Source organism: Megalops cyprinoides, chromosome 4 (genome assembly GCF_013368585.1).
Source record: "Megalops cyprinoides isolate fMegCyp1 chromosome 4, fMegCyp1.pri, whole genome shotgun sequence".
Lineage (NCBI taxonomy): Eukaryota > Metazoa > Chordata > Actinopteri > Elopiformes > Megalopidae > Megalops > Megalops cyprinoides.
This window is the reverse complement of record NC_050586.1, coordinates 38,098,201-38,239,820: the sequence shown is the minus strand read 5'-3', so window position 1 is coordinate 38,239,820 and position 141,620 is coordinate 38,098,201. Positions and strand designations below refer to the sequence as shown.

General features: G+C 39.5%; 6 protein-coding genes and 1 non-coding gene across 8 annotated transcripts in view; 4 read left to right on the top strand and 3 right to left on the bottom strand.

The window, feature by feature from the left end:
* Positions 1-14,320, top strand: part of LOC118777211 (E3 ubiquitin-protein ligase RNF165-like) — a 20,262-nt gene extending 5,942 nt beyond the window's left edge. Inside the window, exons 2-8 of one of the 2 annotated variants that reach the window (XM_036527978.1) lie at positions 6,825-7,134; positions 7,515-7,640; positions 7,886-8,015; positions 9,273-9,377; positions 10,000-10,095; positions 12,992-13,095; positions 13,859-14,320. In XM_036527978.1, coding sequence (XP_036383871.1) covers positions 6,825-7,134; positions 7,515-7,640; positions 7,886-8,015; positions 9,273-9,377; positions 10,000-10,095; positions 12,992-13,095; positions 13,859-13,976 — 989 coding nt within the window. In that variant the 3' untranslated portion in view covers positions 13,977-14,320. The remainder of the gene's footprint in view (positions 1-6,824; positions 7,135-7,514; positions 7,641-7,885; positions 8,016-9,272; positions 9,378-9,999; positions 10,096-12,991; positions 13,096-13,858) is intronic. The other variant, XM_036527979.1, reaches the window with a different exon arrangement.
* Positions 14,321-20,612: 6,292 nt separating this feature from the next.
* LOC118776484 (lipoxygenase homology domain-containing protein 1-like) lies at positions 20,613-64,348 on the bottom strand. The gene is made up of 42 exons (XM_036526843.1): positions 64,138-64,348; positions 63,601-63,963; positions 59,840-59,954; positions 56,665-56,745; positions 56,369-56,553; positions 54,818-54,916; positions 54,459-54,607; positions 52,800-52,923; positions 51,659-51,909; positions 50,963-51,098; positions 50,270-50,430; positions 50,065-50,151; positions 49,720-49,855; positions 48,786-48,940; positions 47,651-47,811; positions 47,316-47,392; positions 46,858-47,054; positions 46,208-46,400; positions 45,750-45,910; positions 45,049-45,373; positions 44,182-44,333; positions 43,403-43,536; positions 42,690-42,835; positions 40,004-40,108; positions 39,361-39,489; positions 38,447-38,611; positions 37,716-37,897; positions 36,904-37,020; positions 35,828-35,990; positions 35,085-35,239; positions 33,628-33,837; positions 33,330-33,453; positions 32,825-33,033; positions 30,736-30,921; positions 29,939-30,066; positions 29,464-29,581; positions 28,628-28,805; positions 24,108-24,293; positions 23,527-23,697; positions 21,927-22,065; positions 21,499-21,654; positions 20,613-21,093 (listed from the first exon to the last, which is right to left on the bottom strand). The coding sequence occupies exons 1-42, from the start codon at positions 64,346-64,348 to the stop codon at positions 20,613-20,615; spliced, it is 7,101 nt and encodes a 2,366-aa protein (XP_036382736.1).
* A 6,549-nt stretch (positions 64,349-70,897) lies between these two features.
* LOC118776420 (alpha-2,8-sialyltransferase 8E-like) lies at positions 70,898-84,348 on the bottom strand. The gene is made up of 7 exons (XM_036526766.1): positions 83,466-84,348; positions 78,802-78,894; positions 77,737-77,823; positions 77,381-77,525; positions 75,823-75,935; positions 75,566-75,658; positions 70,898-71,586 (listed from the first exon to the last, which is right to left on the bottom strand). Exons 1-7 carry the CDS (start codon positions 83,591-83,593, stop codon positions 71,124-71,126), a joined length of 1,122 nt encoding a protein of 373 aa, XP_036382659.1. The 5' UTR covers positions 83,594-84,348; the 3' UTR covers positions 70,898-71,123.
* Positions 84,349-85,816: 1,468 nt separating this feature from the next.
* Positions 85,817-89,484, top strand: LOC118776898 (60S ribosomal protein L37). Its single transcript, XM_036527532.1, has 4 exons — positions 85,817-85,859; positions 86,563-86,698; positions 86,986-87,070; positions 89,380-89,484. Exons 1-4 carry the CDS (start codon positions 85,857-85,859, stop codon positions 89,447-89,449), a joined length of 294 nt encoding a protein of 97 aa, XP_036383425.1. The 5' UTR covers positions 85,817-85,856; the 3' UTR covers positions 89,450-89,484.
* Positions 86,407-86,484, top strand: LOC118777306. The gene has a single exon (XR_005004951.1). It is a non-coding gene; the product is annotated as a small nucleolar RNA SNORD72 (small nucleolar RNA).
* A 2,522-nt stretch (positions 89,485-92,006) lies between the features above and the next one.
* Positions 92,007-99,020, top strand: LOC118776369 (5'-AMP-activated protein kinase catalytic subunit alpha-1-like). The gene is made up of 9 exons (XM_036526687.1): positions 92,007-92,106; positions 93,765-93,906; positions 94,515-94,608; positions 95,042-95,186; positions 95,828-95,915; positions 96,145-96,369; positions 96,526-97,021; positions 97,709-97,835; positions 98,225-99,020. The coding sequence occupies exons 1-9, from the start codon at positions 92,010-92,012 to the stop codon at positions 98,485-98,487; spliced, it is 1,677 nt and encodes a 558-aa protein (XP_036382580.1). The 5' UTR covers positions 92,007-92,009; the 3' UTR covers positions 98,488-99,020.
* A 27,504-nt stretch (positions 99,021-126,524) lies between these two features.
* On the bottom strand, positions 126,525-130,826 carry LOC118776370 (prostaglandin E2 receptor EP4 subtype-like). The gene is made up of 2 exons (XM_036526688.1): positions 129,871-130,826; positions 126,525-127,304 (listed from the first exon to the last, which is right to left on the bottom strand). Exons 1-2 carry the CDS (start codon positions 130,648-130,650, stop codon positions 126,723-126,725), a joined length of 1,362 nt encoding a protein of 453 aa, XP_036382581.1. The 5' UTR covers positions 130,651-130,826; the 3' UTR covers positions 126,525-126,722.
* Positions 130,827-141,620: the final 10,794 nt, after the last annotated feature.

The following is a 141,620-nucleotide window of genomic DNA, read 5'->3' as shown; positions in this document are numbered from 1 at the left end:
GCTGCCACACCTCCAAATGGACTTTGCTCCAGTGACAGATGAGTTCAGGGAGAAGCAGAGGCGTGTTCAGAATGCACTCCAAAATGGGGGTGGTGGTGGTGGTGGTGGTGGTGGTGGGGGGGCGGGGGGTTTGGGGTGGGGGATTAGGCTGTTTGCCGTGGACCGTATTTCTTATTTATTTCTTGAGTTGAAACTCCTCACTGATGAAATTACACCTGAGGTCACCTTTACCTCGGCTCTGGCAACAGGACAGACCTGATTGGTTTGTCAATGCTGTCTGGGGGGAGATTGATCATTTGTGCAGAATGGTTTTGGTCTAATGAAAGAACTGTATCCAGTCTTTTCGGTTCTGTAGAGGGTACTGTAAAGATCATTACTGAGGCAGAATATAAAATAATATAGAAAATAGAAAATAAAAGTGGGAACTACTATACTTAGTAAAACGCAATATTTATTTCTATAAATATACCTTCTTATAGTTATACCCTACCTTCAGTGGTATGATGGTTGGAGCAGGTGCGTGTTTTGTGTATTTTGGCACATTGAAGACTATGCTAAAGTGCTGGGTATAATGTGCACAGCACCAATATGGCTCCTAATGAATCCACAGCCACTAAGCTGATTGTCTATCCATCACAGAGAGTGCTACTCTTCTTGATTGCAGCTTGACATTGCGTTGGTCTGGCTGGAAGAAACGATGGCTGTGAAAACAATGGAGGCTCTCTCACTAATTATTCCTGTCCATGCCTCAAACCAGTCCCTACAGTTTACAACATGGGTGTAACAATTCCAGCAGAAAGTAGTGTTAGTGGAAGTAGTAGCATTTCCAGTAGAAAGCTAAAAAATCCACAATCACTTCTTGGTTAAATGATAGATCGGGAGTTGGCGATGTGTTTATAACACTTCAGATACCATGTCTGCTTTTCTCAAATTTTCATCGTCAGTATAATGGAAGTATTCCAAAGACAAGGGACTCTATATCATGCTTTTAGCCAGAATGTTAATGACTACACCAGAGGGTATACTTACTGTAGACAATGTGGTTGTCAGGTCAGTAGGCTTAAGCTTTGACCTATGCTAATATGGGTAGCACTGGAGAAATAATATGTTAATAATGTGTAATGTAGTATGTTTAATTCATATTATTGTAGAGCAATGTCATAACCTTGCTTACAATGTCACATAGTCGTATGATTGAATGTGTTAGCTGAAAAATGCTTTCCTTCTCTTCTTGCAGCTCAGTAAAACAAAGAAACAGCAGTTCTTAGCCAGCTACCACCTTCTGGTTTCATCACATTCATTTCCACGTTTTGTCTCTGTACATATACAATTTGGATTGCAGCTCCATCTGTTATTTGAATATATATATAGAGATATAACTAAACATTCAGCTCAGCTGTTGACCATTAATCTGACAAAATGCCATGAAAAAGTGATTTGATGGAAAAAATATGTAATATCAGGGTTTGTACACTGTGCGTATCATTAATCCATTGAACAATAATCCATTGCAGTGTGTGCTTTACAACAGAGGTTACCACACACACACACACACACACACACACACACACACACACACACACACAAACCCACGAGTTGATAATGAAAACATACTGCAAAGCACCTAGAAAATACAGTACATAAAGTAATGAGATAATTCCCAATATGTGATAGCTGTATTAGGAACATCCCACATTTATAGTGACAGAAACTAAAATGGTAATCTTAATACACATTTTTGAGACACATGACTTAATGAGATCCTAGGGCCTGTGAATCCCTGCCCAGAGACAGAATGCTTGATGCAATGTTCAAAATAGCAAGTTAGAAAATACTGTATACCGTACATCCAGTTTGTGGCTCAAGTATGTTTGGATTACAAAGGCACTGGAGAAAGTTCCAGATATGTTGTTTGAAATATGTATATATTGGTAAAAATATGTATCTGTAGCACATTCTGGCCCTGGAAATGCAGAGTTCTTTACTTCCATAATGTACCTATTATATAACAAATTTTGAGTATATCTATACTCGTCTTCTCAATTGAGATGTTCAGCATTTAGTGTCCTCAATTTTTGCACAATGGGGATTCATAACCCCATGGTTCTGTCTTCTGAAAAACAGTAAACAGCCTGTTTTATGTGCTTTAATGTGACTTCAAACATACCCATGGAGAGTTTCTGGAAGCCTGCCCACAGATTGTTTTGACAGCAAGGAAAACTGAGAAACGTCTTCTTTCCCAAGCTCACTGATTTTATTAGTCGTGTTTCCGGGCAACCGCGTCACATGCTTTCCACACCGATGGGCAATTTTCATCAGCCTTTTTTTTTTTTTTTTTAAATTGCATTCCATTATACTCAGTGAATGTCTGTCACCTTGCTTCATTTTCCCTCCTGTGCAATTGGTGAAATTTCTGTACTGTCCATTGGTGCTTCTATCTTATTCCTAACCCTTACCAGTGTAGGAATTCATGGTTAGCTTTGCAGACCAACCCGTAGATCCACCTAAGCATTTCACATGCCACTTGGGTCTGACAGAAAAAATGCACGCTGACAATGGCAACTATCATAAATGACTTGTCACAGGCTGACTTCATTTTGGGAGCATGTTACTTGCATCCTTGCCCAAAAGAAATGTTGAATCAGAACCTTGGAGTTGTAAAGGCTGCTGAGGCTGTTGTAATTACTACCATAAGTGTAGTTCTGAGGTCTTCAAGAACACTTCTGACAAGTCTTGACTATAAATCATGCAATGAACTATTACACAATTGGCAGCCTTTTCTTTAATGACTATTAAATAACTATTAAATCCTTGTTTTTTTCCCATTATAAAAATTGCTTCTTGAGAGCAACATGCAACAATATTCTGAAATGAAAGACCCTGTCTTGCAAACTAAGGATCGACTTGTCATGTCAAAGAACATCTTCTATCTGTTGTAGAGAGGAATATTAGCATGTCCTTTTTCTTCTGTCTCATTGATGTAGGCTATTACACACCTGATCTGTACTGCTCTGTGTGCCACAGTTACAGTCTCATTTGTCTAAATGGCAAAAGGAAAAACCTGGGGGCTGCTCAGTCTTAGTCCCATTTGAATACATGCTGGTTTAATTGACTCTTGATTTTGGCATGGTGTTCATGCCTCAACAATTGCAAGTAAACACAAAAAAAGAGGCGTCCTGACCCTCTGTATACTTCTTCCAACTTTTGCAAAAGCATCTGTGAGCTGGCCTACGTCCGATTGCAGCTGCTTTTCTCAAGCACCTAAATCTTTGTTTAATGTTTCAGGGCACATCACTTCCTTGTGTCTTTTTAAAATGCCTGGTTTCATGCTGTTGTTTGCCAGCATTTCTCAGCAAATTAAACACATATGCTGGCTTTTGTCAGCAAGCCTCTCTATAAAGCTGAAGCAGGATAATTCTTGAGGTATGAGCATATGTTTTTAACAGTTATAAGAGCTATGTATTATATTCCATGATTAGAATGAATGTACTTATTTTTGTTGAGCTTGAAACAGTTAAGCACATTTGTGTATACTGCTTAATACCTCAAAATGATCAAAGCCTCCTGCAGTATTTTGTGCATGGGTGTTGGACCACCCAAGTAACTCCAGGCATTTGCAGGATAAAACTCTTATCAATGCTTATTCTTACCCTGGTATTGGATAAGATTTACAGTATACAGCAGTTTATTTACAGTTTCAATGGAAATGTGGTGTTTGCAAAATGAAAAGGAGAAAGATTGAGCAAAATGTTTGCAATTTGTTGACATTCCTCACTATGGCAGTGTGCAATCTATTTAAAATTAGGCCGCCACTAATTGTGCCCATAGTCATCCTTCCCACTCCTTCACCGACCAGAACAGGAAGTATCATGGTTTAGAAGTCATTTAGGAGTCCAGGAGTGTTTGTCTTTAATGTGTCTATGCATGAGTCTACCCAGACCTGTCTGCCCATGACTCATTAAAATTTAGATTGTGTTTCCTCTCGAGGAGAGTGTTGTGTTACATCCACTGGTGATGCATTCATTATGAACACATTACCACCTCTCAATAGGAAAAGGTGCAATCCATTATGATCCAACTCCACATTAAAATGACTGTTCCTTTCATTTGATGTGATCATAACTGCTGGAGTCAAAGTGAGTTGGATTCAAGTATATATCAATATTTTATGCGCAACAATTTTGTATAGGTAGAAATGGTGAAATGCAGGTGTGCAGCTGAATAATGAACAATAACTCATCTAACTTTCTGTCATTTTAAAAACAACCAAATGTTTTTGTTATGGATTCTTATGGTTAGTGATGTGCTGATATTCATATTGAGTTTTGGGTGAAGAATATAACACTGATAACAACAAATGAATGCAGATGACTTTAATTCATAGTTAATATCATAGTTGAGTTACTCATCACACCGTCAATGGTTTCACACGAAAAGAAAAGATTTTACTTTACTAATAATACCTGGGCAAATCTAAATATCATGCATATACAAAGAACATGAAGACAGTGCTGGTATTATAATGGGATATATTTGATGGAGAGGACTCTTTATTTATATGCTTTCTGAATTCCACACGTATTTAAATCTGAGATACCCAAAGACATTACTCAAAATATATCAGGTAATATCACAGTATATTTCATCAATGTATTCCAATTGCATAAAACAAACTGCCAAAAACAATACCATTATCTTAAGGTAATGAGACATAATTGTCTGTAAGGCCATCTTAAAACGATACAGAACCATTCATAAGGCATATTTCCATTCATGAATATATATTCAGGCTAAATGGTTTATATGGACTGTTTCAATGATAATAATGAAGAGACATTGTCTACTCAATTTCATGCAAATTGAAAAAAAGTCACGTAAAAAAATAATTTTATAATTACATTACAATAATTACATAAATGTATGTATGTATTATGCAATTATTATTTGTTATTACTTTTTCATGAAATACTATTAATAAAATAGATTACTAGGCCTTCCTTTGACAGTTGTCAGGAATGTAACAGAAAACAGAATATAATTGACAGAAGGAGGGATTATGAGAGAAAGCTGTAATATCATGTCTTTGACCTTCACGGTGAGGTGTGTGTGTGTGTGTGTGTTTGTGTATGTGGGGGGGGGGGGGGGGGGGGGATGACAGAGCATCTCCAGGGAGTTCATCCCCAGCATGAACATCATGATCTTCTTAGCGGATGGCCTGGGCTGGTGCTGGAAGCTGGTGCACCAGGGATGTCAAAGTCAGTGTTTCCTCTACATTTATGAAATCCCCTATGGCAGATGCAGACATTGAGTCAGATACATTAACAGCCCATGTTCATGTACCATGTCACAGTAAAAAACCATATCAGCACCCATCCAAAATCATAAATCATGTTTTTTTTTCCTTTGCAAGAATGTGCTGCTTGAATTTAGGTACAAGAATGTTTGCTTCATCAATCCTAGAAGGAAAAGAGGGAAAAAAAGATATTAAATTTCAGAAATACATGCCAAAATATTGAACTACTTTTATACTGTACAGAAACAACAGAACAGAAGAAACTGTGTGTGTTTCACAAGAGACACAAAACAGCTGTCCACTTTCAATTTATCATATACACTGTTACATATTCTCTTATTTCTTGGTTTCAGTTGGTCTGTTCCTTATTATGAATGACTGCTTATCAATTCTGCCTGCACTAATACCACTGCCTTTACTGCCACCACCACCTCCACTGCTAACGCTGCTTTTTTATCATACCTCTCTTATCTAAAAGATCTGTACTACAGCTGATACTTTTGATATATATTTTTTTTTATTTTTTATTCATGTATAAATAATGCAAGTACTGGGATTAATTTTAAATATTCATGCATAGTTGATCTCATTTAATTATTATTCAGGCTGTCCTCAAGAGATTTTAACAAGCCACATAATTAAAAGTCAATTGGTTATACTGATAATAATGATAATGATAACTAAAAGCACTTGTAAGTAAAGGACTGACAATGAAAATTTAGCATTACAGTCAGTTACAAGTGACTTATATGAGAATCTGTTCTCACAGCTCTATAGTTACGTGGCTTCTCGTGAGAAATTCTGTATCCCAGCTGTTTGAAGGAGTTTTCTTACAAACAAAGGATTAGCTCCTTACATTCTTTTCAGTTTGTACAATAAGGAAATGGACTCATATTTCTCAGTTTTCATACTTTGTTCATTTTAAAGTTATTATTTGTATGTACTGTAAATATGTACAAATAATACCCTTTAAAAATTTGAGTATGATAAGAGGTGATGTGTTACACCTTGAAGGACATTTCTATGCTCTGTCCTTCTACAGAAAAAGGTTACCAAAAAGGATTATGTAACTCTGATGATTGACTTCATTCATCAAAATCAATGCCATGGGTGTGGCAAGGTAGGTGGCAGCTGTGGACACCTGTCAAGCTTTAATTACACAGTGACAGAAATCACTTCAGGTCAAGTCTGCTTCTGAGGTGAGGAGCCAGTCCCCGGGATCTGAATGTACCATACCTCTGACACCAGTCACTATGCATTGCACCAGATATACATGTTACTGAGTGTTCACTTGTACCTACATGGAAAGCCTTGGAGTAGGAATGCAATGAGTGAAAAGTAGGTAAGTATATCGAATAATGAAAAACGGGTAAGGGCATCACCAGTAAGTCATTTCCCAACCCTCATAAGCTGATCATCATAATTCACAACTTGAGATGTTTACCATTGTGAGAGGGCCTGGGTAAAGCACTGACACTGACTCAGCAAAGATCATGCTCAATGGTTTGATGCGATGTCATTCTTCTTCCAGGGGCGCATTTCAGCAGGCAGCAGCACAGCCACCCTACCTCCTGCCGGCACTTCCACCTAGGCCCGCAAGCCCCGATGTCCACCGAGTTCTCCCTGCCCCACCTGGCCCAGTCCCAGCCAGGCATGACCCACCACCTGCCCCCCGCTCACCAGCACGCCACGCAGCTCCACCAGCCCCTCGCGTCCCTGCCAGCTCCGCAGTACCAGGACGTCCCAGGACCCCCCTTCCTACCTCAGGCTTTACACCAGCAATACCTCATCCAGCAGCAGCTCCTGGAGGCCCAGCATCGCAGGATCCTCCCGCACCCAAGGTAACTACAGTGCTTCAGCTACAGGCATTCTGTATATTCACTAGCTCTGTGTGCTTCAACTTGAAAGTTTTACCTCTCTTGTTGTTGAAGCTTTGCTGATTTGCTGGCTCGTAATGGCTGTAAGTGTGTGGTCTGAAAGAGAACATCCAACTGGATCCTCCTTGATAAGGAAAGGGGATGAAAGAAATGCAGGAGCCAAATATCTGATATAGCATATCAGACTCCTCTAAACATGCATCTCTGTCAGCAGGTCACTGAATCGATTATCACGCAGGTCTATAAGTCTTTACAGTTTAAGGCCAAACTGTTCATTATGACATTCTTACAAAAGATCGATTCACAAAAACACTGACTCTCTGATGCGCTGCACCTCTAATCAGACGCACCCAAGAGCGAATCCCCCTCCATCCGCACCGGCTGCGCTCTGGCTACGACTACATCCCCTCGCTGCACCTCCCTCAACCAATTGCGCAACAGCCCCGCTACCTGGCGGAAGGCACTGACTGGTAAATTAGACTTCTAAAGAGTTTTTTCAAAGTGAAAAAAGCTAAATCTTCTACCTTCTTACATCCATTTGTGTTTCTCCCTCTCAACTCTCTGTCTCTGTCTATATATGGGAATATGCAGTGGAGACATACAGAACCAATGATTCACCCCTGAATATTTATAAATGACACAAATCGTTATTTTCCTGCCTTTGCGTTTGCTGTGTGTGTGCGCACCGTGCAGAAACCTTCTGTTTCCTCCTCAGGGATCTAAGTGTGGATGCAGGCCTGCCTCACCATCAGTATCACCTCCGACAGCTCCCACAGCACTATCAGCATTACCTGGCATCTCCCAGGATGCACCATTTCCCGAGGACCACATCACCAGCACAAGTTGTGAGTTAATCTGTGCTTTTTTTTTTACAACTCCAAAGACTGAATTACTTGACGCACCGTTTTAATGACATTCTACAAAACAAACATGAAGCTAAACTGCATGGAGAACCATGTAATCTTCAAGTTCAAGGATGGGTCCACTTCAGTATGGCTGAGTTACAATAATCACCACCACAGTGGGAGGTCACAGTCTGATTTCAGTTGACCACAGTTTCAGCTTAACCACCACAGTTGCAATTAAACCATTTGTATATTGCTTGAGTTAAAAAGGACTTTGAGTCATTCAAGACAGCTATAAATATACAACAATGATGCAGACACAGTAGACAGATCAGAATAGAAGAAAAAGCAGCATTCATTCTTTAAAGTCACTAATTACTTTAACATTTTATTAAGTATTCTCATGAGCTGGTTTCATCTGATTTGCCATTGCAATGCAAGCATTCTCTATTTTTGTAATCTGCCCTATAGTGGGCACAGAAGATGTTCTATAATAAAACCTGAAACAACTACTACAGAAAAGGAGCTTTCAATGTTTGCTGTGGCAGAAATGTATAGCCATCTAGCTACCTCACTGGGAGATGTGACGTTTTTACTGTAACATTCTTTTCAGGCTTCTAAAAAGGAAGCAAGTAATGGCTGACCTTTTTTTTAAAGACGGAACAACAGTTGGGTGTTTACATTTGAATGTTAGTCATATCAGTCTTTTCAGTTTAATGTCAAGTTCAAAACATTCTCTCAGACCATTCTCTCAAATGATTCTCAAAAAAAAAAGCGACCCCTTGATATGCTGCATTTCTAATCAGATGCACCCAAGAACGCACCTATAGGGCAGATTACAAAAACAGAGAATGCTTGTACAGACACAACAAATTCAAATTTATAGTCATGTCCCAACTTAAAGATGAATTTGCTAAGGTGGAGCATATGCTGTTTCGGCTCCCCAAAGCATAATAACAACAAAACTGAGTATTCTCTGCATGTGTATTTAATAATGCACACACAGAGAATAATAAAATGCACAAAACATTGATACAACCACGGAAGCCAAGAGATAGATATTCAAGCTTTGAATCCACCCTCTCTGTGACTTCTAAACTCAGCTGTAAGTCAATGGGGAAAGAGGCAGAACAAACTGAAAAAAAAACACAAATGCTACAGCCAATGAAAATCCACAAGCGGCTCATCCTGCCACTTTATCTGACAATATAGAATGGTGACAGCAGATCCCAGAGTGAGTGATTGTGTCTTTTGCAGGTTGTCCATGAAATCAGAAACTACCCATACCCTCAGCTGCACCTCCTGGCCCTGCAAGGTCTCAATCCGTCACGTCACGCGTCCGCCGTACGGGAGAGCTATGAGGTACTGTCAGATTGCCTCTCATCTCCGCCTTGCCCGTCCTCTCAAATTTTCCACCCTCCCGTGACAGTGAATGCATTAGGCGTGAGTGAGTGCCACTCTCTGTGGTCCGCTTGCATGTCAGAACCTCCTCTGTAATACCTCTGCTCAGGGGATTGGTCAATCTTCGAGTTATTGCTTGTTTCTTTTTTTAGCTCCATTTGTCATGGTTCTTGTCACGTTCCAGAAATGCCAGAAATTGAATGAAAATGTCAGCTTTTGGGATACAGCTTAGGGTTGACTATTATGGGAGGATCTTGAACCTTAAAGACAAATGCCATGATAATTTTGGCGTCTGAGGTATGTTCCGTGTGTCATTTATAGAGGGGGGGGGGGGGATTATAATGGGGGTGTGGGGTTTCTGGTCTGTCACAAAACACCCTGCCTGTGTCTCACACTGCTGTGTTCTTTATTGCTGTAGGTGAATGATTAAAATAAATCATAAAGATCTGAGCCCTGCTTCCATGACCTTATTCTCTTTGCCAGAACAACTTTGCTGACTCAGGCCGATTGTGCTCCTCGGTATATTCTCAGATGGTCCCTTGGATAAGTATCTCCTTCTCTTCCCATGTGTTACAAATTGCAGGAGCTGCTGCAGCTGGAGGACAGGCTTGGAAGTGTGAATCGAGGGGCTGTACAAACTACTATAGAGAGGTTCACTTTCCCTCACAAATACAAGAAGGTGAGGAACCCCCCATCACCAATCAAGCATTTTATTACAAGTACCAATTAGGATATAGACAGAATACAATAGAAGGCAATACTTTATGTTAAATGAATTATTTACTCGTGTAATTATACTGTCTGTGGCAAATTAGGTACAGCATAACTGCAAGAAAATGCTATGCTAAATAGTCAGATATTAATACGTGGTTTGTGTAATTGCACAGAATCCAGCGAGGTACCAAACACTTAGCAAAACACAAATTTGTTATGGATACCTCTGAAGTACTAACTGAAAATGAGGCCAATTATCTATTCTCAAAAAAGAGCATTGGTAGCAATTTGCAAACAGATTGCTTCTGAAGTTAAAAGTGATATCATCCAAAATGAACATCTTTGTGCAGCACATTGGGCCGGAAGGCAGCCAGGCAGTACCTGCCTTCTGATTTGTGATTGGCTTAAAGTCCTGTCATTCATATAGCAACTTCCACTGAAACCTGTATTTAACTCTTTATTTATTTAGACTTAGATCTATCCAAACCCATATACTTGGGCTTCCAGGTGTGTCGTCGTTCCATATTCATCTAATAAGTCTCAAAGAATGACATGCAACTCAAAGATAAAATTAAAGGATATAGTTTTATAGTAAGGTCACTTTGTTGTCATGGTGCTCCAGCGCTGATAGCCGAAATCTTAAGAGATACTGTATATCTCACCTTCTAACCAAGAAAGAGTGAACGACAATGAACTTCATTTTATTAGTGTAGCTAAAGCTATTTCACAGTGTTATCATAAATCTCCCCATTTCAGCAAGTGAAATCACATTAAAATGTGCTGCATACCAAATAACGTCTGTCAGTGATCCTTGGTTGCTTGCAGAGATGAAACCTTTGATTGCAGGTGATAAAACAGAGAAGCCAGAGAAACTTGGCCTGACTTTTAAGAATCTGCAAAGGGAATCTATGTGTTATCCTTCCTTTAGGTAGGCTAATCAAAAGGTTTCTGACAGATAACGAGCTTGCCCCACTTCTAATCATAGAATACTTTCCTAACCCAGTTCACCAGGGAAACAGGAAAGACAAGTTAGGATCCTTCTTCACTTTAATTAAAAGCAGGGATCAAAGTTTGTTTGGCTCTCAATACAGCAGTTTCCAATAAACGTCTCATAAAAACAAGAGGGGGACTGGGGAGCTTTTGAGGATAATATTTCTTCTTTACTGGAATTATTTTAATGTCTTTATGAAAAACACCAAGCACTGTGAAAGGGGCACATTTTTACCATTAATACAAAGCCAAAAACAGGAAAGGGGCGTAACCATTATGGCTGTCCAAGTGTTGCTTTTGAGATGCTTCACTCTGGTCCAAGCTTGTGTGCATGTGAGTGTGTGTGCATGCGTGTGTGTGTGTGTGTGTGTGCACGTGTGTGTGTGCGTGTGTGTGTCTGTGCACGTGTGTGCCTATGTGCGTTCATGCATGTGTGTGAGTGTGTGCACGTATGCGTGTGTGCGTGAGAGCATGTGTGAAGGGGTGGCCCTTCACCCCACCCCTACAGACTGAATGTTAATTGTTTAATTGTTAAATTGGTTAAATTAGGGATCCTCATATTGTCCATTTTCCATCTTGTAAAATAAGCGATTGCTTCCCGAAGGGGAGGGCAGTGTGACAGAGTGCTGTCACTATACTTGAGTACGCGCTCTGACTGCCATACCAATGAGCTTGGCTCTTTGGTGTTGCGGTCAAGCTGCAGGTTTGATACCCTGTAGACCCAGGTTTGAGGCTGGGTGGGGTAACTACTCTTGCCCTTTGCTACAGCGTGCGTGTGTGTGTGTGTGTGTGCCCTCTGCAGAATGTGCCTGGAGTTTGGCCAAAGCACATGGCTATCCTTTCCCAATTTAATCGACAGACGAGTCATTTACATAACTAGCACTATGCCTGCATTATGCAAAATGGGAGTGCATTTGCAGGTGACCCAGAGACTGCTATCTCATTCCTGACACTAGAGCACTAGAATATTCATATATCATATACACACACACACACACACACACACACATATCAGAAAAAAACTTTTGGAGTTTTCTAATGATTAGCACATACCAGGAGTGCACAGAAGAATCATAACTCACAATTGTATCTGTACTTGATGAGATAATATTTGTATTTTGATGAGGTTTATCAAGCTTCACAAATCAAAGCATAATGTACTGCACAAGACTGTTTTAGTGTGATAATTCGCCACATAATTCTGAGTTATCTCAATCATGTTGTAATTAAAAACACATTTCTTGTTTTTGTGTAGATAATCTAATAAATACCTGTGAAAATGTTTATGTCCTTTAAATACCTATGCTTCTGTTCAAAAATAAAAATTTTGTATGATTTATGATATGTCTGAAGAGGCATATCAGAGTACCATTTACTCTGTTGTACATGCCTATGTGCTTTGGGCCATCTGTTGCTCAGTCTTGTTCAATGCAAAAATGTCACTACAATGTGGATAGCAATAATTAGCTCACTGACAATATTCTGAACTTGAGAGATTGCTTGCCTTAGGTTGTGCTAAGATCAACTTGTTTGGACATGTATGAATGCTTGTCTCCAAAATGATTTAGTGGCGCTACATGTTTAATAAAAAATTACTAGACTGTAGTTTTACAGTGTGGTGCTAACACTATACATTTATCAAAAAAACAACACTCAGATTTAAGTACAACACTTAAATTAATGTACTTAAATGTATTTATTTACATAAAATATATTTATTTAATACATTTTATGAAATATGTTTGTTTTACAATGTAAGTGCTGACTAGGGAAGCATATCTTCCCTTTTCTAGTAAAAATAACTGGCCAAGTGGAACATCAAGAAGCTGCACCGGCTGTGACCTCATTGATGGATTTGCTCTTTTCCTCAGAGAAAACCCTTGGAATTGAAAATAGCTATGGACGAAGAGGAGTCGGACGTGGATGAGAAATGCACAATTTGTCTGTCAATGCTAGAAGATGGAGAGGATGTCAGGTAATTTATGTTCTGACGCACCTCAGACAAGACCTGGGAAATCCATAATGTTTGTACTAATCTTCCACAGGCAGCAGCTTCATCCACTTTTTGATGGACTAACATCAAACGTGCTGCTGCTTATTTTGTACAAAAGGCATTTATAAATGTTCTGTAAAACCAAAAATATCATGTAGTGCACTTCATAAAAATGTGTATTAAAATTGTGCATTATGTTGTATTAATGTCATGTTTCCGGTATACACATCTCACGAGTGTACAGAATTGGGGTTATGGGTAAGTTATTGTGAAGTCAAAGTGTTTCGTGTCCCTGAAACCTGAAATATTGAGACATGAGATCTAAGGCCACTTCATCTGAGTGTGAATATACTGCTGTACTGCTGGGTATGAATACTGCTAGCACTCTGTGAATACCATACCATACATAGCTCTACCATACTCAAGGTCCCTCCCTAACATGTGTGAACATTCAGGTTCCCCTCCTGGCGTTTCCCAGCTGCCCGTGAGCTCAACCATGTGGGCATCTCCAATGACCTTCAGCAACATGGGGTAGGGGGAGATAGCCTGATTTGCAGAGAGCCACAGCTCTGCCATAGAGTAACAGGATTGGTAAAAAAAAACCCAAAAGCTTCAAGGAACAGCCTTCTTTGTTTTATGATCCCTCGTTGCTACTGACTAAACTGAGGGCGCACTTTCCGCTCAGTGTTGAGATGTGTTTGGTCTTGTGTTAACAAATTGTTACTATCCTTATATCCTTTAACAGGAGGCTGCCGTGCATGCACCTCTTCCATCAGGCCTGTGTGGACCAATGGCTGGCCACCAGCAGGAAGTGCCCCATATGCCGGGTGGACATTGAGACCCAGCTGACGCCTGACAGCTGATGCCTCCAGCAGTCTGGAAATCGGTCCCTGTCGTTCCTTCCCGTCCCTTGGGGTCCTTCGCCAAATGCCTCCTGTCCTCGCCGCTTCTGACCCCGCCTCCCAGGCCGTCCGAAGACAACTGGAGAGGAAGTGAAAGACAAAAAAAAAAAAAAGCACAAAGAGGAGACAGAAAAAAAGAAAAGTGTTTTTGACGGATGGAGAGTGGACGGATTCTGGGTCGTTGTTGAAATGGATGGGGGTGGGAGGTGGTCTCATGGGGGCTGGTTTCCCCCCGGATGGAGTGAGTAGCACGCTCTTGTATATGTTTCACAGAGTCATTTAATGGTGAGGGTCATTAATGAGTAATACACAGCATGCTGTCTGTAGTTCAGGATGTGTAGATAAACCTGTGTGTTTCAGAAATGAAAACTAAAAGCTGGTTTGCCTGTTTTGTGTCAGTGGCCGTAGCTGCAGCATCGAGAAATGTGCTTTCGCATTTGAGAGCTTCTGTTTCACCATTAAGTGGAATCTCGTGAAGCTGCCTGATCATGCCTCATGGTGTCATGGGATACACGCAGTTTCACTGAAATCAAGTCTTTCACAACAGAATGTCAGTGCAATTGCGGCATAGGATGGGGAAAGTGGGAGAACTCTGAGCGCTTCGATGTTATAGGGGTTTACAATGTTACGTTTACATGGTGCTTGCTGAATACAGAAGCCAAATACACCTCCTCTGTGAGAAAACAAAGACACAAAGGTCTTTTTTCCTGATACTGCATAATGCAATTAGAGTGGTTACCTGGAGACAGATGCACTCTGTGTATCCATGGTGACAGAGTAGCCAACCAAGACTCAGGCTGTACAAGTCTGTCTCTTATTCTGCTGGCGTTTTAGCATCAAAAACGAAGCATGGACTTGCATCATTCAAAGTTGGCTGAGATTGCTTAGTTTGAGAGGCAGGGATGTTACAAATGCATGAGTTTGTTATCAGAGCAATGTGACCTTTTTCTAACCAATGAACAAGCGATTCAGCACCATGTAAATGGCTAGCACGACATGAAGAAATGTAGCTTCATCCAGTTATGTCTGTGGCCAGTGGTGGAACCCTGTTGTGACATATTCCTCAACACTTACTGCCTATGGAACAAGCACATGTGATCTTTTGATTTTTAGTGCTGTTTTTCAATATGAAAAAAATTAACCAGTGTTCAGAGAGAATAAGCTAATGTGTAGTTGTATTATGGTGTATCAGATTGGCCCTGTGGTTGTTGCGCTGTTATTGCTAGCTCGATGAAGAGGGTTTTGTTATGGTGACAGTATTTTCTTTGTATCGTGCATGCACAGTCTGGGTGCAGTTCAACTGCAGAGATGTGAGAGGGGGAAAAAGCCATCTGTTTGAGAAAACCAAATGACATCCCTTGTCTGTGTCAAACTCACTCACTTGAAAACGTACTTGTTCTACAATCTGTTCCCTTTCTGTCTATTTCTTTTTCCGTATGTATGTATGTATGTATGTATGTATCAGATCAGGCATTGGACTGGTCCATGTCCAATTTGAACCTAATTTGAAGAAATAGCTGCAATGCTGTTCTATTTATTGATCTGTTTATTTAAATGCACTATAATCTTAAGTTGCCTCAGTTTGATCTTGAGGGAATTTCCTTGTGTCTGCTTGTGCATGCTGCACCCAGCAGTTTGGCTCTCACATTCATCCCAGTGCACCCTGGGAAAGCGCACTGTCATTGCTGCATGTTTGCCTCCTTCTCAGAACAACATAATGCAGGAAAGCTAGGTCTGATCTTCAGTTACCTTGGCTATGAGCCTCTTTTTTATATAATATCTGACATTTGGGCCATTTGTTCTGAATACTCCCATTCAGCCTAGACCAATACAATTACAACTTTAGTGTTTTAAATGGCAAAGTGAAACTGTGTAAGGATTGTCTTAAAACAGGCAATGAATAATTCATTAGAATTTTCCATAATTGAAACAGCCATTGCACTCCTACAGAACCTCTGTCTTAAATTGATAAGAAATCTGACTACTGTTAACACAAGAAAAACTGGGCCAGTAACATTTCTAACAATGCCCTTATCCTTGATGTTTAGCCTGGTATGTTAGACATTCTGTACAAGTTGCTGTAGGATTGGACCATCACCTGCCCCAGATTATTGCTTGAGTGTCATGGCCAGACCAACCTTCCATGCTTATGAGTAGCAACATTTTTGAAATTGTTTTTCTACTGTCCAGTGACATTATGAAAAAAGAGGTTGCTTCAGCCATGTTTTGTGGAGCTTCTGTGGGAATAGCTGATATTTTACACAGGGTGTTGTGAGTGGAAATGCCTTAAGTATTTAACAATCATAATTTATTACTAACTGTAGATATTTTGGGCATGTGTTTAATTTTTTAGTTTTGCAATTTCAATCAATTAAACGTAACACAAAATGTTAAGAAAAAAAATTACCTCACTTTTGCATCGCTTAATGGGAATGCTTTGCATGCAGCTGTATTTTTCAGACAAAAAAAAAAAAAAAAAAAAAAAAAGCTGAAGTGTTTTCATTAACCAGATCAGGGTATGCTTAAATGTTTATTTATGTGGTGCTGTTAATCTTGTTCACATTCCATTAAATGCAATTTATATGATTCCTTATGCTGTGATCTTGTGGACAAATTGCAATAGAGTGTAAATGGTTTTAGTATGTATTTCCTGTTTTGCACTCTTAGTTCAACGTAGCAACCCCTTCACTGGCATAATGTATTATATATATGTTGTACGTGTCTGCTTTTACTTTTCTGGTCTCTCTGCTCCCAAGTCATGTTATCTCATGAAATCATATTTCTCTTGTTTTTTGTTCTAGAATTTAGACATCACACTAACAAAGGTGATTAACCCAAGTGCCTCAACATAAGTGGCAAAAATATTTTCAAAACACTGATAATTCTGGTTATGCTTATTTTTGACAGGCCTCCTTTAGTCTGAGATATTTAGATTCCTGACACATACTGTTTTTATTTCCAAACCAAATGAACCATCACTTTAGTTAGACATAATTGATGTGTATCCTTTATACAAATCAGCTCTATTCCCGCTACATTTCCGTCCCAGGTCCATCTGTTGCAGAAACAGCCATAACGTGCTTAGTCAAACACTACACAAAGGTAATGTAGCACACATTTTTTAATCTACAGGATTCTTCTTTTTAAAACCCAATCCTTGTAGACCAAGGGGAGATTCTGAGATTCACTGGTCCTTTTCAAAATGCCCCCTCCCTTTTCTGCAAATTCTCCATTTCACCCATTTTTTAGAATTCATCCTCTGTGACATGTCAGTGTTTAAACAAAAACCATTTTTAGGAGTATTAAGAGTTATCCCTATTTCTGAGAAAAGTTATTTCTGACCACAGTTATGTCACTGTGACCTCCCCTCCCCCAGGCTGTGGAAATTAGATGTGTCCACAAGCCAAAGAGAGGTAGACTGTGGGGTTTGTGTGTCGGTATAAATATACGACTGAAATAGGCAACCCCACAACCCATCTGCTTCCTACAGCAAGTACCACATTCATTAAAGAAATGTCTTCATAAATGAAAAATACACCTATTAACATAATTATCAATCAATAATGATTTTAAAATTAATTGGTTAATAACTATACATAACAATTGAAATTCAAGTGGAAAGCCAAATTGCTACAGGAGAGCTACCACTGTGGTGTTCGGTCTCTCTAATTGCAGTGTGCTGTCTTTAACTTTCAGTCCCGTGGTTGTATCAGTTAAGATTAAGAGATTATTAGAAACTAACAAAAAATATGGTGTTTGGAGTAAAAATAAACTTTTTTATTTTTTCACCCACATTTAAGTGCACTATGGTGAAACTGAATAGAGGGTCTGAGGACTGAGCCATTTACTTCATTTAATGTTCATCGGCACTGGCTCTGCCCATTCACGTCTTTGTCTGGCCTGCTCATCGATACTTTTTTGCTTCTTTATGCCAAAATACACACACTTTAGCCATAACATTGTCTTGTTGTGGAAACCCCATAGACTATGAGCAGTAAAGCACAAGCTATTTAGGTGTATGTTTTTCTCAGGTTTAAATGTATACATAATAATAAGCAGATATGTTAACATTTTATAGCTATGTCTTTAATATTACAGATATTTATTTGCTGCTTACAGATGAACCTGAAAATGCCCAGTAGCCTGCCAGTGAAAGGGAAGCTGCCATCTTTTTTCTCCTTTGTACCAGACACTGCTGTTTGCTGTTAATGCGCAATGTTTTAGCATATGGAGTATTTCACTGATAACAGTTGTGTCATTGGTATGAAAGCAATAGCTCATCAGCGATGATGATGATAACGATGAGGAATACCTAGTTAAGTGTGTAATGTGTAAGATCTTAGAATCACATTTGGTGGGTTTTGTACTGTATTTTGAACTAATAATGATTTTTAAAAATGGCATCACTAAACCCAAACTGTTCTTTTCTTTTTTATTTCAAGGCTTGTTCATGATCCTTTTTATATGTATTTTTAAAATAAATTGTCTGAAACTAAAAATTGTTGTTTGTTATCTCTTTTGCATGGGACATGGGCTTACAGTTTCTGATCACAGAGTTTCACATCTCACAGCATTATCATATAAACTGGAAATTTTACCAACTCCTGATATTCAAATGTAGGTTGCTGTGAAAACAATGACTTCATTATGAGCTATTTATTTGCAATCTGTATTTTACCTCTTGACAATGTGGTCAGATTTTTCAAAAATTCCTAAGATTTCATGTGATGACCTTGATGTGCAAATTCCAAGGAATATTTTTAAAAAGGTCTATTCTTTATTATACAAAGTAAAGAAGTTGGGGGTACCAACATGAAAAGTACAAAATTTCAGTGGGTTAGCAAAATAGATGCAGTGGCAGAATTTCAGTGTTATCTGAGGTCGATTCCACTTGCTGTTAATCAGGCAAAGTCACTCTGCAGGGGAGGGCAGCGTTGTGCGAGCCATGCTGCTGTGAGTGCAATCTCCCCCTTCCTCCTCCATGTCACTACTGGCGTCACTCGTCACGTGTCTGTTCTTATTACAAAGTAGCGCCATCCATTAATGACTCAGAATCAGGTTCGTCACAACCCCCAGTGAGAATAATTTTAGGATGTTATTCATCAATTTATTTCTTTTTACTTTAATTAAGGTAAGACGTGCATGGCTACAAATAGTGACACGATTAAGATGGCAAATTATTTAATCTGCTTGTGGATAATTGAGAGTTGACTGCATTGAGATTCATAGGTCCTGTGTAATTATGCATCATTCAAATGCAATACAAGTCACTCATTTTGCTCAGAAGCCTCAACCTGTGGCACTGTTCTCAAAAGCAGGGTGCAGCCATACCATCCCGATTAGCCAAAATACAATATGGGACACACCTGATACAACTAATCCATAAATTGGTAAATGATTGTTAATTAATTGATAACCCATATTAATGATCTCCCATACTGACCTTTGACTGTGAATCATTAATATGTTCTCACACTGTGTACCATTAACAACATGTGTCTTAAGTGATTACAATTTCACATCACCGTTCCAGTCAGATACAGTATTATGGAGGGACAAATTGCTGTTGTTGAACAATAGGACCTTGCTGATAAAATGCACCAAAATGCATAGGGTTCTTTGTCACGGCCGAATGGTTCTAAAACTATTGCAGACCTGAAATACATATCTACATTCACATTCCATGTAAACCGGACACAAATGAAGAAACTTCTATTAAAAAAAACACAGTGTGCATAAAAGTTAAAAACTGAATCTGTTCACATTCTTCCAATTATTGTACTTCTTCACATGAGAACGTACAAGTTCTGGATAGTAATATGAATATTTTTGTAGCACTTTTAATTTTTTTTTTGTAAACCATTCATGTAAGACAGTTCTGTTGTATGCTAGAATTATCTTACCTTGTTTAATTTAGTATAGAATTTTTATTTGCTTAAAACACTTAGCAACATTTTAATGTCTAGAATTCCTTTGAATTTCTGTTATATCTGTCATTGAAATATTCAGTAGTGTTCCCTCATCAGACTTGATATTTCACAGATATTTCATGGGTATCAGACAAATTTGGTGGCACAATATGGTGTAGGATCAGGCAAACAAACATGAGCCTAGGCCATTTCAGGTTCGTTTGAGATCAACTGATGTTTAAAAACTGAAAACAAAAAAGACCTGTTCAAAAACAATAATGCATAGTCAAAATATCACTCAGTAGTCCAAACATATGGAGCTGATGATTGGCCCAGTTCAGAGGCGTGCTGGTAGGCATCTTGCATAATAACAAGCTGGCTTTCATTCCAAGGTGATCTAGCTTCAAGACAGAGACTCCATATGTCCTCACCAGACTCTCCTCTTCTTGCAAGTTTGCCAAAATAAACTTGCGTTCATTTGATAAATAGAAAAAGCATCTGTCTTTATTGGTCTGTCTCAAATAAAAATGACACATTTCAGTATAAAAAGGATTTCAGAGAACATGGCCTTAATTGGATTCAAGAATAAATAAACCAGCAATTTTCCTTTAGAGGCTCTCCTTTCATAGATATCCCCGGTCCCTGGGCTCAAATCAAAAGCGCCGGCTCACATTGTTGTCTGTTGTATTCAGTATTTGGGGTAGAGCACTCTTTGGATCTGTCCATCCGCCTTCTGGGTGTCTAGCCACTTCCCGCACAGGAAGATGGTGGTCACCCCGTTGGCAGTGTTGGTGACCTCTACACGGTCCAGGAACCACCCAGGGACGGAGCTGGAGTTGTCGTGCTCCACCCTGACCCTCAGCAGCTCTCCCAGGTCCAGCATCTCCAGCAGGAAGCGGTCGGTGCGGCCCCGCTCGAACAGGTTCCTGTACTTCTTCCTCAGGGCCCGCTTGCCGGAGTCCCCGTTGGACCCGTATATGGTGATGGAGACGTTAGCGTCAGTGCCGGCTCCTTTGACATCGCCCGTGATCACGATGATCTCGTACTTGACCGGTACCAGGCTGCGGACCTTGCTGGCGAAGCTCTCAATGGCTTTGGTGCACTCGAAAGTCATGAAGGTGTCCTTCTTGGACGCAAGAGGGACCTGTGCATCACAGCGGAAGATAAACCTGGGGAGGGGGCAAGGGCGTAAAAATGTTAAAAAGTATGATTTTGAATTTGAATGACAAATTGCAATGCTAAAAAACTGCTAACAAACAATGGTTTTGCTGTAAAGTCTTTCTTCAGAATACAACTCAAGGAAGTATATCAAAGACAAGAAAACAAAAGAAAAATAGGGAAGCATTTTTAAAGAAAATGGGCCGGTTCCAACAACCCTAGCAGAGCGCAGAGACAGCCATACTAGTTCTATAATAGTTCTTCAGTCTAACAGTCGCTGCTTGGTATTTGAACCCCTGCTGAGGTTGTTGTAAATGTCTCAACAAGCGTTCGGCCCATTTTCAGTCCTCTCCTGTTTGAAATGTTCAGACTTTGAAGATCTCCTGTTTTTGATGCCACTCTAAATGTGTACTCACTGGTTCCCCAGCTCTTTCTCTGTTACGACAACCTCCTGCACATGCCAGAATGACTCAGTCTTTACTTTTTTGCCATCTTTCGGGATGTGCCCCAGACAGATACTAGCAATTTCACCAAGGTGTTTGGAGGAAAACTCAAATCTGTCTGTAGCTCCCCTACAGAAAAAAAGAAACACACACACACGTGTGTAAGTACACATTTTAGAAACACAACTAAGAAAGTGTTTATATTCATTTTTCACAAAGTGCAATTTCATACCCACTGTTTTGTAATATTTTGGAGCTAAAATTCTAATCACAAGTCTGAACAACAGTATTGCAAAAACATCACGGCCCAAATATAATCAAAAGTTTACAGTCAACGCTCACACTTTATCTGGTTTGTCACAAATAAATAAATAAATAAATAAATGAAAATCAGAGCATACTGTAGGAATCTCTTTTTCTTGGAGGAATTCTCCATCACAAATTCCTTTGACCGTGCCTTCTTCCCTTCAAGAATGATCCAGGTATTTTCCTTTGTTTCAGCATCATCTGTGTCGGCTGTTGTGGTGGCAATTTCATATTCTTTCAGACAAACACAAAACATGTTAATTCAAGCAGTGCAAACCCTAATGCAGTTGCAGCATACACATACTTTTCTTTTTAGAGATGTACAGTGCATCATTTCATTACCCTTAAGTGCTTTTTCACTACCAACCTCCCAAATGCATTTACAATAAACTGTCAGCATCCCCCCTTTCCCCCAGATAAAACCAGCAATAACACAGATAAGCCAAATGCCTCAATTCAGTTCATCAAAACACACCAACAGTGAGTGCCTGACAGGAATCACAAGGTGTCCCTGGAATCCTCTGAAAACCATCACTAGTGTTTTGAACCCAGCTGTTTTCTCCTTTGCTTTTGCTAAAGGTTACTAAACATTACTTAAGTATTAGTTTCAATGCACAATACACTATATCATTCTTTATTACAGGCCTTTGTGAAACCGTTTTTTCTTTTATTTCAACTAACAAGTATGAACATTATCATAAAGTGACTAGACTCATGGCTTTCACTAAATGATAACAGGGTCAATATTTATGGAGAAATAATAACTGTCAGTCCAGCTGAAGCAGCAGTTTCTCTTTAACTCCATATCTATTATCTCTGCTGACTTCTGTTACATAATAGTGCCATAGTTACATAATAGACACAAGCCACGCTTTTTGGACAGATTTACAGCTTGGCATTGACATCTTTCTGAGAGCTGCGGCAAGTCTATATTTAATAATGATCAACTGAAAGAGCACCAGAAAAGTCTATAGGTTCCATTATAACATATTTTTTAGTCAGAATATGGAGCCTTACTAGACATTAAACTTGATGAATACATCCATTTATCATATGCATCTACAGTAAAACTTTTGAGGGTTATTACTTGCTCACTTGCTTATTATTTACTTGTGAAGATGTGATTACTGTTTTTGATACTGATTTGATATTATTGATGCTCATTTAGTTAAGGTGTAGGTAACCCTTTATATTGAGGTCCCATTAATTAATCAAAGTTAACACACCAATAAGATATCATTAAATTTATTGCTCTGCCATTCCCAAAGTAAACATCAGTCACCTCATACAGATGACTTAATGATGGGCACTGCAACACTAATGCTTACAACATTGATTGATTTTCTGGTAGCCTTTGTAGCTCATTAACACATAAGTCACTAAAGCATTGACAAATTGTTAATTTGAAGGATCTTCAAATAAAATGCCTGTAAGGCTGAAGGCCCTTAATTCTAGTCTTTCTCACAATATGTGAACACTGGACATTGGCTAAATGCTAATCACCCTTTCCCCCAGACATATGAAAGGGGATACAGTACTCTGCCAAAGTCCTAGTAGTAAAATCAGAATATTATTTATTATTCATTGATTTGGTAGATAAAAGTGTCCACAGCAACTTAGGAATCACTACAGGATTCCTTAGCTGTAATAATAAATCAGAAAACAATAAAACATGCCAGATAGTGGCAAACATACTTGTCTTTTCATTCAAGTCCACGATGTCATTGTTGGCGCATGCCAGTTCTCGCATGATCTGACCGTCGTCCTCATTTTTGGCCAGCCAGCGATCACAGGGGAAGCGGAACGTTTGGTCCATGACTTCATCCTTCACATCAATAAACTCCAAGTGCCAGCCTGGTGCAGGACCTAGTTGCCGCAGACATTAACACTGCCACTTTAGCACTCTGGCACGTCAGGTTTCTGCACCGCTCATCTACATAGTTTAGAAACTGTATCTGTTTGTTTTACAGTTTTACAGTATCCTTAAAAATATCCAATTTAATTACGATTTTAAAAAACACATAAATCATGGAAAAAATGTGCATGATGTTAAAGTAAAATAGGCCATGATCTTACCCATAAAATCACGACAATAATTCAGTAATTCATTAAAATTCATTTAATAAATATAGATCCATGTTTATTCTTCCATTTTTCCTACTTGCAAATACACTGGCAATACCTGACTAACTGGCTGAAAAATAGTAATGTTCTAGGCATGTCTGCTCATGCAGCTGATGGTTCATCTCAGTGTTTGGAAAGTCTGATTGGCTCACCTTTGTTGTCGTGCCACACTCTGATCTTGGACAGCTCCCCCAGACTGAGGACGTCAGGAAAGCGGAACACGTCCAGCTGCTTGCGCTCAAACTTGTTGGTTCGGCTGCTGGCCTTAAGCGCCATGATTCCCGTGTCCCCGTTTTCCCCGAACAGGATGAGGAACACGTTGGCATCTGTGCCGGCCCCTACAGGAAGGACACAGCAAACTCAGGAGTCAATCCGTATTGCAAGCGAGCTTGCTGTAGATATTCCCGCACTATCTCGACAGTGTCCGCACGTGGTCTACATGCATCAACACTAGATGCACCAACACAACACACAGAGACATAAGCAGTCGGCATGGAGACCAAGCACTGCAAGAGAGGTGGACCAACTAGACCAGCTAGACACCCATTAAAAATGTAACTTTACGTCCGTTCACAAAACATGCTTTAGAGTAGGCACCTAGACAGTGTGAAGGACTAAACAACATTATCACATTTTTCTAACTGTGATCATTGTTGTGATTGTTATTAAGTGATCAGTGTATTAATCACTGTGTACTGTAATTTTTCTCATCTGCTGTAGCAAATATTCCATTTAAAGGATCCCACGCACGCAGGCATGCACACTACACAGAACATAATGATTCAAGTATAATACCGATCAATTTCTGAAAGGATTCATGGAGGGCAGTTTTCAGCATGATAAATAAAGCATTAAACCTAGTGTACTATTGTGAACTTTGGTGAAATGCTGAGTCAGATTTAATATCCCTTTCATGTACAACTGTTACATATGTAATTGTGCTCCAGTTGTTTGTGTTCTAAATTAATACTTTTTATACATTACAACATTTTACATAGTCTATTCCTTCAGCATTACATTAATTAATATTCATCCCAGGAAATCACCATGCAATGGATAGGATAGCTGCAATACCATTTGACAAAATATGTACAAATGTGTAACATTTCAAATAATGCACTTTTCAATACTTTTACTGAACATATGGCACTGATATTTAACGATAGAACACATTAAAGATGAGGGACGAAGGCCATAATCCTGTCTTAAAGTGAATTGAGAGCAAAATCAAGGCAAATGTTGGAAAAAATGACCTTTTGGATATGCTCTGAAACACTGTCTCAGAGCATATCTCAAAGATCTTAGGAAATATGAAATCCTAGAACTCCATGGAAACTCAGCCTGAGCAATCTGAGTGGCCCCACAAGGCAAACATACCTTGCTGTTTTTGTCTAGTTCCTTACTACTATTACAGTTTTTAAAGCCTGTATTCTTACCTGAGTATATACAACACATGGTTGTCAATTTAAGCAACATAAACATGAGAGTGAAGTGAGAGCACATAAAATGTCTGCATATATTTACACCACATGTGAAACCTTAAAATTGGGAGCATCTGTGCGCAGATTACATGTATGACTTCACCTGCTGTTTGTATGAAATTCGGATTTCCTTTCAAACATAAATGTAGAAAAAATAAATGACGCATAGAGACCACAGAGAGATGGTGAGCATTCTTGCCTGCAAAATTTTTATGGAACAACACCAAGAAATTCACTATGGTTTCTTATGGCATGAAATGCACCTCAAGCAAACAAATCTGGAAATCCCAGATACAGGTGTTATTTTAGCCATTTTGATACCAAAAACATGTCAAAACGTGATACATCAAAAATGTGCTCAGCACATTTGACAGTTTAGTTTACATGTTCCCCCCTTGGAAGCCAATGCTGTCATTTTCCAAGGCCTAGGTTTCCTCACATAAAGTGTGAATAAACCATTTGGAATGAATTACAGGGTTCTTTCATCAACATAATCGCAGTCTGCACTTTCCAGTCTGCATTATCCACTCAGACCAAAGTTAACGTGAGATTAGTTTTCTCTTAAGAGAAATGGACGTGTTTAAACTGGTACAAATCTCACCTGAAAGGTAATATCACTCGTGTAAAAAATAAAATTCCATGGGAAAACAAGGTCGAAGGGGGATTACTGTATGCTGATAAGTAAAAGAAATGGAAAATGATCCAATGAGAAAACTTTTCTGTTATATAATGTTTTTGCTAAACTTAAATCAGGGATTAATAATGTGTTCATTCTATGGGTATATTTCTATTTTCGTCAATGCATTTTAGCTGAGCATTATTTTCTGGGCAACCCTTAAATATTCAATTATTACCTATACATACACATACTATATTTGAGAATGAGAGGGTGTTAGAAGAGAGATAATGCTCATTCTCTTGAATGCCACTTAGCACCATGGCAAGATAATCACAGGTTTTTGCCAGTCAAAGTTCATTGCCACTCTGCCTTGCATACACCACCCTGTGTTATAAAATATCCAGCATCTACTTTTCTGTTAGGATTCAGGGCATATACAATGTGCAGTTTCCCTAGATTCCATTACAACATGTGAAATACAAAGTGTTTTTAAAGCTGTTGTGGACAATTAATTACCAAGGGTCCAATGCTGGGGGCATATTTGTATCACAAACCCAGTTGATGCTGATGCTTCCAACTTATTCTTTGACTAACTGCCTTGTACTGTAGTTTTGTATTTCACCTGATGTCTGAAGATTAGCATTGTCTATGCCGTTCATGAATTTTGGCTTTGGGCAATGATATAAAGGTTGGGTACACCAACCTACACTGCGCAGAGCGCAATTTCTTTTGAGGAATACATTTACATTTATTCATTTAGCAGACGCTTTTATCCAAAGCGACTTACATAGGTTACAGTTCTTTACAATGTCATCCATTTATACAGCTGGATATTTACTGAGGCAGTTGTGGGTTAAGTACCTTGCCCAAGGGTACAGCAGCGGTGTCCCAGCGGGGATCGAACCGGCAACCTTTCGGTTACGAGTCCTGTTCCTTAACCACTATGCTACACTGCCGCCCTACAACTTGCAATTTGCAATTTTTCCCCAGTCTGGAAAGAGCTGCTGAGATTACTGAAATGTGAAAGACATTTCTTCCATGGCTTCCATGTGTTGTCACATAACATGCCTCCTGCTTATAGCTCCTTCTTGCATTAAATCCTAGGATCATGTTACAACACCATCAAGGACCAATGGCCCTAAACAGGAGTGGACTGGCAACAAAAAGCAGCCTGGGAATTTGCTGTCAAACGGCCCCAATTTGATACACAAATCTGAACTGACACAACATGTTTGTCGATCAACGAATCATTAATTAAAAAAAAAAAAAAAACAATCTGTTAATTTGTATTGTTTGTGTTAGGCAAAACTTTCCCTGTCTGACCCTGTCTAGTTAAAAATGCATAAAACAGACATCATTTGGACTGTCTGACATGAGCATCAAATATTGTTGTATTCATTAAATTCATGATGAATAGTCCCAACCTTGACAGAGGCAAATACATATATGGTGTATTATGCAACACACTTGCCATTCATTCTATTTCTTGTAATGCAACAATAAATAACTTGAATGAAGTAGTCCAACCTGATTATATGAATGTTGTATTGTGCTCTAATTTACTTCACAGTCACACAATAGCATTCAATAGTACACCTCTAATTGGATCTGTGCTGGTTCCTGCTCCCTCCTCCTCCTTTCTTTTTCTTGTTCAGAGCCATGCTCACCTGTTTGTTTAGATTGTAGATTAAGTATTTAACGAATCATTTTTATTGCTGGGATGGCTATCAAACATTATATGCCTTATAGGCTATAATGCGAAAAAGAATTGATGAGTAGTCTAGAAGAAAATTAACAAATTTATATGTTTATTTTACCCATTTTCAGTCAAAGTCGATGACCATTTTTTTAAACACTTTAGAGAAATCTAGCATAAACTTCTCTAAATGTTTGTGCACTGAGTCTGAGTTTGACTAGTTAAACCTTGGAAATGGCCAAACCTGCAGCGGGACTCTAGCATTGAAACCCCAAGGTCAACGAAAACATTTTGTTCTTTAGTTAGTTCATTTAGCTAGTTCACAGTACATAGCATGTAAGCATGACAAAGCACCTGCTCCCTGCTCACTCCTCTTTGATGTTTCTGCCTCTTCGCCACTGTCCTCATCATCACCTGCAGACTGCTTAAATAAATCCGTTATCTTAGCACACTATGCGGCGTCAGCCAGCAAAGCCTTTTTCTTTTTTTGGCGCACCTTCTCTGCACCGCCGGCTGCGGGTTTTCTCTTCCTATCAATGTTACGGCAACGAGAGCTAGATACTTTTAAGGAGTGCTACATACTAACTGCCCGAGCGCTAGATACTTCCAGTTGTGATGGCAACTGCCACCTGCTATTATGGATTGCACCAGCCGTGTCGCTGCAGCTAAGATATCTGTAAATAGGCTATATAATGCCGGGGTTGGGAAAAAAAGACCAGCCCTCACAAGACCGGCCCACCAGGAAAATTCCTGAACTTCCCGATGCCTGGTTCGCACCTGGCCCTAAACAAAGCGTGAGACCCTGGAGTCAAAATAGAATGTCACTTGCTGAATGTCTCAACGTTGAGTGTCTTTGCATGTGCGCACGTGACCCACCTGCAACATCGCTGGTCTTGACCTGGATGATGTACGTGGTCCTGTCAACCATATCCTCCTCGTCCACCACGGCAGCCAGCTCGCAGATCTTGGTCCTTTTGGGTCCCTTTGTTTTTGACAGCCAGTCGGCGTATGTGAACACCGCCACGTCGTCTGTGGTCAGGTTTCTCATGATTATCTACAACACAGCAGCCAGCATCACATCAGGCGCCATTCACCTGCAGATTCTGTACAGTCAGAGAGGACTGCGAGGACCAAGGTGGTAACATCAGTTAACAGACTTCAATGTGTGGTTATTGTGTAGGAAACCTGACACTGGAAATTCAGCTCAACTGGGAAAGGTTTGGGTTTACATTAAAAATAAATGCCTGCAATTAATGAGGAATGTGATGAAAATGATATAAAAATGCCCATGATGCATCTGACATGAACACCTGATGTTAGCCCTACAATTGCACTGTAGCTTGGGACTTTTAGTAGACCGCCAGATGAAACACATCTGTCTTGCCCAATTCAGGGAAAACAACACATGGCAGAACTCCTTGTCCAGTCATGACATACCCCTGCTGTGCCCTGATGATTGCAGTTGTCAGCAGAGTCAGTAAATGACATTGCATAACTCTGACAAGAGCACATGCAGATACAGTGTATGCAGTCTGTAGCGCTTGTAGACAAAAATAAAATGTGTGCAGCAATCATAGTTTAGCAGTGGCCTCAGCAGAAATTGCAACTCTGTTCACTAACCCAACCCAACAGAGGTTTCCTGAATTCTCTCATTTTAAAACATACATCACATTAGCTGATTCTTCACTTAATGTATCACTCTCTGTACAAACCTTGTCCAGGAACCAATCAGGGCGGCTGCCGGAGCCATCAATGCGAACCCTAATCTTTTTAAGCGGAGCAATGTCATCTATCTCCAGGTTGAAGGTGTCCTCCTGGCCTCTCTCAAACCTACAAAGCATTAAAGGAAGACCACAGCTGAGAGGGTAGCAGATAAATGCAGACATGCTTCAGATGTATTATTTCAAAGTAAATCACACCCTTGTTACTTACAGCTGAATTTAATGTAAAATTAATTCAACAATGTAAGCATTGTAAAACTGCTTTTGTATTTCATTGATCCAAATACTTAAGACAGTTCTTAAGGTACTGTCTTAGTACCAGGGTACTAAGACAGTACCTGGGTGGTACATAAATAGATGCAGGAATGATAGTATTTTTATGTCTGTATAATATGGAATACTATGGTACACATTCAGTGCAGTAATCAATCTCCTCCTGGGGAACATCATGGCCCTTATTGGCTACCTGTCCTCTTTCTTCTCAAGCAGGATCGCCTCTGTGTTTCCATTGGCCCCAAAAACAGACAAGTAAATCTTGGTGTCAGTCCCTGCGTGCTGGACGTCCCCTGTGACAACTGTGATCTCATAGAGGACCTGGAAGAGGGGACAGGACACTGCATGTATTGTTGTGACCCTACAGTTAAAAAAATAGTGTAGTTTAGAGTATTATATTAGTAATCTCTGGAAGAAAAAAGACACAAGAAAAGAATATGTAGTATGTTTTACATGTAGTCAATGTAACAATAAACAAATGATCCCTGTTCATGGTTCTTTTCCGAAATGCATGAAACATATCTTTATACAGCATATCCTCATGTGCAACCCCCAGCCAACACTATCCACATGAACCAGTTCAGCAGTAGGAGCATTAGATGGGAGCGGATCCATTTGAGAAAACAAGGAAATGAGGACAGCTTCCTGTAATGATGGTAATTACTCGTCTAGAATTAGCCTCTGCCATTATGTCATTTGTGAATACCTACTGTCGAAGCATTTAACAATTGCGATTGCTGAAAGCAAAAAAGTGAACAGCTGTCGGAAGCTGCAATCCAAGCAGACTCACATTGATTATGGTGGTGTAAATAACTCTTACATAGCTGCCAGGTGGGAGGGGGAGGGATTCTATTGGAAGTCATGCAGGAGCACTCACTCAGGTGATATCACATTGAATTATGGATGGATTTCACAGGAAACCTGGCATGGCGCAGAGTAAATTGTTTATATCACTGTGCAGGCCGCTGTGTAGAATTACACCCCGCTCACCTTTTGTGTAATGGTGATACTGTCGGCGTCCAACACGTTGAACATACGTGCTGTCAGCCCGTCGCCACGGTCCTTGGCTAGCCAGCACTTGCACTGGAAGACGTACATGACTCCCTTGGTGGGCACGGCGACAGTCAGCTCGTCCACCAGCCAGCAGCTCTCGGGCGTGGCCCCATCATGCCCCAGCTGTGATTTGGGGGGTAGCGACATGTGAACCAGAGACACGTGAGCTGAGCCTAACCTCCCAGCATGACCTATTGTGACGTTAATGACAATGCGATGTGGACACCTACCATATGTATTAATTCAGGGCCTTCAGCAACTTGTGAGAGTTTTATTGGTCGCTATCCATACATTCTTTTAAAGTGCTTGTCGGTGTATTAAAGTGATAAAATGAGGTATTCCCACTATTGCAGTCATTTACAACTATGCAGCTCTCTGGAGTGGAGAGGTTTAATCAGAATATGGCTGCCAAACTATTATACCTTGAAATATAAAGTTTATACTCTCATCTGTCTAAAAACAATTCATGCCAATATAATTTGAAGCCTAATATGCTATTTCCATCAGACTGGATCAAACAAGTCTGCACCTCCAGGACATATAATACCTTGACATCCACCTACAGTTGTGAAAGCCTGACTGAAACCGTTTCCCCCTGAGCTGCCAGGCTTGTAATCAGATCAGTGATGCGTGTGTGTGAGCTCTCTGACACAGTGATGTGATTCAGCTCAGTCCCCCAGCTGTCAGGAGCTTCATAGTCATAATCACCCTGCCCCCCACTCCCAGACAGCCATGATGTCACCTTTGACATGAGGTTAAAAATGTGGCCCAGAAAAGCACAACACAATAACGGAAAAAAAAAAAATACAGGAAAGAAAAGACTGCGCATAACAGAGACACCCAGCTCACTCATTGGCTGTCATTATGCGCATCCTCCCTCTGAGTGCTTTCAGAACTGGCCTTTTAGAGGGGCTGGCAGAGGGGCTGGCAGGGCTCACACAGGGAAAAGGGTAAATCGATTGGTGACAGTTATGAATGAAAGCAATGCTCCGTGACCGCCTGCTCTTTGCGCATCGTTTCCCCACTGAGGAGACTGACAGATGCCCCCTGCGGCCCATGATCCATTGTTACAAAAGCCCTGCTGCGACGAGGGTCTCTGACAAAGTCCAGCCTAAAAGCCATAAATCACTCAGCCTCAGCCACTGGGGGCTGAGAGACTGCCTGCCGATCTATTAATACCTGGCACCCACACGGGGAGTGTATCGGGCAAATCGGTGGTTGACATTGAGGTGACCACCTCTCCACAGGCTTGGGTGGTTTCCTTTGGTGGCTGGCTAGCTTTTGCATCCTACTTCTTTTCAAGCAGCTGTATCTATTTCACCTTTTGCAAAAGCCTTTTTCAATTTCAGTGATCACCTCAGTGCATAACTTCACGTTGGCTTTGCTTGCCTTTCATGCAGCCAGTTTTTCCTTTTTATTTTGCTCTTATCTTCCCCCTCTTTTCTTTGTGTTGTATAATTTAAGTACTTCTGAGGCTGCAGATGGGGTAAACCTGAGGTTAAACTCATTCAGTTGCATCAGGTTTTCGTTTCTATAAATGCTGTTTGAACATGACATAAAATGCTTGAGGTTTTGGAAGGTTTTGCATTTATATATTTAAACATTTTTAACAAACAGACTCATTTCATGCCCTGAGAGGCAATGGGCAGCACGGGAATATGTTGACATTTTGAGTGTTAGTGCATGTCATTTGCATTTGCATTACAGCAATAAATCAATAGAGGAAAAGAATTATCTCACAGATGATGTGGGTTTCACATTTGCCAGCTGGTTGCTATTGGGACACTCGATCCTGCTTCTAACTGAGGCACCTGTGATATCAATCTTAGGGACAAAGGTCTAATCCTCTTCATGGCATACTGTCCGTGTTCACTCAAGGCTGTCAGATCTTTGTGATACAAAATTTCAGCATTGACATTTTATCAATTGTAATCTACCTGCCAGGATACATTAAAGGATTATTTTTAATTCGGAGGAAAATTCTCCTCCTAATGTATCCTTGGCAACCACCACCGAGGGGCCTTACCTCCACCTTCTTGATCTCGCCGACATCAATGCCGTAGCACTGAAAGTTCTCCATGGTCCCGGCAGCGAAGTACTTCTTTCCCTCAGGGAGGTCCAGCCAGAGCCGGTCAGTCTCAACCTCGTCGGGTCCGATAACGATGACATAGACGCGGCTGGCTGTGCTGGCATCGCGGTCCAGTCCCGTGGACACAGTGAAGTGGTAAGGGATAACTGAGAAGAGGGAATATGACAGCAGATCGACAACCGGTGACATGAAACAGGACATGCTGAGGATAAGCATCCATTCAGAGGCAATCAATCACTCATAGTTTGCAGAAAGGACAAAAGCCTGTATGTTTGCTAGAATGCATGGATAAACACTCAGGTTTAGAATAGAGCAGCTATGAATGAACAAGCAAGAACCAACAAGGTGTCAGTGTGAACCAGTGCTCAAATATGCGGAAACAATTTACAGCTGGTATATTAAGCGCTTATTGAAAAGGGAAACTCCAGGACTGTTCCCGTACTTGGGCCGTCCTCGACGACCTCCTCCTCTTCCTTCTTCTTCTTATTCTTCTTGTTCATGTTACTGTCCAAACTCTTCACGCTCTTCTTTGAGCTTTGGCGGCTGTGTTTCTCTCCCTCGTACCCCTTACAAAACACCAAAGATGAACCATGTAATGAACAGTGAGAAATGGGTGAGAAATGACTGAAACAAATATTAAAGTACCAAATATATCTGAAAACACTTTGTGAGGTATAAATATTAGCCTCATATGCCAAATCCAGCTTTAACAGCATGGTAACCTCCAGGACCTATAGTACCTTGACATAGAAGGTCCTCTCAATGTGTCTATCCTCCTTCTTCTTGGAGAGCCAGCGCTCGCACAGGAACAGATAGACCTCCTCCGTTTCCACGTCGACCACCTCCACCTGCTCAAGGTACCAGTCTGCCCCCATCATGGTGTTGTCATGGCGGATCTTGATCTTGAAGACCTCTCCCAGATCCACCGCTTCAATCTGGAACTTGTCCACCTGGGAGAAATAATCAGCTGTTTAGCTGGGGAAGGACGGCACTGTAATTGTGTAGGGCACAACACAATTTGACACAAGGCAAGGCAAAAGCCACTCAAGGCTCACTCAAGGTTGTGAATGAATCAAAGTGGCATTTATTTTTCTCTTTTTTCATCTCGATTAGTTTGAGCAATCTCACCACCTTTTTGCGTTTTGGGAGTACTGAGAATCATTCACTGTGGAACCGACTGGCACGTGTAGGTCAGTACATGATTGAGATGGTATCTGTTCTTTGATTAATGCCAGCAGCATTTCTGCAACATTTTAAACCTTGGCAGAAATATTGCGAGCAATCAACAGCAACATCAGCTCACTTCAGCGAAATCTCTTCATGGAGACATGCCGTATGACTACACGACTACATGCACTTTTGTACGTCGCTTTGGATCAAAGCGTCTGCTAAATGAATAAATGTAAATGTATGAGTCAACCATCCCCCTGTGTCTTGTATGTTATTAAATCTATAAACTGCCTGAGAAACACTTTAATAACTGCCACAGTGACCTGGGGAAGGGCTCTGAGCATTAGGGAAATGGACCATTTCCGATTCCTGTAGGAAACTCGCAGTTGCGGGATAGCAGCTGACTCTCAGAGCTGCAAGGGAGACAGCTGGAGACAGACTGCAGTGAATGCTGTCCCAGTTTGACTCTGACATGAGGGGAATTGATTCTGTCACTGTAGCACACACACATTTTGCCTCAGCTCCCTCACCGCAATTCAGTGGATAAGTAGAATGACATGTGAAGGTTTTATCATTTTGTTCCTTTTGCCTCATATTGACACTGTAAGTTTGGAAAAAAGGCTCAATTCACTGGCACACAGGGGTTACTCCTTGTCTCTTCTTGATGAGTGCTTCAACATGTTGAATCACCACTGGGAGTTTGATCACTGACCCAAACCTCATCTGAAAGATGAGCAGCTCCCGGATAACAGTGTACCCATCACTGCATAGGGCTGGCAGACTTGAATGATGCCAGAATTCAGAAAATTTTACTTACTAGTTACACTAAAGTATGTACATTGAAAAGCAGGTGTTTAAAACCTTGGGCATAATTTTGGTCTCGTACAGTACAATTTTTAGGGCAATGCTAAACACATTCTGCAAATGCTTAGATGAAGGAATGACAAGAAGTTGCTTTGTCTGTGTCAGTCAATCCTGTAACCTGAGTCAGAAAGCAGTCAGGCACATTGTTAGGCTCAGAACTCACCCCTCCCCTCTCAAACTTGTTGCTGTTACTCTCAGACTTGCTGAGTTTGCGCTCTCCTGTGTCACCCAGGTTTCCGTAGATGGTAAGGAAGACGTTGGCATCAGTTCCCGCCCCATACACATCACCCGTCATGACGGACACCTTGTATGTGTGAGCTGGGGGACAAGAAGAGCACAAAAATGTTTTTCTTCAAGTGTTAGATTGTTAAGTTCAGTGCCTGAAGACAGAGAACATCTGGGTTTTTCTTTTGCAAGTGGCAGAATAAAAGAAGCAAGAAATAAGATCATAAGCTGATTTCACTGAATTACATTAAAGACATAGAATCTTCCAAATTAATTCAAGCACACATCCCCCTTTGTTCACACTTATGCTAACAGGCCTATCTGATTTTATCACCTTTACTGAAATTAAATTGCAAATACATGTCACACTAACACATACTGCAGCTGGTGTCCAAAGACACGTTGCAGTGTCTGCGATATCTGATATTCCATTGCTGGAATTCACTAAATATTTCACATTTGCATGATAAAGCTCAACCCTCAAGCAAACCTTCTTTGTTGTCTTAGGCCTTAATATGATTACTAAAAATGTTCTATAACATTTAATATACAAAAAAATCTCTGGAAAGAAAAAATAATTTATGGAAAGTTTTACACTTGCACATAACCTTTCGTTTTATAAATCCTAAATATGAATTTGTTCAATCATTTCCATGAAATGTGTTTAGAGTTGAGACGTACTCTCTAGGGCATCCTCCACCTCGGTCTCTGTGTGCTTCAGACTCCCATCTCTCAGCAGCTTCTCCTGGATGATTTCGGATGGCACCAGTTCCCTCACGGTCTCTCCATCGTCCTCAGATTTGGCGAGCCAGCGTTCGCAGGGGAAGATGATCGTCTCCGAGCCCTTTGAGGGGAGCACCAGGGGAAAAGAGTTTACTCAGCAAGGACGGGCCAAGGAAAATAATGTTTCTGTGTAATGTTTTATGCCTGTTTCCTGCAAAATATACAACATCTGTCCAATTGTAATGAGAATAGCTCCAGCGTTTACATGATAGAAGGCTTATACAGCACATCATTAACTTGCTAAAATACATTTTACTTGAGGCAACACTCATCAGAGATCTTAGTTAAGTTCAAGATATGCAGCCAGCCACTCTATAAACCTTTCTATTGATTTCCAATGGATAAGTCACAAAAGAACCATTGATTATTTGCACATTTTTGTCACATGCAAACACTGTATATCAGATGGAGTGCAGCAGGAGAATATTCAGAGGTCTCCTTGGTGCAATAAAACAGGTCAGGTGTTTTTCATTATTATTATGCGCTGCTCTTGCTAGTGGTTGTTGCCATTATCATGGACTGACTTCTGATGCCTTTCAAAACGGGTCAAAACTGGTCAATGACAAAAATTTACACAGCATCAGTGTTTAACTGGGGTATAGCTGATCATTGATAAATCTCATGTAAGAGTCCTGTGTCAACATCCCTTTTTAAAACGAGGTATCTTGTCTCCTGTGTACATAATTTAGATGCTCGTTTAGGTTTGATTTCAATGCAATGTCCACATCTGTTACTACAGATGCTCTGAGGTTCTTGATTACAGGTTGCTTTGGACAGTTGCTGTCATCAAACAAATATCAGTTACAGTGTGTCTTTCCAGTATGTATTGAAAAGGTTCGTATTATATTAATTTCTTGGATAAATACTGGATCCAGGCGGCAAATACATGTTATATAAAGCACTACTCATTTACACACTGGTTTCCCTGGGGCAATGTAATCTAATGCACCTGGAAAATTAGAGGCATACAATACCTTTCCCTTTCTCAGAAGTCTTCTGATCTCCACTCTGTCCAGGTGCCAGCCAGCGTTTGTCCCCTGGTTGTCATGTCCGATTCGGATCTTCTCAATTACATCACCTACGTCCTCTAGCTGCAAACATGAAGGACACAATAGAAAACCTAAGCTTTAGTCACCAAAGGAAAATTGCTTAATTTTTCACATTGTATACATGGTTCAAGTCTTGCACCAAGGTTTATTCAACTGAAAATACTCAATTATTCATTCATATAATCAACAAAGTTGAGCATGCATATGTATGTGTATTTATAGTGTGGCATAGTGGTAAGGGGCAGGGCTCCTAACCCAGACTTTGCCAGTCTGATTCCAAGGGGGCCACTGCTGTTATACCCTTGGGTTTGGTCCTTGGGACTGAATTGCCTCTATAAATACCCAGCTGTATAAATGGATGACATTCAAACATGGTAAGATATGGAATTTGCTCTGGATTAGAGCATCTGTAAAAAAAAAAAAAATGTAGTATAGCATAAACAGCATGAACTGAGTGGGGATCAAATCTATGACTCCTGCAACCACATGGCCCGTCTGACTAGAGACACCGATAGTTCATTCCAGAAAAGACCAAGGCCCCTGCAGCCGGGAAACAATCAGGCTAAGCTTCATGGAGTGATATTGTGAGATTTTAAACCGCTTTAACCTGAAAACGAATCATTTTAAATGTCTTCATTACTCTACCAGTTTGTCATTTTTTTTTTACTCTAATATCTGTACTGTTGCCATAGCTGCATTGAGAACTGAGGGTTTTTAAGGCGTGGGCATGTACTCACCTCCACAATGAACATGTCCTCTGCTCCCCGCTCAAAGTACATGCGCCTCTCTCGCTTGTTGACACAGAGGTACTTCTGCTGGGTGCAGACCCCGTCCCGTCCATAAAGAACGATAAAGACGTCCGCGTCCGTCCCAGCAGCAAAGATGTCACTCGTAAATGTGGTAATCTCATAAGGCACAACTGAAATCCAGGAAGAAAAAGTTGGAACTGTCAACTATTTTATTGCGCCAAACAGTTTAAAGCAGCAAATGATTTATAAAGGCACCTTGGACAACAACAGTCAGTCTGTAATTGTACTTGTGCTGTAAAGATATTAACAGAAGCTTCAGAAATGAATAAATTCATTAAATCAATATATTTTATTCTACAAAAAAGATAACAAGCAACTCCATGAGAATAGACATGAAAGTTATACATTCTCTAAATAGTAAATTACTCTCTCTTTTATCTACACACTTGTCTCACATTCACACAAATTTCTTGCACTAATTTGTACTTTGAGGCAAGTTTTTTTTACTAGCCTAGAGCTATAATGTAATAGAACAGAATCTATTAAGATCAAGTTCAGTTCTTTCAAGATGTATATTTTTCCTCAATGTTCCTCTCTGTCTGTTGTTTAATAATACTCATATTAATAATTATCAGATCACACTCCTCAAAATACTAGGGCTGATCTAGTATTCCAGTCAGGTTTAGGATGGGTGTAATGGAGGGAGGGAGGGGTCATACATGGGGTGTACAGCTCAGTCTGCAGCTCAGCGGGGTAGAGATCCCTGACGATGGCCCCATCGTCCTCGCCCCTGTCCAGCCAGCGGCCGCAGGGGAAGCGCAGTTTCTGGCCCAGGGAGGGGGCGTTTATTTCCACCCAGTCCAGGAACCAGCCAGGTGAGCCACCTGGAGTGCAGGGGTGAGTTACACTTACAGAGGCCTTACACAGGGTGATGCCATGGAGGCCCCACTAGAAGGCTGAATGCTTGAGCAGCTACAGTCAGTCGCATGCTGTTAAGGTCCACTTTCTCATTTGTCTCTTTTGTGCTATTTCGGTCAGTGGTTTGGTTAACACACTGTGTTTTAACTTCTTAATTTCATCAAAATCCATGCAATTGATTGGTCTGTTGATTTTGGTAATTGTGCGCATTATTATAAATTATTTCTGCCTCTGCCTCAAAATTACAGGTCTTACATAATTTCTTTATGTCGAAGTAACAACCATGAAAAGACCAATGATATAGTCTGTGTCAAGATTGTCATGCTCCACTGATTCATCTTTTTAATATACTAATTGATACACTGTATGTTAGAGTGTGCTTCATCAAGTCTGTTGGCGAGAGAAGCCCAAATTGTAATGGATTTGCTGCTAATGTGCAATGCTGTATTTTGCTATTACTGTAAATGTTGAGGAGGGACACTGAATTTACAATAAATTGGCTGTGAGTGCTTAACCCATTACAGCATCTAGAATTTCGTAACAGTTGTCAATTGCTCTGGAAATATGAAAAGCTTTAAATACACTGCTTTACATGCTTTGCACTAGGCATTCACTGACACAAACGTGTTGTACGTACGTACACAAGATGATCACGCCGTAGAGATGTTGCTTTCATGTTTGGTAGGCCCTTTCCTGGACACACCATATGTCTCACCTGAGTTATCATGTCCAATGCGCAATTTCTTCAGTGTGCCAATATCCACGGCCTCCACTGTGAACTCGTCAATCATCCCCCTCTCAAATTTATTCTTGTGGGTCTTGCAGGCTTTGAGGTTTATTATTCCTATGGGTAGGAGGATAATCAAATGAAAACATTACTTAGGGGATCCTGATATCTTAGGTGCTCTAGATACATAAATACAATAAGCTTTACAGAGATGCAGGAAATATACACAATACTACTGAAGTTATAAGTGTGTCCTCATGAATAACCCTTTGACAATATATTCTCAGTCAGAAAGTTAAACATTGTCTGCCATATAAAACACCTAGATAAAAAAATCTTCAGTTGAAAGTATATAAGTGTAACAGCTTACCCACAGAGATTTTCTAAGAAGAGGCTGCATATCGTAATAAATACCTGGGGACTCTAAGGTTCACATTCTCCCATTGGTTACCTCCTAACTCTTCTATACTTTTATCTGATCTAGCATAATGAAAACAGAATTTTGGTGTCGATGTAGTGTGCATGTCTGAAGAAATGTCTGAATAGTGAACACAATAAATTGGTGTCTCAAGCCTGGAACCAGTACCAGATTTCCAAAATAATCCAATAGCATGCGTATTACAGCCCTTACCTGTGTCATCCTTCATTCCGTACAGGATAGCAAACACATTGGCGTCTGTGCCAGCATACTTCTTCTCACCCGTCTTGATTCTCAGAGTGTAGGTTCTTGACATGGCTGTAAAATCACAGCATCTTTTCATTGACCTATTGCAAATCTACAATAAATACCTTTTTACTCCTCACGCGAAGACACTTAAAGGAGTGACATTCTTCTCTATGCATCCTTCACCCCCTTAAAGAACATTTTTTAAGACTCTCGCAGATTATAAGAAGATATTTCTTTTCACACCATTGATGTTTAATCTTAAAACAAAAAAAGCAGTCACTGTACTTTCAGCAAATCCCCTAAGAGGGGACCCAAAGAGGGATGGAGCAGCATTGTACTGTCAGCCACTGACTTTTATGATCCTGTCAAATGAGATTTTCTCCCTTTAGAAAAACAGTTCATGAAAAACAGAGTTACTGACCCAGGGAGCAACTAAGTTCATAACATTCTTTTGATTTTTTGATTAAGATGCGTGATTATACAAGGAATATAGACTGGGTACCTCTTCTAGGTGGTAAAACTGTCAAAGAAATGTGGTGCGTATTTAAAACGATTATTCTGGATGTACAGCATGAATTCATTCCGCAAGTGAGAAAAGGGAAGCTGAAAAAGAAGCATCCACAGTGGATGAATAAGTCGCTACGGAACAGTTTGAAACAAAAAAGGAAATTATTTAGAAAATACAAGTTGGAGAGCTCAGATAGTAATTGAATTGAATACAGTAATATGCGAGCTCAAGTTAAGAAAAAAATAAGGGAAGCTAAAAGGTGTTTTGAAAGACAGATTGCACTAGATGCAAAGAGTAACTCTAAACATTTTTTTCAATATTACGGTCGAAAAAGGATAGTTACGGATGAAATAAGAGGTATAAAAAAAAGGATGGGGTTATGGTTTATGATAACAAAGCTATTGCTGAACAGTTACTTTGTGGAGAGTTTCACTAGTGAAGTGTTTTCGCATATGCCTTCAGGTGCAGTCAGTTCTCAGAGACTTATAGAGGAAATTGATTTAAATGATGCAGAAGTACTAGATAAACTTCAAAAACTTAAAACAAATAAGGCAGCAGGCCCTGATGGAATATATCCTAGAGTTCTCAGAGAACTAGCAGAGGTGGTTTACAAGCCTCTGACAGTTATTTTTAAGCAATCCGTTAAAACTGGAGAAATGCCATATGACTGGAAACATGGCAGTGTAGTACCTATCAACAAGAAAGGAGACCGGACTGAACCAGGAAATTATAGGCCTGTCATCTTAACTTGTATCGCATGCAAAATACTGGAATCCATCATTAGGGATAATTTGGAATTATTCCTGGAATGAAATGGTGTTTTAAATGATGGCCAACACGGTTTTCGCAGAGGGAAGTCGTGCTTAACAAACCTCCTGGAGGTTCCTTTGAGGAAGCTACAGCATGTCTGGACTCAAACCAAGCTTATGATATTATCTATTTGGACTTTCAAAAGGCATTTGACAAAGTTCCGCACGAGAGGCTCATATTGAAAATGAAATCTGCAGGAATTACAGGAGCTATCACTGAGTGGGTTCGAAGTTGGTTGTCTAATAGAAAGCAGACTGTAACTGTGGGAGGAATTATATCAGAGCAGGGTCCTGTACGAAGTGGAGTCCCGCAGGGATCAGTGTTGGGGCCTTTGCTATTTCTTATATACATAAATGATCTTGATGCAGAGGTTAGTAGTAAAATAGTAAAATTTGCAGATGACACAAAACTAGGGGGTCTAGCCAACAGTATAGAATCAACCAAGGTAATACAGGAAGACCTAAACAGCATCCAAAAGTGGGAAGATACTTGGCAGATAACATTCAATTTAGATAAATGTAAAGTCTTGCATGTGGGAAATAAGAACCTTAGACAAGACTACTTCATGGGTGGAAAAAAACTAGAATGTGCTCCATTTGAAAAAGACTTGGGAGTAATAGTTGACCCAAGCTTAACAGGATCTATGCAGTGTGCTGTAGCAGTAAAAAAGGTCAACGGGATGCTGGGATATATATAGCCAAAAGTATTGAGTATAAATCTAAAGAGGCTATATTGAAATTATACAATGCCTTAGTCAGACCTCACTTGGAATACTGTGTGCAGTTCTGGGCAAGGCACTATAAAAAAGATCGAAGTTCCTGAAAAGGTTCAAAGAAGGGCAACTAAATTAGTTCCTGGCATGAAATATAAAAGATACGAGGAAAGACTCAAGTTACTTAACCTATTTAGACTAAGCGAGAGGAGGCTTAGGGGTGATTTAATTGAGGTATTTAAATTTATAAAAGGAATCAATAAGGTTAACTATAATAGATTTAGGGTGAGTTCAGTCTGTAAAACAAGAGGACATAAATGGAAACTAGTTAAGAGTAAGGTCCGCACTGATATAAGGACGTATTATTTTACACAAAGAGTTATCAATACATGGAATAGGTTGCCAGGTCATGTAGTTGAGGCAGAGACCCTTGCTGTGTTCAAGTCTAGACTTGATGCAGTTTTGGATACTCTTTAATTCAGAAATGGCAAGCTTAGTTGGGCCGAATGGCCTGTTCTCGTCATCATATGTTCTTATGTTCTTTTATTTTTTGTGAAGGTTTCATTTGTGAGTCACTTGACATTCGTTCATCATTGTCTTTTCTACTTCCTCTCTCTCACCTTTCTGTTCCAGCCCCAGCGTGGCCCCCGTGCCCTCCTCCTCATCGTCCTTCTTCATGAAGGCCTCGTCCACTGGCACCAGCTCCCTGGCGATCTGCCCATCATCCTCATCCACAGCCAGCCACCGCTGGCAGGGGAAGTAGTACCTACATCGGGAAGATTCGTGAACCAAATTAATGGCAATGTATGTCAACTGAAAAAAAAAAAGCGAAAGCTCACGATGGTAGCATTCATCATGTTTCTAATGTAATTGTTACAAGGAGATTTTCTTTCATCCATTTTTGTGGGGAAAAGCAAGTATGTCCCAAATATATTATGGACAGAGACTAGTGTATCCATGGACATATAGTTTTGGCATGAATGTATTTTTTAGCTCTCGCCACCAGGGGGAGAGCTATGACTTGTCAAGCATTGTATGGGACTGGAAATAATGCACATGAAGTTTATGCATAAATGAGAGAAAAATGTGGATTTGTCATAAAATGTATTTCCTATTGTATATATACTTGTTGATGTAATGTCTGCCTTCTACCCAAGAACATTTTGGAAAATGGTCAATCCATTTTGACATGTAGTGAATCAGAGCTCCTGGACTCAGCTTCCTCCAGAATCCTCTGCATTTGTTTCCCCGTATTCTTTATCTCTCTGTCTTCTGTATCTCTCCCTCTCTCTCTCTCTCTCTCTGCCATCCCATCACTCTGGCCTGCACTCACGTGGTGTCGTCCTTGCAGTCCACAATCTCCACGCGGTCCAGAAACCAGGCAGCGTACGACTGAGTGTTGTCATGGCGAATCCGCAACTTTTTCAGTGGCCCCAGCTCAATTGCAGTGATGGAGAACATGTCCTCCTGCACATCACACCCAACAAAGAAAGTCAGTCTCCTCACAACAAGGTCACCTGCATGACATTGTGACAGATACAGTTATCGGGTGCACTCACACCCATAGCAAGAACGTCTTACCATTAAAATAATGAGCAGGTTTACCCCAAACTAAGAGTGCATTCATAATACAACATGCAAAGCCTTAAATTTCCAATGATTTATCTGTATTACAAGAGGAGAAATTATAAACAGATAAAATGTACTCATCTGTTTTTTTTGACAAATATTCCACAAAATGATATCATTTTTCCTTAAAGTTATTGGCCATACATATTCATCATACATTATTTTGGCATCAAACAATCCTCTTAATACTGAGGAGTCTTCCAATATAACTCCTACAAACGGAAAGTCAATAATTTGGTAATTCCTCTGACTGTACACGGTCACATAATCCTTGTTCAACAGGCATAGGTTCAATGTAAATATAAATGATTTATGCACGCACATTAACAGATGAGTAAAAGTATACCCGTACATCTACTTTGAATAACATGAGAGAAACTATCAGGTTCTCCTGCAGCAGGCTCAGGAACCTGGCAGACTCCCTTGGGCTAAATTCTGACATAGCCACCAGGCACAGGCACACGAAATCCGAGCTCCACGTACCTGCCCTTTTTCGAACTTATTGAGGTTGTTGGACTTCCTCAACCATCGCTCTCCTGTGTCTCCATTTTCTCCATAAATATTAATGTAAACATTGGCATCCGTTCCTGCTCCCCACATGCTGCCGGTGTAGACATAGACTTCGTAGGTGTTCTCTGCAGGAGATTCACAGGGTCAGTTCATACTCCAGTGTCGTTAGGCCATGGCACGAAAAGATGCCTGAGTTCAATCCCAAGCTGCCTTTGTTCATAATAATGGTGAGCTGAAGCAGGTGTTTCCTTTACTTTATCTATGCAACAATTTTCATTTGTTTCAGTCACATCAAACCTATAAGTGACATAAGGAAGTAATATGAGAGTTTGATATGGCCACCAGGAGCCAAACTAGCAAATGTTCAACACTGAAATAAACAAATTTCAATGATCCCAGCACACAATTTTTTGCAGGGTTACAGAGGTCTAAGGGAAGTGTCTCCAAAGCAACTCTAGTTTTGCTTGGTCACATGGTCTCCTTATAAACTAGTAGCCTGATATATGGGATATTTTGTGAGCACGATCATAATACCATCCTCTATAAATTTAATTTCCAATGCAAGTCTCACATCAAGAAACATGGAAGCCAATGAATTCAATTGTAATTTTGGAACTTTCACATAAAACTCTGCCTCAAATTTTAAGAAAGCATCATACATGGCTGTTAAAAACCATGTTATGTGCAGCCAAGCTAAGTAACATGTTCAGCAAATGAAATGTAGCCTAAGGTGATGAATTAGGAGGTCTCTCTGGTAAATTTCCCCTGCATACATCAGAATAACTTCGGGGAAATGCTAATCACTGATCTTGGATGTATGGTCACATAGAGTGTTTTTACCTTCCAGCTCTGCTCCTTCTTCAGGGAGGAGCTCCACCAACAGCTCCCCATCCTCCTCGTCCCGGGCCAGCCAGCGCTGACAGGGAAACGAGTAGGTCTCCACCACCTCCTGCGGCCCTGACGGAGCCTCCTCCTCCTCTTCCTCGTCCTTCTTCTTTTTCTTCTTCTTCTTGTCCTTCTTGTCCTCCTTCTTGGCCTCCTTCTGCACCGTGCCTATCGTGAGGCGCTTGATGTCGACCGTCTCCAGGAACCACCCGTCACCCAGGCCCTTCCCGTCGTGGCCAATGCGGATCTTGAAGATCTTAGCGACGTCCAAAGCTTCGATCTACACAAACCATGGGTGGTAAAAAGTGCATCAATGTACAGCAAATATCCACCCATAGGTCCACAATGGTTATCTGTTGACACTATACAAAATACTACATCATGTAAAATGTTATTTTATGCATAGAATGGGTGGTAGTTATATTAGCCATAAGTGATTTTGTTTTTTAGCTGCTAAACAATATTTTATGTATGTTATGTATGTAATGTTATGTACCACCCACACATAGATATCTGAACTGCCCTGAGCTTTTTGATTCATTTTACATTTTCAGATGCTGGTATATTAAACAAGCATCTCCTTCTAAATGGCAGTGCTATTAACCATTTGTCAGTTACTTAAAATGTTTCAATGACTTATTTTAAAGGATTAGTACCTTGAATATTTCAGTCGATCCTCTCTCAAAGTTATCCGATCGGCTTTTCAATGCGATTAATTCTGTTTTCCCTTGGTCCCCATAAATCTGCATGAAAATATTTGCGTTTGTGCCGGCCGCGCGGACATCACCAGTGACGACTGTTATCTCGTAATTAACCACTAAAAAGAAGAGGAAGAAGAAGATAGAATGAAACAAGCTCGTGGGGATGCAATATTTAACCCGTTTAATTAAGTTTACTAGTTGATTAGGGTGTCTGGTCAAAAATAGCCAATGAACATCTTAGATTATTGCCAAAATAGAAGGCAAAAAAGCAAACCCACTAAATCAACAGCCCTTACTTGGCTGATTTGTAAATGTTTGGTACCTTTCCCTGGGTTTGAATATCATAGAAGTAGCCTTGGTGCTTTTTAGCGGGGCAGTTTTTATTACAGAGACGTGAACACGTGTCCTCGTACACTTTTCGATGTCCAGAATCTCGCTGGGGTAGATCTCCACCTCCACCTTCCCGTCCGCCTCGTCCTTGCAAAGCCAGCGGTGGCTGGGGAACATATAGTGCTTCCCGTGTACAGGGACCATTATCTGCACGCTGTCGAGGAACCACCCGGCCCGCAAGCCCTCATTGGTGTGACCAATCAGGAGACGATTGATCTGTCGGGACAAGACGGACAAGATTAAAAACGCAAGTTTTGTGGTAAACATGTTCTCAGTGATCGCAAATGATCTTATTGAGAGTGGGGAATGACGGGCGCTCTTAAAAATCCCTTTTGTGAGAGAACGTTGGTAGAGTGAGGATGCAGCGGACTTCGGAACGTGTGCAACTCTTTTACTCAAAGAAGAACTGGGGGACCTACAAGTAGACATCTCTCTTACAAGCTAGCACGTTTTCAACTACTTCCAATACAAAGGCGCGCCATACGCAGAACTAACACGATGTGCAATCTTTAATCCAATAGATATTTTTACAACAAAAGAAAAAAATAAATATTACATTCTTCCCCCTCTACAAAAGAAATGTCCTCATTTCTAATATTCATAATAAAAATAAATCTTACATTACCAAGTGTTGGAGTCAAGTTCAATCAAATTAAAATGGAAAACGCCGTACTTGTCCAATATCCGAGGTTTCGATGGTGAAGATATCGACACGTCCAGTCTCGAAGTAGTTGCGCAGGTTATTGTCGGAGACCATCAGCATCATCTTGCTGGTGTCCCCCTTTTCTCCATACAGTTTGACGAAAACCTTCGAGTCAGAGCTGGCTCCACTGACGTCGCCTGTCTTCACTGAGATGTGGTAGCTGATGGCTGCAAGCAGCAACAGGCAAAGTCAGTACCACATATGGGACATGCAAGTCTTCTCACAAGATATCATAACTAAATATAGACAACAAAACAATACTGCATAGACAGAAACACTAAAAACATTTGGATAGTGAATAATCCCGTACAAAACCTAATACTGCCGTATAGCTTTTTAGCAAGTGGCTGAATTTTGATTTTCTACATCTTGACTGTGGTTTGACTTTAAGTCAATGTTCATCTAGTTATCACTCGCTGTGTACTCACTATGAAGCCGCTGTCCATCAAGAGATGGCACTAATTCCCGAACGATCTGACCGTCATCCTCATTCCTATCAAGCCACCTGCAATGGCAAGTGAAGAAGCGGATTACAGGACTGACTGGTGGATGTCCAGCTGGATAGCTGTTTACAGTACAACATGCTGACAGAATGACATTAGCCAGTCTAACACAGTGAAAGATCTGCCCTTACTCTTAAGCAATATCAAATGTTCACACAATTGGCTATTTCAATTTCCATTGCTGGGATTCACACTTTTAAATGGGGAGATTGGGATGTATCTGAATAGTGAGTGAATATGAGGTTGTGTGGTCAGCTTGCCTGTTGCAGGGAAACTCTATAGCTTCGGTCTCTGGCTTCCCCTCCTCCCTCACTACCACCTTTTCCAGGAACCAGCCAGAGCCCCCACCTTGGCCGTCATGCCCTATCCGAACTCTTTGGATCTTCCCCAGCGAGACCGCCTCAACCATGAACTCATCAATCTGTGAGGTGCATACAGACAACAGAGGTGAAAGTCATGGTTTCTCTACAGATCAGCGGATTGAAGGAAAATCAGATATTGGTAAGGTTATGCTAGACAATGAAACAGGAGTATAAAGTTAAATTAGATTTAATCTGGCTAACCAACAGCTCAAAATTCCTGGCAGATTTCCATTGTTTTTCCTTTTACAGCTTTTCTGTTCTTTATTTTTTTAAGTTTTCCTTTACAGCTACACTTGTTCAATAGTGTATTTTTCAAGGAACATTATATTGTTGGCCTTCTCATTTATGGTGGTGTTTAGGAACAAAAAATGGAAAATTTCATTTTGACTTGATTTAAAACAAAAGGAATTAAGTGACCACAAAGGACAAACAAATTGAGAAATAGACACTGGAATGTTTTAAAATGTCATTGGTGCCCCATGTGTTTTGTGCTCTTCTGATAGGCTCAGGGATGTTTAGAATCTTACATGAAGAATCTGCAAGACATGTTGCAACCCCTGGTGCTGGGAGTGGATGGCTTGATGTAAAAGATGCTAATAACTAGATACTTAAAAACTTAAACTTACAATTACATCGCTTTGACACTCCAGTAATAACAATATAAAGGTCACTGATGTGAATACCCACATATATCCAGAAATACCTGCATACTTGCATAATATCTGTATACTTTGTATGAAAATATAATGCACTGGCTTCACGTTACAAATAGGCTCACGAGGATTCTGTTTGTATGATTAGTGGTCAATGTACATTGATTTGACTAAACTTACCATGTCAGTTGTGGCACACATTAATCTTGTGTGAAGACACCATTCATTTTGCTAAGGAAACTGAAGGTCAAACAGGACCACCTCACTATCTGTAGTGCTGTATCTGTCTGTTGCTCAAACAAACATTGCTTGAAGAACAGTTTGTTTTTGATATTCAGCTCCTAGTTTGCAACGTCCTTGCGTAGGACGGCCCGACTCACGTTCCCCTTCTCGAACTTGTTGACGTTGTTCTTGCAGTTCATCAGGATGCGGTCGCCGGTGTCTCCTTGATCCCCGATGAGGCAGATGAAGACCGTGGCGTCTGTGCCGCTGCCGTTGAACTTCCCCGTGTAGACGGAAACCCGGTACTTCAACACTGAGAAACAAGATAGGATCCCCTCTAGATACACATCATGTTCTTCAGTGAGGTGCAGATGAGAGTCAACCTGGAGGCACATCCTGTGCCAATACAGTAGCCTGAGAACACAGACTGAACCTAATGCTTTGCAACAGTGACTGAAAAGGTCACAATGTTATAAATGTATGCTGGTAAAAAAGTAGGCTTTTCATACTTTGCATGCTTTCCTCGTGTGAAAAGCATCTTCTGTCCTTCGTTTTTCTGCTCTGACATTAGAAATACTGTGGAGATCTTTTCATAAATCTCTTGGATCATAACCCTCTTGGATCATAAACCTCTTGACATAAAATAATTTTCCTTATAGCACCTTACACCAAATAACCTTGATGAGCCCACTCTTTTGCCACAGAAAGAAGTGGCTTTTGGTTTGATGACAGAGGTTTTCTGCAATGACATACAGTACCAGTCAAAAGTTTGGACACACCTGATTAAGAAAATGGGAAACATGCATTCAAAGACATTTTGATGTGGACGTATGCTTAAATGCTTGAATTTCTTTCTTAGACACATATAAAAAGTGAAATTGATGCCTATGTATGAATTCCTTTACAAAAAACATTTTGATCTAAGAAAAAATATAATGGGAAACATGCATCCAAATGTGTTCCTGTTATCTTAATCAGGTCTGTACAAATTTTTGACTGGTACTGTTTATGCAGATTTTGCCTCTGAGGAGCCCACATCCTACCTATCAGGTGCCGAGGAGAAACTAAAAAGATAAATGTTAGTGGTCCTACGTGAAAGAGGCGCTGGAACATGCTCCCCTGTGGCAGGAAGTTCTCTGACAACCTCATTGTCATCCTCATTGATATCCAACCAGCGCTGACAAGGGAACGAGAACTTCTCCTTCGTCAATGTCTTCATCAAAGTTAGCTGTATAGGGATGTGACACTTCACTTCAGTATCTATCAAAAACATCTACCAACTTTGAAGATATTTTTAAAATTTAAAAGGCCCCATATTATACTACTCTATTATATCAGCAACAAATACTATGTTGCTAATTTAAATGGTACAAAAATTTTCTGTCTTAGCTTTCACATTACTCAAAGGCTTAAAAACTTGTAGGAATTTTGCGTCACCTTGTCTAAGTGCCAGCCTGCAAAGGGGTTCCTCTTATCATGCCAAATACGCACTTTCAGCAGCCTCCCCAGGTCAGGCAGTTCGATCTGTGTTTATCCACAACAAACACACTGTCAAAAAAAGGCTCACAGGACTTTGTTGCATCCACAACCTGACCAGGTCGTGCTTGACATCATAGACAGAACGCCCACACGTTACACCCACCATGAACTTGTCTAGCTGAGCCTGTTCAAAGTTGTCCGAATTATTGTCCAGCCTCATTTCGTCCGACTTCCCCTTCTCCCCATAAATCTGCATGGAAACTGGGGCGTCGGTCCCTGCTCCCTTCACATCGGAGGTCCAGATCCAGAGAGACCAGGGGTGCTCTGGAGGGGGCAAAGGGAAACAGTCTTATCTATCACTGTGTGCTCATATCTGAAAACATAGGACACCTGGCACTAGTCCCTTTCTTCTATTTGGCAGGAGTTTGTCAGTACATTTTGTTGGCAGGGGCTGGATATGTTCAGGTGTCAGAGGATTAGGAAGATTCCAAGAACTGCTAATACCCCAATGACAGTGTATAAATTCTCAGAAAGTGTGATTCACTACAGAAGGAATCATAAACAACAATTTGGAACATGTAAGAGACTGGTAGTCAGATTACAGTTGATAAGTGTAATTTTGCTGGCCATTAGTGTGAACAATGCTTATTAGTTTATTATTGTAGCTCATCCTCCCTGTAATGCCTACGTCTTATTTCCTAAATACAATAGTTATGGCTTTGCCTTTCCCCCAGTTGTAAGAAAACAAGACATTTGTATTTAAACAGTATTCACAGTGATAACAGCCAAGTCTAGATGACCATGCCGATAAACCAAAATGATTAAATGGCTGGATATGGGAAGAGAGAGTACCCACTCTTCTGCCTCTTCTGCCGCAGTGACACCATCTCATAGAGCTCCCTCTCTATCAGGCCGTCCCCCTCGTCCTCGTCCAGCCACTTGCCGCACAGGAAGGTCTGCTCAATCCCCGTGAAGGGGCAGTACACCACCAACTGAAACACAGCAGAACAAAGGAAACGCTGCCTCTTCAGCACCGCCGCAAATTCATCCTTCACACCGCTTCTGCCCTCTCTCAGCACTATCCTAATACAGCCGTGGCACTCTCATGAACCTGCCTCATCGTTTCCCCTACATCTTTCTAACCATTCTAACTAAGCCAGGATTAGAAATACAGTAACATCAGTGGAATATTGTAAACACAATAATAAATCTTTAACATAAGTGTTGATCTGATTGCCATGGGTGACACTGGGAAAGGACTGCAGATGAGCATTGCAGCAGCATTTTATTTTCTTTAAATTGTCATTTACACTCTTCCTACAATAATGTGTCCTACATTCAATGTATTGAGTCGGTTACATTGTCATTGCTCCGTCAGTTGAAATAACTGGTGGAGCAATAATGCGTTGTGATTTTTAATGTTCATTGCCATGTGGGACACTTGGCAAGACCTATGGAATCATCAATGGCAATCAGGAACTGAAAAAAGAACGGGGGCGGGGGGGTGGGGGGGGGGGGGTGAGGAGAAAAGGGGGGTAGGTTTGGGGTGTACCTTGTCGCAGTACCACCCGGGGTTGACCCCACCGTTGTCGTGGCCGATGGTGACGCGGCTGAGGGGGCTGAGCAGAGCAGCGATCTCCACTTTGAAGATATCGGTAAGCCCCCGCTCGAACTTGCCCCTCTCCAGGAACACCTTGCCGCTGTTCTTCAGGCCCTTGGAGCCGTGCATGATCATGTGAATCTTGGAGTTGGTGCCAGCGCCCCTGACGTTCCCTGTCACCACCTGGACATTGTACACTATGCCTGCGGGATTGGGTTACACGTGCCGCAGTCAGATTCACTCAGAGGCAGCGGCTGGGATTCGACTCACGCGTTTACAGTGAGAACAGGTATACATTCATTCATGCTTAATTAATGCAGGTGGAGCTAAGAGTGTAATTAAAACAAAATCGTGCGGCTAAGACTTACTTAAATGACCTCTTCTAAGCCTTTGTGCTACTTGTTATCATGTTTCTGATATATATATATGTATACAGTGTATGTATATATATATATATATATATATATATATATATATATGTATATACACACATACATACACACATACATTTTAATGAAGTTTTATCCATTAACTAATATTATTATTAGTTTTATTTGTGAGGCAACTGCGTTAGTTCCACTGAGTATTTTGTAAATAGTCTAGATTTATTATTTGTCTTTATCCTCAGTATTTTACGTTGTACTTAATATGGCTTGACTGATCTAATCAATTTAATATGGCTTGACTAATCTAATCAATATAATTACATTTCCAGTTCTTATTTTATGTACTTTCAATGTAATTGGAAAATGATTTTTAATATTAGGAAAGAGTGTGAGATCATTGCTATATTCATTTGACGGTTTTCTCTTGAAGAAATTAACTTGAGACAGAATAATACTTTTAATGCCACCCCATTTAGTAAATCCTCTCAGAGAATAAGGACTTCAGACAGTCACCATAACCCATCAACCTCTTTTTTCACAGTAATTACACAACTAATGGATATGTACATGAAAGCTGTCAAATATCTATAACACTACATATGCTAACTGTGCTGGTAAGTCATGTTATTGATTGATGTCTCATAGAACATATAGCACAAATGTCACTCTCATTGCGTCTGTGTTAACAGCAGGTCCCCACATCTTACCTGTTGGCTGACTGCCACCCACCAGTATGTCCCGTTGGATCTTCCCGTCGTCCTCGTCTATGGCAAACCAGCGGCTCACTGGGAACTCGTACACGGACTTGTTCCCCATGTCATCAATCACCACCTGGGAAGCAGACACAAGCTGTGTTGGAGAGCAAGCTTTGGGTTCAGTTGTGAGAAGGAAAAAACATACACCGGTGTTTGGAAATGTTACATTTTTTTTGAAAATGAAGGGATTTCACTGGCCAAAAGTAGCAGGTGTCTAGGACTAATTTTAAACTTCCTACACACTTTTAGAATTCCTGATCTGTGAAATTACCCTGTAGTTTCACTGTCGAGATTAATTCATTAAAAATTAATCAGTATAGATGGAGATATTCATTTATATGTACATATGCATTTAAATCCAAACTGGAAAAGTAAAGGCACAACCTCAGGAGTGCACCACTTCTGTATGCAGTTGGGAAGTTTACATCGGGTCCACGATCAGTTACCAGTTATGTGGACAGAAGGTGGCTACACATTTAATAGCTCAGACTACTAGCTGAGAGGACACTTTACTGAGAAAAAATTTTCATACATATTCCATGAAAAATAAAAATTGTGTCAGTGAATACAGTTTGTCAAAAAAGTCTCATTTAAGCATATCTTTTTTAGAACTGCTTGGTATGTTGATATGTGCAGTCCAAACGCAAATCTTTGGTTTCTCTGTACATGGGTCAGCTAAAGGAAAAGCAATCTTGTAATGAAGCCTGGTGTTCCCTTACAGGTGGCATTGAATTACTGTTATAGCTGGATGACTACATCTCATCAATGCATTGGTGACTCCCTCAAGAGGCGGAGCCAATTCTAAACAGGAAGCAGAGGGAGTATCTTGCATACCTAGAATCTTCTAGAACTCAGGTTTCAAGAGTGTGACCGCAATGTGATCACATAGGATTGATAGCATTTAGATGTAGTTGAACACCTCAATGCAAGACTGTATTACTAAATGCATTTATTACACAGATGTGTTACTGCTTTCTCCCAACAATTACAGCATGCCTAAAATCATGTTAAACTGGACAGGTTTTTGCTTTGATTTCAACAGTCAGCATTTAGTTGTGTATGTTTTCCAAATGACAACATATTGACTCCTGTTCAGTGTAAGGAAACATTTTGCCCATATTTCATATAAGCCAATTAATTTTTATCCTGCCCAGAATGAAGTCTAGGGTTTGATAGCCATGCAGTGTAGCTTACTTCATCTGGTTACTAATTGTAAAATAAGTATATTATGATGATATGTACACAGATTTTCAGTTACTATTAGCAATGCGTCATGGGGATTTATGCCCAGAATGGATTGCATTAGTGGATTTGAGACTCTGTGTCTGATGCCTGGGCAAAGAAGAAGAGCTACTGAGTCCAACACTCAGATCAAACCCAAAATCATTTGAGAGCAATAACATTACTGGGAATACCACAACATTCTAAATTATTCATCTTGATGTACCACATAAATCAGTACATATAACACTGAATCTGAACACCAGGATCCATAAAAATGCTGTTGATGACCAAGGCTGAAACTGAAAAAACAAGTACTGAAGACTGTGCACAAGACCAAAACCACAAATCTTTGGCCAGATATTGGCCTGAACGCTCCATAACCGGTACCTTCTCCAGAAACCACCCAGCAGAGGAGCCCTTGTTGTTGTGGCCGATGGTGATCTTCCTGATCCTTCCCAGGTTCGGGGCCTCGATGGTGAACTTGTCCTCTGTCCCCCGCTCAAAGTTGTTCTTATCGTTGTCGAGCTTCCTCTCTCCTACAAGGTAATAAAAAGTACATCAATGGGTTACCAATACACAACACATTCTGGTGCATAAAATGACAGATAAAGGAAGGTTTCATATTTCATCAAAACTCTTGTTTTTTATGCCTTCACAGTTTGTGGGAAGCAGTCTAGTATGATTTTTTTTTATGGAAAGAAAATTTTGCATAGATATTGTTGTCCACTGAAATTTATGACGCTTACCTGTGTCTCCATTCTCTCCGAAAATATTAAGGAAGACATCAGCATCTGTTCCACTTCCCTTCACGTCCGCAGTGAACACGCTCACAATGTATTTGTTGTCTACAATTCAAATAGTAAATGCTGGATGAAACAGCTCTCCTCTGTGAGGTCATGACAAAATTCAGCTGAGCTTGCAAATCAATTCTAAATCAATTAATTCATTGTGTTGGCACCACATGTCTCTAATGCCCTTTACCTGTATACAGGTATGTTGGAGATGGGGGTGCGGGCCCAACGCATAACTAATAAATGTAAACCACATCCTCTCGTTCACATGACAGCTCAAATAATCCAGTTCCTCAGAGACAGTTTTCCATGTTAAATTGCCATGTTATGTAAGGCCTGTTCTGCATTAAATAACACCATCAAAGCGGGTGGTTTGGAATTACACTCAATATGTAGGCTATCCCCATTCATTGCCAGTTGTTTGTTCTCTTCAAGGAACATTAACCTAAATGTTTAAGGGAGCAGACACTTGATCAGTATTCGGTTTAATTGTAATGCCATCAGAACATCTCATAATTCACTATGAGGGCCTACTGTTTTAATGAAAGGAAAAATTAAGTGCAACATTCATCTTAAACAATACCGTGCACACTAGTCTAATTCTTAATTGTGTCACTCCCCCTGTGGAGGATGTCTTTTGCCTTTGTCTTGAAAATTAGGGGGTCTGAAAGCCCTTTGTTCTCAACTCTGAGTATCAAATTTAAGTAAATATTTCATTATTTTCTAGCACTTGCACATTGGTATATTAGTAATGTAAGTGACTGCTGATCTCCTGATAATGTGTAAGAATAGGAAAATGGTGACATTTGCATACATTTGATACTCAATATTAAGGATAATGTGCTGTAGCAGCTAAACTGAATGCCCCATCGCCCAAGTATCAGAGACTGTGAAATGAATTATCAAATGATAGAGAAGCAATTTCATGTTCGTAAAGGACATATTTTCATTACACTTATTGCATTTGCATTAAACATCACCAGCTATTCTCATGATCACAAATTGATTAGTTGCAGTAGTGTAGTTCAATCAATCCACAGCAGATGTCAACTAACATGACTATAAGGCTATCAACATGCTGAAGGCAAACTTTAGCTCTGTGAGACACAACACGTTCTATTTTCATGTTGCTATTGTCACTTTCATGCAAAATGAGCTTACCATGTCTCAAGGCCACAAAGTTTTCCATTTTACAAGGGATTTGTAAATTCCAGGTCTAGTCTAAACTGTTTCATGAAACCTCATGTTGTAGACTCACTTGCTAATCCACGTTAATCTTCCATATTATTTCAGGGTAAAAGGAGTGGGGGATAGGGGTGCAAGATAGTGATGTTGGCATTTATGTTTTTTTGGAGGGGGGAATATATTCATTGTTGTTAAATACTCTAAATATATATTTCATTTGTACAACAACATACTTTTTGAATACTTAATCGGTTTTGGAACAGACTGTGATGCACCGAATATGTTCTGCTTGGCATGACCCATGCTGAGAAGGGGACCTACATTTGGGCACATCCATAGGGTTGAGGCTTCCCAGCAAGTCTCGCACAAACAGTCCATCGCCTTCCTCCTTGCTGAGCCAGTTATTGCAGGCGAAATAGAAGCGCAGGTGGGGCCTGCTCATGTCGGTGACCACCACCCGGTCCAGGAACCAGCCGGGGTTAAGACCTGTGTTATCATGCTCGATCCTGGGGAGACAGGGACCACCGTTCACCTCACGCCAGAGTGAACAACACTGCCATGTATATTTGTCAGAGGTTCACTGTCTCTAGGCAGGAAAAACTATTTGGGTGCCGTACCTTATCTTTTGTATGGGTCCGACGTTGTTTGTTTTGATTCTGAATACGTCGGTTTTGTTTTTCTCAAAAGCCGTTCTGTTTCTGTAATGGAAATTGAGGTCAGTAGAGGCAAAGTGATAATGAGGATTTAGGGCATACAGGAAATGCAAGGGGGGGTTCTCACCCTCAGTGGAATCCTACACCACCTTTTCTCCAGGCATTGGTCACTCTATATAACCTGTGCTACATGTGAGACAGGGAGTGGCACTCTGCTGCTTTTCTTGTAGGGAAGCCATGCACAGGCTCTGAATAAGATATGCTGCCTCAACCATGGTAGATGAACCTGCCACTCTCATTGACACACATATTGACCAGTCCCCTGCTTAGGGCTGAATGGAAATAAGTCATTGCTTGCGCACATGTTTCACAAATCAGCCCTTTTAGGGCCATTACAATGCTTGATGTCAAGCTAAGCATGTTTCATTGGGCTCATTGGGTTTGATATACTTGATATACTCACTTGCTTGTCATGGACCATTTTAATTCAAACTCAGATTAGACAAACATTTTTTCCTAGAGAACTGAATTCACATTGATGTCTCCAGTGCATACCTCACAATAAAAAGTAAATATACAGATATATAAATATGCAGATACCCATGGCTATGAATACACACAACGGACAACACAGATACAAAAAATATTGATATGAAACGTGATAATCTCACAAGCAAACTTTGGAAATAATGCAATTTAGACACAGAAGTGTGTTAAATTCCATTTAAATTCCAAAATGTTGCAGTACTTTCAATCGAGGTAGTGATTGAACAAAACAAAACACACAGCCCTGACTTACCAGAATAATTAAGGAGAGCTGAGGTGGTAATCGGTCATTTCAAAAACAGAGGCAGTAACTATGACTGACTCAGGCAAAACTCATGATTGTCATATCCATGACAATCACATTCTACCTCAGTAGCTAAGAAACATTTTACTTCCTGTTGTACAATCAGAAATGAGCCGTTTTGTCAACTGTAAGTATCTTCTTTTCCAACATACCTTAAATTGCTCTCGATATCTCCAAAAACAAAATCAATCACTCAGAGGCATACAACTGGGTGAAAATACATGAAATTTTATCCTGTTTACAATGAATAATACTTTCAAGAAATCTATTAAATTCAATGAGATTTGTAGGGGCATCATCCTCTATTTATAGTGTATGCATGTTTTCAGGGTGTTAACAAAACTTTTAATAACTCATGGCTAGCATTTATTTCAAAATAATTAAACCTTGCCCAGGTACATTTTAAAGTTTTCTATATTACTGTACTTTGACCACAATGTATGCAAATGTATGTCTGGTCAATGTAATACCTTCATACATAGGTATACATAACGCCCTCATAACAACAAGCATTACCATTTCATAAAGCATTTATAAGTAGACGTGATTACATAATATGCCACACTTCTATTGACATAACTTCATTTATGTTTACATAAATTACAGTAGAACTAGACATTAGTTGTGGCAACCTGTACTGCACATAGATCATAAACTGGAATAAAATTTTATGTATTTTCACACCATTTCATTGGAACTGCATTCGGTACACCTGGGGGTACACATGCCATTCCATCCATTTGCTTATGTCACTGGCAGCAGGAAAGCAGGTATGGAATGCCATGCATGACAGACTCATTTAAATCTTTAAATCCTCAGATGTTAAGACCTGTCAGGAAACAGCATGCCATTGTAGTCTTTTTTATCCAGTTGGTAAAAAATATCCACGATGCCATGCATTTCCATACGACCCCAGTCAATAGCTTCATCCATCATGTTGCTGTGTGTACATGCCTATTCCATCATTTTACCATGTTACCATTGGATTCATTAAGATCTGGGGTCTACTGTCTACTGTATTGTATGTTCTGTGATTTATCATCAGTACTGGACAGTCCATTGTCTGTTATGATATATATGCTTTCCTTTTTAAGTAAAAATATGCTATATATACCAAAGTGTTATCCTTTTGTAATTAATGGTTAATTCAAACAATATTACATTACAAGTTTTCCCAGCCAATCATACAGCTTGGCTCATTTGTTTATTGGATTGGGGCTAGCTAGGTCAGTAAGCCATGTAACACAGATGTGTTTTTTGTCATCACGACCATTAACTTTTTCCCATTTTAAGAGATACATATTTTGAAACTAGCATTAGCCTTGTTCCAACTCTATGGGCCTTTTTCAAGCCTACTCCTTAGGGATTTTATTTATTAAGACAAGCCCTTATTGGCATTGTGTTCACTTTAAGTGATTGGACTGGATCCTTTGTTAGAGAAAATGTCTAACCACTACAAGTCTTTCTTTTGTTTAGGGCTATATCAGAAGCTTCACTCACAAAACAACAGAAAATAGTGTAAGGTGGTGTTTATTTCTACTAATAAAAATCTAAACTGAAACAGAATATGCATGTGATTTAAAAGATCCATGGTAAAATGTTCTAGAATATCATGTACGCTGTTACATAGCAACCCTCTGAAACAGCAAGACACAAGATCGCGGAGGTAATCCTTGACCCATTTCCATTTCACCTCTACTTTGAGTGGAATATCATAAAATACCTCTTGTCTGTGCTGTAGGGTTGGGAGGAAATTCAAAGGATGATGTTAAACTATGCAATAACAGTGATTGTCATGAGCTACATTGCATTAAACATTTTAAAAGTACAGCATGCATGCACACTTGCCCGCTATGTAATTCTCAAATTCAAAATTATTTTAAATTATATACTTCCCCAACAACAAAAAGAGGAATTATTGGAAAAATAATAAAAAATGAACATTATAGCTATCACATAACAACAACAACAACAATAATAATAATAATAATAATGAACATAAATATTACACACATTATACATTTTTGTCTGAAGCTTTATGACTGGATTTCACGTTCATTTGGAGAAAAGCACTTCTCCACATTTACAGTATTCTATTAAACAGCCCTACCCTTTCCTCTTTCAGGAATGAAACCCGGGAATTGCTCTGTATTAGTATGAATTAAAGGACTTCTGTACTGCTCCAAAACTTATTTTAATTATGTCATTACTAAAGCACATTTTAAGTAATGGAGTTTAAAAAAATCACAGTTCTTTATATGCGGAATGTAACCTGGGAAGGGGACTCACTTGCTGGCTAGGTGCACCTTGGGAGTGATGCCATAGTCTCCAAAGAGAGAGATAAACACATTGGCGTCTGTACCCGCCCCTCTGACATCTCCAGTGATGGTGACCACCTCATACACTGTTGGGGTGTATGAGGTGAGCGAGAGGAAGAGAGAGAGAGAGAGAGAGAGAGAGAGAATGAGAAAGAGAGTGAGAGAGAGAGAGATTTTCGGCATTCAGAGGTGGGGACGGCCACGCGGGGAGGAGCCGTGAGAGGGCAGGCTGCTGCTACGGGCGGAGCTGCGTAGTGAGCGCGGAGCATAGGGAACGAAACGTCCGGGCACCTGGACGCTTGTGATCACCGCGTACCCTGTGCTCCATACCCACAGCCCCCTTTTAGCTGCAGCGCGTTCTCGCGCCGTTCCTCTGCGGACGACCGCACGCCAACCCGCACATTCCTTTTATTTAATGAATGCAGACAATTTTGGCAACACTGTCAAATCATGCCAGCAAAGCACCATGAGAAGTGGACAGCTGGGAGTAAGTGTGTGTGTGTGTGAGAGAGAGGGAGTTGACAATGAGAGGAAAGAGAGCAAGAAGGGCAGAGCAGAGAGTGAAAGAGGGAGGAGGAGAGAGCGATGGAATGACAATCCATCAAGGAAATGAAAGAGAAAGGATAGCTACTGAAGTGCAGTCTGGCATGAGAAACGTTTGGGTAAAACCCCATGGAAAAGTAATACAAAGTAATGTAAAGTAATGAAAAATAATGTCAACACAAGATATATATTTTTAAGTACATTTCAAAATATATGGCATATATTTGAAAATATATCAATAATTGCAGCTTTCAGTTATGCAATTTTAGGCATATAGGGAAGAATATATCTTAGAATGTATATCAATTTACAATATATTCTACAGTATATGCATTAAATTACATATTGCAAATGTTGTATATTTTCAGCTACATGCAGCATATTTTGACACAATTTGTACTTGATATAATTTATTTTCACCTTTATTCTTTTATCTTTAGTAGGTTAGACTTTCAAGTCTCACAACCTAATGCATATAATGAGGCCTGACACATTTTGGGACAGTGAATTCATTATTAATCAATATTGAATATATCAACTATTCACTCATTCATCTGAGCTGATTTCAATGAGATCAAATATTTTCATGAGTATTCTCTGAATCTGCAATGTTTTGTGCTATACTTAAAGGCTGCACCTATGGGTCCTTCCGATTTTAAGATAACATTTTCAACTTGATAAACTGAAATTGTAAGTGATTTATGTGTGTGGTACTGCAGGCTGCTTTATACACCAAACACTTGCATGAAACAGACGCTCATGCAGCACGAGTGATCTTACCTCAGCTCAGATTTTGCATACCTGTTCTTAAGTGTAATGTTTTGGAAAATGTTGGGTCATAACTTGTTGAGCGGGAGAGAGGCAGGCCGTATCCACAGGGGCCCACTCTTGGAGTTCTAAAGCTGGAGAACACTGTGCAGTGTATACTCAGTGATTAATGTGTTAAACTTCCTTTTAATGCCACACATCGAGTCACACACTCACAGGTTTTTATGGATGGAATGTAAGAATAGAAATGGAAGCTGAAGACCAGTAGACCGAATTGTCTACAAACATTTCAGTTCACTGAAGAAAATGAGCTGTAATGGAATGTTTTCTTTGAAGCGTATGATCAAAAAGCATTATGTATCTTAACTAATGCATTCATACTGCCTTCATAATGCATCATTAGGCATCCATAATGCTCTATAACGCTTAATGTAAGAATAGGGATTAAATGAAAAATATTACTGCTTTTACAACTGCTGGTATCACCTCAGCATAAGATCTTGGATGAAACATGTGAAGGGCAATGTTCTGAAGCAGAGTTTGCTGCAATCATGACAGAGGGTGGGATAAAAGCTTGTGATACTGTAGCCATTTTGGGAATGAAATAATGCTTACATTTAATTTTAAGTGCCGGTTTACACACAGAAAATTATATAGAAAGCAGATAATACACACATACAGTAACTAATAATTGAATATGACTTTAAAATTAGTACAACAAATAATCTCTCAAATACTAAATATATGGACAGTACTAATCAGATAGCAAGATTTCCATTTTAGCTAGTTGTATAACAGACACTGTAGATTTTTTTCTATATCATATAGAAATATATGGAGTAATAATAACAAATATTAACATATAAGTAATAGTTCCATATTCAAAAGTATTTCTTAATAATCAGTGAAAAGTGGGTTTGTCTATATATAAACATATGGTCAGGATTTTAATATAATTGCATAATTTAGCACCATTCATTTTTCAATAGTAATTGATGTACTGAAACAGTACCAGGGGTGGCCAGGATTAAAGGCATTTTGATATGTGTCAAGCTGGCGACTCCTCTGCTCAGCAGAATACCAGACACAATCTGTTATGATAAACCCACCTGTCTCACTTCCTTCTTTGCATAATTTTGATTTATAATTCTGAAACTTGCTTACAACAAGCATTATCTTCTGCAAAAATGGAAATTGCCATGATAATCCACAATAAGCATGAAACAAGCTTCATTTTGCCCAAAAATGTCTCAGTATGGCTTATGGCAGTATGGCAGTTGTTGGTTTGTCAATGAAATTAGGCTATTTTCCAGACACAGCTCAACTTCAACACAAAGGTCTTTTTCCATGTGAAAACATGTTACTTCAAAATCATATATACTGTAGTACAGAAGAATGAAGGGAGGAGCCTATTTCTGAATACCCTTTGAGACATGTGCACTGTGATTGCACTAAATGGCAAACAATCATTCAGTCAATGACTCGCAAAGAAATTCCCTTAAATGCAAAAAGCTACGTCATATGAACATATGACCTGAAAACCCAAGCGTGTCCATGGTCCAGCACATGAAAGCATAAAAAAAGAATAAAACTGGAGAGGTCAAGTGTCACTGAGAAGAGTTCAGAGCTTCCGTGAATGACACTTTAGCAGTTAGCAGACACCTTGTTTAGTGTGTTGCTGTGGATGTGATCCTGACAACACTGGTTATCAGATATCACTGGAGTGCCGCATCTAAGTAATTAAGTCAAACTCTGTTCTGTCTCTCACAAACCAAAATTATAAAGGTTAAGAAATTTTGCATTTATAGTATAGCTTCTTCTATAATATTTTGAGAAATGAATCATCAGCAAGCATATCTTCAATAAGATATGCTTACTAATTAAAGACCTGGTTAATTTGGTGAAAGAATGGTTGTCTAAATGTTTAGGTATATTGAAGGTAGCTGAATTCTATTCATAGGCATAATGTTCATCTATTACCTGTGGGTGATTTTAGATTGTAACGGTTACTATTTGCTTTCCTGGCACCTTCATATTATTTAAGATAAAAAAGAGATTAACACTTATGTCTGATGTAAGCCTCACACCATCCAATCTCCCTCCCACATACTTTGTGGTCACATGTGCAGTTAGTGGGTTTCCTTCCAAAACCATGACAGAGCTGCAGGATTTTCATAGGGAAGCACCAGAAATTGGATTTAGTGCACCCAAAGCAAAGTAACACTGGCATACCAACAGACAAACAGAAGCAAGAACTCGAACCTCATCAAATATGACAGGGTATACCATTGTCGAGATTTCTGCTACAACTGCTACACTGCATAAACACAGAGGTTAGGGTTTGCTACCCATTCCAAACACATGAAGTGAGGCCCGCTGCCAAGGGGAGCTCGAAGCAACGGGAGGCTACTTTAACGTTACCTTTCTTCTTGTGGTACTCCTCCTCATACGCTTCAACTGACTCCGGCTGGTAGTTCCTCAGCTCGTTCTCATAGATCTCAACATAGTCGATTTGCTTCACTTTGGACTTCTTGCCTTTTGCCTTCTTGTTATCTTCATCACTGTCCCCTGAGCTCTTCTTAGCCTTCTTGGCCTTTTTCTTTTTGGTATCAGCATCCTCCTCCTGCCCTTCAGGTACCTCTTCCTCCTTATCGGACTCCTTCTTGGGCTTCTTGTCACCCTCCTTGGACTTCTTATCTTTGGAGCCCATGATGTCCTCTTGGTTGTCCTCAGCAGCTGATTTCTTCTTCTTCTTGTCTTTTTTGGGGGGCTCAGTCACTTCCTCTTCATCGTCAAGATTCTGGTCTTTCTTTTTCCTGTGCTTGTTCTTCGAGTCATTGTTGTTTCGCTCGTTACGACTCTCTGACTCATTGTCCTCATCCTCCTCCTCCTCCTCCTCCTCCTCCTCCTCTTCCTCCAACTTCTTCTTTTTCTTCTTTTTCTCCTCCTTCAATTTGCCATTGGTTTCCCCCTTTTTCTTGCTCCTTTTCTCTTTGGGTCTGGGGCTTTCCGGCTCAGAGTCCTCCGTGGACTTCTTCCTCTTGTCAGCAGATTCTGTGTGAGCAGCCGATTTGCTCTTGCGCTTTGGCTTCGGTTGCTGCTCGTCGACTTCGTCATCCGCCTCTTCGGTTTCCTCCGTTCTTTGCGTTTTTTTCTTTTTTGAGGGCATCTTTTATTCATTCACTGCCCTGTAACTGTAACCAATTTACGTGATTCCGGGTGAAACACAATTAATCTGACCTGTGACGCCACGGTGACCTGCCACCAGTGAGGAGCAAATGGGCGCGCATGGGACACTGGGTATTGCCCTGGTGCAAGAGGCAGGTGCCTGCAGCCACTGTTCCCTGGTACTCTCCTCCCCAAGCTATGGCAGCCACTGTGAGCTCATGAAAAATTACTACAACTTCACGAGTCACGTGACCAGAAGAGAAAGCCTGGTGAAAAAGGAGACTTGCTGGGCAAACTTATCTTAAAGTCTATGGAGCTCTCCATTATTTATAACACTAGTATCACTTTACAGAAAAGGGGATGTCTTGGTTTTAGCTGCAGCTTTGCACTTGCAGAGGAAATTTTATTTATTTATTTTTTTAAGTGTGGTAAAGGAAGTCAATGTCCCAATGTCTGCATAAGCTTCCACAATAATACTGATCTGGGGGAAATCTGCTCATGGTATTTTCCCCTTGCTACATACAATATCCCACTTGAAAGTTTCAAGGTCTCAGATTGGTGTAAATCCAACATAATATGAAATTCTTTAATGAGTTGAAATGACATGTTGTGGGATGAGTACACTAACTGAATATTGCTGTCTGACTAATATTAACTACCTTTAAAAAACAGAGACATGTTTAATGATTTTACTGTCCCAAAATTTCACTGCGACAATTTCTACTTCATAATGTAAGCCCTTTGGTAATCTGATAATACTGTCCTGACATTATGAGGCAAAAAAACATATCAAACCGGTTTAACTTAGTATTCACCGAAAGTGTTTCATACAATGTCAATAGCCATATGCATCAGTTTTACTTAATGTTTGTTGCACTTTGATTTGCTTTTGCATAGTCTGGAATATGATTTTGTTGCAGTACAAGCATTATTTCATTTATTACCAATGTGTCCACCATTTTCACCATTGTACAATTATTATAATTCTTACAAAAAAAGTACAATTATTGTCATTATGAGAATCGCGCAAACGTGTAGTGCAATGCACATGAGAAATGGAAAAATTGGGAGATTTTCAGCAGGGGATAAATATTCATTTATATCTTATTTATTAAATTGGCTTTTGGTCCATAAAGAAGTACTAACAGTTTCACATACAATAACAATTCAATACAAATTGTTACGATAATAAACAGAGATTATAATATTTGGAGTTTATGCCTTTCCCTTTCTTGTTGCTGCCATTGCTTCAATGAACTAATCTGTATTAATTATAAATGTGTGGGGTATAGATTAGATCTGTGTTTTCCAAGCCTAGATAATCTTGTACATTGGCGTTTGTTCCGGATAAGATCTCAATGGATCAGTTTTGATTGAGCCGTTAATCTGACACCTGTCAGGATTTGACATCGCTCGAACAAGTATCCGGTGTTTGTCCTTTGTTACTGATATCGGCTGCTGGAAATGAGTTTGTGTTAGAAGGATACAAGTGAAGATTTACCTTTTTATCTGTTTTCTATCTATGTGAACCCCTCCAACAAATTAGTCATACAAACAGGAATTCAGCTTTGTTGAGCGTGTAATACTTCACTTGGGCCAAGTTATACTGAGGAAACTGCAACACTTTTGTTCAGATATATGCAAACATGTGTAATCAAATACCTTTACTTTTGTTGTATATTAGTATAAACACACCTCAAACAGATGATTACTTTCATTAAAGAAATGCAGCAGATTAAATGTAGAGTCAAATCAATCAGCATTCAGCTAAACCTAATTAACTGAGAGTTCACTGTCCATGAATTCAGGCCTGCATGATAGGTTTGAGAGGTACTGGTCTGGATCAGGGGTAGTTTGTCCCGTTCCCGGGTAGCCAAGGTCTGTCTAAATTTTAGAACACTGAGCTCCACAGGCATTTGCTGTTTTGCAGTAATTGTGCTGTCATTGATTCAGTTATGTTATTAAATGTATGTGGATATATGTCCACATACATTTAATATGTGGAAGGAAAAAACAGAAGTGTTTCATGCAGTCTAGGACTAGGCTTGTCCATATCTGGTTTAGATAGCATATGCAAATGATGTTCCTCCTCATGAATATATCTAATGCTGCGGGAGTGCATATGCCTTGAGCATAGTGACACCTGCTGTTAAATAAATGTCAGGGCATACACACCTGTTAAGAAGAAGAATGCATTCTTCCAAGTACTGTTTCAGCTGAAATGTTAAAATGTCTGTTACATATACGTGAGCTGCTTCTCAGCATTCTGTCAACTTTCTGAAGCTTGACAACCACACAAAGCTTTAAAACGTGAATTTAATTTTGGTGCTTTTTTCATTTTACAGAGAAATTGGTTTCTCTGGACCAGCAGTGCACATGGAAAAGATCCATTTCAGGCCAGCATTATTAAGATATACTTCCAGAAAAGCTAGTCCATACAGCATTCTGCAAAAGTACAGTGAATTACACAAGGAAGCTTTGTTATTATCAGTGCTATTCAGATTTTTTATTTTTATGGTGGCACATTGTTCAATGATACATTTCAGTGACACATTAAGTAATGTGGTTGGAGGCTATGCTCAAACTGACCATTTTTGCAAAACATTGATATGGATTCACTGTTAATCCATCAATCACTAGATCTCATATGCAAAACTGCATGCCACTATTCTAACATCTAGCTGTCAGTTTATCTATGAACTGTCTTAACCCATTTTTAATCAGTTGATTGACAAGTAAAATGTTAATGGGTTTAGCACAAAGTGTAATATTGCATGATAAAATAGAAATGAAGGTCACATGCAAGAGATTTAATGGTTCAGGCTAAATATTAGCTGATGTACAGGATTGTCTCTGTAGGGGAAAGTTACTAGATGTTACAGAGATGGTATGACTGTAACAAGGCATGTGCAGAACTATTACATTACAGAAATATAATGCCCTCAGTGCTTCTACTAAAACTCCTGGTTTTGACTACTGCCAAGCCAGGACTGAAGCAACAGCAGATTGAATAACCTCACAATGTCACTGTTTAGCCGATATGCATGGTTCGGTGGAGACAACGTGTCTTTATTGCAAGTTACAAATTAGAAGTGGGATTTGCCAAGCATGATGTCTGAGGACAGGATTCATCAATAATTTCAAACATAATGCCATTAGTCAAATTATTTTTAGTTGCCACATCTCAGGTTAGCTTGTTGTTATTATTTGTGGTACAGAAGGTAACATGGATCTGCAAATGAGAAGTCCTTGCCCTATATGCAGGGGCGGAGCCAATGGCTCATTGGGACCTGTAGTGGGCCCTTATACATCCTATTATGGGCTGTATGGAGATGCAAGACAGACCCAAGGGGAAATCTACGAATGGAGAGAAATGCGGATTACAATGAGGTGTGCTATTTCAGCACACCTTATTGCGTGAGACGATTTTTAAATACCGCGGCTCTGTCAGCAGTGACGGTGAATGGGGAAATAAAACAAAACAGCCGATGATTGCTATACTTTGGGACTCGAACAAAGGGTGTAATTCTTTTGTTTGTACACTTACACAAGGATGCTGGACAGCGAATAAAGTTTTCTGTAACTCTTTCGTGTCGGTGATCATTCAAAACAAATATCGAGGCGAGAAACATAGCTAGGGGCCGGTCGCAACCAAAAAACTTTATTCATCTTGATTTTTTTGCCGCAATCAAGACACACAAACAAATTTCATTCAAAATATTTAACTAAACAACAAAAATGCATGTTCAGGATTGGGCCCTTTCGTAAAGGAAAAGGTGGGCCCTTTCATAACTGGACCCACTCCGCTACAGCCTATATGGTTGTAGTAAGTTCTCTTTTCACTGTCAGTTCTAAACTGTTAAAAAAACACTGCACCAGTATGCACACAGCTAAACATAAATAATATATTTATGCTACCTAAGAAAAATGCACAAGGAATAAATGGTTAAAATATGGTCTCTAAATCCAAATTATGCATTTCTGAACTCACCTCAAGTACATACCCAAGACAGCCTTTAAGTATGTGCACTGCAGACAAAAAATATGACTTGAATTGTACAAAAATAAGACACTTGTCCTAAAAAAAAAAAAAAAAAAATTCAATTACTTAGTGCACTATCTTACAGTATCTTTAATCTGAACCACTGGCCTCACTTCAATAAGTGTTAAAACTACAAAACATTACTTTTATACTCATGAAAAAGAGAAAGCACCCGCCCCCCCCCCCAACAGAAAGCTCTGGTTAAGGATAAAAAATAAATTCTCATAACTGCCTGCAGTTCTGGGCCGTGCACTTACTAGAATGCAGACTGGATGTCTTGAATCTGCCCTGCCGCCACATGTCTGTCACTTCCCCCCGAGCTCACTGTTCCCCGATCACGGTGCTCCTCTCTCTCCTGGAGTCCGCAGCTCTCAGTGTGCAGCGATCGTCGGTGCCAGTGCAGCAGACCTTATCTCTACCCTGTGATTGACTCGCAGAGATAAGGGAGGTAAACGCTAGACCGGGCCACACACCTTTGCTCTTCTACTAAATCCTACCTAATCGGTAGCCTTGTTAAAAAGAGATGAGTCTATCGGGTACTGTAAAAGGAGCTTTACACTGGATGGGAAGGAAAGTGAAATACTACATTATTAACAAAACTATTAAGCAGAAAATAAAAAAAAAATGACTTGAATTTGATTTAATTTTCCAGTTACTAGTAGAAATAGTTGGTATTCTTGTGTTTGGCTAACACAGTGGAGCCCAATAAGTGTCATACTTCACATATACAGTAAATTGTATAGTATAGGCTCCTATGACAAACTAAGTCACAAAGAAGCTGGAGGGAAAAAAAATGGAAAACATAAAATAAGTGAACAAAAAGCAATCAGGTCTTTATAAAAAAAAACTCTCAGCTTTGATAAAGTAGAAAATGGCAAAATACATTAGTCTTCTTAAAAAACACATTCTTGGAATGAGCCGGTGAAAAACCTCATCAATATCTGTATGTGCCAATGAAAATATATTGTGGCTAGTTTATGTATGCCTTCTCCATGCTGAAGTCACACCAATATTTCTGTCAGAGCCAGGGCAGCATTAAACAATGTGTGTACTGTTATTATTCATCTGAGTGACAGCATTTTTTGGAGTATTTTAATTCTATTAATATCTCCAATGTTCAACACTCGCATCAGTGGGTCACAACAGAGATTTTCATGGGTCCAAATAATAAACATATTTTTAGAAATTATTCTCTATAGTGATGTCTATTTGACCCCATTAAATCCAAGTCTAAGTGGACTGGTAACATGCATTCGAGCAATTGCTGTTCACCAAGCTCAACATAAGCTCAGCTTTGAGTCAGAACATATCCTGGGTTTTAAGTGTTTTGAGCACAGTTGGGATTTGTATGTTTTATCTGTATTTGTCAGCATCTCAAAGTCCCTAAGCAATTTAAACTGTGTTTTTTCTATTTTAGAAAACTGGGCATTTCAACAAGATGGATACACAGTGGAAATGGGTTCATTAGCTGTATCTGAATAAAAAGACATACTTCAGATTCACAAAATCATGCACGCAAAATGCTGCTTGTGTCTGGAAAGTAGATCCATGATAAAACATGATGGTCCTGGCATAACAATTTTCAGTTATTCATCATGGAAATTAAACATTTTACTCATATGGGGCACAGAATTGGGACAAAATATTGAGAGAACTGGGCCAATTAATCACACGTCAAAGCATGTTATGCTAAAAAGAAACCAGTGTTGTTTGGGTATTTGACTAAAAATGAACAATTCAAACAATGTAAGAAAACACAGAAAAAACATGACACATCCTGTAAAATAAAAATTAGTTTATTAGCATATATTTTGCATTATATAATATTCCTTAAATGTTAATTTGACTGATGTAACAGCCATGTTATATGATATTCCTTAATAGTACTATTACCATATTCAGTCCAATATGGTAATAGCATTTAAATAACCATAGCATATCCTCCCTGTCATGCATATATTTGTAAATAGTACAGAACATACATACACAGACAAAGTACAAATGTGCATATACTGGCACAACTGTTGCATAAGGTACCTGCTCATGAAACCTATGATGACAAGATGAAATTCTTCATCTTTTGCACAAAGTCTGCATGCCTGATGAGCAATTTATATTTTTGGTACCAGCCAACCTCTTTCAGTTGCAAGAAATTGCCTGCTCTGATGAATATTCATCCAGGCATGTGTGGTTCTAATTATATACTTTCTACACACAGAAAGTGAATGTAACAAAAATTAAGTGCAACATCTCAGGAGAAAAATATTTTTGGTCCTTTTTGTAAAATACTACAGTCTGGAGCACAATCACTCTTCAACAAAAATTATGCCTGAAAATTTATATCAATCACCTGATCAGATGAGCATAAAACGAGTTCATGAGAAGAACTTGCAGAGGAAGAAAGAACAGACATTTACATTTCTTGACACTTGATATATGACAAAAGCACTAACACGTACTGTTTTTCATGGAACCACTTAGACAAACAGCTAACAAGCATGTGGCCAATGTTTTATTGCTCCTTGTACAGGAAATGCATAAAGTACTGCCAACCTATATTGACGTGAACATAGCAACTCACGGATCAATAAATGAAAGCAGAAACACCAGAGTATTGCTTTACATTTGACAATAGAACAGCTTCTACTGATAGCTGCCCTGGAGTCTTAAAAATAAATCATTGGAAATGATTGAGCTCAGATGAGGTGGAAATTCTGCAGGATGCAGACAGGCATCACCTGCAGGGGTCAGTGTGCACTCTGAGGATACCCCTGCTGTGCAGGTGCAGGAAGCTGAAGATCTCATTGGGCATGGCGTGGAATCCTGGGCGGGGCTTGATGTTGTCATAGTAGTGGTGCATGACGAAGATGCCTGAGGGGTTCATGGGAAAGGCCCAGAAGCCGTAGAGGTGCACCTCCTCGCACAGCTCTATGGCGGCCGTGGCGAGCATGAGGCCGCTGGTGAGCCGCTTGGCCCGCACGCCCTGGAGAGACCAGAAGCGCTGCACGTTCAGCAGGTACTGCGGGTTGAAGAAGTACACGGCTTTGGGCGAGTCAAAGTCGTCCAGCGTGTACTTGACTCGGAAGGAGACGTCGGTGTTGTGCGTGCTGTAGAAGGCTGGCAGCACCACGGAGCTGTTCGCATAGTTCTGAAGCGCCTTGAAGAAGGGCTTCCTCCACTTCTCAAGCTTCTGGAACCTGTGAGGGCGGGCATAGCCTGTTACAGTCAGTGACAATAAGAGAACAGCCACACTTGCCCTCTACACTTATCGCTATTTACCTAACACAACACAAATAAATACATCTTTACAGCCCTTTACAAGATAAACAATGTGTCGCTATGCAGGCAAAACAGACCCATAAATGTGTCTTTGGCTTTAAGAAAATTACTATAAACCAATGTAAATGCATAATAAATAAATAAATAAATGTAAATGTAAATGTAAAAACCTTTTCTTTTTTGCATAATCAACAAGCACTGCTGCAGTCTGTTGTTTCAGATGTTCAGAATAAAAAGAAAAACTTGAAAGCATATTGTCACGAGACGTCCTGCTGATCACTTGCAGTTTGTGGTGTACAAAGCACAAGCAGTACAGTCTATAACACTGTGTGAGGATTTAATTGCAAAATTACAACTTCTAGTAATGCATTTTATTCAATTTCAAACTTCATATACAATTTTGATCAGCATATTAACTTTTACTGTAACAAACCTTACTTTCATGTTATATTATCCCTACCTTTCTCATTATAAATATCAAGATCGCAAAACACATTTATTAAAACATCTATGAAAAGAATTTGTAAATGATGTAACTTTAGTCCTTGCAGTTCTAAGTTTCCTGAGTTTAAACTTGTGTGAAACTGCACACACGTCCTCTGCCCATCCACACTGCACCCCCCCCCCCCCCCCCCCCCCAAATAAAGACACTTCAGCCCAGTTTGGACCTGTCACACTAAACGCAGCGGATGAATGGGCCTGCTCCACTTCACAGCAGGCCCCGGCGGAAACCTTCCTTTCAGATAAACCATACGCTGGGCACAACCTTCCAGGGGGCACAAGGCATCTGTGCATGCAGCCCTGGAGCTGCCATTTCATTTCCAGATGGCCGCATCCTCTAACACTGCTCACACATTGCAGGGATTCTGATGTGTTCACTGTGGAAAGGGGTTGCTTGCCAAGAGAATCCTGTTATCTTTGGCCTAACGCTGCAAATATGGCTGTTACACATTTTGTGTGATGTACTGGGAAGGTTCTGAGACTAGGAAAAAGGTGAACATCACCACCCTAAGTACAGGCATCAACAAAGTTAATAATGTACAAAAATGTTGTGAAAAAGAACTGTAATAAACAATAGCCACATACACACAATAAAACCGGATGGCACAGCTGATATTGGTGTTTACCCATATGTGTATGCAGAGAGATATGCTAGTTTTAGAGTATCTGTCAATTGTAGTCTTACCCTTAAGGCATTTAAAGTATTGGAATTAATATTTACTACATATTATTGCACCGCTTTCAGGTAGGATGAGGTTTCTCTTTTGCATAGATGTTTCTCATCTACTTCTCATCTAATTCAAAAAATCGTTACTGGTACAGCTCCTTCATTGCTATTTGTTGTAATAAATACCTTTGCTTTAGTAGTGTCAACCCAGAAAAAACAAAACATTCTTACAAAACATCCTAAAAGGATTAGGACATACATAAGAATTCTCCAAATGTTGATTGATCTCACAACCAGCTTTTCCGTTGTATTTCTGTTGATGCCGATCAAAGGCTCTTCCTCCGTTCTTAAAGTCTAAACCAATTAGTCGAAGCAAGCATATAATGTCAAGTATGAATTGAGTATCATTCCCTATGTTCCAATAACTGGTCTAAACAAGTAGCCTTTCATGTCCTACTTTTGTCTCCCAGGGACATAGCATTTGGCTTTCCTTCTTTAAATTGTGTTGGTATTAAGACTGCCCCAGTGTGGAAAATAAGCCAGCTCACGTCCCACTGTAATTAAATGTTTGGCCTAGGCCTTCAGTCTTTTAGTCTTGCTTTGTTCTGAAGGTCAAGAAGCACTTGAAATAAGAGACAAGTGAGGACATAAACGGGTCAGTCTCCACCCACACTGGAAGAGAGAGAACAGCAAAGCAAGCAAGCAAACACTGAAATTGCCTCAGTGGAAAAAAATAAAAAAAACATGCAGTAATGTACTGGCTAAGTGACTTCTGCAGTAACACTATTTTATCACCAGAGGGAGAAAGACCAACAAAGTAATTTTAACTGTAGTAACCGTTCAGTTGTCTTCATGACTACTTAAAATGACCATTGGCCATCTATCCTTGTAAAAGCTACATTACTAACATGACAAACACCTGTTTTTGAGGTACCCACATGGTAAAATCTGTCATTTTACTGTGCTCCAAAGGTGTTTCCATGTTGTTCCATTATGTTTTCCCAAAAAAAAAATTAAATAGGTACATCTTGACATATTTTATATATTACATATTGGTCCTTCTTCATACAGGCTTTACATTTGAAGGAACTGCTGTTGAAGGAAACACTTCCAAATTGGAAACAAATTCCAAATTCCACTTCCAATACACTTGTCCAAATAGGACAGCTCAGTTTAAGAATATAGCCTAATATACCCTTAATATAGCCAGATAATGAAAACAATGAGAAGAGACTACAAGAGAACTTTAAAAGGTAGATTTTTTTTACTATTTTTATTATTCTACGTCAGTTTTTCGCTCATATTTTGTTCTTGCATATTTGTTGCCACTGTTATCTAAAAGCCCAAAGAAACAGCGGGTTTTGAGGGCATATCTCCAGTTTGGCTAATAGACGCAGAAGTGACATCCGAATCTCAATGGGGCAGACACAGACTGTCCTGGAGGAACTCCAACAAGCAGGCACAGAGACTGGAATTATTTCCTCAAATATGCCATGGCAATCTGAGGGTGTGAGAATAGCCAGTGAACACTATAGGTATTCAATGGTAGGTACAAACTCATATGTGCGGTTGAATGACCAGTACGTATCAATGTAACAGTTTTGATGTGGAAATGTTTCAAGGGAGTGTTTTAAAGGTAATATGAGATATTAAACAATTAATAATAATTAATATCAACTAATAACAACAATGTTCATTGTCACAGAAATTTCACAGTAATTGGAATGCATGAATGTGTCTGTGGTCTCCATGTGCAGTTTGCATTATTTCTTCCATCACGACCACATTTTCTTATGAAGCTGGAGTACTGTGTCTCCTCTGGGCCATATGGTTTTGATCAATTTGCTGTTATTACAAGTCAAAACAACAAATGCCACACTGCTTTGGAACAGAAGGCTTCCTTTTTTAGCAATGCAAAAAAAAAAAAAAAATCAATTACAGTTTCAAAACAAAAAACACCTCAATGTATTAAAACTTGAACACTGCCTATGACAGGGTACTGGAAATGTTTTTGGTGTGTCTATCCAACATGATCGCATTTGTTTGGTGAAAATAGCTAGATTACTATAAGAAACATAATTACATTTATTTTCTTACCTGACCACTTTATGGAGGGTGACCTAGAATTTACACATACAATATCATAACCTATTTATGCGGCTGCATTTCAGCCGGAGCAACTGTGGCACAGTACAAAGGCACACTCAAGGGATTCCATCCACTATTTGGGTTTGTAAGTCAAGGATAGAAAGCGACTATTTACAGCTATTTCTTTTTTCAAGGAGATCCAGTGAACCTGAATCAGATTCATTCTTATTCACTACTGTCACCTCTGCCACCCAGATAAACCAATAATCAGCTGCTCTCCTGGAAAACCTAACCAGTTAGGAGATAATACATATAATATAATATAGATTTTATTTTCTGAGCAAGATTAGAGGTATTCATAAGGATTGCAAGGTTAATTCCAATAACCCCTCCTAACAAAAAGAGGATACAACCAAAGATCACAACCATCTAGGAAACAATATTTTTTGTATGAAGTTTTTAAAATGAGGTTATTACAATGCAGAATGTACATTCAAACATACCTAACAATTAACCAGATGATAATTCCATCTCACAAGTCATAGAAGTCTGCCAACAAAAGTAATATTTTTCTAAACTTGAATGAACAAATGTAACCTTCCCTATTATGGGGTTTTTTAAAATGTATGAACTTAGATTACCTTTCAGTGATAATACTTGGATTTATTGTCACAATATTCGTCTTGTGCCCAACATCTACGGCATAATTTTCAGAGATGGGAGGAATGTTACACCTGTTAAATGAGACAAAAAATACAGTCAAGGAAAGATATTTGTAAACATATTTAGTTCTTTCTTTTCCCCCCCAGAACTACAAAATGAACACTGAAAGAATCTGAGCTGATCTATCCCCGGTGTTGTATGATTCCCAACATTCTCTAATGCCTGCAGTTATTACCTAAACACAAAGTCTGCAGAGTCAATCTCCTTCCCACATTTGCTGTTCTTGATGATTCCCCCATTGCCAACCACTGCACACTTCCTGAACTGGGACCTGGTGTAAGGCATATCCTTCAGGAAAGATAAGAACAGTGTTATTGTTTTCATTATTATTGTTATTACTTAATCCTACACTTCCGCAATCCAGCAGGACCAAAGTCACCCAGCAGGTGGCACTGTTGAATTTGTCTTTCATGTGCACAGGTAGCAAGGCAAATCAAGAATTCATCTTGCTTTTTTAAATAACAAATAATCCTACTGCCATCCTCTCAACACTGGCACATATTCAACATGCAACAATATGCTCCACCCCCACAACAAAACAAAAGAGGTATGATAAATCAGACGGAGCAACACTGCATTCAGGTTTGACACGTTCAGCTGAAAGGCTAAGTCTGAACACTTTTTGTGAGTTTGCCATCAGTGCATAGACCCATACCTTGCTAATGAGTGCAGATGAATCAGAGTGCACACACTTTCAGCATGACAAACTGTATTTGCAGTTTGACTGCATCTCAGTTATGTCACACATGCAATCTGCTCATATGAGGTATCAGGTGCAGAGGAGTTCAACTGAAAGTGTGCCTGTGTCTCCAGGGCTAAAGAAAGGCACACATCTAGTATAACGCAGCAGCTGGAAACATTTGCCTAATGTGGCTGCATGTCTGTGCAGCCCTTTAGAGTTCCAGAAAGGCCAAGGCTAACCTTGATTAGCCTTGACTAAAAAAAATAAAAAAAAAACAACAGGCCTTACAGCAAATGAATGCTGACTTACTCAGTTCTCCTTAATTTGAGAAGTCACTTGCTCTTTATGCCAACAGGGTGGCCTTTAGTGCAGAAAGGCATTCCACATGAGGAGCGCGGGGTGACCATTTTTAATCAAAGCAAACATATGTTTGCATATGTTCTTAAAATTTTGTTTTATTATTTTATGAAGATGTGAAATATAATGCTAAGATGGGCATGTATTGATGTAAGCAAAATACAGAGGACATCTTATGCAGAAACATATCTGATTACGAGTAGTTTATTTTTCAGATCAAAATGTACTGTCAATGTAATGTCTGCAATACAAGACTTGTAAAGAAAAGTATTAAAAGTAACAAGATAACAAATCACTGTGTCAGTGGCATTAGAAAAACATCAAATGAGTTTTGCAAAAATAATTGTAATATGTAGCTAACTGATTCTGAAAACTGTATGAAAATGTACAAGTGACAGATTTTCCAAAACTGAAGTGTTGGACAGAAATCAACACAGCGTTATCTCTCTCCAGCCTAGAGATCCCCTATAGTCACTGCAACTTCACTTACAGTGAAACTAAGCATCATGAAAAATCATAATAACCACATTTATAATATGGATTTTTAACGTGTCAAAGACTTAAGGCACGACTATGCTAAAAATGAACAGTTTCATCTCTGGCCTGAGGTTAGATGATTTTCTGCTTCCCTGAATGTTAAGAGAGGCTACCCTGGCAGATTTCAAAACAGGCCGTCCTTTCCGACAGAACTCACGTCTGGGAACATCCTGAAAATCTCGGAGCTGATGGGCAGGGTCCCACTGCTGTCCACCTCGTACTTCAGCTTGGTCCCCGAGGGCGTGTTCCTCTTGGTGGTGAAGAGGAAGGAGGGGGCATTGCAGCAGCGGGACAACAAACTCCTTATATGAGCAAAGCAGAGAGTACATCAACAATGTACCCTACCACTGTCATCAGGACACTGCACTCTAAGAAGACACGACACCACGCACACATGTAGCTTAAGGATATAAGAAGGTGTGGTATAATGAAGTGGGTGTTCACATGGGTCATTTGATTGCCCACATGCACACATGATTGCCCCCTGTTCAACAGCTAACCATTTGCACTCACTTGAAGGCATTGGTCTCTGCCTTGTTCTGCTCCCATTTGCAGACTTGCAGGCTCTTCCATCTTTCAAACAGGTCTGCAGTCTTCACCCTGCGGGAAACCGTGAAAATGATCTTTGGAGAGGAACAACAATAATGCCCAATCATGGAAGCTAAAGCAAAGTATCAGCTGCAGTCAGCCTTTTTTATGGCCACTCTTACAGACAGGCAAATCCAGACCTCACTGTGATGAAGGGGCATATGCACACAACTGGGGGTATTACTGATTCTATGCCATGGCGGTGGGCAGGTTTCCTCCATAACATGATACGCTTGTCCCTTTGGACTCAGCTCAGGATAAAACAGGGCAGGGAAAAGAGGGGCTTTCGGCCAAGCGCCCTATAATGTGCACTGCTAAAGGATATAGGAAAGCACAAAGCCTAACAGTTTTAACTGAACCACATGTGTCAGCTTAAAAATTGCCTTCAAGAAAGACAGTGATTAAAATGGCAACTGACTGGATTCCCTCGTACTGACATTTCCCTCTGTAGAATTTGTAATATGAATCCTGTGGGGTGTGAAATTATTTCTAACATGAGAGCAACCATACTGCTAGATGTATATTGTATTATATATATAGACTGGAATAAGGAGCTTGCGAGTGATTTCATATTTCACAACTCATGTTGCACCTATGGAATAAGGAATAAGGGCATCTTCCATATGATCTCATCACCCTGTTCTGAGAAGGAAAATCTGAGCGTGAGATGTCACTGAGGAGAAATATCGCTGTCTCACATTAAGCCTTGGCAAGGATCCTTTTTAAATCCAAATTAAATGCAATAAAATAATTACGAAAGCCTGAAAGAAGCGACAAGCACTGAAAATAGCCTGAAACCGCAGAAAATAGAGTGCCGAGAATGGCTTTTGACAACCAGCAGCGATGACTCACAGTGACCCGAACAAGAAATCTGGTGCGTGTATGTGGTGCTGGCTGAGATTGAAGCTGACGTCTTTGTTATGGAAGCAGTGGTGAGCGGCTCTGCCTCTGAAGGTGCCTTTGAGCTGTGGTGTCACAGAAAGGACTCACATGGAGAGGACCCGCACTCCCACAATATTCTGCCTCAGCTTCTTGCATGTGCTGCAGTTGAACTCGTAAGGACCTTCATACTGCTCAAGGTACCTGCAGAGAAATACGGTTTGAGTCCAATGCTATATTTTCAACATCCTGCTCTCAGAATAAGTAAAAACAAAATAGGTTAGGTGATTCATTTGTTTTCAACACATGCACAGCACGGCTGTTTGAGCAAAGTTTTAAAACCCAATTTAAATAAAGCTTGCAGCTCTTGTGTTAAAAAAAACCTTTCAAGACATCTGGCTTATAACATTTGGTGTGTATTTTCCCTTTTTTCCCCTTTTTGCATTATGTCAAGAATTGTCACATCATTTACGGCTGACTTCCATTCTCAGAATAGTGATCCATTACAAAGGAAGAAATACTGCCCTCACTCCAATCAAATAAATTGAGGGGATATATGTGGTTAACGTGGACAGTGCATGAAATTATGCTGTAGCATGTGTTGAGGAATAGCATCCTTAAATAACCACTGTTATAAGAAAATCTTCAAAAATGTTTGAGTTTTAGGCATTTTACAGGTCTTAACATAGATAGTTCATAAACCTGAAATTACACGCAAAGACATGTACCTGCCTTCAGAAGAATAATACATATCCCCCTTTTTTATTTTAATTCATCTTATCAGCTTACTACTACTTACTATTATTTCACATTTGTCAGATCAATCATTTTAATACTGATAACTTTCATATCGCCTCTCAAGTATTGGTGCATCATCTTAACATACTTGAGAAACACCAGAATCTTTGATGTTTATTTAAATGGTACAGAAGATTAAAGCAAAACAATATTTTATGATTTCATGGAATGACACCCACCCACCCACACAAATAAACACACACAAGCACGCACATACACAGTAGAATTGTCAATGTCATATTAGAATAGCATCAAAAAACATGTTAAGAATTTAGCCCTTAAAATGTAGGTTATGCTCTTGATGGTCTCGGTAGAGGGTGTTAATAAGACAAAAAACAAAATCTCACAGCATTACTATAATATTACAGCATTACTACTGCAGCATGGTGGATGCTGGCTGGTGCTGATGCTAGCACAGTGCTCAGTTTACAGAGCAGAATCTCACACCCAGCAGTGATTTACAGTACGGTGGGACAGAAATGAAATGTGCAGAGCGGAGCAGGCTGCAGCACCTAGCATGTGTATTACTATTCAAATAGGCCTGTCATGGATGATTAAACGCGTCCACTCTGGCTCCTCCCGGAAGAGACTCCTGGAGCACTGACAGGTTTTGTATGTGGTGGACTGGAGCCTGTTTCACATGTGATCAACTGCACTGCCCTGATCGGAGCCTCCCTAAATGGAAGACGTGTGCAGGATGATCCCATTACAGCTGAATAAAGGGAAGATTTACAGTACATCATTTACATAAATACATAATTTAGTCAGACAAATTGCTAGACAGACAGATAGGTAGATAGGTAAATAGTCCTAGAAACAGTTGATTTGCAGTCACAAACTAGGGTTTGTGGGTTGTAATCAGCTCAAGGTTGGCCAGAATAAACAGCTGGGAGGAAATGTGGGGACTCTACAGCTCATCCTCAGCTTCTTCCTCTCATCATAGCATCATCTTCTGTAGTCTGACACAACAACAAAAAAGATCTGGAAGACTCTAGGGTCTTCCACTTTCTGGTCCGCTTTAATAGTCTCATGAGGGACAGCATGTTCATGGTTCACTTCATTACACAGAGGTGAGATGACGGTCCTCTGTGACTCTCTTCAGCTTGCATTTGGAAGCATGTATATACACAAAACTGACGCTCTCAAGCAAATATCAGCTGAAATCCATCCTCCTAAGACCCAGCTGTTCTTTCAATTCAGTGTTTGCTAGGAAATATGTTTGCTGATTGTTTTTTTTTTTTAACATCTGCTGAAGTATTTCCTGTTCTAGCCAGAAAATGCAGATGGCAGAACAGAACCAATAAAGCCACTGTGAAGGGTATGACACTTATGGTACATAGAGAACAGTAGTCAAAAATATGCTGTACTACTGGCTGACAATGAAACACATTGATATAGTAAAAAAAATTGCAGAGATCCAGATAGAAATCGATACCTTTCCAAACACAGAAAACAAAATCCTGTACAAAAAAGCTACATGCAAAAACACAATGAAAATAAATTCATAAGGATTTCATTATTGCTTCAAAATACTTCATATCTCATAGGAGCAGTCTGTTTGTGAGAACATTTTTTCCCTTCTGAACTAGACAGGAAATGAACAAATGTTTTGCAATGTCTGATACTAACAGCAGTTTGGCTGTGTATGGTACATACTACATAGCAACTTTAACTGCACCAGGAAAAGCTATAATTTAAATCTCATGTTATGTTATCTCCCAATTGTTTTATAAGAGTGATGATATTATTGGAATTGTACATTTTCCCCATTTCTGGGTGGCTTCTGTGATCTGTCACTCCGTAAATAATCGGGCTCAGTCTATTTTCTCATATCGCCTCCTTTGTGTTGGCTAAACTGTTGCCCACTAATAAGAAAATGAGTTTATTTGGATTTATTTGCTTTTATCTGTTCAGAATGCCAAACAGAAACACTGTGATGTAGTCCATGCATTCCACCGGTTGAATTAATATTATCATGCTTCTTTACAAAGTGACAATAAAGGGACAAGCCTTGAAAATGCAATTTTATTGAGTCAGCTCTGTTTTGCATGCCCAAAAATCACTGCATGTCTGACTTTAACCGTCTAAAACTTGTGAATGGTGATGTAAATATTGTTAATACAACCGTATCCCATGACACCTCTTACATATGCTACCAATCTGCTAACAGCTGTGTGTTAGTCTCTTTCAGCTGTGCGAGCTCTCCATGGGACTTCCACATCTCCGGGCTTGGCTTGAGCTATTCATCTACTGCCCCACAGACAGCCCTCCATGCAAATCCCTGTTCTCATCAGCTCTTAACCCCTGAATGGGCCACAGCTATTACAAGAGCTACAGAGAAAGAGCACAACAGAATTTAGTTAAGCCATACATGCAGAAGCCCTCTGAAATACAAAAAGATAGGAATATTATTAATCATATTATTTTATATATCCCTGTAGCAGATATCTAAACACCGAGGGTCTGCATTTTGGAGAATACAAATAAAAAGAATTAAAATGTTACCATTCCCACGCAAAATATGCAGCAAGCAAACCGATTTTTCATTTTACATTAAAGCTAGTGCCATGTTTTTGCTGTGTAAAAATAAACACATTATTGTGCATCACTGCCTTGTCCTCATGCCCCACAGAACTCCACAGACCACAGTTCAGCCTCTCTGTGGTAATCCGATGTCTTGATATTTCAAGTTATGAAAGTCATCCATGCTTGTTTGCGAAAATACCAACATGAGAATAAGACAAGTGTCCTGAGTCATACAGTACTTCATTCTGCTGCTTCATATATCAACGCTGAATCAATACAGACAGATAGACCAAGAGGGAGAGGGAGAGAAAGACATTCATCTGTTCATCTGCCACTCAGTCAGGGTCTGCTCACTTAGTACCTCAAGGACACAGGTGAAATGTATAATTGAAAACATTAATGAAACCATCCCAGAGTACACATTATCAGTGTGTGGTTACCATAAAAATACTTCCTCCTCTTAAACTGTACTACTGTAAAGGTATATTTCCATAACTTTAAATCTTTATATAGACTATGTATTACAGTTTGAGCATAACGAGGTTAATACATCAAAAAGACATTACTGATACCAGCAAATCAAGGTGCAGCTAATTTGCACTTGATTTGTTTAAAAATCATAATAAAACATTTAATCTGAAGCACAATATTGGTGTCAAATACTGTAATAACAGAGAAGCATTTACTGAATCAGTTCCCAGTGGTATCTATTCTATAACCTGATTCATGCAAACCACAAATCAGTTTTCTGTGTCAAATAAAATAAATAAATTACATTTTTAATGTTCATACAGATAAAACTGTCCATTTGTCTGTTCCTTTACAAACATCAAACACCTTGAACACTCTTTTAAATCAGAAACCCAGCTTCAATATCATGATCATTACATTGCACATCACATCATACAAAGAGGTAATACACTATACTGCCACAGCTAACAGATATATGGTAACTGAGAGCTGCATTAATTTTTTGCACAACAGGTTCATATTCAGAGGTTACTGGCCATTAACCATTAACTTTGTTCCATAATAAATATCTCTTTTCTCCTTGTATTCTGGATTAAATGAGACAAGGGCACGGGTGCCTCTACGAGTTTTTTTTAAAGTCATGAATTCAGATTAAGCAATCAATTACTGAAATGGCAGCAGTCAATAATACTTAGGGATATTGACTGGGTCATTACTACATAGGAAATTCCATTCCATTTCATTTCAAAGTTCTAAAAAGAACTAAACTTACAAATGCAACGTAAAACACATGTGCCATGTATTCAGCATCCTTTTTGTATACTTTTAAAGCAACGTCATAAATTGTTACGTTGTGATACATAATTCCGATGTGAGATACATGACCTCTAAATGGGAAGCTGAATACCCCGGGGGCTGACAAACACGCCATTGTATTGCAATCCAACAACGGAAAAAAATACACATGTTAAAATGCTTACCTTTTCAAGTAGTTTTTCCCATAAAGAATCTGCTGTAAAACAGTGACCAGTCCAAAAGCACAGATGAACATAAAACAAATTGATCTGTTTCCTAGTAAATCCCTGCCCGAAGGATCGTAGTATGCCATTTTTTTCAGCGAAGTCGGTGTCCAATGTTTTTTGAAAACTAAATAGGGCAGTCTTGTGCGTTTACTCTGAGTAGCGTTCGCAATTGCATCGCCTTCACACGATATTTAAATAACACCTCATCAGCAATTACAAGGTTTCTCTTCTTAGTCATGCGAGACTGTCGTTTGGTCCTGGTCCAGCATTCTAAACATGAAATTGCCAGGCATGTGTCATGCAAGAGAAACCGAATTATTAACCATGATGCGAAATCTCTAATAACGTCCCAAATGTCTCACCACCGTCTTGTGTGAACATCTCAACGAAGTGAGCAGCGCACAGTACCTGCTATCCGTATCTCGCTAGGGTTCCCCTATTCACTTTCTCCGGTCATCTACGGCTGTTATAGTGCTGTAGCCTGACATGCGCTACCGCAATCACACGACGAACGCCTGGATTTAAAAAATAACGAAATATATCGCATATGTAACAACAAATCTATTTTAGGCAAGCGAGGCCGTTTTAAGTCGTCTTTACCGCATTTTTTTTCAGTTGGTATCTCACTTGCTAAGGCTATACGGAAAAAGACAAGGTCATACTCATCTAAGAAGGACAGATTCAAGATTCGCCAGATCCCTGATTAAAGTAGGCTAAAGGAGACACGCTTTAAACCACAGCGAAAATCTAAATTTTAACTGTCAAGACTTTAATTTCCGATAACTAGGCATTGCTATGACGTGACATAAAAAGAGGTGTATGGAGAGACGGGGGCAATACGATGTGCAGGCTACTAATGATTTGTGAACGTCTGGTTTCCGTATGCCGAATGTAAAAAAATCAAGAATATTTGGGCTTTTGTTACAGCTACATAGCTTGCTTTGACCTTTCTCGTGCTCACTGCTGCTTTTCATGGCCCATATTTGCATTTTATTTCACTACAGAAAAAAGCTCGATTGTTAATCTTTTTTTTCAGAGAACTTCTTCCCCAGAGGCAAATCCGGGAAATGCTCCCTTTCGGGACAAAAACATGTTTATGTCCCTGCTCAGTATCTTCTCCCTAGCGTTCCATGCGTCTCAGTGACATTTTCTGAAAGGCTTTGCTGCATTGAGTTAAGCTGTCCAGTTTCCACCATAGGCTGGAATCAACCTTTCTTAGAACAGTTAGTCTACCGGCCCAAGACGTTCGCTTTATTTTGCAACATGTGAACTAAGATTGTGTGTTAGGTTAGTATAATTAATTCTAATAGACCAAACAAATACGTAGCTTGCATGATGTGTTTAGGAGGCATGATTCCAAATGATCAATAGCCAAGGGAGTGAAGACAGGCATCATTAATGGTCTGCACTCTTCAGACTTGGTGTGCTTATCCCCCTATACACAGGTAAAATTCCCAAGACACACAAAAGCACTAGACGCATGGCACAGGGGATTCAGTCGCAGTTTGTGGGCACGTCAATATTCACTATATCCATCTTTATTCTAGGGTTACAGATTTTTCCATTAAAAAATAAAAAAATAAAAAAATAAAAACGTCACAAAGCCTATAAACCTGCTACCCGATGCTTTGTTTGTCTTCCAGGTAACTTTAAGTGGCAGGTCTAGTGCAAGAGCTATTTTCCACATGTGTATGTATTGACATATAGAGAATATGATTTGTACCCATCAGTAACTTTGCTTGTCTGTACATTAAAAGCCCCCCCCCCCCCCCCCCCCCAAAAAAAAAAAAAAAAAAAAACTGGGAGATTGTTAAGGTCACCTCACATACTAACCAACAGCCTTTGTGCTCCTAGGTGTATAAGGGCACTCTGGTGTACTATTTCACATTGTGCCATAGAGGATCAATTTAAAGCTCCAATTTGTGGTTAAACTACCAAACAAAAAAGCAAAACGTCTGACAAGAATATCATACATTTTTGTAGACCAGCTTACTCAGTTTACTAAATGGAAAAACATGGAATAAAGCTCTGAGTTTCTCCAAATAATTTTAAAAATGGTAATGGCACATATTTTCTTTAGCGAAGATCATTTTTCTGTCGGTTTAGAAGGATATACGATTTGTGTTCCTTCTATTATTAATAGAACATTATACTCAACACACACATAACGTATCGATTTTGTAACACAATATGTCGTTTTTACGGGAAAACTATTTTCTGTACTTTGTGTGTAACTCTTCATATTGTCTCAGTTTCTCGGGGACCGATTTCCGTTTCGCAGCGGAAAACCTTACTTAGTGTAACACCAAACTCTCTTCCGGTCTCTATCGTGTCAGCTTCAGGAGGAAGATGGTGAGTTTTACAGTGCTGCTTTATGAAAATCTGAAATCATCTAGAGTTTTAGGTGCTCCTGAGCATCGGCAGACTAAAAGGTTGCAAGCTTCAAACATCCGTGTGTTATATCGGATATTATTGCTGAGAACTGTGTGAATTTCAGTATAAATTAATGAAAGAACACACGATTCCGTCCCTCTCTCCATCAAGTCAAAATAAAGGCAAACTGGCGCGTAACACTGCAGTTTAAATTATCTGCTTGCTTTGCACCAATCTGAATTCTTTCATTCAATTACGAATTTGTTTTTCAACAAGCCTTGGAATGTAGGTCTAGTTAGCTAGCTACCTATCAAGGCAGACTGGCGCAATGTGGCTATCTTGTAAAGTACTCGTGGTTTCCGTCTCGCAGTTCAAACTTCAAAATGACTATAAACATTGGTAGTTGACGATGCACCAGTTGGCTAAAGCTACGTCCTGCGTATCTTAAGTTGCTTTCTCAAAGGTCAGATTTGACTTTTGAGACCTACTATAACTAGTCTAGCTAGCCGGTAGCATTATATAAACGGTCTTGTCAATGATGTTGTAAACACAAATGTCTGAACATATGAGTTCCAGTGATTCCAGATTGAAACTGAGACAAGATCAGCCTAGTTGGCTAATCTAGTCCAAATGTGTTACCATGAACACTTTCCCTTAACGCTGTCTTTGCCTTGCGTTTAAGACGAAGGGAACGTCGTCCTTTGGGAAGCGCCGGAATAAGACGCACACACTGTGCCGTCGATGCGGCTCAAAGGCTTACCACCTTCAGAAATCAACCTGCGGGAAGTGCGGATATCCCTCCAAACGGAAGAGAAAGTGTGAGTACAGGTTCTCAACCTTGGCGACGACTGTCATTTACACTTGCTTCAGCTGACATGCATGGCCTTGATGTGTTGCAGTAACCCAGCTGAGGTAGATCAGTGGTAGAAGTCAGCCGCACGTTCAATGGCTTCAGTCATTTGCTCTTGCATACTAAACTGTAGTCACTTTTTAGTTAAGCATGCATTATTCCATAGAACATAATAATCAGTTCCTGAAAGAATAAATGAAACGTAGATATTGATCAGGCTTGTTAATTATTCCCTTCGCTCTCTTCGGAATCCAGACAACTGGAGTGCTAAGGCCAAGAGACGCAGCACCACTGGAACAGGTCGCATGAGGCACCTGAAGGTGGTGTACCGCAGGTTCAGGTAAGCCTGGTTTTCTAAATTGGGAAGAACATGGTTAATCTGTGTCATTTACCTGTTTGTACATCATAAATGGGGGTTAGTGTTTGAGAATTGTTGGAGGCAGAAAGTAGAATTTGCACTTGGCCTAGCTTTGGCTAAATACTTTTAAGCTAAAATTATTTTCAGGCCAGTTTTGGTTGACAAGAATGTCACTGGATTCTGGAATATCTGTCATCACCTTAATCACAGTTTAATAAATAGTACATGTAACGGCAGTGCCTCACTTTATAGTGTGTTTCCACAGACAGTATCCACTTGAAGTTGAAAGTTCCCACAGTTCAGTTGTAGGTGCTTGATGTCTAAACGTTGTCAGTCACACATTCAGATGCAGTATTTAGTAGATACTTTATTGGCTGAAAACATGCTTTTCTTTGCTGGTTGCTGTATTGTGTAGTGATTGTTTCCACTGCTGTCACTATGCCTGAAACCTTAGCTTCACTGTCTGCATTTTGTTGACTCAGAATCTGAAATTATAGATTACAAGGCATCATAAAACAAACCCAGTTTCATTCATCTGATTCACTGGGGTGTATGCATTCTCCATATTTCAATGAAACGTTTTCAGTCCTGGCATTATTTTGATACACTGATAATCAGTTGTACAATTGATACAATTGTAATCAATTAGCCTTGATTTCTAGTCATGCGTCCTCAACTTAATGAAACACCACCTTGATCTTCCTGCATGCAGCTGTGCTCTCTTGTGATCCTGTGATTTAGTTGAAGAATAAGAGAAATGTGCATTTGGAAACACTCCTGCAAAGGGGAGGCATACAAGCTAATTGTCTATATATTGAGCAGAGATGTCACCAGGTGTACAGTCATTCATGAGATAAACCTGGTAAGCGAGGCTAGCTTTTTTTTTTTTTGCTTGTGCCATAGGCTTGAAGAGGAGATACTGTTAAATAAGCCCTAATGTAATGTTGACAGGCAAATGGTAGTAGTACACTTTTTGAAAGCAGCTCAAAACGTATGTTTAAAACTTCTGATTGTCACTGATCAGTGTGTATTGTACTGCAAATACGTGCACATGTTTTCTGGTGGTAAAATGCACAAGTTAGTAGTCCCGTGTAACACAGGTTTTCAACTGCAGGTTAGGGGAGCTCTCTGGGAGTGGGAGGACAGCAAAGGTGTCCTCAGAATCAATAGTTGCAGCCTGCATATTGTGTGTATTTGTGATTTACAGCACCATTAACACACGGACTGCATGTACTGCTTAGAGGAGGAAGCGTGCCTCATTTTTTTCTGTCCTTACCTTAGTTGTAGGAGAGTGTTTGTGGTTGTCAAGGCAGTACAACATAGATATGATTGCAGGAGTACAGGATGTAATTGTACTTGCACAGTTAAAGTAGGCTACAAGCTATTTGTTTGAATGTACATTGAGCAGAGTATGGGTCTGCTCTCCAAAATACTGTGTGTGCGCACGTGGTGCAGTTTTAAATTTGTTGTCAGATTTGTGTGCCCATACTCAGAGCTGCAAATGCTGGAGTATACCATGTTTATAACTGCCATAGAATTCTATGATACATTATACGGTAATAAGGAATACTAAGTATCAAACGTTTCATTCTTTCCTGAGTAACTAATATTACACCTATGCAGTCATACACATGCAGCATGTGAGCAAAGGTGTCATTGTCTGCTAAGGAACGGAGAATTTTTGCTCTGTTGAATTATGTTGAGATAAAACGGTGAAATGGCTGAAGTGACTGACACTTGTCCAGTATACCAGTTTTGACTGATTTGAGAGTAGCGCAGAATAATTGACAAAAATGTGTGGAATTTAATGTCCCTGATGGGCATAACTGCATACGATATTGTCCAAATGCCCTGATAGGCAAGAATGGACTGAACATGGACCAAATACTACAAATACATCTGTGAAAATGCATTATGGTCAAATAAGAAATTTATGATTGGTGAAGCTGGACTGAAAAAAGTGGAATGCTTGAGTTGTTTTGTACAAATGTAACAGGAATTGTTGGGGTAGTGAATGCTGTATGTAGTGAATGTAGTCTTTGCTATATGAGGAAAACAGTACTTTTTAGTCACCTTGCTATGAAGGAAATGCATCAGCTTTTAAGCTGCCTTGCGTAAAATGTCTGAATAGATGAAGTACTTTGTAATTGCACACTTGTAATTAATTTAAACATTATTAGCTTATGAATGTTCCAAAATAGGCACAATTTTGATGTGAAATTTTAAGACTGTTAAAATGTCCAGAAATAATTACCACAAAATTCTAAACTCGATTTTTTTTTTTCTTTCAGAAATGGATTCCGTGAAGGAACAACACCCAAGCCGAAAAGGGCCGCTGTGGCTGCCTCCAGCTCTTCTTAAGCTGAATTTAAAATAAATATGCGATTTAAAGTGAACTTGGTGTGTACTGAATTGATTTTAAGTGCAGTTGAAATTTGCCAAGAACTCTCAGTGGAGGAATAAGAATAAAGTTGATACGACTTCAGTGACATACAACTGGGACGTAAATGTACATTCCTCAATTTTTACATTTTTCCAAAATAAAGCAAGACCTTTTGGAATTCCTTCTGTGTTTTCATTAGCCTCACTCAGCTATAACAGAAGTGCATCTAGAGGGCAGTTTGAGTGTCTTTTGCTTTTTTCCAGTTCTAAAGCTGAGATGGAAAATATGTTGGGCTTTAAAGTTTGATTGTCCTGGCACTGCCTCCACATTGTTAAAATGCTCATGATTTTCAGAGAAGCAAGCCAGTGTAGGATGAATGAATGGAAATGAGATTGAAATAGTTGTGTAGGTATAGTGGTACTATAATAGCTTCTGCGAAGAAACTATTGTAAAATTTCGCTGCAACAGTGAAATTTCTAAAATAATGCTGTGTTTGTTGGACCCTGCTGTATCATATGATCAGCTGTCTTTTTCCTATGATGTCAAGTTGGCAAGCTTCATCATTAATCTTATAAATTTAGTTATATACTAGTTAGTTTACATTCTTATGCACTGTACAATATAATAACTGAAATGAGGTCAGCCGTAATACTAATAGGACAAGTCTATTTGCCATGTCAACCTGTGCATTGATGGCCCCATCTTACATGTCTAATCTTTCATCTCTCAAACTGAACTGCTTCAAGTGTAGTTATCCCTGGCAAGACAGCAGATGTCTGCTTTTAAACTCGCTGCTCTTATAGTGCTAAACAATTTGGAACGACTGCAACTATTATCTAGGTGGAAGAAAAGGAACAACTGGAGAGATTTTAGTGTAGTCTTGTATCATTTCACCCATGGCAATAAAAAATCAGCTACAGTATACTCTTCCAGTTATCTAATAAAGGCAGTAGAGACTTTGGAGTGCTAAAACTAAAGTTTATCTTCAGGGTCTAGGTGGTTGGAAATGAGGTGTAAGATGAATCTGAAAGTAGCCTGTTGTGAAAAGAACTACAAAGGTAAGTTTGTGTGTTAACGCTAGGATATAACATGGGGAACATGTATACATTGGGGTTTAACATTCAGTGTGATATGGGGGCTTGGCAAAAAAGGATTCAGGATTGTGGAGTAAATGTAACTTGGAAAGCAAATGAGTGTGTCGCTGGAAAACTTGGAATCACAATCATAGTGATGGGTAATGGAGTGTGTTTAAACTGCATTTACAAGTCCTTGTAATTACAGCAAATGTAGTTTTGCTGGTTGTGGATTATATCTGACATTTTTTAAGCCCTTTTGTGGGTTACATTGGAAATTACAGTTCACTGTTTTATGCCTGAGTAAATATGCAATCAGTATTATCCACAGTCCCCATAATTGGTGCAGCAGAGCACAATTATGTTAACTACAATGTCAGAAACTCCTCTAAAACATGTACTGTGGTATTACAGGCCTCTTGGTTCATGTTTTCTGCTGTTTAAGTAAAAATGGGCTCCAGTCATCATTCCCACAAGCTGTAACAAAACACCACAGCCATCCACACTCCACAGGAGGTAAGTGGAATGAAGTGATGTTGACTGACTCAGTGATATGACTAGAAGGAGGAGTTGAGGTAAGGGTGCGGAGGTGTCACAGATGGAAGGTGTCGAAGGCTAGCTGAAAAGATGCTTACTGCAGCCTGAATATGAACTTTTATCTAAGTAGGGATATACACAATTAAAAGTTGATATCCAGTGGAATCACAGAAAAGCTCAAAAGATGCTATTGTCAGGTGAACATTACAGAACACTTAAGTGTTAATGTCTACATTTCATTTGCAATTATCTTAATGGCTAGTTGAATGAATAAGTGCAGTTGAGATGCAGATGTCTACAAATCAATAGACAGTATTTATTAACAGGTATCTTATTAAATTTCACACATTTCACACATTAAATTTCTTAATTGTCATCTCATAGTGATGAACCAGTTAAAATGCCAATTGTTGACATGTGAAGTTATCTTTGTGGTACCCTCAATCAAATTGTCGATGTCGTGAGTATTGAACATCTGGAATAAACGGGATGATATCTACAGGTATAAAATTGTAAAAATATGGCAAAGCGATTAAATGTTAAAACTGTTTGCGACAGGATAGACACAAAAATTAGGACTCAGTTTCCACGTGTGCATATCTAAAATTATAATTTGTATGAACGGCCCCTCTCCCATTTCCTCAGGGATAGGCTATTTAGGACTATGGCCCTAGCACAGATGAAGAAATACATCCCCTTTGCATAATATGACGTAATATAATATAGAACAGCATTATTATAATGAGAAAGGTATTAGTATGACATATTTTCTAAATGTAAAAAAAAAGTCTACAAAAATGTAACTAACCGCACATGCTCTCCTGGAAATGAAAGCTGGATTAACTAGTTAGGCGATCCAGTGTTCCCGGGAAAAATCGCAGGGACTTTTATATTGAAATAGGATACTGATAGGGGTTTGTTCAGAAAGATGGCGACGGATAAACAGAAACATGAAGGCAGAGTGAAAATTGGACATTATATTTTAGGTGACACTCTTGGGGTCGGAACGTTCGGGAAAGTGAAAGGTACGTGTAAAGACGTTGGCAGATAATTAGTTACTTATGTTTGAGATTTTAGCGACGAAATTAGTTGGTCGTTGAAAGTAGTCAATCGGTGTGCATCCACTGCGAAGAGACAGCTGTCTGACTGGGTAAATACCATTCCAAATAGCAAGCTGGCTAACTAGCTATGAGTTGTGACCAGTCCTCTTTAAGAGATGGAGAAGTAGCCATCTGACTATCAGGTTAGTTCTGTAGCTTGTTAGCTACGCCTAATGTAGCTTGCTGACACTTCTCCTTTTCCTGCCAGCTATTCAAAAGTTGAGATACCTGAACTGAGGATGCAAAGTATCCATCGTTTGCAATCTAGCTGCGTTAGCTACGTATGTGGCAAGTGGCTGGCTGTAGGCGTGGTTGCTAGTTAATATCCGGTAACGTTAGTTAGCTAACTTTACCAGGTTAAATAGCTAGCTAGATTGCTGTTTAATGTGATCTGGTATATGGTTAGTTTGTCCAGGCATAGATCAGCTGTGTGGAGTCCAGAAATGGCCACAGTTCGAATAACTTGTAAGCTAACGTTAGCTAGCTATAGGACCACCCATTCATATTTAGCTAACGTTAGCTGTAACGCTGTCTGTCGTCTGTCTATCGTTAGCTATCCCCTTCGACCCACAGTCGCAGTCAGATTGTGTGCTGTTGTAGTGCATCTTGTTAGATTAACCTTAACGAATCGCTGCCTGAAAACAATACAACACTGATGTAAACCAGAGTAACGTCAACAGCATGTCATAAAAGCTATATGATGTGTAAACGAGCTAACGCCAGCTTAGTAGCAAATAAGGGCAACCACTAGAGTCTAGTTACTGTAGCTAACCTGTAGCTCGTTTATTCTGCACAGTACTTAGGTCATGTTACCATTAAAATATCCCACAGCACCTCTCGATAGAGAGGGTTGGCAAAGCAGACTAGATAAATTAATCTTTGTTTCATCACCCATAAAGCTGCACTCTATAGTTAAAGGTTGTTCAGCTGCCAGCTGGAATGCTTTGTGTAACTGTCTTTGCCAGGAGAAAGCCTGGCAAAATTTAAGTTTCCAAGACAACCAGTGAGTTGGATAACTTATCTGTGAAAAAGCATCTCTGTAAGTAATGCTAAGATTTGTGCATGAATGAAAGCAGTTAACGACCGCTGGTGAGAAACAATGCCGTAATACTGTATTACCTGACCAATCAATTAAGTGAATTTGAGTATGAATGTTTTAGAAATGACGTAGTACTCGAACTACGTGTTAGCTACCACGAGCGTCATGAAAGAGCATAAGAGTAGCCTTTATGTGGACGATGTTACATGTTCTGTTACTGCAGATAATCAGATGGTTTTGCGGTTGTAGAACGGGCATGATGCATTGAACGTTGCTGTGATAAAATCGTAAACTACTTAAGCAAAGCATCTCTTGATCTGTTCAGCAAGCACTCTCCTTGCACTCTTTAATCGTTTTTTTTTTTAGAAATGTGTGTTTTTCCCCTCCACAGCATTGATAATTTTTTGATAATATTGACATCCTCGTTTTTAAGAGATCCTTTTGAAATATTTAAACAAATGAAAAATAATTCATAATCGTTTGCTCTTTATTGCTGTGGATTTTGCTTCTAAAACCTAATTAGCACTTCATTTCTCTCCCTCAGTTGGCCAACATGAACTGACGAAACACCAAGTGGCTGTGAAGATTTTGAACAGACAGAAGATTCGCAGTCTGGATGTTGTGGGGAAAATTCGCAGGGAAATTCAGAATCTGAAACTCTTCAGACATCCACACATTATTAAATTGTAAGTCCAGAAAATCCTAAACTGAGAATACATAATATTGGTGTTCTGTGAATTTCTAAGTATGAGAAAAAGAACATTTCCACCCCTTTTTATTCAAGATGAAGTTTTATTATATGAAGATATTTTGTGTAAGAAAGAGTGTGTATATATATGTGTAGTGCGGAATGAGAGTCATCTTACTGTTTTTAATACTGTCATGGCATAAGGAAAGAAAATGGATGACTATTTTTTGTTGTCAAAATATGCATCCATCATTGAGAGGCAGGTCTTTGGAGCTCCACATCTGCTCCAGACCTAATCTCCGGGTCTCCTGCATGTCTGGCATATCAGCAGCTCAATTTTAAGCCCTTTGAAGTCATGTAATGTGAATATCCTAACCACTCTGAGAATAAAAGCCACTTGCTAAGAGGATCTGATAATATGGAAAAACAGCCTGTGGGTGGAAAGGATTATCTGTAGTTGCAGGATATTAATATGTGAAGATGCTCTCATGCGTTTTATGTTAATGAAGTGCTCTGGGTGTTGTGACAGCTGTCTGACGTTCTTTTCTGACATAGACATGCAATTCCAGATGGGGATTTGTTTTGATGACTTTCTTGTTGGCACAGGTACCAGGTGATCAGCACTCCCACAGACATCTTCATGGTGATGGAATATGTCTCAGGTGGAGAGCTGTTTGATTACATCTGTAAAAATGGGAAGGTAAGAGTCACCACATGTAATTGGTTTGTTCACATACTCCCATCAGCATTACTAAAGGTTGAGTAAGGACTTTCAAAAACCAGCTTAAGCTAATGCAAAAGAGAGTGTTCATGAAACCCAAAATGTGTGGAGCCATCATCACTGATCTGAACGAACCACAGTGCTTTGCTCTGGAGGGACAAAAATCGCTTGTGCCGGTATCTTTAACAGCACTTGACACTGACACTCGTTATCAGGTTCATAAAACTTTACTGCCCCGTCACTAGTTTACACCTAGGTGTTTAGTGGTGAAGTATTTGCAGTAGTCGTGTCCCACCTGGAATTTATTGTAGTAATCAATCCTCCACAGTCCAGGTTGCTGGCCTAACAACGCACTTCCCAGTGTAATTTCTGCTTTAATGAGAAATTCCTCACCCTGGCCCTGTGTCGTCAGCTGGACGAGAAGGAGAGCAGACGCCTGTTCCAGCAGATCATCTCTGCGCTGGACTACTGCCACAGGCACATGGTGGTGCACAGAGACCTGAAGCCCGAGAACGTCCTGCTGGACGCGCAGATGAACGCCAAGATCGCCGACTTCGGTGAGCAGCACGCGCCCTCCAGGAGACCGCGATGCACACCTGTGCCCAGTAATGCGGACCTTACAGAGCGGGTCCACGAGATGATCAGGTTTACATGTACAATATAGTGTCAGCATCAGTTTCACCTTGACAGCATTCCAGTTGTTGCCTGTTTCACTTGTTGTAGTAACATTGTTAATGTGTTTTTTATATTGTTAATGTAATAACACATTGTTCATTTATTGTTTCTGAAGCCAAAACATTTTTGGACTAATATTCTGAAACAATAGAAGCAAAAGCGTTATAATGTTTGTCCTGAAACAATATAGAAGTCTCACCAGGGTATATATTGGATAAAGCCTGGTTTACAGTATTGATGTCAGAAGCCTGCGAGGTACAGCTATTTCTAGAACAATCAATACTGAATGGAAAACACTTTATGAGAGTCACTTTAAGTGCTTGTGTACAGGCTGAACACGATTGACAGTAGATTTAAAAGTAGATTTAGGTGATTTTTTGCCATTGGTTTATTAATAAACTGATTAGTGCGTTCACCTTAAGTGATAAAGCAGCAGTTTCACACTCACTGTTCTGTGCTATGTACTCAGTGTAGTGATTCTGTGCAGTGAGTGAATTTTGAGTGCTTAATATTTGTCCTGTAGGCTTGTCAAACATGATGTCAGATGGGGAATTTTTACGAACCAGCTGTGGTTCTCCAAACTACGCCGCTCCTGAAGTCATCTCAGGAAGGTATATTCTCTGTTCATTATTAAAATCAAGAAGCTTCTGTCACTGCCAGACTTGGTGAAATCACTTTTGTGTTATCATATCTCTCTTGTGTGCAGAAGAATTGATGTAACAGGCTGTGAACAATATGTCTTATTGCCAAAGATCCATTTTCCAATCAGTTTCCTTTTCAGTAAAAGGCGATGACAGATTGAGTGATGACACTCACATGGCGTTCATTTCCCGTGTGTAGATTGTATGCCGGTCCAGAGGTAGATATCTGGAGCAGCGGAGTCATTCTGTACGCCCTGCTGTGTGGGACCCTTCCGTTTGACGACGACCACGTGCCGACTTTGTTCAAGAAGATCTGCGACGGCATCTTTTACACGCCGCAGTACCTGAACCCCTCCGTGATCAGCCTGCTCAAGCACATGCTGCAGGTGGACTCCATGAAGAGAGCCACCATCAAGGACATCCGGTGCGTAAGTCACAGAGAAGATGACAGAAAAGACCATTGAAAAAGTTGAATTTTCCTTGAAACCCCCACTGTCTTGTTTCTCTGTGAAAAAGCATCTGCATTGTTATTCATTATCCGCCATTGGCAATATTGCCATTGCAACTTTTTCCCCCTCAGGGAGGATGAGTGGTTCAAACAGGACCTGCCCAAGTACCTCTTCCCTGATGATTCAGCCTACAGCTCCACCATGATCGACGATGAGGCCCTCAAAGAGGTGTGCGAGAAGTTTGAATGCTCCGAGGAGGAGGTCCTGACCTGCCTGTACAGCCGGAACCACCAGGACCCGCTGGCGGTGGCCTACCACCTCATCATCGACAACCGCCGCATCATGAGCGAGGCCAAGGACTTCTACCTGGCCAGCAGTCCGCCGGACATCTTCCTGGACGAGCACCACCACCTGGCCGTGAAGCCCCACCCGGAACGCGTGCCGTTCCTGGTGAACGAGACGCCCCCCAGGCCGCGGCACACCCTGGACGAGCTAAACCCCCAGAAGTCCAAGCACCCGGGCGTTCGCAGGGCCAAGTGGCACCTGGGCATCCGCAGCCAGAGCAGGCCCAACGACATCATGTCAGAGGTGTGCCGGGCCATGAAGCAGCTGGACTATGAGTGGAAGGTGGGAGTCTTTGTGCTCTAGGTGCAGAAATGGGGGAGGGGGGTGTGTAGCATAGTGAGGTAAGGAGCAGGACTCATAACCAAAAGGTTGCTGGTTTGATTCCCCACGATTGTGGGTCATGTATTGAATCGAATTACACAATTGCCTCAGTAAATATCCAGCTGTATAAATGGATAACATTCTAAAAATCTGTAACTGATGTAAGTCGCTCTGGATAAGAGTGTCTGCTAAATGCCAGCAATGTAATGTAATGTAAGTACAAGTCTCTACTCAGGTCAGGCAATCCCAGTTCTTGGGGGTTTACGTTTGTGTTAATTCCACTAGATTCTAATTACAGGTCATAATTCTCACTTTGAAATGAAGTTGGATCATTTGTGCATGTTCTCTGAGCTGGATACAGTAAATTAAAACGTTTTGCATATTCTTTTCAGTGGGGAGTGCACTCAGGAATGTTCACAGCTCCATGTGAATCACTTATCTGAGAAACCTGCATGAACACTGTCAGTAAACAGTGATTTTAACAGCTGTTAATCTGAAGAACCGAAAGCAGTAGATTTGATGTCCTCAATACATAATGTAGGCATTAAGACTTATGATTTCACACACGTGGAAGATGATTTTAGTTAATGTGCTGAGGAACTGTTCTTGGCTTTTATGTGTTCATGCTCTCTTTAAATCTTTCCTCAGGTTGTAAATCCATATTACCTGCGTGTGCGGAGAAGAAATTCAGTGACGGGAATGCAGACCAAGATAAGCCTGCAGCTCTACCAGGTCGACAGCAGGACTTACCTCCTTGATTTTCGCAGCATTGATGGTAAGCCAAAGATGTCAGCTCCCTGCAAACAACACTATAATATTAATCAATGAAAAAGTTGAAAAATCAAGGATTTTAAACTTCCAAATACTTATGTTGCCTGTCATAAATACAGTAGATACAGGTACAAACCCTTCTTGAATAGCTTCTTGAATTGTCATCCATGATACCATTGATGCCTCTTATGTGAAAAGCATGATCACCTAATTTTCCTTAGGAAGAAAGGCAAGAATCTGTTGATTGACAGATATGGTGATTTGAGCCATTGAAGAAATGCTGGTTTTATATTAGGTTGACTGTTTGACTGTACATTTGTAAATGTTTTTATCTGATTTTGCCTCAGTCGTTCTCAGTTGAAAAGGGCCTAAACATTCCTTTCTCTCCCCTAGACGAAACATCAGAGGCGAAATCCGGGACCGCAACCCCTAACCGCTCGGGTTCTACTGGGAACTACCGAGCGACTTTAAAGACTGATGGGGTCGGGGAGGAGGCCAGGGCCGACACGCCCCTCAGGACAGCGGACGGGTCAATGGCATCCTCCCTGACATCCTCAGTTGACTCCACTAGTGGGGACATCCTTCCCAGACCAGGAAGTCACACCATAGAGTTTTTTGAGATCTGTGCAAATCTCATCAAAATGCTTGCACGGTAAATCAGAGCGGTAGCCTTTTTTAGCGTTGGTAGCTAATGGTAGCCTCTCCACAGCAATAAGAACGCAACCAACTCCTGGTTCAGTGCGTCCCTTGCAGAGTAGTACTTTTTCTGAAGCAGAGATGGAGATTTTCCCTCCTTAATTAAGAGGACTCAGGGTGTGAGGGTTATGTAAATAACTGCTAAGCCACTTTACAGTTCCAGCACACATTTTAGAAATTGCCTTTTAAAAACTAAATTTATTTTTAAAAAAATGAAAAAAACTCCCTTCAACATCAGGTTTAAACCATTTTTTTTCAGAGAACATAGCTGAGCTTGCTCTACTGTGTTCTATAATGTTTCATCCCTGCTCATTAGAGAAACAAAGTGAGTTTCACCCACGAATGTTACAAAAATAGATGCAGGATGCACTTTTGCACAGATTCCTTTCCTCCCCTGGTCCCATTTCCAAAATGGCATATCTGAGTCACAGTGCAGACATTCTGCAACAGACAGCACAAATTGTGGTAAATTCACACAGGAACATTTTTATTAAGGTAGTACCAGAATCCTGGATCAAAACAGATTGTACATGTTTTTTCACATTTTGTCCCAGTTTTTGTAATATGTCAATAATAGTAAAAAAGTGAAAACATATAGAAGCCTTTGTGGGGCTATGACATTTTATGGAAAATGTGGATTATAGTGCTTATAGACTTCGAAATTGTTTTTTTTTTTTTTATTCGTCCCTTTATGACTTGATGTGACATTATAAATTCTGTACTGTTTCCAAACCTATTAATACACCTTGCTATTTTTTAAATCCTTCATTTGTAAGTACAGTAATGCTAGAGAGTATGCCTGCAGAAGGTTAAAGCGAAGTTGATTATTAACTCATAACAACCATTTAAAAGACACTTCCCACTTATTTTCTAAAAAGAGAACATATAGAACGAAAGCGCAGCGAAGAGATTCTGGTCCTGAAGAACGTTCCATGAGTGTCAGATTAATTCAAATAGCTGATCGACTTAATTAAATAAACACAGCACACTCTTCCAGTAAGAGTGGATGTGAATGAAATGGATCTGAGAAAGCTTGCAGAGGGCGGCCCTGCATGAAAAGGATTGTGGGAATGCTGCAGGGTCAGTAAGTTATATTTCAGCACTGCTTGATTTTGGGGATTTGGTTCAATGCCCGTATTAACGCAGTTCTTCTGTGTTGACCCTTCTCTGTTTCCGTGTTATGAAGAAGTATGTTATGGGAACTTTGGGTGGTGCAACATGTGAACGGTTGCGTAATACAAAAGTTCATGTATTGTTTATAATATGAAGTGTTAAGACAAATTCTTCTTGTTTTTTTTTCCTTTGGAGGTGGGGGGGGGGGGCTACCATCTATGCACTTTTCTGGAATTATAATACAGGTTTAAACAATCACATGTCTTTGCTAAACAGTAAACAGTTTTTAGTTTTCAGTACCTCAAGCTTTCACCAGTGTTTCTTAGTTTTATGCATATAATCAAATTACCCAGCAGCAAATGATTTAAATATATGGACTATATTTTAGAACAATTTCCATTTCTTATTTCATTCTGTCTGCATTTGTAATCTTAATTTTCACAGTATTTTCTTGCAATGTGTTTTCCAAGACGTCTTAATGTTTATTATGCCAAACTGTGTGAAGCCACAAACTTTGGGCCAGAATCTAATTTACATTAATCCCTGACTATTGTAGAACTTGAATTCAGGCATGCCACATAGTACAGTATTTGTATTGTAATGATCACATGTAGTGGTGAAAAATTAACCCTTTGCAGAATTCTGGTCATGATAGCCATTCCACATGGTTGCTTAACCTGATTCACAGTTGTAAGGACCCAGCTTTCATCTGACAGATTACTGCACCAATAGACTGTAATTCTGTCTCAATATAGAACCAGCATGCTCTGTTAAATTTCACTAGTTATTAATATGCTCTGCTACTGTACATGTAAAGAGGGTTGTGGCTCTATAACAGAGAAACACTGAGCCATGTAGCCTCACAGGAAAGCCCCTTCTGTTTTTTATGTTTTTTTTTTTTTGTTTGTTTGTATTATTTAAATCGTGCTTTTTCACTTTTATATATCGGGTTTTGTTGCATAATGATTTACACATATAGGGACCAGAGGTTTGACATGATTGTTTGTGCTCTTGTTGCACCATGTGGGCCACCATTTGCTGTAGTGGTCAGAGCACTGCACTTGATGGTTATGGGTTTGAAACCCAAATGGGTAATCTGCTGTTGTACCCCGGCGTTGCTCCAGTAAAACAATGCAGTGGCACAAACGGACAATCGAATGTGTGTAAACTTGAAAGCACTGAAAATCGGAGAAGTTTGTCTGCTGAGCAGGTAAATAATGTGTAATTGATATATTTGATTTTTTTCCTTTGGTCTTAAATAATCTATACAGACAGACTGCCTAATAAACATATACTGCACAATCCCTTTCTAAATCTTTTGTCATTCTGGTAACATGATTTTATTGTCACAATTCAGATAGTAGGTATATGTCCTCAGACACTTACTGTAGTTATATTTCCAAACACTTGTGGTATCCCTGTAGATATTTGAATGTGGAAGCAGTCAACCAGATACTATGGTCTTCTTGATTATCTTACAGGTTTGAATCACTCACTTGTATAACTCACCTGTGAGTTTGTAAGGGGGATAGCTTGAAACATTCTTAGTGACAGAAAATCTCGTGTTCTTGGGTTAAAACAAGCAATGCTGCATTTGTGAACACTATTGTTGATGGTCTTACATGCTGTGAGCAAATTTCCTTTCTAAGACACTAAAAGTGACTACAAAGTGACAACAAAAATGACATCTGCTCATTCAGAAATACTTTTGAAATGGTGAACAGTTTGAAGAAGAAGTTGAGTTTGTAAGTCGCTTTGGATAAAAGCGTCTGCTAAATAAATAAATGTAAATGTAAATGTAAACAAGGACCGATTCTGCAAGCTAAATTATGGTTTACAGGCCTGCCTCCGCTGATAAATATTCATAGATAAAAGAGGTATTGACTCAAATACCATCTGGTGCGCTCACATGCAAAGTTAGGCTGTAGCCTTAGAACCTGATCAAAGTAAACAATGTTGCCTTCATGCTGTCATAGATGACCGGAAGGTGGCAAATGTGATGGAAATGGTAGCGTGCAGTTCATTTTTTAATCACGGTCAGGCTAAATACTGTAAAATAAAGATAAACAGATGTCTGTATTGCATAAGTACACATATGCAAAATTAATGTTATTACATTTTCAAATAATCATTATACAGGGCACATTCACATGGACAATGTTTACTCAGTAAAATTTTGCATTCTTGTCCAAGTGTGTCAACATATAAGAGAGCTTAATAATTTGAGAAGAATATGATGCTGACTACATCAGTGGGCAATACAGACCTTTCAGAACAGAACTGGGAAAAGGTGAGGCTCCTGAGATAAGCACAGCATGACTTTCAACATTCTGTAAAGCGTCTTATCTGGAAATCAGACGTCACCACTTCCAGCTCCCCAAGAAAGACACACACAATAGCAAGGGACAATCAGTGTGTTGCATTCATACATTCTATGCCTTGATTCCAGGAGGGGGAGACATTGCCATTTGTACAATAAATGTGAGTCTTCTGGTTGTGTTTGTGAGGAACCCACACATTCAGTCAGATCTTGATAACAGCATGTGGTTTACATATTCTAAAACCATTTAGGGGCTTCAGGGTGAATGGTTTGATCACCATATCTGAATGTTTTTCAGTAGTCAGCTACATGAGCCTGTGCAAACTGAATGATCTCTCATCCCAGCAGAGAGGCAGGTCCCATCCAATATCGCTGTGTTGTGATCTTTGAGTTTAAACTGATTTAAAATATTTTGTTTATTTATATTCTTTTAAATCTTTTTATTACTGTTCAGTTGTTATGTGTGGTTCAGGTTAAAAGCAAACAAAAAAAATCAAAAATCAAAACCAGCTATGCTTTAAGCTGAAGCAAACGAAACAAACTATTGTTTGCATTCATCACAACCGTATTTGTAATTTAAATCAAATACCCAAAATGAATTACAACAATAATAAGAAGTGCTTGTGAGCAAAGGAGCAGCATTAGAGAATTTCTCTAGTGGACCCTCATGCAGAAATCCTAGGACTAATTGTAAAAGTGATTGTTCAATTACTTATTGGATGATTTAATTTTCCCATGACTCATTTCTTGATGGCTTCTGCAGTACTGCTGCTGTAGTACAACGTTATATGTAATAAATGATAATGAGAGGAATTAAGTAAAACCAATGAATCACTGTATTTTTACTGATTTATAAAAACATTCTACTGTGCCAGTTAAAATGCTTTCATCTAACAATAGACTCATTGTCATTTTCAAGCGCTTTCAATGATTTTCCTCAATGATCTGTATGACTCATAGTTATTTGCAGGCGAAAAGTAGTCAGACGGCAGTGACTGAGCAAGAAAGTGCATGGACACTTAGAAACCTGGGAATTTATTGTCATGATATACAAGCAACAGTTTTGGAGAATGTATTAAAAAAATGTCAGAAATAATTTGCTTTTGTGAGGTAGCTTTCACAGGCACAAGTAACCTTCCTTCATTAACCTGGGCAGCTGGGGGGGGGGGGGGGGGGCGGGGTATGGGGCTTTTTCAGCTGACTACTCTGTCAACAACCTAGAAATGGCTTGGGTGCAATGTTTGTTGACCATTCACTTTTTGGCATAAATCAACATCAGCATCATGAGAGGTGGAGAAGGCAGAAACGGTCTGTTAACTTTCTGATGGTGAATCAGGAGCATGTGTACTCAGCAGTTCTTTTATTGATGAACCTCTCAGTTCATCAATAAAATAAGAATTACATGTCCACCCTTTTACAAGTACAAACTAAGAATTTACAGACTGGACTTTCCCATTGAAGAAGAACATTTTAACCAGCTGTATTTTTCCTATGTAGAGACATAGATTTGCCATCGATCCAATTTTCAAAGAGCAAAGTCTCCTCTCTGCTGTCTTATGGGGCCAGGTTCATTTAGATAATTTTCAGAGTGAGCCCTGCATGACTAATCTCAGAGATGGCTGTTACCTTTCATAATGCAGTCCAGTGAAAATTCATGAATTCAAATGAAGATTCTATGGGTGACTAGGCTACAATATGACTGCGAGTCCATCGCTATGTATGGACTTGCCAGTCATTTAAAACAGCAAATGTACAGTATAAATGTCATATATCAATGCTTTTCAAAGCTTACAAGTTTGACTGGTCAGTTTGACACTTCTTAACTGTTTACCATTTCAAAAGTATTTCTGAATGAGCAGATGTCATTTTTAGACTTGCTTTTCAGCTACATCACTACTTCAGTGCTTAGAATAGCAACTTACTCAGTAACCACGTCTACATGACACTAGTCAAAATCATTATTTCTAAACAGCTTTTATACAGGAGGGAAAGGAAATGTCAGCACTGGGCAAGCACGTCAACAAACCTCAACATGATCCTGCCCTTCCCGACAATTGACATGTCACACAGTGATTGAAGAACAATATCCTTTGTTTCTGCACCGGCATACAGGCAATGGAATAAATGCAGAATAAGTTTGCAGTGGAACACACAATAAACCAATGAAATTCGATCAGGCTCTGCACAACTGCTAATAAATGTGACTGAAGGGAAAAGATATACAGCAACAGACGGGCAGCAGATATGTGTGACGTCTCTCTGAGGTAATTTAAAGATCTTTACCCGCTCCAATTACGTGACTGACTCACGAGGTCAGGAGGGCTGTAATTTCTGGGCACCGCCTGTCTACCGACACTAGGGCATACCCTCCACAGCTTCCTCGATTTCCAAGTTTCCTTCAGTGAGCAAACGTGGAGTTTTCACATTTTCCCCCAAAACACTGAGTCGTCCTGCACAGTTGCTTTGGGGCATTGTGGATGTTCCTGTTTGTTTTCACTGTGCACCATGTCAAAGGCGCAATGAACCATTGATTGAATCATGGGTTTGTGTGTGTGTGAACTAATTGCCATTTCTGATGGCCACCCAATCTCTGCTTGTCTCTGGGGCATTTTTTGTCATGATGATTGATGAAGAATGAAGTAATGACTGATTTTAACTGATTTTCAATTTCATCAATTGCTTGTAATGGTATATCACAGCAGTGCTCTTTGGTTTGGGTGGAGTTGCAGTGCTGTCTAGTGTTACCATAGCCCTCACAATGGCTACCATGAAGGCCTGCAATCGCTGAAAGGAAATCTTGAGCACTGTAGGCTAGAAGACTTACATGCTGTTTAATAGATAGGGAAAAACTGGAAAACAAATTATTAAAGCAACCCCCAACAATTTAAGTGCATGTACCTGCATACTGGCATCAGTATCATTTCCCAACATACTTGGGAAGCTATAGAGGAAGATCCACACATACTGGAGTTTATAAATCTAATACAGATTGTTTTAGAATTGAATAGAGAACATAATACAGTACCAAGCTATACACAGTTCTAACTTTTTTAGTTGGCACTGTAAATAGGCCTTGTGTCCCTTAATTGCATCTGATACTGATAATTATTATAAGATTAGTGATAGTTTTATTCTTTAAATACCTGTATGAGTAAATGTATGTGGATGTTACAGGCACAACCTGATGAACAATAGGTAAAATGACCAGGTACCCATTAAAATTACAAATGTGCAGATATTGAAGAATTGGTGTAACTATTATGTGATTTAAAATTGGTGGTTAAATGGACATGTACTATTCGAGGAAAAATCCCAATTGCCCATTAACTTATGTTTATAACCCTCCTTTCTTAATTTCCTGTTGCCTTGTGACTGCATATTGCATTTTAAAATTTTCATGTTATGCAGATTATGCAAAATAAGTGTCCTAGCCTCACTTGCTTGGTCTGAGCTTATCTTGATTTATTTACATTTACATTTATTTATTTAGCAGACGCTTTTATCCAAAGCAACTTACAGAAGTGCATACGGAACACAAAGCAGATTGATGAACAAGAACACCCCCCAAGAGACTGAATGCCCACAATGTTTTACAGTGGCAGGAAATTCATTGGCATCCATTGTTGTCAAGACACTTGACTTTGGACTTCTAATACTATTTCATACATAAACAACTGGTCCTTATCAGACTCATGCAAATACATTCCTGTTGTTTACAGATCAAGGTTGTGTCAATAACAATAAAATCTGAATGACTTTAAAACACAATGCAATGATATACACTGTATGGTTGCTTCACCTTGTAAATATGTTGCTTCACCCTTTAAACCTTGTTGTAAATGTGTCTACGATAATTACTGACAGAAAACAATGGTCGGATGAGACACAGTGTAATGCATTTTAATCAGGACATTATTGTCCTACATGCAACAGAGATATATTTCATAAAATATTGTGATAAATATACTGTCATATATAGTTTGGTGCTTTTTTGACAAAATACCTTTGTGAAAATATTGCAATTGTACATATTAATGGTACTGAGTGATAGCATGGACACAGATGTGATTGTAAAACATTTCTAGTCAGTGTGGGGAATACATTGTATTGAAGAATATATTCACAAATTGCCCATGCTGTGAACAAAGCAAAAGCTTAAGTTGGTCTTGCTTGCCTTTACCTACAAAGCAATTGCTCAGAGATCTCTGAATACTTGCACCTCTGAGTCAGTAATCTATACCATCAAATGCCTATGTTCATTACTTCACATTGGCAGGACTTAAGGCTCTCTCTGCACTAAAACACACTGACTTACTGGGGTGATTTTTGAATATTTGCAAAGCTATAACTTATAAATCGCCTGCTGTGAGTGATGTTTTGTTGGAAATACAAAAGGTGCACTTCAGCTTTTTGTGTGGCATACCTGTTTTAAGCATGGTACGCGTGTCTCACATCCTTCCTTTCATTTACCCTTTTGTAGGGGCACCAAGGAGGTCTGGGAACTGTGACGTCCATGACTAATGGCGGTCACATAACCACCACTGCCTATAGGACTGTCTTCACTGTGGACCCAAAGGCATTGACTTTTATGCTTGGATGATTCTGCTTATTGATGTTTGATTGGGAAAGGCTGAGGGATGTTGTGGAGACGCAACTTCCAGTAAGAACCATGACTTCATTCTGTTTTCATGCAGCTCAATTTGTGAATGTAGACCATGAAAGTGTGTAATGGATACTGATGAGATCATCTAGTAGTGAGGTAACTCGTGTGTCGTCTTCTGTCTGTATCCCAATATACATGACGGACAACGCAGATGGAAATAAGCCGTGACGCTGATTATGACCCATATTGCTTTACACAAAATATATGAACTATAACTTAAGAGGCGCTTTTGCTTTAGACTGCTTCAGTTGTTGTTATGTGTTCGGCTGAAACTGAAATGCTCAGAAAAATTGTGTTCTTTACAAGCTGGATTACAAATTATCCAAAGTTGACTAATCCCAATAGAGTAATTTCAGTAAAACCATGACATTCAAAATGGTTTCGGTAACAGATGACCACAAATTTGGAAAAGATGCTTGCATTTTGAGATTCTCATTTTTCTGATTTCTCAAGAGACAGTTTGTAACCTACTCAAACCTCACAGGAACTTGGAAGATTGCCATTCCATGTGCTTCTAATTGGCATTTTCTAACATATGCCTTTGCTTAATAAGTCTATAGTCATGGATAGATGGTCCATATCATTAAGGACAGTGTCCACAGCATGCGAAAGGATTGAAAAATATGCACATGTTATTTTTTTATATTGAGAGATAATGATGATCTCTGTTTCAAAGCACAGGAAATTATTAATTCATCTAAATTATCCTTGTATGAAGGTGTGTCTGAGCATGGAAGGCACAGGAGGCAGTTGAAGGTTGAAATGTATTGTTTATTGTTCTCTACACCTTGCTGTATACTTTTTAATAGAAATGGCATTTTTCTTGTAAAAACTGTCCTGTGTTGAGTGTCATAAACCCTCTGGGGATTATGGTCACAAAATGATGTGATTTCAATGTTTATTTATATATCATATTATACATACAGTATATAAATATATTTATGGAGGTATATATAAACACACTTATGAAATCTTCAAAATAGGATATAGGCATATTCAATTTACATATTACATGGCTAGTTCTACATCTAAGAATTGCTCTGTAGCGAGAATGGAGGTGTGGTGCTTGGCTTTGGTGTGATTACGGCACTGATAAGTCAATAGCCATGAATTCAAGTGTCTTTTCTTCATTAGAAAAGGAAACACTGACAACATCTGACGACTCCAAACGGAGCTTTGAATGAACTATTAGAGACCAAATTTAGTTCATGTGCAACATCCTGGTATTATACAGTGGCATGAAAAAAGTATTTGCCCCGTTCTTTATATTCTCTATTATTGCCTATTTGGAGCATTTAATGGTTTCAGATTTCCAAACAAAATGTAATATTGCACTGGAAACTGAGTATTTTAATATTTATTTTGTTCCTTCAGTGAAAATAGTTAGCACCTACATCACCCCTGTGAAAAAGTAAATGCTTCCTTAAACCTAATATCTAGTTGGACCACCCTTAGCGACAATAACTGCAACTAAATGTTTCCCATAATTTGATATGAGCCTTGCACATCACTGTGGAGAAATCTTGGCCCACTCTTCTTTGCAGAACTCCTTTAATTCTGGCAGATTGGTCTTCGAGCATGAACTGTTCTTTTCAGGTCCTGCCACATCATCTCTATTAGATTCAAATCAAGACTTTGACTTGGCCACTTCAAAACTTTAATTTAGATTCTTTTTAGTTGTTCAAATGTGGACTTGCTTCTGTGTTTTGAATAATTGTCCTGCTGCATCACCCAATTATGCTTGAGCTGCAGCTCATGTACAGATGGTTGGATATTCTCCTTACGAATTGTCTGGTACATAGCAGAATTCATACTTCCTTCAATGATAGCAAGTCATCCAGGTCCCGAGGCAGCAAAACATCCCCATACCATCACACTGCCAACACCATGTTTCACTGTAGGTATAAAGTTCTTACAGTGGAATGCTGTATTCACTATATGGCAGATATTGGAAGACTTGCACCATCCAAAAAGTTCCACTTTGGACTCATCTGATCATAGAACATTATCCCAAAATTCCTGGGGATCATCCAAGCGCTTTTTAGCAAATGTGAAACGAACTTTGATGTTTTTGTTTTTGAGCAGTGGTTTCTGCCTTGTTACTCTTCCATGAAGCCCAGTTTTGCTCTCTTTCTTATTATTGAGTCATGAACACTGACCTTAGCTGATGTAAGAGAGGCCTGCAGGTCTTTGGAAGTTTTTCTGGGATCTTTTGAGACTTCCTGGATGAGGTGCCACTGTGCCCTTGGAGAAATTTTGGCAGGTCGGCCACTCCTGGGAATATTGTCCATTTGGAGATAATGGCTCACACCGTGGTTTATTGGAGTCCAAGAACCTTAGAAATGGCTTTGTAACCCTTTCCAGACTGATATATCGCAACAGCTTTTTTCTCAGCTGTTCTGGAATTTCCTTTGATCATGGCATTGTGTGCCTTTAGAAGCTTTGTGGTGACTACTTCTCTCTGATGGTAAGGTTCATTAAAAAATTACTTTTTCACAGGGGCAATATGGGTAATTGGTAACTTTTTCGATTAAATTAACAAAATAATGATGTTTTGTGTTTTCTCAGGTTTCCCTTGTGTAATATTAAATTTTATTTGATGATATGAAATCATTCAGTGAGAGAAACATGCAATAAAAGTATAAATCAGGAAGGGGGCAAATACTTTTTTACACCACTGTATGTGTTTTGAATGAATGTATTAGCATGTCTCCAACACATGAAACATTAACATTTTAAATCATTCGATGCTATTTTAAAAGATGGGTCATTTGTAATATTTGGAATTGCACATAATTACGCCTTTCTTGAGAAATATCGCAAACTTAAGGACAGCAATCCTGAATAAATAAACCCTATGCTGTAGAAGCAATCATAAAATTCATCAATACTCATTTTTACTGGCAGAAAGCTCCATTAATCAAAATGAACAATCGCCATACTCCTTCAGAGACAAAGCTCTGAGGGTTTCAATGTATATGACTATGTAATACAATCTGCTGTTGTTTTTATCTGCTGACAGTTTAAATACATACATATAATATGGGCTAAAAGAAAGAATAGCTATATTACAGATATTTGCAATTTGCAATTAAAAGCACAAAAATATGTTATGTTCCCATAAAAATTTGCCTTGAAGGCCTGTCTTGGTGATGTCATAACAGACGCAGGGGCTTAAATTCTAACAGCCAAAAACTGAGATGAAAACGACCAAGGCAAATTTGAGTGGGGATGTTATACACATACACCGCTGAGCCAAAACATTATGACCACCTGCCTAATATGCTGTTGGTCCTCCGTGTGCCGCCAAAACAGCGCTGACCTGCCAAGGCATGGACTCTACAAGACCCCTGAAGGTGTCCTGTGCTATCTGGCACCAAAACATTAGCAGCAGTCTTGTAAGTTGCGAGGTGGAGCCGCCGTCAGGGCTGTAGTGGAGGCTAAACGCATGCAAACGGCATTTACGCACCTCCTACATTTCTGAAATAGCGTTTACGCACCTTTAAATAGAGTTTACACAACTTTAAGAGTAGAGCCATAGGGTGGGGCTTGCTAGTCAGCTAGCTATCTATCTAAGGTTGAATAGTGTTACGTGTCTGGATTCCGGTCATCAACAAATGGCTATTCACTGACGTTTAAATGGACATTTTGTAACCGACTAGCTGACTAGTCTAAATTAAGATAACACTCAGAAAGCATTCTAAAATGAACATGTCGTCTATAAGGTCAAACATGATCTGAGAAAAGGTTGTGTGTATAAAAATCATTTGCTTAATCTAATATTTCTAATTTTAAACAAACGGTGTTAGGGTGATGGGCTGTGCTGATCGTCTGTACACGGATAAACATGTCCGTGGCAAGACTTGTCTGTGGCAAAATGATTTTTGATTGAAGAAAAAATATAAGTATATGAATTATTTCATTATTTTCCATTATATTGTACATTAAAATGCTTTTTTGTCTAAATATCCACAGTGTAATGCTTTTTAATTTCACATTTTGTACTACTGGTTGCTCTGGGTTGTTTTCAGGTTATTATGGGATGTCCTTTGACTGCTTCATTGTTTCATACTCTCTTTATGGTGATTAATATACTTCATAGATATTCTACTTTTCTTTCATAGTTTCACACTCTCTTTACGGTAATATGTGGATCTATGGATATATATCTATGGATATGCACTCCATAGATATATATTTTTAGATAGATATTTTTCTTGCTTTCATGCTGTCTTTCATGGTTTCACACTTTCTTTATGGTGATTAAAACACTTCATAAACTTTAACTGTGTTTACTCCTTCCATAGTCTCGTTTAACAATGAATTCCAGCTTCACCCTTTAAATACAGTATATATAGGAACCACATAGTAAGGCCCCAGGGAACACCCAGTGATGCCCGGCAACACGCTAGGAACCACCTAATGGTAGCCTATAACAACCTGTATTGTTATACAAGAGCTGTATTGCTCGGGACCCAAGCATTGTGCTATAACCTCTGTGTAGCAGGTAGCCCACTGCACATTTTCTCCAGGAAATGTACATTCTACAATTAAATAAACAAATATTTTGAATATCATTTTTTTTTACCGGTATGCCGTGGTCCGCCTTACCTCACAGAATTCATAGTTTACCCACCTCTTTTTTTACCACGACACCCCGGCTGCCATGGATCGGACTTGTCGGTCCAGCACATCCCACAGATGCTTAATCGGATTGAGATCTGGAGAACTTGGAGGCCAGGGCAACACCTTGAACACTTCAACATGTTCCTCAAGCCATTCCCGAACAATGTGTGCAGTGTGACAGGGTGCATTATCCTGCTGAAGGAGGCAACTGCCATCAGGGAATACCATTGCCATGAAGGGGTGTACCTGGTCTGCAACGATGTTTAGGTCGGTGGCAGATATCGAATTGACGTCCACATGAATGGTCGGACCCAGGGTTTCCCAGCAGAACATTGCCCAGAGCATCACACTCCTGCCACCGGCTTGTAGTCTTCCCATAGTGCATCCTGGTTTCCCTAGGTAAACGGCGCACACGTACACGGCCAACCATGTCATCTAAGAGAAAATGGGACTCATCGGAACAGGCGACCTTCTTCCAATGCTCCAAGGTCCAGTTCCGACACTCGCGTGCCCATTGTAGGCGCTTTCGACGGTGGACAGAGGTCATCATGGGAACTCTGTCTGGTCTGCAGCTATGCAGCCCCATACACAGCAGGGTGCACTGCACTGTGTGTTGTGACACATTCCTCCCGTAACCATCATTAAAATTTTCTGTGACTTGTGCCACAGTAGACCTTCTGTTGGTTTGGACCAGATGGAATAGCCTTCGTTGCTCTCATGCATTGATGAGCCTTGGGCGCCCAACACCATGTCGCCGGTTTGTGGTTTGTCCCTCCTCGGACCACTGTTGGTAGGTACTCACCGCTGCTGACCGGGAGCACCCCACAAGCCTTGCCGTTTCAGAGATGCTCTAACCCGGTCATCTGGCCATAACAATTTGGCCCTTGTCAAGTTGCTCCAGTCTTTACTCCTGCCCATTTCTCCTGCATCCAACACTTTGACTACGAGAGCTGATTGTTCGCTTACCATCTAATCTACCCAGACCTTGACATGTGCCCTTGTTTGGAGATGATCAATGTTATTCGGTTCACCTGTGAGTGGTCATAATGTTTTGGCTTATTGGTGTAAGTGTGAACAAATGTGAGAAAAGTTTTGCAGTGGTTTCAGAGCCATATATATTCTCCCAGCTGGCTGTCAGGCTGGTAAGAGTAACAACAATCTAATATGCATTGTATGAGCTTTCATTGTATTACCATACTCTTTGTAATTAACAACAATCTGAAAGCGTTACTACACTGTAATACAAATCATGTCAGGATGCAGTGATTAGATTCTAGGCACAAGGGATATGACAGGTAAAAATGTTAAGAGCCAAGATGCTATATGACCAGGTGTGATTTTAGTGAGCATTGCAAGAATAGCATTACAGTTCTGACAGTTACAGGTATCTTATTCCACTGGGGGTCCATTGAGAAAAACAGATGTGAAGGTCAGAGAGCCTTGCACTGGAGATGCAAGCAGGAATTGTAAGCCAGTGAAGGGAGATCAGGAGTGGCAGGACAGATCAATCTAAACAGAAACATTCTGGATCAGTTGCAGTGGTGTGCTGGTACAGGCCAGTAGACCAGCTAACTCAGATTAGCAGTCGTCGGGAGACTGGGACAGCACAAGGGCCTGGTCTGGGGGCGGGCTGCATGGCCAGTGAGAATTTTTTTTTTCCTGATGTTGGAGAGGATGTATCCACAGGACCAAGTCACTGAGAAGCACTGTGAAAGAGATCAATCAAAAGTTAAAAAACAGAGGTCTCTTGCAATCTGGAAGGAGAACGGTATAGAACCATCTGGAGATGTTGTGAGATCTTTTAGAGGTGAGGATGCAAACAGATCCATCTTGTAGAGACATAATTTGAGATCACAGGAGTCACAGTTTTTGTACTTAAAATTGTAGATATGGTAAAAATATTAATTCTTCACCATCTATTTGGAAACAGGTTCACTTTCAGTTCCCCCTGCAGAATTATTCACATGACTGCAGTGCATTCGCCAGCACTTTTCCTTTCAGCTCTACAAACCAGAGGACAACACTTTGTCCAGCCGTCTATTAGTTATAGGGCTTAAGGCTTCCTTCAGATTTCTGCAAACTGTTCAAGGAGGGGATGACTCATGAGCTTTCATTTTGTGAGTTATTTGTGTGTGCACCACTTGTTCCCTTGCATTAACAATAAGCAGATTTCTAGACTATACGTATCCCATACTGGTCTTGACTCTGTCCAGAGGTTTCCTTGAATGGAAATACGCCCATTGATGTCCATGATGACATTGCGGAAGTCGTCTGTCCTGAAATTCACCATTTGCTATTGAGGAAGGAATCGTTTCCACTGAATCATTTGTAATTTATGGGGCACCAACTCCCTGTCTCCACCCACTGTATTTCTGTGTTTAAATGCTACAAGCCCAGACTAAACCCCATGAAGGAAATACCCTCAACTGATTATAAAGATTACTTCTTGCACCATTGGAATCATCCTCAGGCTTTCCTTGCAAATTGTTGGCTTGACATCAAGTAGGCTGACTTTGAAAACAACACATATTCACTGGGTTGAAATAAGGTAGGTCAGTCTTAGTTGACAGTTCTATGATACTTTGCCAAACAGCATGCCCGTCAAGAAATGTTACTATCAAAATAAGAATAGAACGATAGCTACAATGAGGCACATGCTATCAGATTCTGCTTTAGATGCATTGCTATTCATCTATTTTTAAATCTCTAAATATTGGCACACCTTCATGCATTTTTCTAATGTCACTCCAAGTGGTCCCTTGCTTAGTTCCAATGACCCGTGGTGCATTGTGAGTCATTTCCTCTCCCTGGTTTTTAGGCGTGGTGAATAAGAAAGGGCTAAAACTCCTCCGCCAAAATCCTCTTACAAAACCAAAACTATCTCCAGACAACAGCATGCGCTGACCATTAGACAGCAACACACTTCCATAAGTAGAATCATCTTTATTGCAGAAGCTTTTTCCTTCACTCATACTGATATCATTCTGGCTGTCCTCAGAATAGCAATAATAGAATATGAATATGTAAGAATATGTAAGATCCTTTCTCATAATAATCAATGGTATACTAGTTTTTCAGTGTGTCACCCATTTTGTGAGACACAGAGTGTACACCTTGTAACAGTATGGTGCAGTGGGGTACAGTGGTGGGTGAAAATGCATTAAAAACAGCATGGAGTCAGCTATCAGTTATAGGTTATTTATTGAAAGATTCACACTTAATTTTTTTTTGTGAAAACCAAGGGATTTGAAAAAAGTACCAAACAAAAGCACCGAAGGAACAGAACTGAAGTACATCATATGCAGCTATTTTCTTCCATCTCTGTTAAGTGATAGATAATGTGATAAACATGATAGTGATTTACTGCATATGATAAATGTTCTAAAGTAGTGCATAGAAGCTTTAACTGGTAAACAGGAAGATGTTGTTGAGTTACTTCTGGAAGGTTTTGGCTGGCACTTACTCGGGGGTGAGTCATGGTGGTACCTCCTACTTGCCACAGAGGTGGGTACATGGGGCTGAGCTAGAGATTCATTTCCACAGAATTTTTTTAAGGAGACTGGCATCGAGGTGGACAAGTTACCAAGGAAGCACCAACCAAGACGCTCCTACAATGAGGTGTTTTGCATATATAGCCTATGTCAGTTTCAGTAAAAAATGGGCTGGGAAGTTGGCTTACTGCAGCATGATAGAGGTGTTGCGGCCCAACCTTTATTATTATGTCACATTTTTTGCATCGCCTCAAGTGAGTTTTAATGCTTATTGTTGGTATACTGTTTGCTGTAGAGACCTGGAGTGAATATCAAAACCAGCAACTGTGAAAGCTAAGTGTACATGTTAAAAAATACAGGATATTCTGTTGGAATTCACATTCAAGTGATATTTTTGTACTATTTGTGGCTGTGCCAGAGATTATTATCTAACTGACGGGAACTGAACAGTGATGCCATAGAACAGGATGGAACAGATTGGTTCAATGTTTTCACGTATTGAATTTCAATAAAAACCAAAGCTGTCACTGAAAGGGATTGAACAGGATGCATTTTCTTTGAAGCACTTTTTAAACTTGACAGATGCTGTCAGCTAAAGATCCAACAAGTAAGTTGGTCGCTTGCCCTGGGAGTTCTTGTGGAAGCAACATTTTTCCATTGAAAGCTGAGTGATCTGCTTAAGTGCTTGTCAAAATACACCCTCTGGAAGTCAGTCCTACATTCAAGTTAGTCAGCTATTTAAGCTCTGAATATAATTCTGTATTCTTATACCTTAAATAGATACACCCATAATTAGCAGATTAGTGGATTAAGTTAGCTTTTAAGGAAATCGTGTCATTTGTGTTACGGCATATTCTTGCACAGTACTAGTGTGCTTCAAGTTTTCAAGGATTAATGCATCATGAAAATAATCAACAATTATAAATATAGTTGTGAATGGATTTTTAATGTCATGGAGCATGCAAAACCACTTCTGCAGAACCTTTGCTTGTGTGTGTCTGGGTGTCTGCGTTTGTGTTTAGAACAATTGCATTGTTCTGCAGGTTGAAAAAAAGGTCAAAATAAGACAAACATTTCATAACAACAAGAGATGTAACAAGATAGTTCCACATAAGGCAAACATAAGATATTCATTACATATATCATTCGCTATGAATATGGAGATATTAATGTTAAAATGTACACAATGTGTGCAGTTAGTCAGAGGTGAATGGCCTATTGAGGACTGACAGGTGAGAACTCATGCCATTTATGAATCATCATGTTCCCTTGGGTCCAATTGCCATTGGATCTGCTCACTGGGAGCCTATTGAAAAACACTCCTTTCCCCCACTTGGTCCTACCCAGGGCTTGATGAATGGCTTGTAGCATGGTACTGTTGAGGCTTACCTTCATACACTAAGTTATTCTTAGCCTTCCAGTCTGAAAGCTTGTTGAGGAGCTTGTTGTTCTTTTGGCTGACATATCTGAAACCAATTTATCTGCCTCCTCTCAATGATGCCAGTAATGTTTATACCGAGGTTGATGTGTTTCCATGGTTCAATGGTTTTATCATGTACATAATGAGTCCATTTTTTTATATTTAACATTTTGTAAAGTTGTTTGTAAAGTTGATTGTAAAGTTCAGTTACAACAATCATAGTTTTACAGAATTTGCAGCCTAAACGTTTGAACTTTGTAATGCTTTTCATCTCTTTCATCCAACCCCCCATATTCATAGTGTTTTTTATTGCAGAGAATATTTATTTTTCTCTTCTCCTTTCATTTCTTTTCACATGAAATTCTTTGCTGTCTCCGTAAGTAGTTCTGTGAGCCTATGTGCTATTGTGTGCGCCATGGCCGTGTCATCTGAAAATCTCAGGTTTGCAGGTATAAAGCTGTACAGTCTGCAAGGGCCGTGCCCATAATTTGATTAAAGTGAAACAGGAACAGGATTGGTGACAATATATAACCTTAATTATAGGTTACAACTGTTCTAATGCAGTAGCCCGTTTCCCCATCTTACAGAGACTACAGACTCTGAGTCTCTGTAAGGATCATTGCTTAACTTGATCATATTGTAGTATTACTTGTAGAGTATTACACAGGGTTTGGTTGTGGTCTTGTGGTTGTGGTTTATTCCAAGTGTCTTTAAACATTAAATGAAGAAGTCATACATTCGAGTTTTTATCTCCTGTTCCTTTTTGCATAATTGCTTGTTGAACTCAGACTTTTGCTGAACTAATCAGTAGATAGGTCACATGGGACACATTTTTGGTAAGTGACAGCATCGCACAGGGACTTTTCTGGACTCACAGGTAAGGACTTACACTCACACCTTGGCTAAATATGTGTTGGCATTCCAAAGCTTTCAATGCAAACAGTCACACTCCCTGTGAACAATTTCATTACTCATAAGTTTAACGAATGCATTCTGATTAATATTTGGGGAATCTAATACAGAAGAGCACTGGTCTGTCAGCCATTTCTAAAACAATAATTCTGACCACACCTTGTCACTTCTATGCATGTGGGTGAGAGAGGTAACAGAAAACTGAAGCTTTCTGGCCTAATATTCTGGTCTGATTCCAAAGCTTGCACACAATACAAGGGAGGGGCAACTCCCCTGTGTCCTTTGCGAACAGATTTCTTATTAATTAGTCAGAAACTTGTCAATTCATCACTTGAACAGGAAACATGACCACAACATTGATACTTTGAAATGAACATTCACACAAGAGATGGAACAAAAACTAAATCAATTAAATAAAAGCAGAAATTATAAAAAAGAAACAGCATTGATCAGTTATTATTATTATTATGATTATTATTATTTTTTAGAAATGACCATTAGAAAAGTCTGTTATTTTGCTAGAAATCCAATCCATATCTCCATTGAGTCCATTGACTTGCTGGAAACTACTCAACAAGACCTTGAATAAAGTCTTATTTATATTATGTATTAAAAATATATTCCTCATTAATATTTCTTCACAAAATTATTATGACATCTGAGAAAAAAAGAGGGACCTGTATTCTGACATCAAGATTATCAGAAACAATACACTGATATTGTATCTTTTGTCTTTGTTAATGGTGCCATTGTACCCAATGGAATGGATAAGCTTATTACCCTCAGTCTCACTGTCCTGGCTCAATTCATCTTCCAATGGCTACAGTTGTTGCTGGATGATTAGAGACCTGAGTCAGTTGAAGCCATCCAGTCCGTCCGTGTTCAGCTCTGGGTCTACTGCTCTCCAGTTTACATAGTCCTGTTGATCCCGTTATCAGACAGCCTGAGCATCAACTGCGCGATTATGCAGATGATAACCGCATTTACTGTATATCCGGTCTTTAAACCTTGGCTGTAACAGAGGTCTTTCACCCTGTCAGCTAAACTGGGTTAAAACTGAAACGACTCATATTGGCTCTTGTTCCCTTCTCCACAGCACTGGTAATTTGGGTCTTTGTTGATGGTGTTGTCAGTTTTGGCCTCTAGTGAGGTTTGTAGTGTTTTTTTTTTTTTGAAGTCATCGTCAGTGGGGCACGCGCTGAGAAAGTGATCGGACTTTCCATCTGTGCACCATCTCCCAGATGAGGCCCATGGTAAGGTAACAGCCATAGCAGAGAATCTCGTCCACGCTTTCATTCCCTTCAGATTGGATTATTGTAACACTCTTCCTGGCTGTCTTCCTGCCAGATTGTTGCACAAGAGTATGTGCAGAACTGAGCTGCAAAGTCACACACCAACTAGAAACCATTCCCACGTTCCCCGTACATCACCGCCTTGATTTATACGGTCCTCATTTTCCCTTTAAACGGCATTCACTGATGAAGGTAGCTTGATGAAATGTTCAGATCTTTGCATAAGAATACACTGAGCACTTATCTTCTATGAACACAGGGACATCACTGCTCTGTTTGTACCCTGGCAATCTCTGAATCAGTCACCCTGCTGTTACTTACGGTATGTGGGAGACAGAGCATTTCACTGCTCAGCCCTTCATCTGCAGCAGCCTACTGAACACACTCAGAAACTAAAACACATTGGAAGTGTTGGCAACTGATATGACAACATTTCTTTTTAATGCAGTGTTAATGGAAATTTTTAATCTTATCAATGAAACGTAGCTGACTTCCTGTTTTTTGTCTTTTTTGTTTGAACCCTCCACTTGATTATGCGACTTTTTTGGGAGGAGTTGCCTTAATTTGTATTTTCTGTTGGCCTCTTTCTCTCTTTCTCTTTCCTAAATAAGTTGTAATTTTACCTCCATGCACTCTGCACAATGTTCTAGTTTGGAGGAAAGCACTTCATAAAGAAAATTTACTATTTTCCTGGAATGGTCTCTCACATTTCAGGCGTAAAAAGTAAAAATGAGTTAAAAATGTATCGTCTGCACAATGCTGGGAACAGCGGCTGTTGATGGGTGAGCCTCTCACAGAGTGGAGCCTGCAATTTAAATGCCACTGTATCCATCATCTGTGAGTGAAATGCCATGGAAGTCATAGACTCCTCCCTATACCTTTCAGCTGTTGAGGCTACTACAGGTGTAACCAACAGTACAGATGACAAAATTAGAACTGAATTTCTCCGCCCTGTTTTTTCAATTTTGTGTTTCCACTCAGGTAAAATCAGGTCAAACAGTTAAAATATCCTTTATTTACTCATAAGGGAGATCTTTTCTGTAATCTTGATGCTTAGTTGTCATTAATGTTACATATTTGCTTAGCAGAAATTTATAAGGCAATTCAAGTTTAATATCTTGTTCAAGGGTACAACAGCAGTGTCCCACCCAGAAATCAAACCTGCAATGTTCTGATTATAAATATGGCCCAAACCACTACTCCCTACAGCTGTGTCATTTAGTCTTCGAGCAAATACAAATTCAAATATACACAATGTATTCTCTTATACATTTCACAACTGTGACAGAACCTGAACACTGATTTATTTGTTTTGCGCCATAATGTGCAGTTGTTTTCATGAGTCATATCTGTGGATCTATTTATTGCTGCTTCATATCATTGCCGCTGTGATAAGCGCTTGTTCAGCACACCTTGGCCCTCAGGGCTGATAGCATTCTTGAAATGTACCTTGTGCATGCCTGAACCTGCAGAGTTATGAAACAGCGATTTGCCTTGCTGACTCAAAGACCTGGGTATGTACCTGTGAATACTGATACACCAGGAACCTGAAACATTGAACTGGAGCTCTGAAAAACCCACCAGATCATTTGAAATTAAAATGTAAGAGTTTCTTTTCACACTGGATACACCTGGGTGATAATTCTGTATGTCAAACCAAATGTTTATCCATGGTATTTAATGCATTTAGTGATCGTGATGTTGTAATCATTTAAGATAATGTGTCTTATCAGCCATTTCACAATCTTCTTGCTTTTCTGTAGTTCAATAACCAGTGTAAATAAAATTTGTACAGGTATCTCTAGCCAAGTTATTAATATCTATAATATGTTTATACATAGCTTCACATATCTCAAATGTCTGTCAATTGCTGGTAACTCATCAAAATTGGAGCAGATTTACAAAAGAAGACTTGTCAATTCACAAAGCCTTTTCTGAGCAGCTATCAAGAGTCTTGTCCGTCCATTCTCCACAAAGCCTCCGGTATTCCATGTTTTCTTTGTAGGCTACTGTAAAATGGTCATGACTCATCAATATAAGACAGGGGTCATTGTTTTTGGAAACTACGTCTGCACACAAGCACAGTTCCTGTAAAACACGTTGCCATTAGTGCTCGGGAAGAGAATAAGTAGAAAATAATTGAACCTGCTGAAAAGCTTTTATTGCCAGCACCCTGTCCTTGGCAGGAGCTCTGATTTGAGGGGGTTCGTTCCACATCTGCTGCTCCTCCAGATATTGACGTCTTTCTGAAGGCTCGCACCCACAGCACACTCAGCGGCGACATCCGATCCGGTGTGTGAGTACACTTGTTATTCATTTCAGCGGCTGGTAAAGCACTTCTACATTTCTGCTGCTTCTTGTCACTAACAATTAGCAGCAGGAGTGGCTTCATCCGTGCAAGCAATTTTTTATACTGTAGATGGGAAAGTGGATTCAGCCAACCCTTCTCACCTTAGCAGCCAATGATGGCACAAAGCCAGTTTCCATTCTCTCCAAGGCAGTCTATTTTCTCCAAGGTGAATATACAGACAGGTGACAAATTGAAGGAAAACCCTGAATTAATGAGTGGAGAAACATAACGAATGCAGATGCTTCCACACAGATGTACTGCATGGTACAATTAAGCAATTAACATCCAATCATGCTCTGTGGCATGTATAAAAATGCTGAACAGGCCCAGTTGATCTTGATTTTGGATCAAGATGGCAAGAGGAAAAGATCTAAGTGACTTTGAAAGAGGGTTCATTGTTGGGGCATGGATGGCAGGAGCTTCAGTCATGAAAACTGTTCAACTGGCTAGTGTTTCAATAGGAACAGTGACTAAAGTGGCATCTGCATTTAGATCTATGGGAAAGACATCAGTAAATAGGGTCAGAAATTGTGGTCGACAGCGCACATTCAATGACTGTGATGCTTGTGCATTAGTACGATATGTAAGGAAAAACAGAAGAGAAACTCTTCCTCAGGTGACTGAGAATGTCAATGCAGGACATGATCAGACTATGTCAGCAAGAACAGTCTGTCGACAATTATATAGAGAGGGATATTACAGTAGGGTTGGAGTGCATAAACCCCTCATTATGAAGATGAATGCACATTTGAGAGTTCAGTGGTGCAAAAACCATAGGGACTGGTCTACAGAGATGTGGAAAAAAGTGATATGGTCAGATGAGTCATCCTTCACCACATTCTCGACAAGTGGGCGAGTGCATGTGTGGCGTACACCAAGAGAACGGTACAGGCCTGAATGCTTGACCCCTACAGTGAGGGGGTCCGGTGGTGCTGTTATGCTGTGGGGGGCATTTTGCTGGCATGGTTTGGGTCCACTTGTCCCCTTAGAGGGAAGGGTCACTGCAAATCAATACAAAGTTGTTCTGAGTGATCACCTTTATCCTATGATGAAACATTTCTATCCTGATGGGAGTGGTCTCTTCCAGGATGACAATGCCCCCATCCATAGGGCACGAGGGGTCACTGAATGGTTTGATGAGTATGAAAATGATGTGAATCATATGCTATGGCCTTTATGCAGTCACCAGATCTCAACCCAATTGAACACCTATAGGAGATTTTGAACTGACGTGTTAGACAGCTCTCTCCACCGCCATCATCAAAACACCAAATGAGGGAATATCTTTTGAGTAGAGTTCCAGAGACTTGTAGAATCTATGCCAAGGCACATTGAAGCTGTTCTGGTGGCTCGTGGTGGCCCAGCACCTTACTAAGACACTTTATGTTTGTTTTTCCTTTAACTTGTCACCCATCTGTAAATATATATTATATATAGCAGAATTATAAATGAATTGGAACAGAATTAATACAAATGCAGCTCCGCAGCGAAATACCTTTTAAAATGACTCAGGATTCAGCCAGTGTGAGAAAGGATGATTCGGTGAGAAATCCTTTTAATTAATATGCATGTTTTAGGTGATTATGAACAATTTATTGGTTTATTGTTTAGCAATAAACCAATTGTTATTATTGTTTATTGTTTAACAGTTTATTTTCAAATAGCCCAAGGGCTTAAATAGAACAATCAACAATTAGCTGGAAGAGGGTGTTGTTTTATAGAATAATTCTCTATCTGATCCAACCCCAGTCTTTCAATGCAGTTTGTATACCCATGGGAAGAAATTCACATTTCAGGAATGGCTAATCTGGATCAATCTCAGATTATATCTAAATGTATTTTACTTTCATTTATTTGATGATTTTACTTGTGACATAAATTTTCAACAATGGAAAGTATTTACTTACTTGTATTACATTTTGTGAAAATGTAATACAAGTAAGAAATGCATTTATATGATTTATTTCAAATGCCTGTTATGTCATTTGTCTCAAATGTCAATAAAAGTTTTATTTCACACAGAAATAAACCTTAATGATGTGGAATAAGGGAGAGACTGTAGGGGTATTTTTATTTAATAAATGAGCTACAAACAGGAAATTGCCAAGGTTTATGTGCCAATTCAAAATTAATGTCTGTCTGGCACAAGGAGCAGTAGACACAGGAAGCCTGGTAAACAACAGTGAACAGTGACATAACCTCTGAAAGGTTTAGATTAATGGCGTAAGTATTTGTGATAAATGGAATTCTTGCCAAGGTCCCACAGGGGCAGTCCGGTCAATGACAAGCCTGATGTCATAAGGCTGTGAGGCCATAATGTCTGGAAGTTGCTTGGTGGCACAGTTGTGTCTATCGGAATTGTTTATGACTGTTACTGGTGGTCTGCTGATATTTGAGGAGACAGTGTGTAAGGCAATAACAAAATGAACTGAAGCTTTACTGTTATTAGGTCTGAATACTGCATTTTAACATTGTGTGTATGAGAATTACTATTGACTGGCATTGTACAAAGCCCTTGACTTGAATAATTGGGACTGCCAGTGTTAATCTTGGCCATGTTAGACATCTTACATAGCCAAGACTACTGGGACCCTCAGAACCGTTTGGCAGGGTACTTGACTGCTGTGTAATTAGCACCATCCCAAATCTCTGATTGGCCTCATCATCAAATAAGAGTGCATGTAGGGGACAGCAGATCTCCCTGCTTAGTTGACAGTTTGTTCAGGCTTCCTGGTGAGAAATAGTGGCTATTCACGTTAAGTAAACGTCTCTTGGGCAAAGTGGTTCTGTGAATTTCCCCTGCAGGGACCAGCTATTGCATTGTGAGAGCCCAAAGTAAGAAATTACAGAGAAGTTTCACAGGGGAGTTTTTTTCTTTTTTTCCAAACAAATACTACTGCTAAAACTGATACAGTTATGGTAAATGGAGCCCTCTCAAGAGGGCTCACTTGTCAACGTGTTCTCTGATATGCATTGGGGACCAAAGAATAATTGCTAAAGAATGCTGTTAATTCATGCGTGGGAGCTTCTGGTATGAGGGGACCCTGCTGGGTGACTGATCATGGACATTCACACTGAATTATGAGCCAAGCTGCCTGTTTTGAGCAGTGCTTCAGCTCATATTATAGACTATAGACTTTTGGTAGAGAGGCAATAGGAGGTAGTGCAATTGGGGGTAGTGATTTCAAGAAGTCTTCTGGGATGACTCTGCCAGGAATTAATGACAGTGTATATATTTCAAAAAGCTGCCATTAAGTTACATATGTCTCTCCCATATGATGGGAGACCAGTGGCCTGTGAGTCGATCAGTGGCTGTCTGTATAAACTTTTATGCTCATTTGTGATGTCACAGCCATTGAGGAAAATGGGTGTTGGGGAGGGTGCAAACATATTGCTGTATGATTGGTTACAGCAGTTTCCTTGGTTTAAGTACCAAATTCAGGAAAAATGTATTCCATAATGTCTGAAAAGGCACTCATGTAAATAATGTATTTAATTTAAAGTTTTTCAATTTTGTTTTTATATTTCCACTCCTAGAGACTCCTAATGAGTACAGTTCACTTTGGCTAAATGCATACTTTTAAAATAGGTTGAATTTCAGGGCAAATGCATCTTTTCACATCTTTTTGTTCCCTAATATGGCTTTTTCCATGCTTGCTTCTTCCACCAAACCCATGTTAAATGACTCCTGCTCAGAGTAAGTATTGAACACCCTTGTTAATAGGGTGACATTTTTAAACTGTGTTAAGTGCAAGAGTAGAATGCAGCAGCAGACATGGCTGAAGATCAGCACTATCAAGGTCTGCAAGGATTTGACGTGAAATAACATCCATCATACTTTGCATGTTCTGTTTACAGGCTGAAGACAACACTAGTTGAGGGTTGCAGGAATCAGCAGTACTGAGGTGTTTTCCTTAAGTTGCGGTTAGGTTCTGCTCACTATTTTCTGTTGCAAATACGCCGTTGCTATGGAAATATAGTATTTTTACAAGGTAGATACCTCAGATACTGTGGCCACATGTTTGTGTGCCAACACAAAACTAGGCAAATGTGGTCAGTTAAAATGGTAGTTGACCTTATTTGAATGGGATTGAAATGAGCATGAAGGCTCCAGGAGCTGCATGGAAGCACTGTGTACCCCAGTCTTTTGCATTTTGTAGCCACAGTGCAGGAAAAATGACAGAGATGTCAACTACATGCCTTTTTGCAAGCTTCCTTGTATTGAATGCAATACCGCCACAAAATGGTGGTGATTTTGATGGCCACAGATCATTCTCTGAATGACATTGGGCCATAAGACGGATAATCGTGTTTGGTAAATTTCAGCTTCAAATGGAATGCACTCCATCTCTGGCAGGCCCTCTTTGTGCTGCCACTCACGCAGACCCATTTTGACGTTTTCAGCCACCTCATTTCCTTGACATGTCTGCTTCTTGTTAGGAATGGATCGACTGCTTTCATTTCGCTGTTGGACTTTATCAACGTCGCCTCAGCTTTCAGGCAGACAATGAAAAGTGATTACTGCATCTGCTCAACATGACACAGGACTTGACTGGTTCTTTCAGAGGAAAATAAAAAACTTTAATTCTGGAGGTATTTAGTTTCCCATTACAAGCACTCCTGATCAACAGCGTGTGTCTGCTATGTGAATCAGACAAGAAGAGTTTGGGTGTTGAATTAACAGATGTTTTTTTTCCACAGAGGGTATTTTCTGTGCGACAGCAGTATTAGCTTCAGTTTTAGGACTTGCGCCATACTCTAAAGAGTATTATTATTATTGCCTTGTTGAGGTTTTTTCTTCAATGATTTAACACACTAGTTTCCTCAACATTAATATTTATTCATTGAATTCAGCTGTTTTAACTGTTTTTGTTCATCACTTAAACATGACTGCCACCCAAATTTAATCTAACCTCACTGTATTTGTCCAAAACATGAAACAAGAAATATAAGCAGCTCTTACTTTTTATGTACTTATCATGAGATAAATACTTGCTTGCAGGACACAACATGCCCTAGTTGAATCTGGGCCTGATTAAAAGAATTCAACACACATGGTTGGTTGTTATGACCCATGAGTCCACAAACAGTATTTGAATACCTACGTACATACCTATGTACATTTTACAGGTAATCGAATTAAGGACAATTAAAAGAGAATGCAGCTACCTTCTTCTCATTCAAATGAAACATATTTAGGCACTCGTGAAATACAAAACAAATGAGAAGAAAAAAGACATTGAATTGTGTTCAGCAAAAGTTGAATTTAATGATGTTTTCACTGGTTTATATTTAAATGGTGTGCAGTGAAATAAACAAGTGAATAATTCAAACATGCTAAGTGGTTTGTTATTAACTTTCACAAACCAATTCAAGACACTCCACAGCTTGCACAACATGTCCATCACTTAAACAGAACTATACAAAAAATGAGAGTCACAAAAAGTAACACTACCTTAATTTTCTTTTCTTAATTACACCTTCTCATAGAGAAGAGATCATTTTCATCTAAAGTAAACAAATGAAATGAATGGGAAAAAATATATTTCACATCTTAGAATTATGAATTTATACAGTACACTTGTTGAACAAAGACATGTTTACACAGCTAGTTGTATTTTAACAACCACTAGAAGAAATCTAATTAAAAAGTGCAATAAATGCCATCTCTTGACTAACATATTAAATACCTGGAGCACACAGGAATGTTGATTTTTGTATTACATTAGTTATATACATTCAAAAAAAATGGGTTTTCCATGAAATGTTTGTGATAGAAAAACAGATCATTTCATATATGTTGTGTTCACTGTAACAAACTGAGCATGGAGACTGAATTCCAAAGCAGAGTACAATTTTTTTTTCTCAATAAACACTGAAGACAAATTTCAATTCACATTTTAGCCTTTTTCACAATGGCTCAGGAACTCTTCAATATTTATTACACTGTGTGATGCCAAGGGACTCTCAGTGCCTCTTCTCCTGGAGCTGCCAGGAAGTCCTTTGTCTCAACCACGTGTAGACCTTAAAGGATCTATAGGCATGTCTCTAAAGGTTACATTGAGAGACTGATCTTTTGGGTATAATGAGGCCCTGCTCAGATTGCTCGTGCTAACACTTGATCCTACTGAAATCATGCAGTCTGAGCTGTGCTCATTCGAGGAATCAGACCCTCTGAACTCCTTCAAAGAGGAACGATCTGTAGAAGAGCCTGATCTTCCCTGCCCTAAGCGATGATCACCTGTGAGGCCCTCGCTTTTTTCGGGCAGGTAAAGGAATGTCTGTGAGGTGCTGGTGACCTTTCTCAGTTCCCAGGACATGAGGGAGGGTGAGTCATGGGAGACTACAGAGGAACACTGTTGCTCGTCTACGAAGTTCTCTGGACTCTGCTGCCTCCCGGCCCCTATCTTGCAGAAGAGACATTTGACCCTCTCAACAAGCTTCAGAAGCACGGTCTTCCGCAGCAGTATGTAAATCCAGGGGTCCAGGATGGGGTTGACTGAGGCAATTCGGATTGCTTTGAGGTCAGGGTTCTTTTCTATCCTCTCCTCCACAGGGATCCTGTATAACTGGTTGACAAACACCTGCACCTGAAATAAATGAAGAGTTCACATGAAAAAAACAAATACTTTCTCAGCACACAACTGAAAAAAAACACAGAAAAGCAAATTCATCAAATGTAGATTATGATTCCAAAAATGTGTAGCATTCCTAAATTTCTAGCCCAGAACTGTCAAGAAATGGAAACAGGTGAATTATAAACCAAGGTGTAGCACATAAATGACACCAAAATTGGAGCTAAGGCAGTGACTGGTTAAAAGTAATGATAAAAGCATCAATTTGATCATACGCCCCTTAATGTAACCCTGTTATGGAACTGCCAACTGTATAGTAGGTTCGTCTAACTGTAACAAACTGCAGTCACACAGGAGCGCTGAGGTGCAATGATTGCAATCCTCAGACATACTCGCACTCAGCCATCGGCTATTTTTTCACACTACAAGTCACACAGTGCACTGTGGCGGAGTGGGAGCTCTTTGAAAGATAGGCACTACTCCATTGGCGTCATCCAAGCAACTCGCAGGTGCCTGACGAATTGCAAGGGTGCCTGAAAGCGGTAAGACCATGAATCCCTGGCCAACCTACCCACTCCTATCCCTGGGTTGAGTGAAGACAATTTGTTCTGCTGCTGCGGGATCCTGGGCATTGTCAGCAAATGACACTACCGGTTTAAAACAAGGGAACAAATGGAAAACATTCTCTGATGTGCAATCACACTGTCATATTCCATGCTCTTTCCTAAGCTGCATTGATTCCCTGTGACCATATACGCAAAATTAAGAAAGAGATCATTTTGGTTTCCAATCTAATATTTTTGTTTCTATCTGATATTTGTGGCATGAACCACAATAAAATGCTGTCAAAAGTCATAAGCTTTTTGTCCTTGTGTAAAAATTCATATGCCTGATTTTGCTCACTGACTGTCAGGTACAATAAAAATGTTGCATACAAATGCATACTAATGTTTAAAATCTCCGGAACCACTGAAATGAGACAAGCAAGAGAACCCCCTATCCATCTCATATTCTAATATTTAATTTAATTCAGACTGGGCAGACTCAGACCAGTCCCAATAAAATCCGAAACCTACTGACTCATTTCACATATTATTAAATTAGCAGAAACTAATACTGTTATGCATTAAAAGGTCAAGATCAGTGTTTGAACCAAAGCAAATATTCAGGACACTCGGAATTGATCATTGAAGAGACAATATACTCTGTCTGTGCAGGTAGTTTATTTGCATTCACTTATTTCCAGCAAAAGTAACATCAAATAACACTGTACCAGCTGGTTAACAGCTTTGAGGAGATGATCTGTCACTTCTGTGGGCAAAGGTGAAGGCTTAATACAGCCAAACAACTGCACGGTGCATGAGACCAATCTCAGCTGACTCAATGGAACAGCAGCAACATATCTCACTGGCTCAGCTCTGAACAACACAGAGTCTCTGTTTTTGGTCTGAAGATTTATCACTCATACATTTCAGCCAGCATATCTGAAAGGATATTTCCTGCTTTCTATACGAAACTAGCACGATATTACCTATAATAAAATAAGAATATTCAAGCAGAAGGCTTGGCTTTGCTGCTGTTGCTACTGCTGATGATAACCAGATGTCTGGTTTGTTATAAACATGGAACGTTGGTTCCTTGCAGAGGCACATCAGTCATGGTCTTTTTTATCATTTTGTCTTCTTATCAACCCAGATTTTTTTTTTTTTCAGCTTTGGAATCAAACTGTGATATGTTCTTAGATTATATTTCAGACCATAGGGCTGAACAGATGTGCTTTAGTAGATAAATTGCTATGGCATTTTTTTCCCATTTGTGTCTGTTTGAAGAAAAAACGAATAAATAAAATAATTTCTGCTACAGCGCAAAAGTATGAAGGCATGTGAGTAGACTATAATTTAAGTATAATTTAATAGTTCAGTATTACCAGACGTTAAATGGACAAATTTTTCTTTATTCTATTACTTCTTTAATATATGTTGAAATACGGAAAAAAATACCACTCTGAATGATAATACAGTACTATACATATGACGTGTAGGACGGGTCTGTCAAGGTCTGTACACAGCTGTGTAGCTTCTGTTTATGTGAACTTTGTGGACTTCGGGCATTTTAGAACTTAAATGATTTCTCATTATCTTGGCATATAAATATTACATATTTATATTAGTGTGTCAGAAGTAATTTTATGACTTGCTTTGAAACGTATTTAACGGAATACGTTACACGTGTGTTATCTCACGAGCAACTGAAGTGGCTGAAAAGGAGTTTTAAAAACTTTGACGTGATAAACACTGAACATTAATTTATAAGATTTTTCTGCATGTATATGTGATGTAGTTTCTGTCAGATATTGGACTTCTTGTAATTATACATGCCCAGTATTCACTTTTTGTACAGCGATTAAGTATTCAATGAAATAAATAAATAAAAAAAATCCTACAGACATAATAACATTGGCAGGAGGCTGCATGACCACCGCAAAAGCAAAGAGAAAAAGATAATGTGAGAGCATTATCGCTACTGGCTTAATACTCAAATCTTCACGGAGAAGCAGCCTTCAATCCCAGTGGAAACTTACCACGAGTGGAATTGAACAGATGAGGACCACCGCGGATGTAGCTATGAGCAAAATGACCATCTGAATTTCTGCACCGGCCATACGTCTAAAACTTCGTCTTCTTCTGAGGTCAGTAATCCTTCCTTGATCTGTGCCAAGCGACGTCCTGCGCATAAATCGTCGGTGCATTCTGATCAAAGCACCGCACACCAGCACGTTACAAATAACCGTTGACAGGATGAGAAAAGAACTCAATCCCGCGTACATGTACGAAAACGCTGCATGCTTGGTCACGTTACTTCTCCAGTCAATGAAGCACCAGGTTTTAGGGTACTGCTTCGTCACCTCACCCAGACCCATACTAGGCAAGGCACAGAAAAGGACGTTTGAAATATAAATAGCAAAAAGAGTTAAGCCAGCAATTTTCTGGTCGACATAACGGTTGTAGAAATAAGCATGATTAATAGCCATATACCTCTCGACTGACATAGCACATATTATACTGAGGCCAGCTAAGGAAAAGAACAGAAGGATGAATCCGGAATACTGGCACAGCGGGTCCCCACCTGGCCACGATCCTTTCACATAGGTGGCAATAGTGACGGGGCTTACAAGCAGAGTTCCCAAAAGGTCCGTCACTGCTAGTCCGCAAACCAGCGTGTAAAAAGTTGTTTCCTTCTGTTCCCTTCTTGATTTGCAAAGTACAACGATAGCAATGACATTACCAACCACCCCGAATATGAACATTATGACAGGGATAGTTGGGTCCATCGTCCTCTGTGGGAGAGTACTGGTACTCATTGTAGATCAATATTTAAATTATTATTTTAATATTTTTCATGTGATGGGTCTTACACGTGGCTAACATTCCTTGTTGCACTGAACTCCAAAAGCCAAACCAAATGAAACGTAAAAAAATTCCTCTTCAGTTTTGTCGACAAACAAACAAAAAGACAAATAACTCTGGAAAAAAAAAAAAAAAAAAAAAACGTTTCCGTAACCGTGTTAACTTGATGGTGAGCGACTCTCCTTCTTCCTACTTCGACAGAATGCATTTAACATTTGTACAGTCCCGCGTACGGAGAGAAGTCGCTTTCCACTGCCTCGGTCACTGCTTGTTTCATATTGCACTGTATGTGTGATTAGAAGTTCCCCTTCAAAGCTTGTGTATAGCTCCACCCTATTGAGTACGCCAACCAGTCATATATGCCCAGCGTTGGCCGTGAATTGGGGTTTGGCTCACTGTGTCGAGATACCAAGGCATTCCTCGTGGAGCAGAACTCTTAGTCATCTGGCGAGTTGAGGGAAGTGTGAGCAATATGTGCTGTAATATAGATTTAAAAGAAAAAAAACACAGGCGTTTATTGTGCTCTTTGTATCTGTAAAAAGCTATCGAAGAACAGTAACTGTGTTTCCTACATAATAAAGTTGTGCGAAGTAAGTTAAGTACCTGTGTTCATTCTCAATGAAATATATTATGTTTTGTACGTAATCTTCAATATTGAATTCTAGCGACTGATTTTTTCCCCCCATAATTTCTGTGTCCACTTAGAACACAAAGTTGTGTTTAAGAAAAGGAAAGACTCAAATAAATGTGGTCTGGAATCTAATTAGGCCCAGAAACTGGCTAACCACAGGGACTGACTTGTTAACTTGAAAAAAAAGTCACAAAGGGGTTTCTTGATTTTTTATTTCTCCATGTAGTTTTTTTTAAAATTATGATGATTTCCAAAATCAGAGGTACTCTTAGACGACTCAGCATGATTAGTTATCCACTTTAGGACCAATGTCATACATGTGAGATTTTCAGTGTTAAATAATAAATCTATACATAGGGGATTGTGCCCTTTGAGAAGCATAGAACTGAACCTACATCACCAGTTAAACCCTTGAACCAAAGATATGCTTCTAACCCCTATACATCACATTCTTGAATTGACTATTCCCTGATAAGCAAAGTCTAAACCATTAGTACAGAGATAGGCACTTAATAGAAAGCCCACAGACCAAATTAGGCATATAACAGCATGTGATTCACAGCGCTGACTCAGCCAAAAAAAAAAAATAAAAATAAAAAAAAAACCTGGAATGCTGCAGGATGGAGTTCAGAAGCAGTATTAATTAGTTCTCTCTTGTTTTGTTGTGTTCAGTGTGTGTACAGACACACACACACACACACACACACAAACAAAGCATTCATTGCATACTTGAAATGCAAGGCACACTGATTCAAAGTTGAAATCTAAAACCAAACTACTCTTGAATCAGCACAATCTTTTGGCTTTTTGGTTTTACTTTGGTGTCTTAGTTGAATACCAAATTTTGCTGGTGGTGTGTCAAATCGTAATTTCAATGTGTAGACTCACTGCTTTGCGAAAACGTGTCAGCTTGATCTTTCATTGCCTTTTAGTGTGGTTCTACAGAAAACATCTCACAGAAAAATGGTTTTTCATCATTACATTACTGAAAAGCTCTTATTTATCGGCTTCATGGCTCATTGAACTCAACACCATACAAGATTTAGCAAATGATTCTAGCCTGCAAGGAACTTACTTGCAGCTCGCAGGCGCTCCCATGAGCAATCATTGTTGGCCGACGAGCTTGCGTTAAGCCCTACGCGATGTAAAGTGTTATGTGGATATAAGATGTCACAGCCGCACTAAATTTCAAAAAGAATTTAGAAAATGTGTAAATGCTATTCTAAAAGCTCAGTTGATGTGACATCCATAACATCTGTACCAGCCTTCACTGTGTACAACTGCCTCCCAGTGGGTGGTATGGGCTTCAGAATATTTGGGAAAATTTGGCTTTGTCAGTTAACGCGTGTTCCTGATTCGAGCGTAACGTGAAGAGTGGAAGTACTTTTTGGTGACCAAAATCAACAGATACATCTCACTGGCTAGCAATGAAAAAAAAAAACCTGATGCAAGTGACTCAGCCATGCCCTTTGGAAGCATGTTATGACTCAAAACAGACTTGATGTGCTTAGATGTTAGTAAAACCTAGACTGCAGGAGGCATATTTTTTAAAGGTTCTGAAATTTTTAGATGATAGATCTGAAATATAACATGATCTTCCCTGCACCATTCACCAGAACGATTGAGACACTACAGGGTAACTAGAAGAAACCATAACAAAACGAAAAGGCCCTGTGATCTCAGTAACCAACCACATTCACTCAACTTTGAGCCAGCAAGGCTGACTTTTGAAAACCGAGACCCTGCTGCATCAGAACCATGTCCGCCGAAAGGGTATCTCTGCCGCAGAGGGCTTTTTTGTACTTCAAAAAGATTTTTTTTCAAACCAGAAACCAGAACTAGAATAAAGCTCCGTTGCATATTTGCAAGGTTTGTGGAGTCCAGAGGGCCGTGTGAACGACACAAGGCCTGGAGTTACCAAGCATTACTTACTATGTCTTTAACTAGGACACCCCCCTCCAGGGTAAAACAAAAAGAGGGTGGCTGATCATAACCTGGCACAAGAATGTCAGAGGTCGAGTTCAAGGCTTGAAGCTACACAAACAGCTCATGGTTAAGAAAAATGCAAGTCTTTTGTGAACAGGGTATAAATCCCTCTGGGAATGAAGAGGTGTGAGCGTGTAATAGCTGCTCCACAGGTCATGAGAGTCACATGCTCCATGGCGAAAGCATTAGTGACACAGCTCACAAATCAAATTCCACTACGTGGCATCTGGTTTTGATTAGCCACACGTTTACGTTCAGTGATGGATTTCACAAGGAGAAAGAATGGCCTTGGAAAAGCGGCCAACTGGTTTAACTTCATTATGTAGCCAATATGATTTGTTTTGAGCCTTGTATTCCATTGAAACCTATCAGTGCAGGATTGTCATTGGTATAGGCCATTAAAATGGGGATTATGAGGTATCCCTCTGGAGTTTTGGTCTGCATTCTTAGATCTATAATTGTGCAGCAGAGCAGTGTTTGTTTTAACAGTAGTATAGGCAGCATAACTTTTATATATGATGTCAACAAAGCATGAATTAAAATGAGGATGGCAATACATCCTCGGCCCCTGTGTTGTGGTTTTCCTGGAAAAGTCACACAATATTGTTATGGCCCATTTAATAAATCCTGTAGAAATATGACAGTGATAAATATATTGTGCATATTATGTTTTTACAATTTAGATGTATATATGCTTCTTACCATTTTCAGTTAAACCCTCCCTTAACTCTGTGACCCTAAGGGGCAGATGTTGGGGGTGGGGGAGAATCTAAGAGGAAAAAAAAGCAATATAACAAATTTGTACAGTTGTATGGCAGACTTATACAAGGCAATTTAAAAAATGTGAAAGTCTCCCTCTGTGAGAAAATAATGCAGAAGCAGTACATGCAGTGATGTCCTGTGTCAAGCATCATGAAGTGTTTGACAATTATGAGCAAACTGATTTATTACTTATTGACGGATTCAGCTCAAGTGAAGCAAATTGCTGTAGAGAACAAAGCAATAAGTCACAAAGAGACTAATAAATCAGTAAATCCTTAATGAATTATTTAACTCAAATGGCTTTGCAAAGCCCCTCTTTGAATGGTGCTGGACCTTGAAATGGACTGGCCAACCTGTGCACTTATTTGCTTCATACCACAGATGTGAGCTCCTATAAACCATGTAGACACAGCTGCATGGTATCATCTGTATGGTCATCTGAAGTGGAAATAGTGTCATCAGGCTCAATGCTTTTTAAAGATATCTCACATTATCAGGCTTTACTTGGTTCAAAGAAGAAGATGGCTATGCAGGATTTAAAATGTTAATTTAACCAATCCCTGATTCATGCATTAGATACAGACAGCAGGGTTTTCAGGTTTTCAAAGGCATGCACATGTAAATTCAAGAGTGTATTGTACACTAATTTACAAAGGACAGGTGACACTTTTTTCAGTTTTGCAAACAGCTCTTAACTTGCTATTGAATTACTGAATTGTATATGCACATATAAAAGCAACCAACCAAGTATCTAACTCACACTGCTGTCAATATTTTTCTCTTTTGTGTCTGTAAAATTTCAGTGTATAGAACAGTTTAAAGAGATAGTTTTTAAAGCACATATTATGCATCCAACTGCTATTTGCAATCCTTTCTACGGGAATTTTGTCTTTTTTGTTCAACGGTGCCAATCTTCTGCTGAAATAATTTAATCCAATTCTCTCTCAGGTCAAAAGCTTTGAGCATTCTTGACTTAACCATATCCCCCTTCATCACCAGAAGAACATTCCCACAGTCCTTTGAGAGTGTAATGAGAATGGCAGGACTTGAGATTCAGCCTCTTACACTTTGTCTTCTAATGTGTTGACTGGTAAGGAAAATCTGAGGCAAGAGAATGTAATTTTTAAAAGCAAATAAGTCCAATCCTTATAAATGTGTTTACATTAAATGGAGCAAAATCAAAACAATATATCAAAATCATATATTTGATAAAGCATGATTTACTTGTATTTGGTAATGATTAAGAATCACCGTATACAATGACCTACAGAGGAAATAAGATGCCCTTTCAAAAGAAAGAAAATAATACTGAATAATATACTTTATCTTTTCAATGAACATTTTATACAGATCTTGGCTTTTTCTTTATTTCTCATATAAAATATATCTACACAAAGGTGAAAACTATGAATATAAGAATTATAATGAAAAAATTGAACATAGCCATTTTTGGGGGAAAATGAGTGAAATTAGAGACAAATGTTATTGGTTATACACATTTTTTTACCATGTGCATTTTTCTGCCACGCATTGTTTTCAAAAGCACTTTTAAGTTTTGCATTTCGTTACATTAGCTGCTAATACCAAGATGTGAACATCAAGTTAAAATTCTTCAAAAGCAAATGGGAAGTGAAAAGGAGAAACCTGTGAGACAAGAAATGGAATGGCTTCTTGTCATGGGAAAATGTCAACACTCTTGATAAACTGATACCCTCTGCTCTCATGAGCAGTGCTGTTAGTTTCATGTTTCAACAAAAGAAATATCCCTCTGGCATCAACTAGACCTGATTCTGCATGCCTCTAGTTGTGAAAGTGTGTGTCTTTCTCAGTGCCTCTGTGCATGTCTGTGACAAACACATTCCTAAAAGGCTGCAGAAAAATCAGATATTTTCTGCCTGAAATAACCTAGTTTGAGATGCACCTGCTTTGCTTCCACTGAGAACCCCCTCCAGCCAAACCTATGTACATTTGTTTAGTTGCTGGGATGCCTCATGGGCTTTGATGTGTGCATCATTTAGCAACATACAGCTCTGCCCTAAACAGTGCACTTCCCATATTGCTGCAGCTTTTGGTCAAAGCACTGCCATGTATATCAGTTGCAGAACGCTGGAATTGCTGTGCAGATCAATAGTGGATGTTTTCCGATGTTAGTGTCACAGGTGGCCACAGTACACCACCCCCTAAATGAGCAGCCGAAACAAGCTTTATGTGAGTGCGGCCCTAAGTCTTCAGCAATCCACCACAGACAAGCAGGAGTGAGTTTAAGATATAGTCAATTATAACAAAGGCAGCTCCACCCAGTGTGGCATCTCAATCTCCACCAGTCAGTAGAATTTTCAGGTGGGCGGATGCACAAATTTAATACACATCCCTAAAAATGGATGGAGTTAATGTAAATGCAATGTATGAGAAACAACACATGCAACAAGCTACACTCAAAAAATATTGTGTCCTATGACATTAGCAATATAAACATTTAAAAAGAATATTGGTATGTTATGTTGTCCTAAAACAAAACTAAAAGGAAAGTAAAGTCTTTTTCTAAATGCACGCGCTCTGCTTTTTCAACCTCATGCTATTATTACTTATACTGTCTGTAGTTGATGTAGCATTTGTTAAAAAAATGATCTTTCAAAACCATAATGAAATAAAGTTTCACAAAAAAAAAAGAAAAAAAAAACATGAATTGAAAGTCAGGAGGACTTTGCGTAGTCACTATATGACAGTGCTTTACCGACAGCTTTGGATATCATGCACAACAGTGAAAATTTCCTTGTTTTTACTGTGTGTTGCATTTCAGTGCTTTGCTTTTAGGCCCAGAGTCATTTTGTATCAGAACCAAAAAGCAACCTACATCAACACAATTACACTCCTCTCCTCATGAACACGTAAAGACATGTTCATCTGTTGATGTAGCAACTGAAAGATAACTGTAGCTGTTCCAGTCTTTTTCACTTCAGGATATTCTCCTATAAATACAATGTGCACATAAAATCAAAGCTCTGTGCTGACATTTGAAACAAAACATTTCACTTCTGCATAGACAAGCTTGAAAGTGCTTAGGGGGAAAATCACTCTCTCAAGATAATTAAGTTCACAAAGGAAAAAAAAAGTGTCGATTTAACTGTACATATCTTAATGTGTTACTTACCTGGACAATACATTTTTGGGCATTCCCAACAGTCTTTTAACTGACATAAAGCTAATTAACATAAAACAAATATAGGATGGTTAGTGTGGTCTCTCTCTGCACATTCTTTTTATTATGAAAGTTTAATGTGTTGCATGTGTATATGAAAGTTTGTGAATCACTGACTCCATGAACCATGCACAAGCCTTGAGATTCTGAGACCCATTTCCAAAGCAATTTAACAAAGTTGTACAAGTGAGGAAATGTAATTTAGTGGTGTGTTTGATAAAATGTTAAAAGGAAATGGGTGTTTGTGCAAGAATAGGAACCAGTGAGGCGAAACTGCTTCAATGGTGCCAGTTTCATACAAAGGTAATATCGTTATTTTCTTTTTTCAGTTTATCAGATTGTCCATAGAATGGTGAAAAGAATGCTCTGTTTGTTTTATATATGATGGCTGAAAATACTTGCTAAATGGAAAATAACAAGCTTGCTTTAAAAGTATATTTTTTCTTTTATGTGGTTGTACAGACCACAGACACATTAATCTGCCGTGCCCTCTGCTTTTAAAATACTGCTCTGCTTCAGTAGTCAGTCACTCAATAATAAATCCAGTTAGACAGCACAGCTATTGTGCAATGTGTGGTGTACAAATCTAGCCTGAGAAGGTAGCACAATGACACTGTTACCTGATTTTTCAATACAGATATTTAAATTTTTAAACTAATTTGATGTAATGATGAACTGGGCATCTTCCATACTTGAACTCGTCTCCTTCTTGTAAGTTAAAAACCAGGAGCATGTTGCAATATTTCAGCTTATATGCACAAATATGACAGTCATTTAGACTGCCTATAACAACATCTAAAGCCCTGTTATAATTAGTGGATGAGAGGGACTTTGAGAGCCTTCCTTGCTTTTAATCTTCTTGAGTCATAATGGGCTTGATGATACTCACTCAGTAGTTCCCACACAGCACAAAGCACGGCCAAGCAACATGCACTGGAGACTATCAGCACTATGTGCTTTTACTGTGAAGATGTACCTAACATGGTCGAAGTTGTCCGAGAGCCAAAATATCCAAGTCCTGCTGGCACCGGCAAAGTTAATCTGTATTATCTGCAGGTGTTGCCTTCTTTTCTAGTGGGAACCAGGTTTAGTAGGGGGAAAACTGGAAACTTATTCCCTGACTCCAAGAAAAGGTAGGTAAAAAACATGTGAAGGCTAGCAAGTAGAGATTTCTGTCAGTTCAGTGTCCATCACGTGGACAACAGCATGGCTACGGATGCGCTCTGTTAGGCTGCAGATGGAGGCCTTGCATTCAGTACTGGCTGAGCTCATGGGTTATGTGATGGGTTTCCCAATCCATCAATGTCCCATGCTGCTTATCCAATGTGCAGGTTGGATGGTGATGACTTCTTGCTTGGATTAGCAGAAAAGAAAGGGGCTAATTGTTCCCTCAGTATGACAAAATGAAAAAAAAAACAGATTATTTCGGTTATTTTGCATTATGAACCTCAATACTGTGCTAGCTAGGAGCACTTAACTTAGTAAGTAGCCTTGCCAGCAGGTAGTTAGCCATAAGCTGTTTTCTGAATTCCATAACATCTAACTAGATACACTAAGCAAAAACATAGCTAGCCCAGCTAGCTGCCTTCCTGTATGTTTGGCGCTGTTCAGCTCCTGTTGTGTTTACAGAATGCAGTTCTGGCCAGTATGAGAAAATAGTGTTACTGTGTCAGACTTTATCAATTTCCACAAATTACACATCAAACCTTCTTTGAAGTCTTGTGGTGTCCTCAAAGCATTCCCAAGTGAAATGGTCTGAGGCTTCTGGCACACACAGGGAGAGTCAGCTGCGCGAACCCATTGGACGACAGTTTTTAGTTCATTGGGAAACAATAACCTGATTGCACAAGGACCTCTCCTGCTGTTATGTTATGCTGAAGATTTTTTAACACAAATGCCAACTTTACACCACCCCTTCTCTGTCTGATTCTGCTAAAGCACTAACTGACATCAGCATTGGAGATTATTTTATTGTAAAAATAATAAAAATGACGGCAGCTGGTTTATTTTGTTTACCAGTTCTACAATATATATGATATAGAATTACTCTGTGTGACAAGGGGAACAGTGTGGAAAACTATGACTGCAAATACCATAGAAAAAGCGCATCAGGAAAGACGGTGGTCGTAAGTCAAAGCTCATCAACAGGGATACACCAACATTTAACAAGATAGTTGCTAAAACCATATGGCCTCAAAAATGACCACAGAACAGCACCTACACCTCCATTACCCAGTCTAAAAAAAAACTACTTTGTAAGCTTCAAAATTTGGAAACCACTTGTAACTAAGGCCAGTTCAAAACAATGCATAACTTGTAATGAGCACAAAACCTGGGCTACTGAGAATAAAAACAGTTCCAAACCCCAATGTGGTCTGGTGAGCTGTGTTTTACTCTTTTTCCTACATCTGGATGGGTTTAAATTTGAGTCAAAGGAAGAGAAAGTCAAAGGAAGCCATCAACCCCCATTACCTGTTCCCAGTTGTTAAACATGGTTATGGGCAGCGCAGCCATTTCGTGGGGGTCACTGTGTCTGATTATTACTCTGCATGGTAGAATTGCAGCCAAGGACTACAGAAAAAGCAGCAAAGGCATTTTAAGTTACCAGGTGCACCCTATAGTGCAAACATTGTTTCCTCAAGATGTTCCCATATGCCAGGACTATAATGCTCCCATACACACTGATAAATAGATTCAAAATTCGACACCAGAATGAAGTCAAACACATTCTATTGCCTCCCCAATCTCCAGATCAAAACATCATTGAATCTTTATGGGTTGTTGAACATAGAGCGTAGAGCAGATTTCCACCTCCTTCATCCTTTTGTTTTGGAGAATCCTTTTCTTTTTTTGAATATCCCAATATGTGTATGTCCTTCAATAGGCAGATAGTTATAGTTGCAATTTATAGACAGTTGTAGTTGCATTGCACACCACACTGTAATGTGGTCATATTGGACAACCACACAGAAGGGTATTAGGTTTTTTGTGCCTTGGTGATGGCCCTTTGTTTTGTATTCGCACATCTATACAACCCTGTACTGTTCCAGGAATGGTTTTGACTCACGTTTTCCTGGTTATCATCAAATTACTCCCTCTGCTCACTCACAGAATGGACTGTTCTCAACTGTTCCTCATCTCTGTCATTACAAACAGGACATTTTCCAGACACGCATGAATTATACCCTTTTCCTTCTGCCGCAAAATGATTCACTTTATATGCCATTAAATGAAACACAAATACATGAGAAGGTGAATTATATTTATTTAAAACCGCCATAAACGTTAATAGAAATGTACATTCCATTTAGACTGAACCATGGCCATTGTTTAAAAATGTCATTTGAAAGGACGAAGTATGAAAAGTGCTGTAAATATGAAACATATTTCCAGAGTGTTACCTCAGTTACCTCTAGATTCTACCTCTAGCTGTATACCCCAGAATTAATACACTGTGAAACAGTATTACAGAAAAGGTTTCTTGTCTAATCTTAAACAGGACATAATAATTTAATATGTGAGGTTCTACTGAATTATTCACCTTGGTTATGACCTCTGTAGAATCAAATGCATATGGTTTCCTTTACATTCAAAACATTTGCTCACAGCAAGAAATATTTCAAAAGTGTGTTTTTTTCCCCTTGGAAGTTTTAGATCTTCTCACAGCAAAAGTATATAATCTATGAGATAAGATACGTCCTTCCCTCCTACCATTGTCGACAGCACATTCTTGTTGCTAAAACAAACAGCATGCCTTCCACTCTGGGAGAGCTAAGGAAAGGAAAATGTCAGTCTTTGGGACATTTTAGAGATACCTTGGACATGCGGAATGAAAACATTGAAATCTATCAGATGAAAATGTATTTATTTTCTTAAACAAGAAAAACTTAAAGTTGAATAACATTTACATTTACATTTATTCATTTAGCAGACGCTTTTATCCAAAGCGACTTACATAGGTTACAGTTGTTTTTGCAATGTTATCCATTTATACAGCTGGATATTTACTGAGGCAATTGTGGGTTAAGTACCTTGCCCAAGGGTACAGCAGCAGCGGCCCAGCGGGGATCGAACCTGCAACCTTTCGGTTACGAGTTCTGCTCCTTAACCACTATGCTACACTGCCGCCCGAATAAAAAAAACTTTATTTTCTTAAACAAGAAAAACTTAAAGTTGAATAAAAAAACTTAACTGAACTGTAAGGAGGATAAGAAGAGTACAAACTGATTGGAAAATGATTGTCGAAAATGCAGTCATTTCTGTCCTTTGTCTCCACCTGTTATAAAACTCTTCAGTTTGAAACCTTTGTACTGTTGAGGTTCTGCAAGTGGCACCACAGCACCAAC

What these genes read in the sequence shown, in the direction of transcription:
- LOC118776484 (XM_036526843.1), bottom strand. Translation starts at nt 64,348, where the DNA reads ATGCCCTCAAAAAAGAAAAAAACGCAAAGAACGGAGGAAACCGAAGAG. An exon ending in GGTCGTCGAGGACGGCCCAA is followed by an intron (nt 33,034 to 33,329) that starts GTACGGGAACAG and finishes CCCTCTTCTCAG; the next exon opens with TTATCCCTTACCACTTCACT. An exon ending in CTTGAGAAGAAAGAGGACAG is followed by an intron (nt 29,582 to 29,938) that starts GTAGCCAATAAG and finishes AATGCTTTGTAG; the next exon opens with GTTTGAGAGAGGCCAGGAGG.
- LOC118776420 (XM_036526766.1), bottom strand. Translation starts at nt 83,593, where the DNA reads ATGGCATACTACGATCCTTCGGGCAGGGATTTACTAGGAAACAGATCA. An exon ending in GGGAAAAACTACTTGAAAAG is followed by an intron (nt 78,895 to 83,465) that starts GTAAGCATTTTA and finishes ATTTCTCTGCAG; the next exon opens with GTACCTTGAGCAGTATGAAG. An exon ending in TTTTCAGGATGTTCCCAGAC is followed by an intron (nt 75,936 to 77,380) that starts GTGAGTTCTGTC and finishes TCTTTCCTGAAG; the next exon opens with GATATGCCTTACACCAGGTC.
- LOC118776898 (XM_036527532.1), top strand. An exon ending in CTCCAAACGGAAGAGAAAGT is followed by an intron (nt 86,699 to 86,985) that starts GTGAGTACAGGT and finishes TTCGGAATCCAG; the next exon opens with ACAACTGGAGTGCTAAGGCC. An exon ending in GTGGTGTACCGCAGGTTCAG is followed by an intron (nt 87,071 to 89,379) that starts GTAAGCCTGGTT and finishes TTTTTCTTTCAG; the next exon opens with AAATGGATTCCGTGAAGGAA.
- LOC118776369 (XM_036526687.1), top strand. Translation starts at nt 92,010, where the DNA reads ATGGCGACGGATAAACAGAAACATGAAGGCAGAGTGAAAATTGGACAT. An exon ending in AGCTGGACTATGAGTGGAAG is followed by an intron (nt 97,022 to 97,708) that starts GTGGGAGTCTTT and finishes ATCTTTCCTCAG; the next exon opens with GTTGTAAATCCATATTACCT. An exon ending in TGATTTTCGCAGCATTGATG is followed by an intron (nt 97,836 to 98,224) that starts GTAAGCCAAAGA and finishes TCTCTCCCCTAG; the next exon opens with ACGAAACATCAGAGGCGAAA.
- LOC118776370 (XM_036526688.1), bottom strand. Translation starts at nt 130,650, where the DNA reads ATGAGTACCAGTACTCTCCCACAGAGGACGATGGACCCAACTATCCCT. An exon ending in TCTGTTCAATTCCACTCGTG is followed by an intron (nt 127,305 to 129,870) that starts GTAAGTTTCCAC and finishes CATTTATTTCAG; the next exon opens with GTGCAGGTGTTTGTCAACCA.